This window comes from Erythrolamprus reginae, unplaced genomic scaffold (assembly GCF_031021105.1).
Source record: "Erythrolamprus reginae isolate rEryReg1 unplaced genomic scaffold, rEryReg1.hap1 H_27, whole genome shotgun sequence".
Lineage (NCBI taxonomy): Eukaryota > Metazoa > Chordata > Lepidosauria > Squamata > Dipsadidae > Erythrolamprus > Erythrolamprus reginae.
In genome coordinates this window covers 132,537-267,248 of record NW_027248481.1, presented here as the reverse complement: position 1 = coordinate 267,248, position 134,712 = coordinate 132,537, and the positions used below count along the sequence as shown (strand labels likewise).

The 134,712-nt window shown below is 43.2% G+C and overlaps 4 protein-coding genes across 10 annotated transcripts in view; 2 read left to right on the top strand and 2 right to left on the bottom strand.

Annotated features, from left to right (window-relative positions):
- LOC139155528 (mitochondrial mRNA pseudouridine synthase RPUSD3-like) overlaps positions 1-14,241 on the top strand; it is a 17,706-nt gene extending 3,465 nt beyond the window's left edge. Inside the window, exons 4-9 of the mRNA XM_070730695.1 lie at positions 1-11; positions 1,419-1,526; positions 2,651-2,735; positions 5,281-5,407; positions 10,372-10,511; positions 12,195-14,241. The exon at positions 1-11 is cut by the window's left edge and continues 86 nt beyond it. Of these exons, the coding sequence (XP_070586796.1) occupies positions 1-11; positions 1,419-1,526; positions 2,651-2,735; positions 5,281-5,407; positions 10,372-10,511; positions 12,195-12,401 (678 nt within the window). The 3' untranslated portion in view covers positions 12,402-14,241. The remainder of the gene's footprint in view (positions 12-1,418; positions 1,527-2,650; positions 2,736-5,280; positions 5,408-10,371; positions 10,512-12,194) is intronic.
- A 6,621-nt stretch (positions 14,242-20,862) lies between these two features.
- Positions 20,863-78,196, bottom strand: LOC139155532 (tubulin tyrosine ligase 3-like). Of its 5 annotated transcripts, none has more exons than XR_011557082.1 (17): positions 78,125-78,196; positions 72,284-72,368; positions 62,533-62,599; positions 61,330-61,425; positions 59,757-59,800; positions 55,487-55,661; positions 51,124-51,176; positions 48,811-48,939; positions 48,417-48,531; positions 46,193-46,321; positions 44,906-45,098; positions 41,733-41,881; positions 39,790-40,033; positions 36,313-36,748; positions 33,917-34,423; positions 24,476-24,633; positions 20,863-24,224 (listed from the first exon to the last, which is right to left on the bottom strand). XR_011557082.1 is itself a non-coding variant. In XM_070730704.1 (17 exons), exons 2-17 carry the CDS (start codon positions 72,287-72,289, stop codon positions 24,090-24,092), a joined length of 2,691 nt encoding a protein of 896 aa, XP_070586805.1. In that variant the 5' UTR covers positions 72,290-72,368; positions 78,125-78,196; the 3' UTR covers positions 20,863-24,089. The 5 variants fall into 5 exon arrangements, 4 of the variants coding, with proteins under 4 accessions (XP_070586805.1, XP_070586806.1, XP_070586808.1 ...); XM_070730704.1 differs by having other exon boundaries at positions 33,862-34,423; XM_070730705.1 differs by lacking the exon at positions 61,330-61,425 and having other exon boundaries at positions 33,862-34,423; positions 59,757-59,866.
- Positions 78,197-87,062: 8,866 nt separating this feature from the next.
- Positions 87,063-102,870, bottom strand: ARPC4 (actin related protein 2/3 complex subunit 4). The gene is made up of 6 exons (XM_070730711.1): positions 102,762-102,870; positions 102,108-102,226; positions 92,571-92,682; positions 92,389-92,484; positions 91,631-91,801; positions 87,063-87,238 (listed from the first exon to the last, which is right to left on the bottom strand). The coding sequence occupies exons 1-6, from the start codon at positions 102,762-102,764 to the stop codon at positions 87,233-87,235; spliced, it is 507 nt and encodes a 168-aa protein (XP_070586812.1). The 5' UTR covers positions 102,765-102,870; the 3' UTR covers positions 87,063-87,232.
- Positions 102,871-103,153: 283 nt separating this feature from the next.
- TADA3 (transcriptional adaptor 3) lies at positions 103,154-128,633 on the top strand. 3 transcript variants are annotated; one of them, XM_070730709.1, is made up of 10 exons: positions 103,154-103,255; positions 103,957-104,022; positions 105,174-105,393; positions 106,922-107,163; positions 108,795-108,900; positions 110,954-111,095; positions 113,229-113,332; positions 115,800-115,909; positions 123,314-123,499; positions 126,338-128,633. In XM_070730709.1, exons 3-10 carry the CDS (start codon positions 105,187-105,189, stop codon positions 126,528-126,530), a joined length of 1,290 nt encoding a protein of 429 aa, XP_070586810.1. In that variant the 5' UTR covers positions 103,154-103,255; positions 103,957-104,022; positions 105,174-105,186; the 3' UTR covers positions 126,531-128,633. The 3 variants fall into 3 exon arrangements, with proteins under 3 accessions (XP_070586810.1, XP_070586811.1, XP_070586809.1); XM_070730710.1 differs by lacking the exon at positions 103,154-103,255 and adding an exon at positions 103,272-103,335; XM_070730708.1 differs by lacking the exon at positions 103,154-103,255 and having other exon boundaries at positions 103,344-104,022.
- Positions 128,634-134,712: the final 6,079 nt, after the last annotated feature.

The following is a 134,712-nucleotide window of genomic DNA, read 5'->3' as shown; positions in this document are numbered from 1 at the left end:
GCTCCAGAAAAGTAAGTAGCTGAATCCTAGTTCCAGGGAGAAATGTAAAAGTGACAGACAAAAGTTATCTTCCATCATCAGGCCTCCAGGTCTGCTTAATTTAAAAAACCACGTTGCTTCTTCGAAGGCCATCCTCGGGTGCCCTTAAATTGGGTCTCCAACCTTGGCAACTTTAAAACTTGGAGATTTCAACTTCCAGAATTTCTCAGCCAGCCAAATATACATTGACAAATAGAAACATAGAAGTCTGACGGCAGAAAAAGACCTCATGGTCCATCTAGTCTGCCCTTATACTATTTTCTGTATTTTATCTTAGGATGGATATATGTTTATCCCAGGCATGTTTAAATTCAGTTACTGCGGATTTACCAACCACGTCTGCTGGAAGTTTGTTCCAAGGATCTACTACTCTTTCAGTAAAATAATATTTTCTCATGTTGCTTTTGATCTTTCCCCCAACTAACTTCAGATTGTGTCCCCTTGTTCTTGTGTTCACTTTCCTATTAAAAACACTTCCCTCCTGAACTTTATTTAACCCCTTAACATATTTAAATGTTTCGATCATGTCCCCCCTTTTCCTTCTGTCCTCCAGACTCTACAGATTGAGTTCATTAAGCTTTTGATCTTTCCCCCAACTAACTTCAGATTGTGTCCCCTTGTTCTTGTGTTCACTTTCCTATTAAAAACACTTCCCTCCTGAACCTTATTTAACCCCTTAACATATTTAAATGTTTCGATCATGTCCCCCCTTTTCCTTCTGTCCTCCAGACTATGCAGATTGAGTTCATGAAGTCTTTCCTGATACGTTTTATGCGTAAGACCTTCCACCATTCTTGTAGCCCGTCTTTGGACCCGTTCAATTTTGTTATGTACATTGAGAGCATATGCCCCAAAGACAAATTCCTTTTGTGTCCAATCACACTTGGCCAATAAATAATTCTATTCTATTCTATTCTAATCTATTCTTCTGTTTTCTAGCCAAAAGAAATGCCCAATGGAAACAACGTGTTTGCTTAATAATCTTAACATTTGCTTAATGCCCACTGCATTCACTTAGTGGGTTCCACAATAAGGGTCATAAAATCGGGTGATGTCATCTTGGGTGACCACCTTAATGATCATCCAAACATAATTATGGGCTTAATTGGTCATAAGTCAAGAAGTACCTATAGTTTGTCTGATTTGGTTACTATATTGAAGCCAATTGTATGATTATCCAGGATTATGAGTTAAGCCAGCAATGGCTCATGATATGATGTAAACTCAATCTCCATGGAAATTGTTCAGATCCAATCATTTCTGTAAATTAGTTGAGTGGTCTCAAACAGAACCTTGGTTTTCTCCATTCAGTGAGATTTATTAATAGCTCCTGTCAAAGAATGGGTGGATATCTCTTAAAGACTTTGTGCATTTTATAGGGAAGGTTCTGGACTTGTTCTGCTGTCAAGCTGCCCAAAAACCACCCTATATCTCCAAGATTTTTACAGTCAGCGTAAGAAGAAAAAACAGCCAGTTGCTACTTACTGGTGAGAAAACATTTTCTATTGTTTTCCTTTTGGGGGATGAATGGGAGAGTGTGGACTCATTAGATTCTTCAGTTGGGAATTTCGCAATCCAAGTACCTGGAGAGCATCCGTTAAGGAAAGCTTTTCCTAAAGGAATATATTTATTTATTTATTTATCTATCTATCTATCTATTTATTTATCTATTTATTTATTTATTTATTTATTTATTATCTATTTATTTATCTATTTATTTATCTATTTATCTATTTATTTATCTATTTATTTATCTATTTATTTATCTATTTATTTATTATTTGATTTGATTTGATTTGTATGCCGCCCCTCTCCGTAGACTCGGGGCAGCTAACAACAATAATAAAAACAACAACAACTAAAAAACCCTTATTTTAAAACTAATCATACCTACAAGCAAACATACCATGCATAAATTGTAAAGGCCTAGGAGGGAAAGAGTATCTCAGTTCCCCCATGCCCGATGGCAGAGGTGGGTTTTAAGGAGCTTACGAAAGGCTAGGAGGGTGGGAGCAATTCTAATCTCCGGGGGGAGTTGGTTCCAGAGGGCCAGGGCCGCCACAGAGAAGGCTCTTCCCCTGGGCCCTGCCAAACGACATTGTTTAGTTGACGGGACCTGGAGAAGGCCCACTCTGTGGGACCTAACTGATCGCTGGGATTCATGCAGCAGAAGGCGGTCCCTGAGATAATCTGGTCCGGTGCCATGGAGGGCTTTATAGGTCATAACCAACACTTTGAATTGTGACCGGAAACTGATCGGCAACCAATGCAGACTGCGGAGTGTTGGTGTAACATGGGCATATTTGGGAAAGCCCATGATTGCTCTCGCAGCTGCATTCTGCACGATCTGAAGTTTCCGAACACTCTTCAAAGGTAGCCCCATGTAGAGAGCGTTACAGTAGTCGAGCCTCGAGGTGATGAGGGCATGAGTGACTGTGAGCAGTGACTCCCGGTCCAGATAGGGCCACAACTGGTGCACCAGGCGAACCTGGGCAAACGCCCCCCTCGCCACAGCCGAAAGATGTTTCTCTAATGTGAGCTGTGGATATATTTTTACCATGCACTTTCCCTATCGTTTTCAAAGCATTGCCTGATATCCTTCTCTTTGCAGTGCTGTGACTACCAGGACTCCAGTAGCTACTGAAGGAGAAGTTCACACAGGGCTCAAGTTGGTGGAGATCGATGGCCTTAATGTGGTAAGTGGGGTATGGACAGAGGAGTTTTAGATTGTGGTTCTAGAAGGCTTCTGGTTGCTGTTCTGGACAAGAAGGGTAACAGATTTAAAAAAATATCCCAATATTGCCAATCTGGAATTGCACTTCCTTCCATGGGCATAGATTTAATTAGATGACGTGGGAGAAGACCAAACAGAGCTGGGGAAGGCGGAGTTAAAGGCATCATTAGTTTGGAATCCTTGCATCACCACAAAGGATCCAAGTCTAGCCCTGCTCCCCCTGAATTCTGCCTATTTATATATTTATTATTTTGCTTTTATAGGCTGCCCTTCTCCTGACGAGTCAGAGCGGTATACAAGGTTAAAAGGGAAATACAAAGTTTAAAAACCTAAAATTAAAAAGACTCTCATCCATCATTCATTCATAGCTAGTGGCCAGAGCAAGATGTTGTCACTCAGTGGGCCCAAGCTTGCCGGCAAAGGCGTGTTTTAAAGGCCTTTTGAAAGGCAGGAGGGCGGGGGCAGTGCGAATCTCTGGGGGGAGTTGGTTCCAGAGGGCCGGAGCTGCAACAGAGAAGGCCCTTCCCCGGGGCCCCACCAGCCAACACTGCTTGGCTGACAGGACCTGGAGAAGGCCAAATCTGTGGGATCTGTCCTTTCCAAATAATAATAATATTATTATTATTATTATTATTATTATTATTATTATTATTATTATTATTATCCCTCTCCGAGGACTCGGGGCAGTATAAAAAAGGTAGTATACATCGAGATACAGTTAACATTAGATTAAAAAGTTACATTTAAAAGTTTAAAAACCTATTAAAACACATACATATCCATTCAAACATTCAAAGAAACTCATTATACATTCATTGGCCAGGGGGCAGAATCTAATAACCCCAAGCTTGGCGGCATAGGTGAGGCTTAAGACTCTTATGGAAGGCGAGGAGGGTGGGGGCAATACAAATCTCTGGGGGGAGTTGATTCCAGAGGGCCGGAGCCCCCACAGAGAAGGCTCTTCCCCAAGGATGCACCAACCAACATTGTCTAGTTGACGGGACCTAGAGAAAGCCAACTCTGTGAGACCTAACCGGTCGCTGGGATTCACACGGCAGAAGGCAGTCCCACAAGTAGTCTGGTCCCATGTAGTGCTGGGCGAACCGAACTTGCATAGTTTGGGTCCGTGCCAAACTTTGTGGTGTTCGGCATCCCGAACCCGGACCTTTTCAGAAGTCCGTGTTCAGGTTTGGCGTTTGTTCGAACACCGTGGTGGGCGGGAGGGCTCTGACTCAGCGAAGCTGGCTGAGGAATTCTGGGAGTTGAAGTCCACAAGTCTTAAAAGTTGCCAAGGTTGGACTAAATAAATAAGGAAGTTAAGGCCACGGCACCGCCCTGCTTGTCCTGCAACCCAGAGCGATACTGATTGGCTGCCGAGCAGGAAACAAAACCAAAGCCTGCACCAATCGCCTGTTGCGCCAATTGCCCAGGGCAGCCTTAGCTCACCCTGGCGCTCTTTGGAAAGGGGGGGGGTGTTCTGTGTTGACGTAGGCCCCGCCCTCCCGTCTTCCGCCAAAACAGCCCGCGGCTGCCTGTCAGACAAAACCTTTGGGCGGCGCACGCCCGGAAGCCGCGATCGTGCCAATCCCCTTTTATTTCTTACAAAAAAAGCTTGGACCCCGCAGCCGCTCCTCCTCCTTTAATTTCTTTTGCCATGTCAGTTTCCCCCGTGAAAAAGCAGACGTTGGAGCAGCTCAAGCAACGCACCACCATGGTGGCCGATGGCCGTGGTGGCTGACTCAGAGCCCTCCCCCCTTGCCCTCCCACCCACCGCCCGCTTGAACCTCCGAGTACTCACCGCCCCTCCCGGCCATCACCCGCTTGAAGCTGCCAGACAGGATCCTGAAAAGCCGGCTGGCAGAACCTGCCTCCTGAGCCCTCTTGCCCAGCGGGAGGCAAAGCGCTGAAGGGGTGTGTGTCATGCTCGGGAGGCAGGTTCTTCCAGCCGGCTATTCAGAATCCTGGCCGGCAGCTTCAAGCGGGCGGTGGCTGGGAGGGGCAGGGAGTACTCGGAGGCTCAAGCGGGCGGTGGCCAGGAGGGGCGGGGAGTACTCGGAGGCTCAAGCCAGAGCCCTCCCGCCCACCGCCCGCTTGAAGCCCGCCGGGCCAGAGGGGTTGCGGTCCAGGTTCGGCGAACCTACACGAACTCCGACATCAAATTCGTCCGAACCCACCGAACCCGAGCTTCAGCGGGTTCGCCCAACACTAGTCCCTTGCCATGTAGGGCTTTATAGATCATGACCAACGCTTTGAATTGAGTCCAGAAACCAATTGGCAGCCAATGCAGGTGAGGCAGAAAGGCAGTTCCATCAATAATCTGTAGGGCCTTACAGGTAATAACCCTTAGCACCTTGATTATTATCTAGCAGCAGTTTAGTGATGACCACTAGTTGACTAGATTCTTGTGTCTAGGCTTGAATCATAAATGTTCTGTGCTGGAGCTTAACATGTGATCGTGACTCTTTGTGCTTGACTGGTGCTAACGCTGATGCTTGCCTGGATTACAGGCAGTTCCTGTGGATTCCCCGTCTCGTAAGAGCCTCCAAAACAAGGAGGCGAGAAAGACACTGTCATACTACAAAGTGCTGGACTCGAAGGAGGGCTGTGCCCTGTTGCAGCTGCAGCCAGTGACAAGTGAGTGACAGCAGGGCAGAGGAGGCCTAAAGGGGCCCAAAGTGGGCATAGAAACATAGAAGACTGATGGCAGAAAAAAGACCTCATGGTCCATCTAGTCTGCCCTTATGCTATTTCCTGTATTTTATCTTAGGATGGATATGTGTTTATCCCAGGCATGTTTAAATTCAGTTACTGTGGATTTACCAACCACGTCTGCTGGAAGTTTGTTCCAAGCATCTACTACTCTTTCAGTAAAATAATATTTTCTCATGTTGCTTTTGATCTTTCCCCCAACTAACTTCAGATTGTGTCCCCTTGTTCTTGGGTTCACTTTCCTATTAAAAACACTTCCCTCCTGGACCTTATTTAACTTTTTGACATATTTAAATGTTTTGATCATGTCCCCCCTTTTCCTTCTGTCCTCCAGACTATACAGATTGAGTTCATTAAGTCTTTCCTGATATGTTTTATGCTTAAGACCTTCCACCATTCTTGTAGCCCGTCTTTGGACCCGTTCAATTTTGTCAATATCTTTTTGTAGGTGAGGTCTCCAGAACTGAACACAGTATTCCAAATGTGGTCTCACCAGCACTCTATATAGCGGGATCATAATCTCCCTCTTCCTGAAAAGTGCATTGCAGGCAGTCCTTGTTTAATGTGCACTCATTCAGTGACCATTAGAAGTTACAATGGTGCTAAATGAGAGGCAGCTAATAACAGTCATATGATTGCTATTTGGGGCCTCGGCAACCAGTTCAAAATTATGATGGCTGTCATGTAAGTGCTATTTGCCACCTTCCCTGCTGACTTCTGACAACCCAGGTCAGTGGAGAAGCTTGCAGGAGGTGGCAAATGACAGCCACATGTCTCTGGGATGCTACGATCAATAGCAATAGCATTTAGACTTGTATACCGCTTCACAGTGCTTTACAGCCTTCTCTAAGCGGTTTACAGAGAGTCAGCAGTCTTGGTCCTCATTTGACCCACCTCGGAAGGATGGAAGCCTGAGTCAACCTCGAGCCTACTGAGATTCGATCTGCCAAACTGCTGGCAGCTGGTGATCAGCAGAAGCAGCTTGCACTACTGCACTCTAACCACTCCGCCACCAAAGCCCTTGTTTGTTTGTTTGTTTGTTTGTTTGTTTGTTTGTTTGTTTGTTTGTTTGTTTGTTTGATTTGATTTGATTTGATTTGTACGCTGCCCCACTTCATGAACTCGGGGCGGCTCACAACATGTCAACAATAAAACAATACAGTGGTACCTCAAGATACGAACCCCTCGTCTTACGAACAACTCGAGATACGAACCCAGAGTTCAGAAAAAAATTGCCTCTTCTTACGAACTTTTTTCAAGTTACGAACGCCAAACCCGAACTTCCGGATTCGGCATTCGGGAGGCTGCTGGGAAGCCGCCCGGCTGTTTTAAAAGGTCGCAGCCAGGCTGGGGGGCTTCCCAGCAGCCTCCCGAACCCCGAACTTTTGCCGAACTTCTGGGTTCGGGGTTCGGGAGGCTGCTGGGAAGCCCCCCAGTCCGGCTGCGACCTTTTAAAACAGCCAGGCAGCTTCCCAGCAGCCTCCCGAAGCCGAACGCCAAACCCAAACTTCCGCGTTCGGCGTTCGGAGGCTGCTGGGAAGCCCCGCCGCCCGGCTCTCACCTTTTAAAACAGCCTGGGGGCTTCTCGGCGGCCTCCCGAACGCCGAGCGCCGAAGTTCGGGTTTGGCGTTTGGCGTTCGGGAGGTCGCTGAGAACCCCCCAGGCTGTTTTAAAAGGTGACAGTCGGGCGGCAGCGTTTTTTTTCCGGGTTTTTTTTTTTGGTTGCACGGATTAATTGACTTTACATTGTTTCCTATGGGAAACAATGTTTCGTCTTACGAACCTTTCGTCTTACGAACCTCCCCCTGGAACCAATCAGGTTCGTAAGACGAGGTATGACTGTATACAAAATACAAATTGGATCCAATTAATATAAATAATTAGTTTAAAACATAAGAAAAGCTAAATATCAAAAATCATTCATTCGATACAACCAAACACAGTAAACATTCAGTGGCCAGAGGCTGGGATCTAATGACCCCAAGCCTGGTGGCATAAATAAGTTTCCAAATTCTTACGAAAGGGAAGGAGGGTTGGAGTGGTACGAATCTCAGGGGGAGCTGATTCTAGAGGACCGGGGCCCCCACAGAGAAGGCTCTTCCTCTAGGCCCCGCCAAGCGACATTGTCTGGTTTACAGGACCTGGAGAAGGCCGACTCTATGGGACCTACCCAGACGCTGGGATTCATGCGGCAGAAGGCGGTCCCGTAAGTAATGTGGTCCGATGCCATGGAGGGCTTTATAGGTCATCACCAACAGTTTGAATTGTGTCCGGAAACCAATCGACAGCCAATGCAGACCGCAGAGTGTTGGAGAGACATGGGCATACTTTGGAAAGCCCATGGTTGCTCACGCGGCTGCATTCTGAAGGTCAGCAGTTCAAATCTCATCACCGGCTCAAGGTTGACTCAGCCTTCCATCCTTCCGAGCTGGGTAAAATGAGGACCCGGATTGTGGGGGCAATAGGCTGGCTCTGTTAAGAAGTGCTATTGCTAACGTGTTGTAAGCCGCCCTGAGTCTAAGGAGAAGGGCGGCATAAAAATTGAATAAATAAATAAATTTTGCACAATTTGTAGTTTCCAAACATTTACAGGATTCCCTTAATGGCAACTTCAGGAATTGCTGGGTTTGGCACTGCCACACGACCATGTCCCTTATGACTACATTGCTTAGTGATGGAGTCCCTGGTCACAAATTCCCAATCTCGGTCATTGAGTAAAGCAGTTGTTAAAGCAAGACACCCACGTGACTGCTTTGCTCAGTAGCCGCAACCCCAGCATTCTGGTTGCAGTCATTTATTATTATTATTATTATTATTATTATTATTATTATTATTATTATTATTATTATTTATTAGATCTGTATGCCGCCCCTCTCCGAAGACTCGGAGCGGCTCACAACAACAAAACAGTACAAATCTAATAGTTAAAAACAATTTTAAACCCCTTAATATAAAAAACAGTCATTCATCTCAAACAAACCAAAAATGTGGTGCGCGGAGGATTTTTGAGGCCTACAGAGTGTTTCTGGGGGCTGGAGAAAGGCAAAAACACCCTTGGTTTTGCAAAAAAAAACCGGGGGTGATTTTGCCTTCCCCCAAGCCTTAGGAGCATTCTGCAGGCCTCCCTAAAGCAGCTGTGCACCCCATGTTTATGAAAAACGGGCCTTTTTTTACAAAAAAAGCACTCTACAGGCTTCCCAAACCCTCTGCGTGTTGTGTTTTTTGCAAAAGTGGCTAGAAAATCTGTATAGTCTGGAGGACAGAAGGAAAAGGGGGGACATGATCGAAACATTTAAATATGTTAAAGGGTTAAATAAGGTCCAGGAGGGAAGTGTTTTTAATAGGAAAGTGAACACAAGAGCAAGGAGACACAATCTGAAGTTAGTTGGGGGAAAGATCAAAAGCAACATGAGAAAATATTTATTTTTTATTTTTTTATTTATTCATTCATTCATTCATTCAATTTTTATGCCGCCCTTCTCCTTAGACTCAGAGCGGCTTACAACAAGTTAGCAATAGCACTTTTTTAACAGAGCCAGGCTATTGCCCCCCCAATCCGGGTCCTCATTTTACCCCTCTCGGAATGATAGAAGGCTGAGTCAACCTTGAGCCGGTGAGGAGATTTGAACCGCTAACCTTCAGATCTACAGTCAGCTTCAGTGGCCTGCAGTACAGCACTCTACCTGCTGCGTCACCCCGGCTCTTTATATTATTTTACTGAAAGAGTAGTAGATCCTTGGAACAAACTTCCAACAGAAGTGGTTGATAAATCCACAGTCACTGAATTTAAACATGCCTGGGATAAACATATATCCATCCTAAGATAAAAATACAGGAAATAGTATAAGGGCAGACTAGATGGATAGAAACATAGAAACATAGAAGTCTGACGGCAGAAAAAGACCTCTTGGTCCATCTAGTCTGCCCTTATACCAACCAACTTCAGATTGTGTCCCCTTGTTCTTGTGTTCACTTTCCTATTAAAAACACTTCCCTCCTGGACCTTATTTAACCCTTTAACGTATTTAAATGTTTCGATCATGTCCCCCCTTTTCCTTCTGTCCTCCAGACTATACAGATTGAGTTCATTAAGTCTTTCCTGATACGTTTTATGCTTAAGACCTTTCACCATTCTTGTAGCCCGTCTTTGGACCCGTTCAATTTTGTCAATATCTTTTTGTAGGTGAGGTCTCCAGAACTGAACACAGTATTCCAAATGGGGTCTCACCAGCATTCTATATAGTGGGATCATAATCTCCCTCTTCCTGCTTGTTATACCTCTAGCTATGCAGCCAAGCATCCTACTTGCTTTCCCTACCGCCTGACTGCACTGTTCACCCATTTTGAGACTGTCAGAAATCACTACCCCTAAATCCTTTTCTTCTGAAGTATTTGCTAACACAGAACTGCCAATACAATACTCAGATTGAGGATTCCTTTTCCCCAAGTGCATTATTTTACATTTGGAAACATTAAACTGCAGTTTCCATTGCTTTGACCATTTATCTAGTAAAGCTAAATCATTTTCCTATTGCACACTTTAGAGTCATCGGCAAATAGATCATGAGGTCTTTTTCTGTCATCAGTCTTCTATGTTTCTATGCTTCCTAAGTGGACAGTTTGATTTCACAGAAGTTTGATTTACTTGGAGTTATATTCTGTTGTTTAAGTGTTCCCTTTATTTTTTTTGAGCAGTGTATTTTGTGGCAGAGGATTGGGAGAAAGTGAGGAAGCATTGTTGTTTTTATTTTATCTTATTTTTGGATGTGGCGTGCAGACTCTCTTACTAAAGAAGCTTAGCAGCTCATGCCAAACCATTGGGGCTGATGCTTTTTAGTGGGGATGGCCAGCACTAGGTGTCGTCATTCTTCTTGTGTTCTCTGTGGCAGCTTTCCGGAACCAGATGCTGGTACACCTGACGCTGATCCAGAGCCCTGTGCTAGGAGATCACGTGTATTCTTCTCGGGTGGGAGCAGTTTTCGGAGAACCTTTTCTCTTGCCGGCTGTGGACACTCCGCCTCGGACACAGGTACCGAATTGCAAAATAGAAGCTGATCCTGAATGTTCCACTTGCAAACGTATCAAAACACACTGTTTGAACGAACTTAATTTAATCAATGAACCACCACTGCTAATAACTGGCTTAGCAGTGGAGACACACACACAAGTCAAAAAGCAATCCTTTCTTGCAAAAAGTCAGCTGCTAATTAATCTTCATTGGCAGCTCACGGTACGTTCAGCAAAGTCTTGACCCAAAGCAATGCAATTAATTCTTACTATCTCACATACTTTCCAAAGAGTTGGCTAAAAGGCCCAGGAGTCTTCCAAGATAAGAAATCCGAAGCAGAGAAACAGGAGTTCACCAAACACTCAGGACAGATACATGAGTCTAAACCAGTGGTTCTCAATCTGTGGTTAAGCGAATCAACATGATTGCTAATTGAATCCAAACTCTTTCAGGGAACCAATGGTTTGCTATGGATAGTTTTGCCGAAAGCCAGACGTCAGTCCTGATTTTGGGCAAAACCATCATGAAACACTATCGCGTGACCATGGGACATTGCGAATGCCATCGTGGGATTGCATTTTGGTTGCCTGGCAACCCTGCTTCCCCAACGGCCCTTTGCGGCATCCCACAGTCACATAACCACAATTTTTGACATCTGGGAAGATTCTCGGTCATCCAGGTTATGGGGTTGTCCCAAAGGTGCTCTTTGAAAAGGCAGTCGGGCTTTGTTTTTCAGTCAGAACTGAAGAAGCTTCTTAGATGAGGAAGCAAAATGTCCTCAAGGAAAAACCAAGTCCAGCTGCCTTTGGAAAAAGCACAATTTTTGTGCTTTTTCAAAAGTTGGTTTCCAGCATTTTGCTTCTGTTTTCTGGTTTAAAAAAAGCACCTGTTGGGTAAAATACATTCACAGAATAGAATAGAATAGAATAGGAGTAGAGTAGGATAGAATAGCATAGAATAGAATAGAATAGGAGAGAATAAGAATAGAGTAGAATAGAATAGCATAGAATAGAATAGAATAGGAGTAGAGTAGGATAGAATAAGAGTAGAATAGCATAGAATAGAATAGCATAGAATAGAATAGGAGTAGAGTAGGATAGAATAGGAGTAGAGTAGGATAGAATACCATAGAATAGAATAGGAGTAGAGTAGGATAGAATAAGAGTAGAATAGAATAGCATAGAATAGAATAGCATAGAACAGAATAGAATAGAATAGGAGTAGAGTAGGATAGAATAGGAGTAGAGTAGGATAGAATAGAATAGCATAGAATAGAATAGGAGTAGAGTAGGATAGGAATAGAATAGAATAGGAGTAGAGTAGGATAGGAATAGAATAGAATGGAATAGAATTCTTTATTGGCCAAGTGTGACACACAAGAAATTTGTCTTTGGTGCCTATGCTCTTAGTGTACATAAAGAAAACATACTGTACATTTGTCAAGAATCATGAGATAAAACACTTAATGATTGTCATAGGGGTCAAATAAGCAATCAGGGAACAATCAATATTAACAACCACTGGGGGGAAAACCCCAGGTCCAGTCACATGGTAGCCTACTTAATAACTGCAGTGACTAAACAACCGTTAATTCTGAGCTCAATTATGGTCACAGGTCGAGAACCCCCTGTAAAATAACTATTGTTAAGTAGGTTGACATAGGAGTTGTTTATAAATAGCATTCCTCCTCTTCCTTCTCGGTAGATCCTTGAGGAGCATGTGATGCAGAAGCTCCGGTTGCGGCCGCAAGTGATGTCTCGCTTGCAGCTCCACCTCCACCTCCACCAGCTTCTCCTCCCTGACGGTTGCTGTTCCTCCCGCACTCTACTGGTGGCCCCTCTTCCTCCCTTTTTCCTCCAGACACTTCGTAGCCTCGGGCTTAACCTGCCCCCTGCGAGCAGTAAACAGTGACAAAATCTGCCAAGCATTTGTCTGCCAAGCTGTACCTCCATTGCTGGCAGCCCAGTCAAGTGGATGCAGCTGCCGTTAAAATCCGGGGGCCCACAAGGAAAAGGTCCTGTCGTTGTAGAAGAAAACTGCTGCTCCTTCCGGAAAGTGGCTCAAATATACACTGCTCAAAAAAAATTAAGGGAACACTTAAACAACAGAATATATCCCCAAGTAAATCAAACTTCTCTGAAATCAAACTGTCCACTTAGGAAGCAGCACTGATTGACCATCAATTTCACATGCTGCTGTGCACATTCAACTTTGCACAGAACAAAGTATTCAAAGAGAATATTTCTTTCATTCCGATCTAGGATGTGTTAATTTGAGTGTTCCCTTTATTTTTTTTTGAGCAGCATATATCATATTACTCCAGAGTTGCTTGAATAGGTGCCATACAAATGACTGACAGTGGAAAAAATTGCTTATCAGAAAGTGTGAGAGGAAGGAAATTTCTAAGTAAAAACCTCTGTAGCTAGCTGATACAATCTGGCTACAGAAGGAATTTTAAGGGGGGCATTTCTGATTGGTTGGGTTGTTGGTGGGTTGTTTTTTTTAAGGTGCTCCTATATCCACAAAACTAGATTTCTTTTCTTTTTTTAGTCATCCATCGTTATGCCTGTATGTGGTAGTATCACAGCAACATAGACCCTATTATTATTAGGATTTATACATTCCTAATATCTAGATTATATACTGCTCAAAAAAATTAAGGAGAACGCTCAAATGAACACATCCTAGATCAGAATGAATGAAATATTCTCATTGAATACTTTGTTGAATGGGCACAACAGCATGTGAAATTGATTGTCAATCAGTGTTGCTTCCTAAGTTTGATTTCACAGAAGTTTGATTTACTTGGAGTTATATTGCGTTGTTTAAGTGTTCTCTTTATTAATTTTTTTGGAGCAGTGTATATTGTTGGGTGAAAGTAAATGTACATAATATTTTCTCAATATTTAGAAGCAATGAGCAGCAAATTATATGCTAAATCAACAGGTAATTTGTTGCTTTTGATGCCCACCGGGTATTAAATTCTGATGCCTGCTGGGTTGATAGGATGGAGCTAATCACCCAGGCAGAGAAAAATTAGGGGAATGTTCTTTTCCAACTGTTTTTAGATATCAGATGAGTTAACGGTATTGAAAAATGCAAAGAAGAGCTCTGAATTTGCAGTACAATTTTGCCAATAAATTAGATTAGATTTATTGGATTTATATGCCGCCCCTCTCCGCAGACTCGGGGCGGCTCACAAAAATGGCAAAAACAGTACATAATGACAAATCTAATATTTACCAATCTAATTACAGTTTCAGATTTAAAAAATCATAAAAGCAACCCCAATATATATAAACAAGCACACAATCAATCATACACCAAAACAACATGGGCAAGGGGGAGATGTTTCAATTCCCCCTTGCCTGACAGCAGAGGTGGGTTTTAAGGAGTTTACGAAAGGCAAGGAGGGTGGGGGCAATCCTAATCTCAGGGGGGAGCTGGTTCCAGAGGGTCGGAGCCACCACAGAGAAGACTCTTCCCCTGGGTCCCGCCAGACACATTGTTTAGTCGACGGGACCCGGAGAAGGCGTACAGTATAGTAGGCGGTTCCTGCCGATTCCAGGGAAGAATATGTCTTGTTCTCAATTGTATGGAGCTCAGAGTTTTCATGTCAAAAAGTTAACCTAATCCAGTCTTATAATACTCTCCGAGTGACTTAGATCAGGCAACAGGAACATTTTCAGCTGCTATTGTGCTGTATTGGCAGATTATAAATAATTAAATTAAAAGTAATCTAATCATACAAGATCTCAGCATTTCATAAAACATCTTAATTAGTTTTCAGGATGCAAATTACTTCAAAGCTGTCCCAGTGACTGACATAGGCTCTGTTGATGTTCCTTGGATTAGATGTCATTATTAAACAGAAAAGGTAAATATTAATTGAGAGGGTGTGGCAATAAAACACAGTTTAGTTTTTCCAAGGCTTTTAATTATTAAATTTCAATTAAAAATCAACAGCAGACATTTATTTATTTATTTTGTCAAGTACGTATTGATAGTATAGATAGATATAACGCTGTTTATATACATGAGGAGTACTAATAAGAGAGAAATATTAGGACGGGACGGAAGGCACGCTGGTGCACTTATGCACATCCCTTACTGACCTCTTTGAATTGGGTGAAGTCAACAGTGGATAGTCTAAGGGTAAAGTTTTGGGGGTTTGGTGACAAAACTACAGAACCAAAGTCAGGTAGTAAGTAGTCACCTAATCTTCCTCATCTTTTAACATATCTGGACATTTAAATTTTGAAGTTCTCATGAGTTGAAAATATGTACACATATGCAAACATGTGTTTATCTCTTGTGGCTGGTTTTTTTTCATTATTCTGTGTGAATGGCTCTTCGTAATTTGAAATTTGCCTTCTGCTAACATGGAAGTTTTCTCTCCCTGTTTCGTAAGGGAGAAGCATGATTAATTTGGAAATCACTTGGCTACTATGTAGAAACATAGAAAAACATAGAAGTCTGACGGCAGAAAAAGACCTCATGGTCCATCTAATCTGCCCTTACACTATTTTCTGTATTTTAACTTAGGATGGATATATGTTTATCCCAGGTATGTTTAAATTCAGTTACTGTGGATTTACCAACCACGTCTGCTGGAAGTTTGTTCCAAGCATCTACTACTCTTTCAGTAAAATAATATTTTCTCATGTTGCTTTTGATCTTTCCCCCAATTAACTTCAGATTGTGTCCCCTTGTTCTTATGTTCACTTTCCTATTAAAAACACTTCCCTCCTGGACCTTATTTAACCCTTTAACATATTTAAATGTTTCAATCATGTCCCCCCTTTTCCTTCTGTCCTCCAGACTATACAGATTGAGTTCATTAAGTCTTTCCTGATACGTTTTATGCTTAAGACCTTCCACCATTCTTGTAGCCCGTCTTTGGACCCGTTCAATTTTGTCAATATCTTTTTGTAGGTGAGGTCTCCAGAACTGAACCCAGTATTCCAAATGTGGTCTCACCAGCACTCTATATAGCGGGATCATAATCTCCCTCTTCCTGCTTGTTATACCTCTAGCTATGCAGCCAATCATCCTACTTGCTTTCCCTACCACCTGACTGCACTGTTCACCCATTTTGAGACTGTCAGAAATCACTACCCCTAAATCCTCTTCTTCTGAAGTTTTTGCTAACACAGAACTGCCAATACAATACTCAGATTGAGGATTCCTTTTCCCCAAGTGCATTATTTTACCTTTGGAAACATTAAACTGCAGTTTCCATTAGATTTTGGACACCGTTTGTTGTCAGGGCCAGAAATTTATCTTCCTCTACAAAAGCTTTCCCCTGCAAAAAAAACCCCAATTGGAATCTTTGGCTACTAGTTGGTGAGAAGATTTCTAAAGTGAGATAGGCAAAATATCTGGATATTTTTCATAAGCTTTACCCCTGTGTGTATACGGCTTATTCCAGACACCAAGTTCTACTGTCTCTTCCCTTCCAAAGTTCTGCTACAACAAAGAATACAAGTTGTGTTCATAAATAGACAAGAAGCAGCAAATGACATGTGGTCTTAGGCCTGATGCAACTATATTATATAAATGAGAGAATAAAAAGAACTAAAATTTATCCTTTATTTAGCATTTGCAACATTGGGGTGTATATCAATTACAGTGATCCCTCGAGTTTCGCAATCTCGATCTTCGCGAAACGCTATATCGCGATTTTTCAGCAATTGTTACCATCTCGATCTTCGCGAAACACTATATCGCGATTTTTCCATCACCAAGAGTCACTTCTCTGTCTCTTTCTCGTCATTCTCTGCTTCAATCATTTTCTCATTTCTCTTCCTTCCTCATCTTTCTTTCTCTCTCTCTCTATCTTGCTTCTTCCTCTCTCACACTCTCTTCCTCCCTCTCTCATCTCTTTCTTTCCTTCTCTCTCTTTCTCTATCTCTCCCCCTCTTGCTCTCCAGCAGCCGCCTAGCAGCTGATCTGCTCGGCAGCGCAGCAGCAGCGAGGAGCCGAACATCCGGGTTTCCCCTTTCCGTGGGCAGCGGGTTTCTTCGGCTCCTCGCTGGTCCCCAATTCCGTCAACATCAGGCTCTCCACACGCCCTTTCGCCTTAACACGAGAGCCTTCCGAAAACTCTTTCCGAGCGCCTCAGAGCAGCACCCCCACCCCTCTTTGATTCCCTCAACCCGCCTGGCCTCTCTCTCCCCTTTTCCACACCCGCCACCCAAGAAACGGTTCATCCCGTCTGGGCTTCCCCCCCCCTCTCGCTCACTCGCGCTCTCCCCCCCATCCGCGTGCGTATGTGCGCGCGTGTGCACCCAGGCGCCTCCATCCCGGCGGGGACCACAGCTGCAGGGCTACCCGTCGTCGACCCTCCTCCGGCAGCTTCCTCCCGAGCCCCCACACACATACGACGGAGAAAGCGGCCACTTCAGTCTTTTTCCGGGGGGGGGGGGGCGTCGTCAAGCTCACCTCCAACCGAGAGAGGAGTCCGCGCTGCTCCAGCTGCCATGTCTCCTTCTCCCTCCTCCTCCTCTTCTTCCCCGCTCTTCCACCCTCCGCCGCCGAGGTCGCCAGGAAGGGAGAAGAAGAGTCCCCGGATGTTCGGCTGCAGCAAGCGCTGAGCGCGCCTCCGAAGCGCCGTGGACAGCAAGCGGGTTGCCTCCAGGTCTGGGCTCTCGCGCTTTACATTGGGCGAGGCGGCGGCTGGCGCCGTTCATTGACTCTTCTTCTCCCTTCCTGGCGACCTCGGCGGCGGAGGGTGGAAGAGTGGGGAAGAAGAGGAGGAGGGAGAAGGAGACACGGCAGCCGGAGCAGCGCGGACTCCTCCTCCTCTTCTTCCTCGCTCTTCCACCCTCCGCCGCCGAGGTCGCCAGGAAGGGAGAAGAAGAGTCAATGAACGGCGCCAGCCACCGCCTCGCCAACGCAAAGCGCGAGAGCCCAGACCCGGAGGCAGCCCGCTCGCTGTCCGTGGCGCTTCGAGTTTCTCCTCCCGGAGTCCCCGGATGTTCGGGTGCAGCGAGCACCGAGCGCGCCTCCGGGAGGAGAAACTCGAAGCGCCATGGACAGCGAGCGGGCTGCCTCCGGGTCTGGGCTCTCGCGCTTTGCGTTGGCGAGGCGGTGCCTGGCGCCGTTCATTGACTCTTCTTCTCCCTTCCTGGCGACCTCGGCCGGTCCTTTTCGGGGCTGCGTTGCTGCATCCTCCGATGCCGCCCACCGAGGAGGTTCCTTCGCCGGAATGGAGGTGGCTGTGGTGGGTTCAAGGGACCAAGAGCCGGTCCTTTTCGGGGCTGCGTTGCAGCCTCTGAGGCCACTTCCGCCTCCGGACGAAGGAATCTCCTCGGTGGGCGGCATCGGAGGATGCAGCAACGCAACCCCGAAAAGGACCGGCTCTTGGTCCCTTGAACCCACCACCGCCACCTCCGTTCGGGCGAAGGGATCTCCGCAGTGGGCGGCGGCGGCGGGTTCAAGGGACCAACAGCCGGTCCTTTTCGGGGCTGCGTTACTGCATCCTCCGATCCCGCCCACCGAGGAGATTCCTTCGCCGGAACGGAGGTGGCTGTGGTGGGTTCAAGGGACCAAGAGCCGGTCCTTTTCGGGGCTGCGTTGCAGCCTCTGAGGCCACTTCCGCCTCCGGACGAAGGAATCTCCTCGGTGGGCGGCATCGGAGGATGCAGCAACGCAACCCCGAAAAGGACCGGCTCTTGGTCCCTTGAACCCACCACCGCCACCTCTGTTCGGGCGAAGGGATCTCTGCAGTGGGCGGCGGCGGCGGGTTCAAGGGACCAACAGCCGGTCCTTTTCGAGGCTGCGTTGCTGCATCCTCCGATCCCGCCACCGAGGAGATTCCTTCATCCGGAGGCGGAAGTGGCCTCAGAGGCTGCAACGCAACCCCGAAAAGGACCGGCTCTTGGTCCCTTGAACCCACCACCGCCACCTCCGTTCGGGCGAAGGGATCTCCGCAGTGGGCGGCGGTGGAGGCAGCTTCAAGGGACCAACAGCCGGTCCTCGTTGAGCTGAGCTTCCTTTGGCTTCCTTCGAGGCGGCAGGTGAGCTTTGCAGTTTTGCCTCGAAGGAAGCCAAAGGAAGCTCAGCTCGGGGGCGGGGCTGAAGCCGGCGCAGCTGCCGGCCACGCCGAGGCCAAGTAAGCTAAGGCTAGGCCCGTCACTCCGGCTCCAAGCGCGGGGCCTGGGCGGCGGGCAAGCATTGGGAGGGCCTCGCCGTCCCCTGGCTGGAGAAGAGCTCCCCTCCCCGCGATCTGGGATTGCATGGCCGTCATCAAGTTAGTGCGCGGCGGTCCTGATGGCGGGCGGGTGAACGGGCGAGCAGCAAACAGCGGGTGGGCAGGTGAATGGGCGAGCAGCAAACGGCGGGCGGGTGAACGGCAAGCGGCAAGCGGAAGCCGGGCGGGTGAACGGCAAGCGGTAAGCGGCAAGCGATCTTGGGGTTTCCCCTTTGCCTGGGCATCGGGAAGACCAAGGCAAGGTTCCTTCGGCCGCCCAACAGCTGATCTGCTCCGTAGCGCGGCAGCAGCGAGGAGCCGAAGATGGGGTTTCCCCGTTGCCCAGGCAAAGGGGAAACCCCATCTTTGGCTCCTCGCTGCTGCCGCGCTACGGAGCAGATCAGCTGTTGGGCGGCCGAAGGAACCTTGCCTTGGTCTTCCCCCGCCCACACGCAAACTCCACCATCTACGCATGTGCGGCCATGAAAAAAAGGGCGCACATGCGCAGATGGTTTTTACTTCCGCACCGCTATATCGCGAAAAATCGATTATCGCAAGGGGTCTTGGAACGGAACCCTCGCAATAATCGAGGGATCACTGTATATACAACTTTTGTTAGGCAGAAGGTCTAAAATACTTGATCTTAAAAGTACTGTAGAGATTCATGGATAAACCAAGAATTTTGGGAGTGAAAATACCAGCTCCAAAATTTGATTGGGTTCTGCAAGTATATGTGGGAATATTATTTTTAAAGTACCAGTGTAGGAGCCCACTTGCAGATAAGCCCATTGCAAAAATTAAAACATACAAACATTTTAAGGGTCAACTTATATGCAGTATGCCTTATATGTGAGAGTGTGTACAGTAATGTTTCGGCAACTGCAGTCCAGAAAGTGGATTAAATTATGAATTAGAATGTACCGTATATAATGTCTATGCCTCAAACGTGTTGGCTTAGCATCCAACTGTATCCAGAAGAGCACATCGTCCCCATCCGTTATTTTGCATAAATGTAGGTGTTTTAGGAAGCTGTTCCATTAGTTTAAAAGAGTAGTTCTGCAAAGAATGGTAGACATTCTTTACAGAACTTGGTACCTGTTGTGGTTAGCTCTGGCCCAGCTCCTGCCCCAAGGACTGTGGATGTGGGGGAGACATCCACATGCTGCAGGTCTGTTTTGCCCCCCCCCCCCGGTGGAATCTACTGATGAAGGCTCCTCTGACCAAGAAGACATGAGTGACAGGGAGGAGGAGAGTGGGGCAGACAGCTCAGAAGGAGATCAATTATCTAGCTCCTCCTTGGATTCGGAACAAGAGTTAATGATACAGCCACACATGCGGAGAGCGATGCATAGGCAGCAACAACTGAGAGATTATTATCAAAGAAAATGAGGCCACCTGTGGTTGGGTGGCCTGTGGTAATTAGTGAGGCTGCTATAAAGAGCAGCCTGTGGGTTTGGCCATTGTGGAGGATTATCTGATCGCTGTGTTTCGTGACTGCTTTACTGACTTTGACCTTTGTGTGCTGATTTTTCCCTGTTTTGAAACTAAACCAGGGCAAAGTGTGTTTCACTTTGTGAAAGAAGAAGGACTGTGAATTGCCTCACAGCTTTAAGCTAAGTATCTCAGAACTGATAAGGGACTTGTACAAATTACCAGTTTGTTTGGAGAGGAGTGCTTTTTGCTATACCAAAAGAGGGCTTGGTTTAAGTGAATTTTCATTATAAAGAACATTGTTTTGAATTTTCAAACGTTTGTGTGTGAAATTTGTACCTGTGAATTTGTGGGAGGATTCTACCAGAGAGCTCGACAGAACAGTACCCAAGTTACTTTGGTTCTAAGGCAATTCTTTACAGAACTTGGAACCCAAGTTATTTTAATTCTAAAGCAATGTTTGTCAACCTTAGCAAGTTTAAAATGTCTGGACTTCAATTTGCAGAGTTCTGGGAGTCAAAGCTTAAAAATCTCTGCTCTAGGGAAATTTCTACATGTAGAACAGAGAGTTCTATTTCATATGTAGTAAGAATGCTAATGGGAAAAACATTATTACTAATGTTTGTTTTAGCCCCTGTTACTTTATATAAATGATTGTCCCATTTTCTTCTTTTTGATAGCACTGAAAAAAGGTTTTGACTTGTTTGCTTTAAATATTAAAACAGTTCTCCAAGAATCAGACTAGTAGACTACAAAAGTAAATTTTATTGTTTTACAAAGAATTTACAAACCACGCTGTTACAATACCTCAGTGTAAATATGTTAATAGTAAAATAAGGATATACTTGACTACCTAAAATACATACTTTAGGGATTGTAATAAAATTTATAAATATATAAATTTTTTGGTATCCTGTTGCATTCTTTCCCATTTTAAGAAAAAAATGTTTTATGCATATTTGTGGGAATCTGAAACACTGAAATTTACCACAGTTGGGGAGGGGGGGGGGAGGATTTACAAACTCTGTGACATAGGCTCCTTTTATACATGGTAGGAAAAAACATGGTGTATATTTGGAATATATTTATAAAGAAATAGCATGCTAGAATTTGTGGGAACTTCAAGCTCATTTATTTAAGAATCAGTCTTGTGCCAGAGTAAATTAGTCCATCTGATCTAGTGATTTCTAACCCTGGATCTTAAGTCAGTGAGAAATTCAGTCCTATAGTGCTTGGAAACCTAAGCTTGGGAATCACCGAAGCCGTGCTTAAACATTTTGGCTGTTAATATCTCGCCAAGCAGAAGACTATATACATAAAGTCCCATCTAAGGACATTTTGTGGAGTGAATGGGTTCTGGAACCTTTTGAAAAAATGTGTACTCCATTATGATCAGTTGGGTTTCCTTCACTCAAGAGATGAACTTAATCTCCGAGAAAGGCCCTGGAAGACCCAGTACAAATACAGTTACAGCAGAGTAGGTTATGGCCTTACCTCCACTCCAAGTCATGTTCTCCATGCAAAAGCTGGATATGGAGTTGAATATACTCTAGTTGTTATGAATCACTCCCAAAAAACCAAAGAGGGAAAAAACCTCAAAATTCCACCCTTATATGCATTGCATAAAAATATAACCATACTTTGCTTAATTATTTGCTGAAGACATCAGTCAAAAGGTCCTAGTAACCAAATTCTAAATAGGAAATAGTCAGCCAAATAATACATCCACCAGCAAAATTCAAAATTAGTGGCTTAAAAGAAAGCAAACCTGACAGTTATCTTTTTTTCCCCATGCTCAAATGTCCAGTGTATACAGAAATAACAAATTTTGACATTTACTACAATTTTGATCATGACTAAATACAATATTAGGAAGGCAAAGCAACTAGAGCAATAGGAAAAATTCCCCAAAGAAATGAGTTTAAATTGCTGTTAAGGGCATCGATCTCTGAAGAAGACCCCGAGAAAGCTCTGAAGTATTTAGAAAGGCAAGTGAGATTGGGGAAGAACCATTTTAGAACGTTGTAGTAAGGTTGGAGTAATTTTGAAGGAAAAATACAAATAGAGGAATCGCCCAGGAGAAAAAAATATGCTGTGGCACAAGAATATGCAGTTTCATGGGCAGCACGGAGTTCCATCATTGATTTAGAGCTTTCTGGACAATTAACCTAGATTGTGCTTCAAAATATGGAAAGTAACAGGAAGAACAGAAGTGAGGAAAGGGGGGCAGTCAGGTGCTGTTATACTGTGATCTCATCCATATTTATAGCTCAGTCATTTTTAATGGACCAGTGATTTTTTCTTTAGTGGGGCATTTCCATTTGTGGAAGCATATCCTGAACTGAAACTATCGGACACCTAGTAAAAAGCCTGCTTATTTATTATAAAGTGGTTATTGAAACATTTTCACATACTCAAAATCTATGAGTCATCTCAGACCTCAACGTTTTTCTGCAGCTAAACTTTAAATAATACTCCCAATTGCTTGCATTGTCAACTGAGTGGCAAGCTGAAGCCATCCAAGCCAATTCCAAACATTCCATCCTAGATTATAATACCCCAAAACAGAATTCAAGGTAATGTGCTGCTGTGGCCAAAATGGCATGTCCTACCAGGATCAAAATGCATCCACTGTGTTTGGCTACAACTCATTAAAGCAGCCATGTCTTTCCACACTATTCTGGAAACGGGCATGGTTACTGTATTGAATCACAGAAAAGTGCTCCCTATCATCTCTTCGGCATCACCCCAGAAGCATCTCAGAGCCTTGCCAATCAGAAGCAACCAAATTGAAGCAGGTTGTACTTTTGAACAGAGTTAAGGCAGGCACAGGGACTGTTGGAGATGGAAAGCCATCATCCTTCCACCTTTTAAGAGCTGTAGATGATTTCTCCAGGACATATATATACTGCCGATGTCATCCTTCTAAAGCGTATTCCTCAACCTTGCTGGCTTAAAGATCTGTTGGGCTTCACTTTCCAGAATTCCACAGCCAACAAGGGTTTCCCAATTGTTTCCCAATTGTTGCACTGGCCACCACTGCAGATGCCCAATTTTCATAGTGAATATCAAGATCAAGTTATAAAGGTGTCAAATAGCTGAGCTATGTATGTTTATATGTAGTGGATTTGAAAGAAATAAGACAGAAGGTGAATATTGAGTAGAGCAGGAAAACACAGGCTTATGCAGGAGGAGGGTGAGGCAGGGTGATGGAATCAACATGTAGAAATATGTATTTTGGCAAGGTGGAGGGTTGAGTTGGCTGCCCTGCACACAGATATATAGGCACATTTGGGCAGTGAATGATTATGTTGGCACATAAATTGGGTGGCACCAAAGAGTTACTGTGAAATATGCACACTGTTGGAGCAGGGTGTTCAAAATAATTTTCTGTCTCCTCCCAATGCTGCACTTAGAAGCACCAAACCCACCACCACTGCTATAAAACTGCAAAAACTATTCGTTAAAATAATGTTAGGAAACTGTTTTCTAGAAGAACGAAAGATTATTTTCTGAGTTCCGTTGCAAGCACCGCCTGTAGCTAAATCTCGAATGCTGTTTCCCCCTCTTCTCTCTTCTTCGCTTCAATGTCCCAGATGTTTCTTTGCTTTTGATGAATTCAGTCTTTATTATTCCCCCCATAATAATTTCCCACAGTTTCCAGTCATTTCCCTTCTTTTGTGTCCAAAGAGGAACGTGGGCCACCAAAAAACCAAAACAAAACCCCACTTATTTTCATGTGAGCGAAAACTTCAGAAACATCCTCCAATCACAGGAAAGAAAAACTCCCAGAAAAAAAGCCCCAGCAGGAATCAAATCCCCCTTTATGTATGACACTTATTTTTTTTTTCAAATTCCCAGCATCAACTTGAAAAAACTTGTAACCACTCAAAACAATTTTTTTAAAAAATTGGCTGGGCCAAGCAAGGTGAATTCCTAAGGGCAATACACACGGAGCAATTCTCCCTGTTTTATTAGAATGAAGACACAGAGTCAGCCGCTCGGGTAGAATTAGTCAATGTGGATTCAGAATCCTTCCCACCCACGGGAGGCAAGACAGACATCTGGTTGTCAAAAGCCGGTACAAGAGGTGGCAGCTGCTGCTGATCCTAGGCACATGGGTGGAGAAAGGAATGGTTACGGGATGGGGAGAAGGAAACCGGTCTATTGGGGGGTAGGGGGAGGAAGGGGTGACATCTTTGCAAGAGGCGGTAGTCGGAAATAGGTTTGGGCCATTCTCTTGATAGGCAGGAGGAGAAACAGAGAGGCCATCCTTATTTGACATGGCAGGATTAATCAGGAAATCTTCCTAGGCAAGAGGAATGCTCTTCCTATGAGGGCTTAAAAATTCACAATATACCTGAGCCGGGCAAGTGGTGACTGCTTTGTGGTAGAAGAATTTGGGAGCTGCAGGAAGTAAAGGCCCAGCTCTGGAACAGCAACGCAGCCCTTGCAAACTTGCCACAGCCTTTTCATCTCTGCAGAAGAGGCAGGGGAATCTGCAGGAAACAGTCAGGCCTGGAGAGGAACCAATAATACAGCACACATGGGCTTACTGGCAAGTACCTGGACAGCTTTCAACAGTGAAACATCCTTTCAATGTAGCTAAATGAACAACAACAACCCAAAGGTACAAAACAGACTTACAAATTACCTAGAAATTGCCTGAGTCAACTGAAGGCGAGCAGTTTTAAGCTACCGTGTTTCCCCGAAAGTAAGACAGTGTCTTACTTTCTTTTTATCCCCAAAGGCCCCACTATGTCTTACTTTCGGGGTATGTCTTATATTGGAAAAAAATTGAAAGGGTCGCGTTCCCGAAGGCGGCATCTCCCCAGAGTCCAGAAGGGCAGCCGCGGGACAGGAGCCTCGTGAGCTCTTTTCCAAGTTCAACCTCAGGGCTCCAGGGCAGCCTCCTCAAGGGCGACAGCCGCCCTCGTTCTCCTCCTCTTCCTCCTCCTCCATCACCGCCGCCACGCCGCGCTGCTCACCCAGAGCGAGGGGAGGAGGATCTGAAGAGAGCGCCAATGGGAAGGAAGCGCCCCGACCTCGTCTCGGGCGACAAGGGGTGGAAAGGGGGGGTCCTTTCAAGGGCTCCGAGAGCCTGTCCCCTGATTCTCCCCCAGGAGGGACTGTTATTTCCCTCAAAAGCCCCGTGGAAGCGAAGGCGACAAGCGGTTTCGAGGCTCCCTCACTTATCTCGCACCCCCGCAACACCATCACCACAGTCCCTTCTCTTCCCCTCTTCGAGACGCGGGCAAAGGATGGGTGGGGACTTTCCTACCTCTGGCCGGGCGGCTTCCCTTGCAGGGCCATTTCTGAGGAGCCCGCCGGGTTCATAACGGTGGCAACCCACGGCCACCAAGGCAGGGCCCTCGCCCACCTCGACTGCCGCGGAGAGGCTGCGCCGTGACCCCTCGACGACGCCTCTTTCCTCCCTGCGGCTAACTCGGCTCCACCGGCAAGTTTCACTGGCTCTCGAGGAGGCGAAAGGGAAGGCAGGAGCAGGTCGCTCGCTGCAGCAAGCCCCCCCCGTCTCCGGCCGACAGCTCCCTCTAACGAGCTGAAGCTTAGCAGTCTGGCTTCGTCCCTCCGTCAGCCAAACTCCCTGGCGGGCTGGGCCTCAGCAGGCCGCCTCCCTCACAGCTCCCCTCCCCGGTCCTGGAAGAAGGCAGCGAAGGCGCGCCCTTCTTCCCGCTTAAAAAAGGAAGGCAGCTAGATGAGAGGGAGGCGGCAATACCCCCGTGTTTCCCCGAAAGTAAGACATATGTCTTACTTTCGGGGTACGGCTTATATTAGCCGACCCCCCCTGAAACCCCCGATACGTCTTACAATTGGGGGTGTCTTACTATCGGGGAAACAGGGTATGTATGTCCTTTCCCAAACCAATTATGGTTTAGGTCACACCTACTTGCAAACCATAAAGACACATTTCTAGAAAGTGTCCCCAACCTGGTTTTGTCCAGAAGTGGCTATTCTCAAGAACACTGGGCATTGTACACTGCTCAAAAAAATAAAGGGAACACTTAAACAACACAATATAACTCCAAATAAGCCAAACTTCTGTGAGATCAAACTGTCCACTTAGGAAGCAACACTGATGGACGATCAATTTCACATGTTGTCAGCACATTCAGCTTTGTACAGAACAAAGTATTCAACGAGAATATTTCATTCATTCAGATCTAGGATGTGTTCTTTGAGGGTTCTCTTTATTTTTCTTGAGCAGTATATTTCCACATACTTGGAGGGCACCGATTGAGGGATTGTGGTGGAATGAAGTCTGGATTCCCAGGAGGGAGGGGCTCAGTAATGGGTTGCTAGCCGGTACGCGCCACACTGCATACTGGTAGCTAAAATGGAGCTGCGCAGGAAGCTCCAGGTGACCAGCCGGTGGGTGCATTCATCCGAGCGAAATTTCACTTTTGCGCAGGCGCAGGGAGTGAAATATTGCAAGAGGAGGCACAGCCACGTGAGATTTCGGTGATTTTCGGCAAATATTTTGCACAAAAGCAAAAAATGGTTGAAATCTCGCACAGCCGCATGGCCTCTCATCAGATTTTGCTTCCTGAACATGTGCAGAAGAAAAATCTTGCTCATATGCGTGCGCACACATATCAGACGTGCGTGCGCGGCTGCCGATCACCTGGAGCGGCATGCGCATCACACCGATAGCAGCGGTAAGTAGGAACCCCAGCCTGGAAGGGCTGCCTATTTATCTACTCACATTTGCATGTTTTAAAACTGTTGGGTAGGCAGGTGTCGAACTCAGGCTGCTAGCTATCCAGCTGACAAGCTCAGCTTCTTTAACCACTGAGCCACTGTGCCCATTTCACATGACCCAAAGGGGGCCACAAAAGACAAGGGCATGCCAGAACTACACACTAACCACAAGTCACAGATTTACCTTAAGGACAGCTCTTTGAAGAAGCAGATTAAAAATATCTTTAGTAAATGTTATGTGAACTGTGGAGAAAAAGGGAGCAGCGCTTCCCAAAATGGAGGACAAAAAAGGGAGCAGCGCTTCTCAAAATGGAGGACAAAAAAGGGAGTAGCGCTTCTCAAAATGGAGGACAAAAAAGGGAGCAGTGCTTCTCAAAATGGAGGACAAAAAAGGGAGCAGCGCTTCTCAAAATGGAGGACAAAAAAGGGAGCAGTGCTTCTCAAAATGGAGGACAAAAAGGGAGCAGCGCTTCTCAAAATGGAGGACAAAAAAGGGAGCAGCGCTTCTCAAAATGGAGGACAAGGAAATCTGGAGAAAACAAAGGGGAGGACGATTCTCTTGGGGGTTTATGGGCTGACTGAGGGATGCTTTTGCTGCTAGGAAATGAGATATGGCCGAACAAAATTTGTATTGCAATTTCTCCAGTGAGAACTCCAGTGACATAACTGTGAGATGAGGTGAGGAGAGAGCTTTTCTGTTTCAAGCAACTGAAACTCAACTGCAATATTTTTATCACTGTATCTCAGATATGGTGTTTCATAATGGCTTGGGAATGCAAACTAGGTAGGGTCTGATCTCAGTCACAAAATTCATAGCGATGGCAAGTATCAGATTTCTCTAGAGAATGAATAGTTCTTGCCAACAACCAAAGCTGTCATTTCAGCTTGGGGATTTCCCACATAGTGGCTGCTAGAGATTTACCGTATTTTTCGGATTATAAAATGCACCGGAGTATAAAACGCACCTTAGTTTTGGGGGAGGAAAATAGGGGGGGGGGACACTCTGCCTCTGCCTCCCAGCAATTTGCCTCCCAGCAAACAGCAAACAGTACAAATGATATACACTGTTTGCTGTGTATTTCTGTACATGTGTGCCTAATCCATCGAAATAGCAAAGAATTGGAGAAATGTACATTATGGCAGTATATTAATGCCAGAAAGTTTTCTTAAATGTAGTCACATTAACTCTTCTCAATTATTTAAGTAGATCTACTGCAAAAATGTCTAAGTCAGAGTTTAACCAAGCTGCCTTATCTTAATACTAAAACAGGACACTGTTACATTTCAGATTATACTTGAACAGATGCTGTTAAAATTGATGTGGCTTTCTGGAAGTATACTTATTCTTTGCTATTTAAAAGAAGATACAAAAGCACTGGGCCTCTTCAGATCAAGCATTTATTTTAAAAAGCTCCTTCATTTCATTAAGTTGTCTAGAAAATAATAAAGCAGTCTTTAAAAAATAAGTCTAATGATTTGAACATTGTACAGACATTTATTGTTACTGACCTATCTCCTTGCATCCAGTTTCAGCAGTCTAATTAGCACAAGAAAATAATATTCTGCCTCTGCCTCTCCCTCCCAGCAATTTGCCTCCTTGCAGCATTAGTTTCATTTTCAGTTCTACCACGTAGCTGCAGCTTCAATCTGCTGAGGGTTGGTAAGCTGATTACACTGGAGAACAATTTGTAACACAATTTCTGTTGAGTTTGATTTTTGAGCTTTTTTAATAGTTAATTAGGCATGCTGGTTTCAAAACTGCAATTAGTTTTCTTCTACCACATCAAGTTTTTTTCTCTACACCTTATACAGTGGTACCTCATATTACGAACGCCTCTTCTAACAAACTTTTCGAGATACGAACCCGGTGTTTAAGATTTTTTTGTCTCTTCTTCCGAACTATTTTCACCTTACGAACCCAAGCCGCTGCTGCTGGGATGAAGGGGTTTCTTTTTTTCCCTTTTTTGAAGAAAGAAAAGGGAAGGGCGGCTTGGAGGGGGAAAGAGTTTGCATTTTAAAAAGTAGGAGAACAGCGTGCTTGCACAGGCACTGAAAGGGTGTCTTTTGAAGAAAGAAAAGGGAGGGGCGCCCCCCTTGCCTTTCTTCCTTCCCACTCACCCTTTAGCCTAGCCTTTCTTCTTCCACCCACCCCCTTTAGCTGCTCCTCCCTGCCCTCTGTTCGCCTCCCTTCTAAAGTTTGGGATTTTCCTGCAGGATTTGCACGCATTATTTGCTTTTACATTGATTCCTATGGGAAACATTGTTTCGTCTTACGAACTTTTCACCTTACGAACCTCCTCCTGGAACCAATTAAGTTTGTATCATGAGGTACCACTGTATATATAATATAGTTAATTCAGCAACATGAGCATCAAATTGCATTTTTTACATAGCCATCTTGCTAACTTCCCGGAAAGGTTTGGTGCAAGTCAGTGATGAGCAAGGGGAGCGATTCCACCAAGATTTCAAGGTCATGGAGTCACAGTATTAAGGAAGATGGGATGTACATATGATGGCTGACTATTGTTGGAGCATCAAGCGAGAATGTCCACAGATAAAACACACCAGAAAAAGCTATAAGTGAAAAATTTTACCTTAATATGTATAATTACTATTCAATAAGAAACAACTGTATTTGTATGAACACAATTTAACTTTCAGTAACTATTATAGTCTTTGTGTGAATAAAATTATTCTTTGGAAACAGTATATTTGGTAAGTTTTTACTTTACTTTCCTTTATATGCATAATTTATATGACTTTTGAGGGTATACTGTAGCTTAAAAAGTTGACGTGATAGACAAAAACTGTGGTTATTTTTGGATCCAGAGGCCAAAACAAAACAAGTCAAAACGAAATTGCTGTTCCCCAATGTAATCCATTTCTTGGCTTAACAGGGGCCTGTTCTGTTTGCTGCAAGGAGGTAAATTGCTGGGAGGCAGAGGCCAAAGGGTGGGGGTGGAGTGGGTAGGTGGGGCTACATTCGGTATATAAGACGCACCCAAATGTTCACCTTCTTTGGGGGGGTGGTAAAAAGTGTGTCTTATACTCCGAAAAATACGGTAGTTTACAGCAGTGTTTCCCAACCTTTTTTGAGCCACGGCACATTATTCACATTTACAAAATCCTGGGGAACATTGAGCGGGGGGGGGGGGGGGGCTAAAAAAAGTTTGGACAAAAAAATATCTCTCTTCCTCCCTTTCGCTCTATTTCTCTCTCTCTTCCTCTTTCTCTCTCTTCCTTCCTTTCTTTCTTTCCCCCTCTCTCTCTATCTCTCTTTGTTTCTCCCTTTTTTGCTCTCTTTCTCTCTCCCTCCTTCCCTCCCTCTATGTCTTTCCCTCACCCTCCTTCCCCCCTCTTTCTCTCTCTCTCTTGCTTTCTCTCTCCCCTCTTGCTGTCTTTCTCTCTCTTTCTCTCTCCCCCCTCTCTCTCCCTCTCTCTCTCTTTCTTGCTATCTCTCTCTTTTTTTGCTTTCTCTCTCTTTCTCTCTCCTCCCTCTCTCTCCCTCTCTCTCTCTCTCACTCTCTTGCTATCTCTCTCTCTTGCTATCCCTCTCTTTCTTTCTCTCTCTCTTTCTCGTACACCACGCTGCAGCAGCGGCATTGGGCAGTAGCCGTGGGGCAGCGGCAGGGTGGTCAGCTGTGAGGCAGAGCTCTGGAAAGTTGCGAGACCAGAAGCTGAGCTTCCTTCTTCGCGACACACCTGACCACACTGGTTGGGAAACACTGGTTTACAGGATCCATTTTATACATTATTGGGACAATAAATGAAACCTTACAACAAAATACAAGTACTCCTGACTACCGACTACCCATTCAGCGGCCTTTCAAAGTTAAGGCAGTGCTGAAAAAAGAGACTTACGACCATTCCTCAAATTTGTGACCGTTGCAGTGCTCCCACCCTCATGTGATTGTGATTCAAGTGCTTGGCAAGCATCATACCTATACGATGTTCACAAACTTCCACAGTCACACCAATGTGGCACAATCATACTAGCTGTATTTAATAAGCCTGTACAGTACTGTAAATTTAATTCTGAAAGGTGTCTATGAGGGCAATGAAACATTATTGTTATAAAGCAAGGCAGACAGGTGTTATATTTAGGTACCTGCTGTGTTTCCCCGAAAATAAGATCCTGTCTTATATTTTTTGAACCTCTTTTTTTTCTTTTGGCTATATAGTCAAATGTATCACAGCCATTCTCTGATTTGAATTAGGTACTAGAACCATCCCTGCTTACATTTATATTGTATTTATGTCAATATTTATATTCTGCAGGCACTCCCCTCAATTCCTCACCTATGAAAACCTCTGGGACCCTGTTTTTTTCCCCAAGCTACCATATAGTCTCCAACTTTGGCAACTTTACAACTTGTGGACTTCAACTCTGAGAATTCCTCAGCAAGCGCATGCTGGTTATAAAATAGACACAATTTACATAGACTTTTGTGAAGCCTTTGATTTAGTGGTACACTGGAAACCAAAATCTTATGGCATCTCTGGTTTCCCTACAGGATTGGATAACTGTGTTTCTGTCAAACAGACAACAAGTGGTTAAAATAGTGAGTGCCCTATCAAATCCTACACCTGTCAACAATGGTGTCCCTCAGGGCAGCATTTTAGAAGCAACACTCTTCATCCTTTACATAAATAACTTTTGTGGTCATATTATAAACAACTGTGTTCTCTTTGCCAACAATGTTAAACTATTTAACACCACAGAGAATGCTGCTACCCTTCAAAAAGACCTTGTATCAGAATGGTCAAAGAACTGGCAACTTCAAATCTCCACCAACAAATGCTCTGTCTTACACATTTGCAAAAAGAATCAGAACACAAAATACAAGCTTGGAGGACACAACATTGTAAACGACCTCACTCTGTCAAAGACCTTGGAGTACTCATATCTAATGACCTAAGTGCCAGAGCCCATTGTAACAACATTGCCAAAAAGGCACTAAGAATTTTTAATCTAATCTTCTTCTCTGGCAATATTACACCATTAACCAGAGCCTACAAAACATTTGCTAGACCAATTCTCAAATACAGCTTATCTGTCTGGAACCCCCGCTGCATATCAAACATTAATACAATCGAGAGAGTCCAGAAATACAGTATTTCACAAGGAGAGTCCTCCACTCCTGCGCTAGCAACAGTATACCTTATTCGACCAGACTTGAAATTTTGGGTTTAGACAATATGATCTATTGTAAAATCATCTGCCACAAAGTCCTACCTGTCAATGACTACTTCAGCTTCAACTGCAATAATACACGAGCAGATAATAGATTCAAACTCAATGTAAACTGCTTGAAACATGACTGCAGAAAATATGACTTCAGCAACAGAGTGAGCAATGTCTAGAATGCACTACCAGACTCTGTGGTTTCTTCCCCAACCCCCCTAAAACTTTAACCTTAGACTGTCTATAGTTGACCTCACCCCATTCCTAAGAGGTCTGTAAGGGGCCTGCATAAGCGTACCGTTGTGCCTACCGTCCCCTGTCCTACTGTATCTACTTTGCTAATGTTTATGTATACACCAATACCAACTATTTTGTACATGTTTGACAAAATTTATAAAATATAAAATAATATAAAATATAAAATAATATAAAATGTAAAATGTAAAATATAAAATAATGTAAAATAATGTAAAATAATGTAAAATAATGTAAAATAATATAAAATATAAAACATAAAACAATATAAAACAATATAAAACAATATAAAACATAAAATATAAAATAATATAAAATATAAAATAATATAAAATATAAAATAGTCTGCGGAGGGGCGGCATACAAATCCAATTAATAATAATAATAATAATAATAATAATAATAATAATAATAATAATAATTATAAAATATAAAATATAAAATATAAAATATAAAATATAAAATATAAAATATAAAATATAAAATATAAAATATAAAACAATATAAAACAATATAAAACAATATAAAACAATATAAAACAATATAAAACAATATAAAACATAAAATAATATAAAATATAAAATATAAAAATATAAAATATCCACAATTCATAAAGAGGCCATTGGTTCCCCATCCTTGATGTAGTCCCTGATTTTCTCATGTCTGTCTGACTCCCAGCCTAAGAGTTATTTCCTCTCGTCATACAGCTGACATCTTAACACAGTGATGGCGAACCCTTTTTCCCTCAGGTGCTGAAAGAGCAAGTGTGTGCGCTATCACGCATGCACGAGTGCCCACACCCATAATTCAATGCCTCGGGAGGGCAAAAACAGCTACCCCCACTCCCCCAGAGGCCCTCTGGAGGCCGGAAACAGCCTGATTTCCAACTTCTGGTAGGCCCAGTAGGCTCGTGTTTTGCCTTCCCAGGGTTCCAAGGCTCCCCTGGAACTAGGAGAGGGTAAAATGCCCTCCCCAGGCCCCTGGAAGCTCTCTGAAAGCCAAAAACGCCCTCCCAGAGCCTCTGTGTGAGCCAAAAATCAGCTGGCTGGCACACACATGCATACTGGAGCTGAACAGCTCAGGCGCCAACAGATATGGCTCTGCGTGCCACCTGTGTCACCCATGCCATAGGTTCGCCATCACTCTCTTAACAGCTTGTTCATTCACCCTGGCCTATAGAACTCACCCTGCTATTACACATCCCGGCCAGTTGTTGTTGTTTTTCTGTAAAAATACTTTATTGGGTAGGAGGAGAGTTCAACTCCCAACAACATGATTTCCTGTTTGCGTCGGCACAAAGAATTGTTCCTTAGGCCCTATAACTTGATTTTTGCCTACAGCAATCAACCTGAGGGGAGGGTTGCTCTTGGGTCCCGCATAGTTTTTGCCTCTCCTTGCCAGCCGCCTTTTGATCATAGACGCTCTAATGGCACTGAACTCCACCGTGGAAATTAAATCCACCCCCCTGGGGGACGAAGGGGCAGAGGGCAAGGGTATGTTATGCAGAAAGGAGTGTCCTAAGCATTGCAATTGCACTTTGGGCCTCACCGAATAGGAGGAAGGGAAGGGAGAAACAGGGAGCTCACCGGAGACTGTATGGATTTCCTGAAGATGTAGCCTCAGGCCCGGCTTCCTACCTACCATACTGGTGAGCTTGGCATGATTGACAGTGGGCTCCTGGGGTTTGATTGCCAACTCTTGGGAGTTCGATTTGGCACAGAGCTGGTCCGGCTGCGACACTTTGCCCCCTGCCATGACAGTGGTCGTAGCCATGCTGTGTGCCATCAAGACTTTTCGGTTATAGGGGTCTGTTCTGAGCTTGTTGGGCAGCTTAAACCTCGCCGAGCCTGAAGGGGCGACTTTGCTAGAGATGAGTTTCTCTTTGACTTTGTTCTCCTTCCCAGGGGCTCCTGGCTCTGCCGTCTTGTTGTTTGCTGCTGTCCAACACGGGGTAGGCGCCCGAGGAAGACTCTGGTTGCTGCGCCGGTGAATCACTTTAGGAACTCTTTGCTGCTGTGGGGCAGGGCAGCCATTCTTTGGGTCGATGGCTGGAGGAGGGCTTTTCTGGGTTGGAGGTTGAGGCTTCTTCACCGTGCATCCTTCCACCAGAAGGCTAATGCCAATGTACTGAGGGATCTCCACGGCAGCCTGTCGTAAGAAGAGAAGAAGGATTATTGATTGATTGATTGATTGATTGATTGATTGGACTTTTATGCCACCCCTCCCCGAGGGTGGGAAGTACTCAGCTTAAAACCATTGGTTTAGTAACTGTTTGGAGTTACAATGGCACTGAAAAAAAATGAACGGGGAAAACAAATGACTTATGACCTTTGCAGCATCCCTATGGTCACGTGCTCCAAATTGAGATACTTAGCAACTGGGGTGTATTTATGATGGTTACAGTGTCCAAGGGTCATGTGGTCAGCTTTTGCAACCAACAGTCAAATGCATTTAACCACCCTATTACTAAGTTAACAATTACCATGATTCACTTAACAACTGTTCTGTCCAGGCCAGATCGGATTGGAACAAAGAAGCACATAGACACTCAGAGAATCCAATTAAAACTACATTGCTATTAGAACGTGCATTACAACATAGGCTAAGGTTTTTAGTCCTTGCTGGCAGCGTTCCCAGTCAAATTGTCTCTGAGGTAAGAAGTGAACCATGGCCGGAAGCTAAATCCAATTAAGGCATTCCTTCATAGGTGGGCTGCTTCCACAATGCCTAATGCACACAGCTCCACGACTCTGGAACGTGAGCGCAATTACGCTTCCTGCACCTGTGCAGGTAGCAAAATCATGCACAGGGACACATGTGCGGGTGCGTTTCAGTGAGGTTTTTTGCTTCCCCGCAATATCTTATATACTGCTAGGGATAGCCAAATGTTCCATAGAGATATTCAATGCCTAGACCCCCATCTATAAAGATATTCCTCTCTGGCTCTCATTCTTCTAACATGCGCATCTAATATAGGGTCCTCAATGTTCCCATCGTCCTCTAACTCCAACACTACCATAGCTGGGGGTTCTACAGTCTCTGGTGGTACACCATTTTCCCCGGGTTCTAACTCCCCTTCACTCTCACTCTCAGACTCAGCTGGCAAGAACACTGGCCTAGAATACCCAGTTGGACCCGGCTCATCCTCTTCAAAATCCGTGACCAGCTGAGCCAGATGTGGACTGCTCACAACAACAACCATGGTAAGAAAGGTTGTAAAACAGGGCAAAAATTCACTAACATCTGTTCTGGTTTCTGGTAGAAATTTAGCAATTACAAATAACTCTTATTAAATGCATTATTTCATGAATAAAGAAACTCCATTTATTTCTCTGCTCTTCTGGAATTCAAACACATTTCATACAGACACTTATCTGTTGGTCCGTTATCTCCCTTAACTGCATTTCTCACATTCCTTCTCCTTCTCCACTTAACAAGATTTATTTTCCTAACAGCATGATTTCTAAAACAGCAGCCCTGACTGTTAATCAACACAGAATACTTTTGCTTACTTGCGAGCGGCAGAGAAAAACCTCCATTTTTCTCTTCGGCAAGGTTGAAACTCCACCCTTCTTCCCCACTGACCCCCTGACGTGCCAAATACATCACTACAATATTTAACCCATTCCTCTCCTTAATATCTTCTTCCAGACACCTGTTCTCTACGTTTTTGGGCCCTTCTGAATTTAGGATTAACCCAGCGAGCGTCTGATTCTCCCTCGCTAGATCCTGAACTCATAGCCCCATCCTGTAGCTGGCCTCCCACCTGTTCTACTGCCTGTAATCTCGGCCCCCCCACTAATTCATAAAGACTATCTGAATCCGAGTCCTCAATATCTTCATCATCCTCCAACTGACCAGGAGTATGTACAACAACATCTGTCTTGCTTAGTTACAGAAAGTTGTGGTTCAATTTGTGTTTGTAAGTCAAGGACTACTCTGTATTCGGGGTTGCAAATGCCAAACCCCAAATTAGATAGTGATCCAATATCAAAAAGAGAGGCAGGCCTTCCAAGGAATTGGATAGGAAGGCTCACCTGTTTATAGATGAGCTCAAAGCTTCCTGCGTTGCAATTGCGATCGTACTTGCGGTCAATGACCACCCGTAAGGTATCCTCCTGCACACTGGCACACAGACGGGTGGTGATAGATGTCGAGGCTGCCATGGTGGGGCTGGCATTGATCTCAATCAGCCACGGTTGGTAGTTTTCTCCAAAGAGGAAGTCTGCCCCATAAAGCTCAAAGCTGTTTTTGCGGAACTCCACAAGGTCCTGGGAGGTCTGTATGGCATGAATGATGGCCGCCTTCATGCCAGGCACAATCAGCTTGGACCAGGCCTCGGGCGCCCCCATTTTCCTCAGGTGCATCTGGAATTGTTCGGAGGACCACATATTGTCTGAGGGAAGCTCGGAATGGCGGTTCTGGGAATTCTCAAAATGTTTCTGGATGGAGTTATTGCACAGGTGGATGGAACTGGGGTGAAGAAGAAGAAGAAGAAGGGATCAATAATGGGGAACAGATTCTACACAAAGGATTTTATCACAGGATATGTCAACTAAGCTCAGCCTATATGTCAACTAAGCTCAACCTATATGTCAACAAAGCTCAACCTATATGTCAACTAAGCTCAGCCTATATGTCAACTAAGCTCAACCTATATGTCAACAAAGCTCAACCTATATGTCAACTAAGCTCAACCTATATGTCAACAAAGCTCAACCTATATTTCAACAAAGCTCAGCCTATATGTCAACTAAGCTCAGCCTATATGTCAACTAAGCTCAACCTATATGTCAACTAAGCTCAACCTATAGAAACTCCTTATTGGGCACATTTTCCTGTTCGGATCTGAAATTATGTTGGTAGAACATACTTTCTTTGGCATTGGGATAAGTCCTCCCATCCTGTTTCTTTTAGAAAAGTCATAAGAATGCCTCATTTTACTAATATTTCCTGTTGGTATTTATCATATGATACTTGTGATTTGGTGTTCATAATTATTATATTTTATTTAGGGGTCCTGGATGCTCTCTGAGCTTGGTTGTTTTCTTGCAGATGCTTCATTATCCAAATGAGATAACATCATTTGGTGCATATTTAATTTATTATACCTCACCTTTTATTACTTTTATAAACACCTCAAGGCAACAAATATATCAAATACACTGCTCTATTGAAGCTCTAATGATCTTCCTGGCTCTTATTAGATTGCAGGCTTTTTTTTTTTTCATTGCTAATCACTCAAAGGAATGTTTTTTTCCAGCCCTTATGAGATGCTAACGATCTTCCCGTCTTGCAAGGTTTTTCATTGCTACTCCCTCTGAAGAATGTTTTTTCCAGCCCAAAGTCTTTGCAGGCTTTTTCTCATTGCTATTCCCTCTGAAGAAGGTTTTTAAGCCTTAACTGGGGATAAAATAATGTGCTGAAGCTGACCAGACTAAGGATGCTAGACAGACGAATACCTGATTTCCCCCACTATTTTTTCCCCAAAAACTATAGTGCTTCTTATACTCCGAAAAATAAGGTACATACTATTTCATAGTGGCTGTTCACTCATTTTTTTCTATACAAAGGACCTAGTATAATGACAATAGGATTTCCAGTTAAATCTCTGGAAGCATATGACTATATGCTGCCCATGCTAGTATAAGTGCTCCACAGTTTTCACACAGACTACCTCAAACATGGCAGTGGCACCTCTATTTAAGAACTTAATTCGTTCCGTGACCAGGTTCTTAAGTAGAAACGTTCTTAAGTAGAAGCAATTTTCCCATAGGAATCAATGTACAGTGAAAGCGAATCATATGTGCAAACCCGTTAGGAAAGGAATAAAAGCTTGGAATTTGGGTGGGAGGAGGAGGAGGAAGAAGAGGAGGAGGAGGACAGTTGCTGCTGAAGGAAGAAGGTGAGGTGAGGGGAATCAAAAAAATCCAAAACTTTAAGGCTTAAAATAAAAGAGGGACTCTGAGACAGCGAGGAAGAGCATGCGCCTCCCATACACTGGCTGCTGCTGCTGCTACTTACTGCCTCTTCCTTCCCATGCTGAAGGGCTCCCCTCTCCTCTCGCTCGTTTGCTTTGTAGCCGGCGCCTTTACTTCGCTGTGGTGACACCTTGACTGCCCAGAGTGAAGGGAGAGTTTCTTTTCTCTGGGCGCTGGCAGAGGTTTATTTCCTGTCCAAGCGCCCAGAGAAAGGAAATGCTTTGTTCGCTCTGGACTGGCAAAGCCTCCTTAAGCGCCACTGAAAGGCTCCTCTGGCAGCCCAGAAAAGTCTGAGATGGCTGGGATTAAAGGGAGAATGGCAGGAAACTAGCCGGGCCTTCGTGCTGCTCTCAAATTTCCTGGGAAATTTTTCTGGGCTTGGATTCCTAAGTAGAAAATGGTCCTTGAGAAAAGGCAAAAAAATCTTGAAACATAGAAACATAGAAGTCGGACGGCAGAAAAAGACCTCATGGTCCATCTAGTCTGCCCTTATACTATTTCCTGTATTTTATCTTAGGATGGATATATGTTTTCCCAGGCATTTTTAAATTCAGTTACTGTGGATTTATCTACCTGTCTGCTGGAAGTTTGTTCCAAGGATCTACTACTCTTTGAGTAAAATAATATTTTCTCATGTTGCTTTTGATCTTTCCCCCAACTAACTTCAGATTGTGTCCCCTTGTTCTTGTGTTCACTTTCCTATTAAAAACACTTCCCTCCTGGACCTTATTTAACCCTTTAATATATTTAAATGTTTCGATCATGTCCCCCCTTTTCCTTCTGTCCTCCAGACTATACAGATTGAGTTCATTAAGTCTTTCCTGATACGTTTTATGCTTAAGACCTTCCACCATTCTTGTAGCCCGTCTTTGGACCCCTTCAATTTTGTCAATATCTTTTTGTAGGTGAGGTCTCCAGAACTGAACACAGTATTCCAAATGTGGTCTCACCAGCATTCTATATAGCGGGATCATAATCTCCCTCTTCCTGCTTGTTATACCTCTAGCTATGCAGCCAAGCATCCTACTTGCTTTCCCTACCATCTGACTGCACTGTTCACCCATTTTGAGACTGTCAGAAATCACTACCCCTAAATCCTTTTCTTTTGAAGTATTTGCTAACACAGAACTGCCAATACAATACTCAGGTTGAGGATTCCTTTTCCCCAAGTGCATTATTTTACATTTGGAAACATTAAACTGCAGTTTCCATTGCTTTGACCATTTATCTAGTAAAGCTAAATCATTTACCATATTACAGACGCCTCCAGGAATATCAACCCACTTCTTATCTAGAAAAGTTCTTAAGTAGAGGCGTTCTTAAGTAGAGGTACCACTGTATTTATTCTGGATTAACATGAATAATCCTGAAGATTTTAAGGGGACCTTAACACCCCCTGTCCCCGTTAAGACACTGGAGAGATTAAACTGAAGTTCTTAATGAGACAGAAAATCTCTCTGCTTCTTCTTGCTCTTGTGTGCATCCACCCATAGAATAATACGGACAATAAAGTCAACAAGACGACAAACTCACGTGTCCAGATTGTTTAAGGAAAAGGGCTGTGTAGAGAAACGGATGTAGCTATGCCGATAGAACCAGATGGTGAGGGGGTTCCAGTCAGTCACCAGAAACCATTGCCGCAAGTCAAACTTGGTGCCAAAGATGAGCAGGGGTGTTTCGATGTACTTCTGCACCACCCATTTCCCATCCTTGACAATCATGGGGTCGCAGTCCACTAGTTTCACAATTTCCTCCAAGCGGTCCATGCACATGATGCCTGTTTTGGAAAATGCTCTTTATTTAATTGATTTATACCCTGCCTTTCTATATTTATTTACATATTTACACAGATGATACCTGATGTGTCCAGAGGACAGTTAGGCCTTGTACCCGCCCCATATTCTTTGAGCGGGAAAATACTGCAAGGTGATTGGTTGGCTCAGCCTGGCAGCCCGGGATATATATAGCTGCCAGGCATGGCCATGTTGTTGTTGTCTTGTTCCTTGCTGTAAAACTGTTACTTGCCATTCTAATAAAAAGATCAGTTCTTACTCAGAGAGTCTGCAATTGATTCTTGTAAGGATCCAACAATACCCAGTTGTACATCTCCACCCCATGTCCAGTCAGTGAAGCAGTGGAAGTGATGTGCCGGTGCCTGGAGGCTTTCGGGGTCTGGATGGGTGTCAACCGACTCAAACTCAACCCTGATAAGATGTAGTGGCTGTGGGTTTTGACTCCCAAGGACAATTCCATCTGTCCATCCATTACCCTGGGGGGGGGGGATTACTTACCCTCTCAGAGAGGGCCCGAAACATGAGCATCCTCCTCGATCCACAGCTCACATTAGAGAAACATCTTTCAGTTGTGGCAAGGGGGGCGTTTGCCCAGGTTCGCCTGGTGCACCAATTGCGGCCCTATTTGGACCGGGAGTCACTGCTCAGTCACTCATGCCCTTATCACCTTGAGGCTCAACTACTGTAACGCTCTCTACATGGGGCTACCTTTGAAGAGTGTTCGGAAACTTCAGATCGTGCAGAATGCAACTGCAAGAGCAATCATGGGCTTTCCCAAATATGCCCATGTTACACCAACACTCTGCATTGGTTGCCGATCAGTTTCTGGTCACAATTCAAAGTGTTGGTTATGACCTATAAAGCCATTCATGGCATCGGCCCAGAATATCTCTGGGACCGCCTTCTGCCGTATGAATCCCAGTGACCAGTTAGGTCCCACAGAGTTGGCCTTCTCTGGGTCCCGTCGACTAAACAATGTCGTCTGGCGGGGCCCAGGGGAAGAGCCTTCTCTATGGCGGCCCTGACCCTCTGGAACCAACTCCCCCCAGAGATCAGAATTGCCCCCACCCTCCTTGCCTTTTGCAAGCTCCTTAAAACCCACCTCTGTCGTCAGGCATGGGGGAACTGAGATATTCTCTTCCCCTTATGCCTATGCAATTTATGCATGGTATGTTTGTGTGTATGTTTGGTTTTTAAATTAGGGTCTTTTAAATTATTTAAAATATAAGATTTGTTATATGTTGTTTCACTATTGTTGTTAGCCACCCCGAGTCTACGGAGAGGGGCGGCATACAAATCAAATGAATGAATGAATGAATGAATGAATGAACGAACAAACAAACAAACAAACAAACAAACAAACAAAATTATGGTGGAATAACATCTGTTGATGTTATATTACCCAGCAGCTTTCAATGTTCTTTACCAGTTACATGAAAATAAAGAATCTGAGTTCACATATCACACGTATCACACTGAGCCATCATATGGTTTTCTTGGTCTTAGAGTCTCGTGCAAACTCATCTTGTACAATAGTTTCATACCTAACAAACCATGGTTCAAAGAAGGTATGCGTGAATCCAGCCAAAAAATTCTGCACAGCCTGAAGCATCTCACAACTGCTTTGTCAACTCCATCTCTCAAGCTAATTTGGGATATTTAATCTGTGTCCAGTAGACTCACCTCTTCCCCGAGACTTTGCTCCTGGTTTGACAATCCAGATGTTCCTGTCCCCTTCCATGTCCAACTGTGGGACGACTTTTTGCAGCCGTTGCAAGACCTCCTCACAGCGCTCAATGAGGGAATCTGTCTGCGTCATCTGGGCCCCTTCGCTGCAATGACAAAATACTTGACCAAATAGCATGACACAATGCCCTTCCATGTGTTCTGGTTCCTGGTAGAAATTTACAAATAAATTACAAATAACTCTTATTAAATGCATCCTTTCATGAATAAAGAAATTGCATTTATTTCTCTGCTCTCCTGTAATTCAGACACATTCCATACAAGCACTCGGTCCCTTATCTCTCTTAGCTGCATTCCTCACATTCCTTCTCCTGCTCCACTTAACACGATTTATTTTCCTAACAGCATAACTTTAAAAAACAGCAGAACTGACTGTTAACAACACAGAATCCTTTTGCTTACTTTAGCGTGGCAAAAACACATCCATTTTTCTTTTGGCAATGTTGAAACTCCACCCTTCTTCTCCACTGACCCCCTGACGTGGCAAATACATCACTACAGTATTTAACCCATTCCTCTCCTTAATATCTTCTTCCAGACACCTGTTCTCTACGTTTTTGGGCCCTTCTGAATTTAGGGTTAACCCGGCAAGAGTCTGATTCTCCCTCGCTAGATCCTGAACTCATAGCCCCATCCTGTGGCTGGCCTCCCACCTGTTCTACTACCTGTAACCCCGGGGCCCCCACTAATTCATAAACACTATCTGAATCCGAGTCCTCAATATCTTCATCATCCTCCAACTGATCAGGAGTATGTACAACACCATGGTTGTAACCTATGCCAGGGAGAGAGAACCTATGGCCCCTGGGTGGCTTCTGAGCCCCTAGAAACTGTGTTATTGCAAAACATTTGAGGGCAAGCTGTTAAGAAGCAACAGCATAATGTGTAAGCCACCCAGAGTTGTTTGTTCGTGAACTGGGCACCTATAAATTTAAGAATGAATGAATGAATGAATGACCATATTTTTCAGTGTATAAGACATAGCGGAGTATAAGATGCACCTTAATTTGGGGGGAGGAAACCAAGGTGGGGGAAATTTCTGCCTCCGCCTACCAGCATCCTTTCAGCTTCAGCACATTAGTTCACTGGTTGTGACCAAGTGCATGTTCGTTGGGACTTCTTAGCAGCTTCAAAAGCTTCAAAAGCACAGCTGATTGTTGGAGGGAGCTCGCTTTGCCTGCATGGACCTCGTTAGGACTGCTAAGCAGCTTCAAAAGCACAGCTGATCATCGAAGGGAAGGAGATATAATTTAAGGACTAATGGATGACAATAAAAAGGGTGCAAGGTTTTGTCCAGGACAAGATTGCCTTGATGTTTGCCTCCTGTCCCTTTGATTGACATCATGTTTATTGATGATTTGTATTTTAATTGTTTGTATTTTAATTCTTCAAATAAAGTATTTTTTAAAAAAAAATTAAAAAGAGAGAGCCATTCAAGGCTGCGGGGATTGCCAAAGCACATCATCGCCGATTGCCGCCCAAAACCACAATACCACAAAGGCCAAAAATGAGGCATGCAGAGGTCAAAAACACGATGTGCGGAGGCAGCGATCAATGGCAACGGGCTTTGTCAATCCCTGCAGCCTTGAACAGCTCTCAAACGGAGCATTTGGAGGCTGAAAACATGAGGCATGGAACCCAAAAACACAAGCTAGGAAGAGGACACACAAAGGTGGAGGCCAGCGGGTGGACGGGGCTGCATTCAGAATATAAGACACCCCCAAATTTTCAGCCTCTTTTAGGTAGGCGGAATGCATCTTATACTCAGAAAAATATGGTCATTCATTCATTCATTCATTCATTCATTCATTCATTCATACCTAACATGTGGAAACAGAACAAAATAAACAAAATTTATTGTAAATTGTTCATGTTAATATACTGAAAGTTCTCATACATCTCCCTCAACAGGGACAACATTGGAAATAGTCCCATGGCATCATCATGCCATTGTTTCTTTATGTAGCCCTTGATTGATAGAAGACTGCCTATCTCTACCCTATTCATTATGGATGTACAGTGGTACCTCTACTTACGAACTTAACTCGTTCCGTGACCAGGTTCTTAAGTAAAAAAGTTTGTAAGAAAAAGCTATTTTTCCCATAGGAATTAACATAAAAGCAAATAATGCATGCTATTGGGGAAACCACAAGGAGGGTGGAGGCCCTGTTTCGTCCCAGGAGATTCCTAGAGAGGCCCCATGGAGGCTTCTCCTCGCCTTCTCCGGCCCTGTTTCCTCCCAGGAGATTCCCAGAGGAGCCCCACGGAGGCTTCTCCCTGCCTTTTCCGGTTACAGTTTCGGAGGCTCAGGTTTATAAGTAGAAAATGGTTCTTGAGAAGAGGCAAAAAACTCTTGAACACCAGGTTCTTACCTAGAAAAGTTCGTAAGTAGAGATGTTCTTTTGTATTAACAAGTATTTGTTTATTTTTACTGAGAGGAAGTCTTCGGCTCACAACCACAACTGAGTCAAAAATTTCTGTTGCTAAGGAAGATAGTTGTTAAGAGTGTTGCACCTCATTTTACGACCACAATGTCCTGCCTCATTTTATGACCATTTTGGCCACTGTTGTTAAACAAACCACAGCAGTCGTTAAGAGACTCATGCAATTGTCAAATGAATCTGGCTCTCCCCCATTGACTTTGCTTGTCGGTTGGGTGAGCAATTGGATTGCATTTAACCTGTGCCTTGTGTGCACCAGAAAATCCCTTTGACATTTAAAAAGGGAGCTGTTTCTGTTTTTCTGTTTATAAAAACTTTTGGGTTTTCCTTTTATCGTGTGGTGTGTGTCTTCCTGGACTGATTACCCTGTAACTACAGGCGGTTGAAACACGCCGGCAGAACAGACTGTTGGGAGAGGTTTCTAACTATATTGCCTGAGGGAATCTCAGAACCTGCTTTTGTTTCACCCTGCTATCACTGCTGCCCAATAAAAGGTTCCTTTTGAAACGCTAAGTTTCAAGAGTCTTTCCTTTCTCGAATGAGGAGGAGAGGCCGTACCGTACCCAAATGGTTGTTAAGCCAAGGACTACCTGTACAGTTGCAAAAAAATGAGATTTGCAGAAACTGGTGGTTTCCCCCCTATGCAAAGTTTCAAACGTTTGTGCTTACTGGGCTATCTGATAGTAGCTGTGCAAGAAATCCTGCCAGTGTCCTTTCGACAGTTGCAAGGTAGACCCAGAGTCCCTGTCGATGTCCTGATGTTTCAGGCTGCTCAAGTGCTCTTCACAAGCATGTATTGCCGTCTCAATCAGCTGGGCTGAAAAATTGGCCCCTTTCCTGTGGCGGATACGATGCTTGGTTTCTAGAAGGGAGAGATTATTGACTCAGCTATCCTGGATATGTGACAAGGGACAGCCTGAGCAATGGTGTCTGAAGGAGAGTGAGTGGGAAAAGGCAAACAGGTAGAAGATACAAACTGTTAAATATGCAGAGAGAGAATTGCTAAGGGCAGGATTTGAATGTTGTCTCCTGATTGGCTGTTTGTTCCAGCGGGAGAATTTGTTACTATGTCAAATAAGGTTTGTTACTTTGTGAAGCCTATAAATAGGGGAAAAGGACGCGCCACTTTCTCTGAGAGAGAATTAGTGACTATACCCTAACTGATCTGTTTAACCGGCTTGTTCTGACTGAGAGAAAAATAAAGAAACTGCTAATTCACCAATTGCCTTCCTCTGAGTATTTTTCACTGGCGACGAGGATGGGATAAGAGTTGTGCTGCAATGCCTTATTGATGGTAGATTTGTAATCAGCACACACCCTCAGGGAGCCATCTGGTTTCATGGGGCTTACAATTGGGGTTTCCCAGGGGGCGTGTTCTACAGGTATCAAGATCCCCTGGGCAATCAGCTTGTCCAGCTGATAATCCAATTTTGGTAATAGGGGTAGGGGAACCCTTCGAGGCTTTAATCTAATGGGGGGAACAGATGGATCTAGGGAGAAGGAAATTGGGGGCCCTTGGTGAGTGCCCAAAGAATGGGAAATTCGCAGACAAAGTTTAAGGTTGCCGACCCCTGGTGTAATTAGACCTGGGTAAGCCAAGATTGCACCAAGGTAGCTGAGATGCATTTTCACTGTAAGGAAAATGAATAGAATAAAATCCCTAAAATGATTCTGGGAAGATAACCAAACGTCATTCAGATACAGGAAACAAAAGCCTTTCTGCACTCCACTTGTGCTGCTCCAATTCACAAACTAGAATTCAAACACGTAAAAGAGTCAGAACATAAAGACTGTTCCCGTACAGGATAAAATCGAAGCATTAAGAAAAGCAATAAGGCAAGAAGCACTTAAAATCCCTCGGCTTCTCGCCATTTTCAGGCTTTCAATCTTTCTATAGACTCTGGCAAGAGATTAGAGTTCTCTAATTCCTCCACATTTCCTACTAGCTGCACCCACCTGAAGACCCCGGACCACTTAGGAAGTCATTCTGATTTTCATCCAATGCTGTCAGGAAAGTCGGTTTCTTCCAGTATCGTTTCACTACTAGTTTGAGAAGGCTCCTGGCTGCAGTCAGTTGGAAGTCCTCTACCATAAAAAGCAGAAAGGCATGGAATTCCTAGCAAGGCAATTATTTCCGTTTCTCAACTTGCTTCATTGCAAGAATTTAAGAGCACTGGTGCACAAGCCATAGCCGACACACTACATGTATCTGTCACATGTAAGACTGGACATTTCTTGCCCTCTTGCCCTGGGATTCAAAGGAAATTTCTGTCCATTTTTCTAATTACAGTGATACCTTGTCTTACAAACTTAATTGGTTCCAGGACGAGGTTGTTAAGGTGAAAAGTTTGTAAGATGAAACAATGTTTCCCATAGGAATCAATGGAAAAGTGATTAATGCGTGCAAGCCCAAAATTCACCCCTTTTGCCAGCCGAAGCGCCTGTTTTTGCCCTGCTGGGATTCCCCTGAGGCTCCCCTCCATGGGAAACCCCACCTCGCACTTCGCTGGCAATGGAAGTTTGGAGGTGGGGTTTCCCAGCGAAGGGAGCATCAGTGAAATCGCAGCATCACAAAAATACCAAAGTCCTCGAAACCCCACCTCTGGACCTCTGTGTTTTTGCGCTGCTGGGATTCTCCTGATGCTCCCCTCCATGGGAAACCCCACCTCGCACTTCGCTGGCAATGGAAGTTTGGAGGTGGGGTTTCCCAGCGAAGGGAGTATCAGTGAAATCGCAGCATCGCAAAAACACCAAAGTTCTCGAAACCCCACCTCTGGACCTCTGTGTTTTTGCGATGCTGCGATTTCACTGAGGCTCCCCTCGCTGGGAAACCCCACCCCCAGACTTCCGTTGCCAGCAAAGCGCCCATTTTTGTGCTGCTGGGATTCTCCTGCTGGGATTCCCCTGCAGCATCACAAAAACACAGAAGTCTGGAGGTGGGGTTTCCCATGGAGGGGAGCCTCAGGGGAATCCCAGCAGTGCAAAAATGGATGCTTCGCTGGCAACGGAAGTCCAAAAGCGGGGCATCCCAGTGGCGGCGGTGGGTTTGTAAGGTGAAAATAGTTTGTAAGAAGAGGCAAAAAAATCTTAAACCCTGGGTTTGTATCTCGAAAAGTTTGTATGACGAGGCGTTTGTAAGACGAGGTATCACTGTACTGTATTTTTCAGAGTATAAAACACACCTTAGTTTGGGGAGAGAGAAATAGGGAAAAGAAACTGCTTATATTCATCTGGCTAGCGTCCTTAGTCTGGTTAGCTTTAACATGTTATTTTATCCCCTGGTTGGAGCTTTTGAAAATACCTTATTCAGAGAGAGTAACAATGAAAGAGCTTGCAAGCTGGTAAGAGCTGGGAAGATTGTTAGCACCTGGTTAAGGCTGGAAAGAAACTTATTTGGAGGAAGTTAGAGCAATGAAAAAAAACTCTGCAAAGAGTTAGGGCTTGGAAAATAGTCTTTGCTGAGAGTAACAATAAAAGAACCTGCAAGGTAAGAGCTGGGAAAATTATTAGCAGCTAGCTAGGACTGGGAAAAATAAGCTTAAAAAAAAGCTACATTCAAAGTAGAGTGGTACCTCTACCTACAAACGCCTCTACTTACAATCTTTTCCAGATAAGAACCGGGCATTCAAGATTTTTTTGCCTCTTCTCAAGAACCATTTTCCACTTACAAACCCGAGTCTCTGAAATTATAAACGGAAAAGGCAGGGAGAAGCCTCTGTGGAGCCTCTCTAGGAATCTCTTGGGAGGAAACAGGATTGGAAGAGGCGGGAAGAAGCCTCTGTGGGGCCTTTCTAGGAATCTCCTAGGAGTTAACAGGGCTGGAAAAGGCAGGGAGAAGCCTCCGTGGAGCCTCTCTAGGAATCTCCTGGGAGGAAACAGGGCCTCCACCCTCCATGTGGTTTCCCCAATCGCACACATTATTTGCTTTTAGATTGATTCCTATGGGAAAAATTGCTTCTTCTTACAAACTTTTCTACTTAAGAACCTGGTCATGGAACGAATTAAGTTCGTAAGTAGAGGTACCACTGTATAAGACACACACAAATTATCAGCCTTTTTGAGGGAGGAAAAAAGTGCGTCTTATACTCCAAAAAATACGGTAACCTACTGACCAGTGTCAGTATTATCTGGCTAGTGGGAAACAGTTTGCTGCTGACCGGTTGTTGTGAATACTTCTTACCAATGAAAGCATGTTTTTCATCTTTAGCTCCAAGACGATAACACCGTGGGAAAAATGTATCTGCATCAGCTTGGTCAAACCACGGCAGGTTACGCAGGTTAAGACACAACCCTACCTGAGAGAGAGGATATAGCAATAGCAATAGCACTTAAAATTATATATGGCTTGACAGTGCTTTAGAGCACTCTCCAAGTCAGCCCGCAACAATCTGGGTTTAAGTGTTTGACCTCAGACGGATGGAAGGCTGAGTCAACCTTGAGGCGGTCAGGATCGAACTTCTGACGGCAGGCAGAGTTAGTCTGCAATGCTGCATTCTAACCCACTGCGCCACCAGAACTCTTGATAAATACATACTTGTGTGGTCCAGATGCTTATGTAACGGTCCTCTGCTCACCTTGGTAGTGAAGGTCCCTGCCTTGGCATAGTGATTCATCATCTGGTCCTTGCGCAGGCTGCGACAATCGATCACATCTCGCCGATTGGTCCAGATGAAGTAGGGGGTCTGGTTACGAACCAACCTTGACTGCCAACGAAAGAGGGTCAAAAAGGAGCAGCGGGCAAAGACAAAGGGTGGAAGTGTAATAATGAGAAACCAGGACAATATCGTTTGAAAATCAATACGGGATAATAAAGAATCCAATGGCAGGTAATTGTAAGAATTCATTGATAAATGAATTTAGAATGGAATGGAGTGGATTGGAGTGGAGTGGTGTAGAGTAGAATAACAGAATTGGAAGAGTTCTTGGAGGTCTTCTAGTCCGGTGTTTCCCAACCTTGGTAACTTGAAGATATCTGGACTTCAACTCCCAGAATTCCCCAGCCAGCATTCGCTGGCTGGGGAATTCTGGGAGTTGAAGTCCAAATATCTTCAAGTTGCCAAGGTTGGGAAACACTGTTCTAGTCCAACCCTCTGGTTAGGCAGGAAATCCTATACCAGTGATGTCAAACCCTTGGCATGGATGCCACAGGGGGCACGCAGAGCCATATCTGCTGGCACGCAAGCTGTTGCCCTAGCTCAGCTCCAATGTGCATGTGTGTGCCGGCCAGCTGATTTTTGGCTCACACAGAGGCTCTGGGAGGGTGTTTTTGGCTTCCAAAGAGCCTCCGGGGGATGGGGGAGGGCGTTTTTATCTTCCCCTGGCTCCAGGGAAGCCTTTGGAGAGCAAAACACGAGCCTACCAGGCCCACCAGAACTTGGGAAATGGGCCGTTTCTAGCCTCCAGAGGGTCTCCGGGGGACGGGGGAAGCTGTTTTCACCCTCCCCAGGCATTGAATTATGTGTGTGGGCACTCACACATGTGTGATAGCATATATGTACACTCTTTCGGCACCCGAGGGAAAGAAAGATTAACCATCACTGCCCTAGGCTCAAACAGATTCAAACTTAATATTAACCGCTCCAAACTTGACTGTAAAAAATATGACTTCAGCAACCGAGTTGTCGAAGCGTCGAACTCATTACCTGATTCAGTAGCGTCAACCCCTAACCCCCAATATTTTTCCCTTGGACTATCCACGTCTGACCTCTCCAGGTTCCTTAGAGGTCAGTAAGGGGCGTGCATAAGTGCACCAGTGTGCCTTCTGTCCCCTGTCCAATTGTCTCTCCTTATCTCATTTATCTTTTCTTCCTTTCAAATATGTTCACCTATACTTTTATATCTTTTTTTCTATTCTTTTCTTTACTTATACTATTACATATCTTTCTCTTCAATGTGTATTATGTATTGGACAAAATAAGTAAATAAAATAAATAAAAATAAATAAAATAGGCTGCATTCCACTATCGGACTGTGTCCAGGCAAGCAACAGGTGAGCACAGAGTGGGCCTTCTCTGGGTCCTGTCAACTAAACAATGTCGTTTGGCGGGCCCCAGGGGAAGAGCCTTCTCTGTGGCGGCCCCGACTCTCTGGAACCAGCTCCCCCTAGAGATTAGAACTGCCCCTACCCTCCTTGCCTTTCGTAAACTCCTTAAAACCCACCTTTGTTGTCAGGCATGGGGAAACTGAAATATCTCCCCTGGGCCTATACAATTTATGTATGGTATGCTTGTATGTATGTCTGCTTAATAATGGGGTTTTTTAAATATTTTAAATTGTAAATTATTAGATTTGTCATGAACTGTTTTTATTGTGTTTGTGAGCCACCCCGAGTCTACGGAAAGGGGCGGCATACAAATTTAATACATAATAATAATAATAACACATGCGCACACAGAGTTCCATTTGCACAAGAAGCAGGCACTCGCATCTGTGTGCACTTGCCACTCACAAAGAACCATCCTCTGTCTATGTGTCGTGTCGTCGTCCCCCCCACCTCCCCTGCTGGTCTGCAAGTTGGAAAAGTTGGGGACTGCACCCTTAGCATGTTTTGGGAACCTAGTTGGTTGGGTTAGTTTATTATTTAACGTATTGTGTAAAATCTAGAATCAAGCCATCAAGTTCAGTAACCAAATTAAGCGTGTTACACGAACGCAATCAAAGGATGTTGTGATTTGGATCGAGACAATCCCATTGGACTAAGATACCATTGGGGTCAGTTTGCCCTCTAAAGCAACTTACCTCCCAGGGTTTCTGTGCAAAATAAATTTGATGGGAAAGGGAGAAACCGAGTAGAGCGCTCCTATTTTACGGGGAGGAGAATGGAACAAACACACAGTAATAAAGTGAAGGTGTTTAAAGGGTAGATCACTCTGGTACCCCAAACTAACCATGAGGTTATAGATACCATCAGTATCATCCTGCTCATCTTCATCTTCCTCATCTGTAGTATGAAAAAAGAATGAATAAAAATTAGAAAGAAAGAGCTGTTGTAGAATGGACCTACAGGAAACCCTCGAATTGCCACCTAATTCATTTAGCGACTCTTCAAAAATTACAGCAGCGCTTTAAAAAAGTGACTTACAACAGCTTTTCCCACTGTTGCAGCATCGCTCTCTACATGGGGCTACCTTTGAAGAGTGTTCGGAAACTTCAGATCGTGTGGAATGCAGCCGCGAAAGCAATCATGGGCTTTCCCAAATATGCCCATGTTACACCAACACTCCGCAGTCTGCATTGGTTGCTGATCAGTTTCCGGTCACAATTCAAAGTGTTGGTTATGACCTATAAAGCCCTTCATGGCACTGGACCAGGATATCTGTGAGACCGCCTTCTGCCGCACGAATCCCAGCGGGGGTTAGGTCCCACAGAGTTGGTCTTCTCCGGGGTCCCGTCGACTAAACATTGTCAGCTGGCAGGAACCAGGGGAAGAGCCTTCTCTGTGGCGGCTCCGACCGTCTGGAATCAACTCCCTCCAGAGATTAGGACTGCCCCCACCCTCCTTGCCTTTCGTAAACTCCTTAAAACCCACCTCTGTCGTCAGGCTTGGGGGAACTGAGACATCCCCCCCCTTGCCTATGTAATTTTATGCATGATATGACTGTGTGTATGTATTTTATTTATTGGGGTTTTTTTTAAAGACTTTTTAATGTAAAACTGTTATTTTAGATTTTAATTATTAGATTTGTTACCATGTATTGTTTTTATCACTGTTGTGAGCCGCCCCGAGTCTATGGAGAGGGGCGGCATACAAATCTAATAAATAATAATAATAATAATAATAATAATAATAATAATAATAATAATAATAATAATAATCGCAGTGTGTGGATCAAATTTTTTTGCTCGTGAACTATTTAATATTTATGACAATTGCAGCGTCCCTGAATCATCAGATGTACTTAATGATTCACACACGGCTTCTCCATTTTGGCTTTCTTTTCGTAAAATAAAATTTGCAAAAGAAATGATGACATGGTTGTCATGTGTCAGGTGTTATTGTCCGTTGGAGGTTGTATTCAGGTGTGGGTTGCCGCTACCGCCACTACCATTGTGAGGCGTATGCATCTTTCCTTCTCCTGCGCGTGTACCGTTTCCCCAAAAATAAGACATAGAAACATAGAAGTCTGAAAAAGACCTCCTGGTCCATCTAGTCTGCCCTTATACTATTTCCTGTATTTTATCCTAGGATGGATATAGTTTATCCCAGGCATGTTTAAATTCAGTTACTGTGGCTTTATCTACCTGTCTGCTGGAAGTTTGTTCCAAGGATCTACTACTCTTTCAGTAAAATAATATTTTCTCATGTTGCTTTTGATCTTTCCCATAACTAACCTCAGGTTGTGTCCCCTTGTTCTTGTGTTCACTTTCCTATTAAAAACACTTCCCTCCTGAACCTTATTTAACCCTTTAACATATTTAAATGTTTTGATCATGTCCCCCCTTTTCCCTCTGTCCTCCAGACTATACATATTGAGTTCATTAAGTCTTTCCTGATACGTTTTTATGCTTAAGACCTTCCACCATTCTTGTAGCCCGTCTTTGGACCCCTTCAATTTTGTCAATATCTTTTTGTAGGTGAGGTCTCCAGAACTGAACACAGTATTCCAAATGTGGTCTCACCAGCACTCTATACAGCGGGATCACAATCTCCCTCTTCCTGCTTCTTATACCTCTAGCTATGCAGCCAAGCATCCTAGACCTTATTAACCCTTTAATATATTTAAATGTTTCGATCATGTCCCCCAGCGTCTTATATTAATTTTTTGCTCCCAAAGATGTGCTATGTCTTATTTTCAGGGGATGACTTTTTTTTTTCAATGAAGAAAAAATGCAGCTTAGAGGGAACAGTGTCGCCCATGCGTGTTGTATACTGTACACATCTTTCTGATCTGTTCCAAGAATTGACATATCAATTTGTAAGTCATTTTCTTCAGTGCCATTCTAAACTTTCAATGGCCACTAAATAAAGGTTTGTAAATCAAGCACTTAAGAGAGCTATTTTGGTGCAGTGGTTAGTGACATGTCAATTCTTGATCCGAAAGGACGCAGCAGACCCCCTACCATATTTAAAACTACGGTATATGGTAGGGTGCGATCTATTGCAGCAAGAACGCATCCAAACACGCAGCTGCATGTTGGATGCATGTTGGATGTGTTTTAAATCTGATTGATGCAACGTTTTGGGATGCAAGTTATGGACAGCAGTGTTATACAGTGTTCTCTCGATTTTCGCGGGGGATGCGTTCTGAGACCGCCCGCGAAAGTCGAATTTCCGCGAAGTACAGATGCGGAAGTAAATACACTATTTTTGGCTATGAACAGTATCACAAGCCTTCCCTTAACACTTTAAACCCCTAAATTGCAATTTCCCATTCCCTTAGCAACCATTCAGATTATTATTCACCATGTTTATTTATTAAAGTATATTTTAAAAAATATTTATTAAAGGCAGACGAAAGTTTGGCGATGACATATGACGTCATCAGGTGGAAAAACCTGTGAAGTATTTTTTAATTAATATTTTTGAAAAACCGTGGTATAGACTTTTCGCGAAGTTCGAACCCGCGAAAATTGAGGGAACACTGTATATGTTCTGTTTGGGAATGCTGCAAAACGAAACGTCTCCTACATCTTACTTTCGGGGGATGCCTTACATTAGGCAATTCTACGAAACCACTCCCATGTCTTACTTTCGGGGGTGACTTATTTTCGGGAAAACAGGGTATGCATGCATCTCAGCAACAGTCACTTTGTAAATCATTTCCTTCAGTGCCATTCTAAACTTTCAATAGCTACTAAATGAAGGTCTGTAAATCAAGCCCTTAAGAGAGCTATTTTGGCACAGTGGTTAGAATGTAATGTTGCAGGCTTATTCTGCCCACAGCCTAGAGTTTGATCCTTACAGGGCTGAAAGTTGATTCAGCCTACCAGCCTTCCAAGGTCGGTAAAATAGCGTATAGCAATAGCAACCTTTCTAATGCCACGACCCCTTAATACAGTTCCTCATATTGTGGTGACCCCAACCATAAGTCTAGCACCAATTCTCCCAACAGAGCTTTAAGCTGATTGGCAGGAAGGTCAGAGGGATACCCCCACTGTAAATGCCTGATTGGTCGGATTGTAAAAATATGTTCCAAAACGCTAGAATAGAAGCTTTAGTTCCTAACACCATGGGAGATTTGTCTTTTCCCTTGGTCTTAGGTGACCCCTGTGAAATGGTCTTTCGACCCCCAAAGGGGTCCCGATCCCCAGGTTGAGAACCACTGATTTAGACTTATATACCACTTCATAGTGCTTTTACAGCCCTCTCTAAGAAGCCTATTTTCCCCAACAATCTGGGTCCGCATTTTACCCACCTCGGAAAGATGGAAGGCTGAGTCAATCTTGAGCCAGTGGTGAGATTTGAACTGTTGAACTACAGCTAGCAATTAACTGAAGTAGCCTGCAGTGCTGCACTCTAACCACTGCGCCACCCCGGCTCTTGTGAGGAGAACCCAGATTGCTGGGGGCTATATGCTGATTCTATAAACCAATTAGAGAGGACTGTAAAGCATTGTGAAGCGGTACAGTGGTACCTCGATTCTCGACCGCAATTCGTTCTGGAATTGTGGTCGAGAACCGATTTGGTTGAGAACTGAAACACGTGTTCCTGCAGATCTCATGGCTGCTGGACCTCTTAGCTGTTTGGTGGCCCAGGCGACCCCTACAACTGCCGCAAATTTCACCTCCGCCGGGCCTCTCACCTGTTTGGCGGCCCAGGTGACCCCTGCAACCACCGCCACCGCAGATCTCACCGCCGCTGGGTCTCTCAGCTGTTTAGTGACCCCGGCGACCCCTGCAACCACCACCGCCACAGATTTCGCCGCCGCCGGGCCTCTCATGGCAGCGGCGGTTGCAAGGGTTGCCTGGGCTGCCAAACAGCTGAGAGGCCCGGTGGCCGTGAGATCTGTCTGGCGGCCCACGTATCTGGTGTTTGAATTCCAAATCTTTGTTCAGATTTCAGGGCAAAAAGTTTTCGAATTTCCTGGCCGAGTAAAGATTTGTTTGAACTATGAAGTGTTCGAAAACCGAGGTACCACTGTATATAAGTCTAAGCGCTATTGCTAAATTCTATCTTCCCTTCTTTTAAAAAAAAAGCAGTTGTACCCATAAATCTGCAGAAATAATAAAGTTAAACAGGGGTTAAAACAAAAAGAAAAAAAGCAAAGGAATCCAGCAGAGTGTATATTCATGCGTGTGTTTGATTCTTACAATCATCAGATACATCGCTGTCATCGCCATCTTCATCAGCTTCGCCATCAGGGAAACGTTCCCGCTTAGCCACCGCTTTAGGCATCTTTGGGAACTTCCTCTCCACCCAGCCTCTGACCAGGAGTTGTCTTCGGATGATGGGGTACGGACCGTGGACCATGAAGATCTTCCTTTGCTAGGAGTTGGCAGGACAATTAGAGGATTAGCTACTTTGCACTGCAGAGGGAAGACCGAAACATTGCTTAGGGGGCAATGTTCCAAAACAAAGGGAAAAGTTTCAATGGTAGAAAAACAGAGTTGGAAGGGACCTTGGAGGTCTTCTAGTCCAACCCACCTGCTCAAGCAGGAAGCCCTATATCAAGGGTCCCAAACCCCTGGGCCATAGTCCACTACTGAGCCTTGGCCTATTCACCACTGAGCTGTGCAAATAGCAGGCCAGCCTGCATTTGTAACTCAACTTACCATATTTTTCGAAGTATAAGACTCACCTTTTCTTCCCTAAAAGTGGGTGTAAGTGACGGTGCGTCTTATACACTGAATGCAGCCATTTTTGCTGTCCCGAAGCCCTGCTTCCATGTCCCATTTTTGAAAAGAGGGTTTGGGAAGCTCCTGAGGACTGGGGAATGGCAAAAATGCACCTATTTTTGTGGAAAATGGGGCATTTTTGCCCACTTTTTCACAAAAACAGGACAATTTTTGCCATCGCACCCAGGAGCTCCCTGCAGGCTTCCCAGATCCTTTGCCCACCCAAGTTTTGTGAAAAAATGCCCAGAAAATGGCCCATTTTTTGGAAAAAGGGAGCTGCTTCTAATTACCCCATCTAGCTTGACTGGAGGAGGAATTCTGGGTGTTGAAGTCCACAAGTCTTAAAGCTGCCAAGTTTGGAGTTTGTAAAAAGTGTACGTGGTTGTAAAAACTGTTCTGCTACACTGGTATTTTATTAAGTAATATTGTATATTACTACACCATTTGGTTCAGAATACTTTTTTCCTTGCTTTCCTCCTCTAAAATGTATGTGCCTCTTATACTCTAGTGTGTCTTATGAGCGGAGGGCCTGACTCTCCTCTTTCCCTCTCCTACCAGGCTGCCAAGCTGAAAGGACTGAGGATTCTTGCCAGGGCTGGGCGGCTGCCTGGATGGAGGGTGGGCGGACGCAGTGGGGTAGCGAAAATGGAACTCCACCCCAGGGCACCAAATTTGCATTGAAAGATGTTGAAAGAAAATGCAGGGCGTCCTGCATAAGCCACGCCCACAGTGTGGTCGTAAAAATTTAGGTAGCCCTTCACTGATTGCTGCCCTATATCAGACAAATGGTTGTCCATTCTCTTCTTAAAATTCTCCAGTGAGGCAGCACCCACAACTTCAGGAGCAAAGCCATTCCACCAATTCATTGTTCTCACTGTCAGGAAATTTCTCCTTAGTTCTATTTTACTTCTCTCCTGAATTAGTTTCTCTTTACCCCGAAGTCTTTCATTTTTTTATTTTTTTACAAACATATCAATGCATGTGGCACCTGAATGTCATACATTTCGATATAAATAGAACAGTATTAATCATATTTGTTTCATTTAAGAAGCTTATATAATTCTAGTAATATACATTATTTCATTATTTAATGTTTTAGCAAGCTTATATAATTCTAATAATAATACTAACATTTATGTTAAATTAAAATCTTCCATTAGTTGCTTGTTCAACTTATAATTTTTCATTATTTAGCTATTCAATATTTCAAATATGTTGTTTTTACGTCAATCACCATATTCTGCATGCCATACATTTTTATACAAATAAAATATTTTAACCATATTTAAACATACATATATTCTTCTTGAATTATAATCTTTCACTATTTATTCAATCAGTAGTTCAATATATTATTTTTATGCCAGTCACCATATTATTTAAGTATACGGAGTCTATGGAGAGGGACGGCATACAAATCCAATAAATAATAATAATAATAATAAATAATAGTTAGTAATACCATCATTCAAATTCTAATTTCATCTCTTATTATTACTTCTTATTATACGAGAACGTGTATTCTATTAATTCCCCTCTCTCTTGTTTCCCTCCCTATTTTAACTTTGATTGTGCCACTACTGTATTTAAACATATTCCATTTCTAACCATAATCTCTTATCCGCTTTAAAACTGTCATTGTTCATTTCTTAGCTGGATTCCCGTATTCCTCTGTTGGATCTTTATTTCTGTCTGCTTCCACATTTTGGCTACTCATTTTAAATACTTCTCCCATCTCTGCCCTTCTCCATTATCTAGTTCCCAAAATATCTACTCTTGTCCCTATCTCTCTCCCATAAGAATCTTCCTGATTCTCTAGTTCCTTTTTAAATTCCCTTGGAATACTCTCCCCTTGGCTTATGTCATCAATCCGTATTATTTTTGTTACTATCTCCTTCTTATCATCTTGTTTCTTTTTTCTTTTTTGTTCCATTTTTTCATCTACTCTTTCAGTTGACTCCTCCTCTTCCTGGATGCCTTGGTCATCATTGTCCTTTCTTCTTAATAAAGCATCTCGTTAGGTTTTATACTATCCCACTTTTGTCCAATAATCCAAAGACCATATATTCAAACCTATAGCAACTTCTCAAAAAATTCAATATTCTTAGTTCTTTCTATCCCAAAGTTGATCAACCTCTTCCTCTCGATAGTCCCATAGTTTTTCCAGAACTTCCTTAATCCATCTATAAATTCAGTCCTGTATCTTCGGGGATCATTTCTTGCTATCACATTTTTTAAATCCCCAGTAATCAAATATTTCTAAAGTTTTGGGATTACTTTATTCTTCCCTTCATCAGCAGGTGGCACTCTTGGATTAGATTTCTATATTAACCAGTTTTTCCATTTGCCACAATTTAAAAATAACATTGTTTAGGTAGATAAATTCAGCATTTCAAAATGCCAATCCAAGGTAGTGCCTACCCAATTTGAAAGTCCAATTTTCTGTATTTTAACAATTTTTCTGCCTTTCCCCCTTAAATTATTTTTCTTCAATTTTAATCTTAAAGTTTTCTCAAAGTGCTTGGTCGCTGCTACTTTTAAAAATAGTTGTGAGCCACTGTCTTCCTGGATATTCTTCTGGGGTTAATATTTGAATAAAAGGAATTCTTCTCACCCAGTTCACACACTGTTCACCAAAGTCCACACCTGCACTGTGCTTAGATGGTCATCACTGTCCCAGTTTCACGGCAGCCATCTTAGAAGGGCTCTTTTTCTTGTTGAAATCTCTCCTGTGATCTCTCAGAGCGCCCCTCCTTAGCTTTGCCACTCCTACAAGGCAGCTTTGGCTTTTAGAGCCCACAAGCATGGAGAAGCCAGCACAGGAACGGAGAGCTCCTGTCGTGGCCTGCTCGTGTCCTGCACAATTAGTCATGGGCCCAGAGGACGCAGAGACAGTGGAGGCGATGTACAGCATCCTGTATTCCAGGCACCCGAGACTGACAACGAAGAGGACATGTGTCAGAGACTGAAGAACAACTAGGCCCTTCTCCACCTTCTGAAATGAGTAACTCAGGAAAAGAGAAGTCTCTTCTTGATGCTAGGATTCGCAGGGCTTCTAGGAAGCATGAGTGGTTATTCAAAAGGAGGTCTACTCATGAATAGCACTGCTAACTACTGGGCCACACCTCAGGGTATTTAAGATTGAATCACGCCATGCAGCGAACAACGTAGCTCATTCTAGCATTTAGTTTATAGCTTTCTGAGGAGCTCTGGGCTTCCAGCCAATTTCTGAACATCTCCGCTTCTGAATCTTGTTTCAACTTGGTAATTATTGTCATGCTTATCTCTTTCTGGGATGCTAGCCAGCTGATAAGACTTTACTTTCCTTTTCAAAAAGACTTTAACTGCAAATATTTCTTGTACGTAGTAAAATCCTTTACTACTTAATCCGGTGGTGTGCATCTGATTTCTGGGGGCTTGGCGCTGGGACAGAACAGCTCCGTTCTCTGTGATGGGTAGCTCTGTGAAGCTCCACCACCCCTCCACTCCTTGGGTAGTTTTTATCCATTGTTTCTTGTGGTGCTTTGGAAGGTAGGCTGACTCTCTTTTCTTTCTGGCAGCCCTTCAGATATTGGAACCCTGCTATCATGTCACCCCGATGCTTTTTTTCATTAAATTGGACATACCTAATTCCTGCATATGTTTTAGCCGCTGGTCCCCTAATCATCTTTGTTGCTCTTCTCTGCACACTAAGGTTGATCTAGAGAAGGTGATCCAGGGAGGGGAATTCAGTCAATATCATTACCTTGATGGCTCTCTCCGCATACTGTCTGGCTTGCTTGAGGCGATCTGGATTGAAAGAAAAGGCGACATTGATGCTGTGTTGTGTGCACCCATCTATCAGTGAAGTTGTATCTTTTAGGATGGAAGGGGGAGAAACAAAATTTGGTTTCTTAGCTTTATAACTCCCAAACTCATTTCATGCCATGGGATTAGTATCAGTTTTGACATTGTTAATGCCTTATAATTCCATGTTGTCCTATACCAGGGGTAGGAAAAGTTGGCTCTTGTATGACATGTGGACTTCAACTCCTAGATAGATAGATAGATAGATAGATAGATAGATAGATAGATAGATAGATAGAGATAGATTAGATAGATAGATAGAGATAGATTAGATAGATAGATAGATAGATAGATAGATAGATAGATAGATAGATAGATAGATAGAGATAGATTAGATAGATAGATAGATAGATAGATAGAGATAGATAGATAGATAGATAGATAGAGATAGATTAGATAGATAGATAGATAGATAGATAGATAGATAGATAGATAGATAGATAGATAGATAGATAGATAGATAGGTGATAGACAGACAGACTAGATAGATAGATAGACAGACAGACTAGATAGATAGATAGATAGACAGACAGACAGACAGACAGACAGACAGACAGACAGACAGACAGACAAGATAGATAGATAGATAGATAGATAGATGATAGACAGACAGACTAGATAGATAGATAGATAGAGAGAGAGAGAGAGAGAGAGAGATAGACAGATGATAGACAGACAGACTAGATAGATAGATAGATAGATAGATAGATAGATAGATAGATATAGATAGATAGATAGATAGATAGATGATAGACAGACAGACTAGATAGAGAGAGAGAGAGAGAGATAGACAGATGATAGACAGACAGACTAGATAGATAGATAGATAGATAGATAGAGATAGATTAGATAGATAGATGGATGGATGGATGGATGGATGGATGGATGGATGGATGGATAGATAGATAGATAGATAGATAGATAGATAGATAGATGATAGACAGACAGACTAGATAGATAGAGATAGATAGATAGATAGATAGATATAGATAGATAGATAGATAGATAGATAGATAGATAGATAGAGATAGATAGATAGATAGATAGATAGACAGACAGACAAAATGCAGTTCACCAAAGCTTATTCTTTATAACAAACTTTGAGACTCTTAAAAAAAAACCCCTCAGCTGATTTTATATTTATATAAAAGCAGCCTGCTTTTGGTAGCCATTTTCTGTGAAAAAGAGGCAGAAGCCAGTGTTTTTATTCACCATCTGATAGAAAAAGAAATTGCAGAGCCAGGTGAGTCACGGATTTAATTCAGCAGAATTCTCCCGATGTTCTTAATTAGAATGTGGCAGCTGACGTACATGAAGAAACAGCCTAAAACCTTAAAGCTTTTCCTAAGGGCATCAACGGCTAGCATCTGTGGCCTTTTCCTAACCCAAGGCATTACTACTGAATGGAGCATCACCCCTGCGGTTTGCATAGCTCATACTAAATAGGATCTGGCAGGATCCCGGACACTTACCTTCTGGCTTGAATCTGTTAATATGTGATGCAGTCGATGACTGGTGCATACGTTCGACACTGCAGGATACATCTCCATCCGGCTTTAATCTACCAACTGAACTCATTTAGATAAAGACTTGGTTTTTTAATGGTAACCGTTCACACGGAACAAAGAAAGTTTTTACTGCACATATAAAAAAAGAAGGCCTTGAAACACTTCCACCTCCTGTGGTAATTTAAAAAAACTGAACCAAAATAGAGTAGGACCTCTACTTAAGAACTTAATTCATTCCGTGACCAGGTTCTTAAGTAGAAAAGTTTAAGTAGAAGCAATTATTCCCATAGGAATCAATGTAAAAGCAAATCATGCGTGGAAACCCATTAGGAAAGAAATAAAAGCTCGGAATTTGGGTGTGAGGAGGAGGAGGAAGAAGAAGAAGAGGAGGAGGTCGCTGCCGAAGGAGGAAGGTGAGGTGAGGGGAATCAAAAAAATCCAAAACTTTAAGTCTTAAAAAAAAGAGGGACTCTGTGACGGCGAGGAAGAGCACGCGCCTCCCATATACCCAGTGCGAGGCTGCCTCCCATATACTGCGCCAGAGAAAGAAACCCAGAGGGAATGGCAGGAAACTGGCCGGGCCTTCGTGCTGGTCTCAAATTTCCTGGGAAATTATTCTGGGCTCGGGTTCTTAAGTAGAAAATGGTTCTTGCAAAGAGGCAAAAAAATCTTGTACACCTGGTTCTTATCTAGAAAAGTTCTTAAGTAGAGGCATTCTTAGGTAGAGGTACCACTGTATCAATATCCCAAAGAATGTTTGTTACTGCTGTGAAACAGATTAGGGCTTTTAGGATTAAAAAAAAAACCCTCCAAAGGCACTCACCCCCCCCTCCATCATGATATTATCCCATGTTCAGCATTTTTAATAATATATGATTGTGGGATTTAGGGGTTTATTGTTTGCCTCTTTTCTTTGCTGAATGCCACAATTGTTCGAAGACTGTATCACTTCCCCCAACATCGCCAACTTATTGCTAGATAAAGGTTCGTGGAATTTGAGCCCAAACAATTCTTGTTGTTGTTGTGAAGAGAAAAAAAGAAAGAAAGAAAGGATTTTCTCAAATAGGCTGCTTCAAGGTCCTTGAGGAAAAAGCAAGGTGAAAATCTAGCAAACCAATATATGCATCAATAAATCTTAATTTAAGTTGGGAGGAGATGTTTACTCACCTCCTCTTCTAAGTCTTTTTCTCCCTTCTGTGTCATTATCTCCTTCTCCTTTACACTTCAGGCCTGCCTGTAAGAAACCAAATTTATGTATTATTATTATTATTATTATTATTATTATTATTATTATTATTATTATTATGTCAGTACAACCCAGCAAATAAAATCACTATGCTGGATTTCGTATTTCATCACCAGTCGGGCGCTTCCCAAGCACCTAGGACTGCGTGATATAGCGGCGAATTATGTGTGCCGATCCCAGTAAAGCGGCCTTTTGCAATTGACAGATGGATATTTTGTCAATTCCGATGGTTTTCAAATGACCACTGAGATCCTTTGGCACTGCGCCCAGCGTGCCAAGTACCACTGGGACCACTTTCACTGGCTTATGCCAGAGTCCTTGCAGCTCGGTTTTTAGATCTTCGTATTTCACTAATTTCTCTAGCTGCTTCTCCTCAATTCTGCTGTCCCCTGGGATTGCGATGTCGATGATCCATGCTTTCTTTTTTCCCACAATCAGGATGTCTGGTGTGTTATGTTCCAAAATTCGGTCAGTCTGAAGTTGGAAGTTTAGTAGTAGTAGTAGTAGTAGTAGTAGTAGTAGTAGTAGTAGTTGTGGTAGTAGTAACTATTATTATTGTTGTTGTTGTTATTATTATTATTATTATTATTATTATTATTATTATTATTAATTTATCCAAAGTTCTCTGGATTGATCAGAAAACTATTTAAAACATTTAAAATGTCCAAAAACTTTTTTTCCCCAAAAACAATCCCAACATCTATAGAACATTGAATTCATTCAAATATGGTATAATTAAAAGAAAAGATATAAAATAACATTCAGTTTCCAGCGTAGAATGAACAATTAACATTTTTTTTTAAAAGGTAAAGGAGTCCTTCTGGATTTTACTCTGCTAGTCATGACCATATGAGGCAATCAGGGGCAGATTGCTCTTACCGCCGCTACAGCTTCAGTAGTGTGTCAAGGGGTGGGCTGCTGCCCAGACAGGGGGGACACGCAGTGGGGTAGCAAAAATGGAGCTCCACCCCAGAGCACCCATTTTGCACCGAAAGATGTTGAAAGACAATGCAGGGCGTCCTGTATAAGCCACACTCACAGCGTGGTAGTAAAAAATTTAGTAGCCCTTCACTGGTCGTAACATGGGACAAAACTCACTTGACAAATTTCCAACTTAACATAAATCCTGTTAATACTAGTCTCAGGGTTCCAAGTAATAATCCCAATGCAAAGAAAACTCCGAGACTGTTAGATTCCTCAAAGAATAGTTTTATTGGAAATATCATATTGGCACAGTTCTGGTGAAAACCGACTTTGAAGGTTCCTGTGGCTTTCACCAAATTAAAAGTTTTTCCCCTCCCCCAAACAATCAATCACACAGTCCAGTCAAGGTGCCATCCGGTTGCCTGGTAATGTTACTCCTCCTCTCTCTCTGACCAGGTGGGGGAATGTCCTTGGTTCCCAATAGAAAGTATTTTGTTTTGGCTACAAACCACAGCTATCTCTATTCCCCCCGCCCATCCCTCGGCTGCAGTGTGGCAATACTGAAGCTCCAAAATTGCTCCTGTCAGGATATATTCAGAGTTGACAACTGGGAGGGATTCAGCTTTCAATCAGTGGAGAAATACAGTCTGGAAATGGAATCTGGTGGGCAAATTTAAAATGGAGTCCTTAACCATTTTCTTTTTTTGGGTATTCACAAAGTTACCAAATCTACCAATTTGGAAGACAGACAAGTAGAATTAAATGGGCCTTATGCTGGTGATAACTGAAGAAACATAAGTTTAAGGTAACAGGTGAGGCTACAATTGTGATGTAGAACATTTGGGGTATATTTATGTTCCTTGCTGACTGGAAACCTGGCAGCAACAGCAAATTTGTAGTGGTGTTTGAATAATCCTACGTAGCTTCTGCTCTGGCAATCTCACACTACTTACCAGAGCTTACAAAACTTTTGCCAGACCCATCCTCAAATACAGCTCATCTGTTTGGAACCCATATCGCATCTCAGACATTAACACTCTTGAAAATGTCCAAAGATACTTCACCAGAAGAGCCCTTCACTCCTCCACTTGAAATAGAATACCCTACGAGACTAGACTCTCAATCCTGGGCCTAGAAAGCTTAGAACTAAGACGCCTTAAACAAGATCTAAATATTGCCCACAAGATCATATGCTGCAACGTCTTGCCTGTCGGCGACTACTTCAGCTTCAACCACAACAACATAAGAGCACACAACAGATTTAAACTTAATATTAACCGCTCCAAACTTGACTGTAAAAAATATGACTTCAGTAACCGAGTTGTCGAAGAGTGGAACTCATTACCGGACTCCATAGTGTCATCCCCAAACCTCCAACACTTTACCCTTGGATTATCTACAGTTGACCTATCCAGATTCCTAAGAGGTCAGTAAGGGGCGAGTACAAGTGCACTAGAGTGCGTTCCGTCCCGTCCTATTGCTCTCCTACATCTCCTATACCTCTCTTCTATTCCTATATCTCTTCTTCTATTCTTTCATTGATATGTTCTATTCCTATATCTTCTGTTCTTTTCTTTCTTAGATATATTTTACTATGAGTATCTCCTCTATAACCTTCATCATGCATTTTACTATGTGTATATAGATATATACCCACTAAAACCCTCATTGTGTATTGGACAAAATAAATAAATGAATGAATGAATGAATAAATAAATAAATAAATAAATTAATGAATAAATGAATAAATAAAATAAAATAAAATAAAATAAAAATAAGGATTGGTGCAATGAAAAACAACATCTGGTCATAAGAGGGGATGAAAATATATGAGACCACGGGAAGCCCTATAATATGAATTGTAGGAGGAAACAGACTTTACAAGAAAGAGATCTAGAAAGAGAGACAAAGAAGGGAAAATAAGGACTATCGCAAGTTGCAAGAGATTTGGACTTCTGAATTTAGAACAGCTTTTATGCCTTTGCAGAAGGAAAAGGCTTCAAACATTTAAATGGAACATTTAAAAAAAAGAAATTGCTAAGCAAGTAAAAAAAATGAGTAGTCCTTGAAGATTAGAGGGGAGGCAGCTGTGTCAAATAAATAGAAGCGTCACTGTTCCCATTAAATCACTATTATGAAACATAAATACATGTATGTGCTGACTCAAAAAATAAATTCATGATATTTGCTGTCTGCAAGAAGCATGGATTCAAGTAAGACATCAAAATCCATTTAACTCGTTTAACTTCAGGGGTTCAAACCAGTGATGGGCTCTTACAGGTACAGTCAGGTATGCAGAACTAGTAGAAAAATTTTGGTCAGATACGCAGAACTGGTAAACAATTTTGAATCTTTTTCTTATTTGCCCTTCTGGGCACTTGGTATGTTTTTCCTATCACAGTAAATGAGGTTGAATGTGTATACTTTTAGAAGAGCTGAGCGTGCATGTATGTGTACATACAGTTAATATAGTAGATAATGTACATTTTTGCATAAAACGTATCAGGAAAGACTTAATGAACTCAATCTGTATAGTCTGGAAGACAGAAGGAAAAGGGGGGGCATGATCGAAACATTTAAATATGTGAAAGGGTTAAATAAGGTTCAGGAGGGAAGTGTTTTTAATAGGAAAGTGAACACAAGAACAAGGGGACACAATCTGAAGTTAGTTGCGGGAAAGATCAAAAGCAACGTGAGAAAATATTATTTTACTGAAAGAGTAGTAGATCCTTGGAACAAACTTCCAGCAGACGTGGTAGGTAAATCCACAGTAACTGAATTTAAACATGCCTGGGATAAACATAGATCCATCCTAAGATAAAATACAGAAAATAGAATAAGGGCAGACTAGATGGATCATGAGGTCTTTTTCTGCCGTCAGTCTTCTATGTTTCTATGTTATGTGACCCTGTGTGTAATATGTATGTACACATATGGCATATATCCCTAGAATTAAATAGTATATTTTGGATGTTTAGTAGTAGTAAATAGGTAGGGAAATTGTACCCCTTTAAGACGAGGAGAGGCCAGGCACCTTAACCCAAACCCTTGACGTGAGTGACGTCAAGTTGGCCACTTTTAAGCCAGTCACATGACCTTTAAACCACCACCCCAGGTCACATGATCATCAAGCCACTCCAACCTGGTCACATGGTAGGCAAGCCACACCCACAAATTAAGCCACGCCCACAGTGTGGTAGTAAAAAAAAATTCAGCCCTTCACTGTTTAAAACTATGTATGAAAACACATGTGATCACAGGCAAATAGCATGATTATAAGGCTTGTTTCGCCCTATCTAGGCTTCAGATGCTTGTTTCAACTCCTACTCTCAAAACGTCACAATAGAGCACCACACACCAAGACAACTAGACCCAAGAACAGTTTTTTCTCAAATGCCATCACTCTGCTAAACAAATAATTCCCTCGACACTGTCAAACTATTTACTAAGTCTGCACTACCATTACTACTAGTTTTCCTCATCATTCCTATCACCCATTTCCTCCCACTTATGCCTGTATGACTGTAACTTGTTGCTTGTATGCTTAAGATTTTTACTAATATGATAATCAGTGTTCCCTCTAATTTTTTGGGGGGGTGGGTGGAAAAGTATAGTGTCTGAGCGGCAGTCCCTTTGGGATTGGGCGGCACAGAAATAATAAATAAATAAACAAATAAATAAATAAACAAAAAAAACAAAAACCCACCCTGTTTTGCCTCAGAGAATTTCAAAATAAAATACTGTACTGTACTGTGTGTCTATAACAGTGAGCTCATAATAGGGCAACTCTATCAATATCAAAATGCCACTTAAATAGTTGAGCTAGTTTCAAACTAGATTTTGATTTTCTTTCTCTCTTCCTTACTCCCATTCTTTTTCTTTCTCTTTTCCTTCCTCTCTTTTTTCTATCTGTTTCTCTCTCTTCCTCTCTTCCTCTCTCTCTCCTTCCCTCTCACTCTTTCTCTCTCAGCTTCTGGGCAGGTTTGGAAAACTCTGAGTTGATGATGATTTTTAAGTGAGCGATTGCTCACTGCTCAGCTTAGAGGGAACTATGATGATAATAATAAAACTTAATATTAACTGCTCCAAACTTGACTGTAAAAAATATGACTTCAGTAACCGAGTTGTCGAAGCGTGGAACTCATTACCGGACTCCATAGTGTCATCCCCAAACCTCCAACACTTTACCCTTAGATGATCTACGGTTGACCTATCCAGATTCCTAAGAGGTCAGTAAGGGGCGAGTACAAGTGCACTAGAGTGCCTTCCGTCCCCTGTCCTATTGCTCCCCTATATCTCCTATACCTTTCTTCTATTCCTATATCTCTTCTTCTATTCTTTCATTGATATGTTCTATTACTATACCTTCTTTTCTATTATTTTTAAGATATATTTTACTATGAGTATCTCCTCTATCACCTTCATCATGTATTTTACTATGTGTATGTAGATATATACCCACTAAAACCCTCATTGTGTATTGGACAAAATAAATAAATACAATAAATAAATAAATTGCTTATTTGACCTCTATGACAATCGTTAAGTGTTGTACCTCATCGTTCTTGACAAATGTATATTTTATTTTATGTACACTGAGAGCATGTGCACCAAAGACAAATTTCTTTTGTTTCCAATCACACTTGGCCAATAAAAAATTCTATTCTTTTATTAGTGCCAAGCTATGGGTTTTCCCTATTTTTCCCCACTCGGTGGATGCTTACATAGCCTCTCTAGATGTCTACAAGAAGCATCTAATAACAGATCTCTCTGGTTTGGGAAATTCTCATTATTTTCCCCCAAAACTTCATTCCTTACAACTAGGAAGATTTATTTTCTGAGTCCATGATTTAACTTTTCTGAATGATGGCTGGATATGTGATGCAAGATAGGTTGAACCATACACATGGTCTGGTGAAAATATTCCTGGACAAATATGCAGAGAATTTTTCAAGAGGGCTTGAAACTGAACCCTTTTGTTGAAAGAAACATCAAAATTCAAGTCTAATGCACTATAGAAGAAAGTAGGAATGTTGCTGTTATGAAACACTGGAATCATAAAGAACATTGGAACATAAAGTTCACGGCCATTTTTCAAAAAATACATTAATGCCGCAATTATGGCAAATAAATAAGATGAGATTGAATTCCTAGTACAAAAAGATACATGACTCACAAATGTAACTGTGACCTGTTAGGCTGACTCCCGCATTTGGAACATCGCAATTGACAATTGTACAATTTGTTCAAAAGGAACAGAAGCAATGGAAAAAGTGGAGGAGTTCCACCAATAGACTAAAAATACAGGTAAGTCCCACAATTGAAATCAGAATATTGATCACTAAGTGAGATGGCCATGCGATCGCTTTGTTCAATGATCACAATCTCAGCTCTACCAGCTGCAGTTGCTAAGCCGCGAAAGCCATCGTGAGGCTTCCAAGATTCGCCCACGTTTCTTCAACACTCCGTGGCTTGCATTGGCTGCCGATCAGTTTCCGGTCACAATTCAAAGTATTGGTCATGACCTTTAAAGCCCTACATGGCATTGGACCAGATTACCTCCGGAACCGCCTGCTACCGCACGAATCCCAGCGACCGGTTAGGTCCCACAGAGTTGGCCTTCTCCGGGTCCCGTCGGCTAAACAATGTCGTTTGGCGGGCCCCAGGGGAGGAGCCTTCTCTGTGGCGGCCCCGGCCCTCTGGAACCAACTCCCCCCGGAGATTAGAATTGCCCCCACCCTCCCTGTCTTTCGTAAACTACTCAAGACTCATTTATGCCACCAGGCATGGGGGAGTTAAGATATTCCTCCCCCCTAGGCCAGTGTTTCCCAACCTTGGCAACTTGAAGGTATCTGGACTTCAACTCCCAGAATTCCCCAGCCAGCAAATGCTGGAAGTTGAAGTCCAGATACCTTCAAGTTGCCAAGGTTGGGAAACACTGCCCTAGGCCATTACAAGTTATGCATGGTATGTTTGTGTGTATGTTCAGTTTTATTATAAGGGTTTTTAGTTGTTTTTTTAATTGGATTTTTTACATGCTGTTTTTATCATTATTGTTAGCCGCCCCGAGTCTGTGGAGAGGGGCGGCATACAAATCCAATAAATAAATAAATAAATAAATAAATAAATAAATAAATAAATAAATAAATAAATAAATAAATAAATAAATAAATAAATAAATAAATAAATAAATAAATAAATAAATAAATAAATAAATAAATAAATAAATAAATAAATAAATAAATAAATAAATAAATAAATAAACAAACAAACAAACAAACAAACAAACAAACAAACAAACAAACAAATAAATAAATAAATAAATAAATAAATAAATAAATAAATAAATAAATACAGGTTGTTAAACAGAGCATGAGGGTCCCTGAAAAGGTGGAGGGGAGAAAAGGAGTTTGGGAGGAAAGAAGTTGTTGGTACAAACGCAAAAGAAAGAAAAAGAAGAAGCTAAGAAAATGGGGGTGGAAGGGACACATTTTCAAGAATGGTAGAGTTGAAAAGATCAAAAGAAAATGAATGATTGATTATGGAGAGCCATAGATTTTTTTTATTTTAGAATTATTATATTTGATTGTGATGATAATAATGCCAATTGTGTATAAGTTTTGATTAAATAATATTATTTAGTTAAGGGTTATTCTTATAGGTTAACAATTTTCTATTAGATTGGTATAAGATTAGTTAGGTTCAATTAAATTTAGAATTAATTGAATTAAATATTCGTACTGACAGAGATAATACAAAGAATAAGACAAAACGAAATTGGGTCAATTGTTAATTAAACAAGTCATTAAACAACAAGGAATAAGGCTAAGTTACATGAACACATTCAGAAATTGAAAAGATACAGTGTTCTCACGATTTTCGCAGGTTCAAACTTCGCGAAAAGTCTATTCCACAGTTTTTCAAAAATATGAATTAAAATATACTTCGCGGTTTTTTCCCTTATATCACGGTTTCCCCCTCCTGATGACATCATATTTCATTGCCAAACTTTATTCTGCCTTTAATAAATATTTTTAATAAACTTTAATGAATAAACATGGTGAGTAATAATCTAAAATGGTTGCTAAGGGAATGGGAAATTGTAATTTAGGGGTTTAAAGTGTTAAGGGAAGGCTTGTGATAATGTTCATAGCCAAATATAGTGTATTTACTTCCTCATCTCTACTTCGCAGAAATTTGCCTTTTGCGGGCGGTCTCGGAACGCATCCCCTGCGAAAAGTGAGGGAACAATGTATTGCCAATAATGTTGGCGGTATTTGAATAAAATACTGTAATCAGAAGAACGAATGAAAGCAATAATAATGCTTTCATTCATTCTTCTGATTATTTTAATTGTTAAATTATTAAATTGTTTAATTTTAATATTATTGTTGTTATCTACTAATGCCTGTTTAACAAACATTATCCCCTGTTTAACAAACATTATCCCCCCCAGGATAAAATGGCCCCCACTCTTCCTGGTTCTGCCAGTGGGCCTGGGGAACCCAGAGTTGGATGGAGCCTATTAAATGGCTTATGTGATGTGTTGTCTCCGGAGTGAGGGGTGGAGGGCTATTATATTAGAAACATAGAACACTGACGGCAGAAAAAGACCTCATGATCCATCTAGTCTGCCCTTATACTATTTTCTGTATTTTATCTTAGGATGGATATATGTTTATCCCAGGCATGTTTGAATTCAGTTACTGTGGATTTAACAACCACGTCTGCTGGAAGTTTGTTCCAAGGATCTACTACTCTTTCAGTAAAATAATATTTTCTCACGTTGCTTTTGATCTTTCCCCCAACTAACTTCAGATTGTGTCCCCTTGTTCTTGTGTTCACTTTCCTATTAAAAACAATTCCCTCCTGGACCTTATTTAACCCTTTAACATATTTAAATGTTTCGATCATGTCCCCCCTTTTCCTTCTGTTCTCCAGATTGAGTTCATGAAGTCTTTCCTGATACGTTTTATGCTTAAGACCTTCCACCATTCTTGTAGCCCGTCTTTGGACCCGTACAATTTTGTCAATATCTTTTTGTAGGTGAGGTCTCCAGAACTGAACACAGTACTCGAAATGTGGCACTCTATATAGCGGGATCATAATCTCCCTCTTCCTGCTTGTTATACCTCTAGCTATGCAGCCAAGCATCCTACTTGCTTTCCCTACCCCCTGACTGCACTGTTCGCCCAATTATTTTATTAATTTATTATTTGATTATTTTCTTTTATTGGCATTACTTTTTATATGCGATGATTTTATATCCCTGTAAGTGGCCATGAGTTGCCATGTGTGAATAAGTGGCAATATTCTAATAAATAAATAAAAATAAAAGTAAGGTGCAGAATCAAACTGCAGTTCTTTAAAAGAACATTAAGTAATAGCAATGGAGCTCAAATCACCGAAAGTATGTTCTGTTTGAGTGTTAGGAAAACATTTGTAAACATAACAGCAGCTTGATAGGAGAAATAATTTTATTTTTCAAATTTTTATCGTCACCTTTCTCACCAGAAATGACTCAGTCATTATTTATATATCAAATTATACATTGTGTAATTATTTAGAGAGACAGCCAACTATTCTTTGCTAGATGTTTTCATGCAAAAGTGCCACCATCTGTTATTGATGCTTTAATTTAGAAAATGGCATAGAATACTTGATGACCTACATAAATGATGCCTTCAGTCCCCGACACCAAAATGCTACAATCATAATATTTTGCACACACTAATTTTCTCAATTCACCTGCATGTTCTAGGTGCCAGATCCACCGTCTGTACAGCAACTCACAATTACCAGGTACGTCAGTCATGGCGCACTGCACAGCCACCTGGAATAGACAAGTGAGAGCTCACCATTACAATGTGCTAGCTAAATTCTCCACATCACTTACTGTTCTGTCGAGCTCTCTGGTAGAATCCTCCCGAAAATTCACAGGTACAAATTTCAGACACACACACGTTTGAAAATTCAAAATTCTAGGTCCCCGGCAGTCGGGTTTCAGGCCCGGTTACAGCACGGAAACCGCTTTGGTCGCGTTGATGGATGATCTCTGGCGGGCCCGGGACAGGGGTTTATCCTCTGTCCTGGTGCTCCTTGACCTCTCAGCGGCTTTCGATACCATCGACCATGGTATCCTTCTGCACCGGTTGGAGGGGCTGGGGGTGGGAGGCACTGTTCTGCAGTGGTTCTCCTCCTACCTCTCTGGCCGGTCGCAGTCGGTGTTAGTGGGGGGCCAGAGGTCGACTCCTAGGTCTCTCCCTTGTGGGGTGCCTCAGGGGTCGGTCCTCTCCCCCCTGCTATTTAACATCTACATGAAACCGCTGGGCGAGATCATCCAAGGACATGGGGTGAGGTATCATCAATATGCGGATGATACCCAGCTTTACATCTCCACCCCATGCCCAGTCAACGAAGCGGTGGAAGTGATGTGCCGGTGCCTGGAGGCTGTCGGGGCCTGGATGGGTGTCAACAGACTCAAGCTCAACCCGGATAAGACGGAGTGGCTGTGGGTTTTGCCTCCCAAGGACAACTCCATCTGTCCATCCATTACCCTGGGGGGGGGAATTATTGACCCCCTCAGAGAGGGTCCGCAACTTGGGCGTCCTCCTCGATCCACAGCTCACATTAGAACAACATCTCTCAGCTGTGGCGAGGGGGGCGTTTGCCCAGGTTCGCCTGGTGCACCAGTTGCGGCCCTATCTGGACCGGGACTCATTGCTCACAGTCACTCATGCCCTCATCACCTCGAGGTTCGACTACTGTAATGCTCTCTACATGGGGCTACCTTTGAAAAGTGTTCGGAAACTTCAGATCGTGCAGAATGCAGCTGCGAGAGCAATCATGGGCTTACCTAGGTATGCCCATATTTCATCATCACTCCGCAGTCTGCATTGGTTGCCGATCAGTTTCCGGTCACAATTCAAAGTGTTGGTCATGACCTTTAAAGCCCTTCATGGCATTGGACCAGAATATCTCCGAGACCGCCTCCTGCCGCACGAATCCCAGCGACCGATTAGGTCCCACAGAGTGGGCCTTCTCCGGGTCCCGTCAACTAAACAGTGTCGGTTGGCGGGCCCCAGGGGAAGAGCCTTCTCTGTGGCGGCACCGGCCCTCTGGAACCAACTCCCCCCGGAGATTAGGACTGCCCCTACTCTTCCTGCCTTCCGTAAACTCCTTAAAACCCACCTTTGCCGTCAGGCATGGGGGAACTGAAACATCTCCCCCTGGGCATGTTTAATTTATGCATGGCATGTCTCTGTGTGTGTCTGTTAGCATATGGGGTCTTTTAATTATTTAAATATTTTTAAAATTTCTGTTTACTTATGATTTGTTTCTACATGTTGTGAGCCGCCCCGAGTCTTCGGAGAGGGGCGGCATACAAATCTAAGTAATAAATAAATAAATAATAAATAAATAAAACAATGTTCTTTATAATGAAAATTCACTTAAACCAAGCCCTCTTTTGGTGTAGCAAAGAGCACTCGTCTCCAAACAAACTGGTAATTTGTTCAAGTCCCTTATCAGTTCTGTGATACTTATCTTGCAGTTGTGAGGCAATTCACAGTCCTTCTTCTTTCACAAAGTGAAACACACTTTGCTCTGGTTTAGTTTCAAAGCGGGGAAAAATCAGCACACAAAGGTCAAAGTCAGTAAAGCAGTCATGAAACACAATGATCAGATAATCCTCCACAATGGCCAAACCCACAGGCTGCTATTTATAGCAGCCTCACTAATTACCACAGCCCCACCCAACCACAGGTGGCCTCATTTTCTTTGATAATAATCTCTCAGTTGTTGCTGCCTATGCATCGCTCTCCGCATTCGTGGCTGTATCATTAACTCTTGTTCCGAATCCAAGGAGGAGCTAGATAATTGATCTCCTTCTGAGCTGTCTGCCATACTCTCCTCCTCCCTGTCACCCATGTCTTCTTGGTCAGAGGAGCCTTCATCAGCAGATTCCACCGGAAGCAAAACAGGCCTGCACCATGTGGATGTCTCCCCCACATCCACAGTCCTTGGGGCAGGATCTGGGCCAGAGCTAACCACAACACCTACCCTGTGTATCTCTTAGGGTCAGCACAATCGGCTCTATAACTGAGGCAGCTACTCACTGTTTGCGTCTTTGTCTTTGTATCTGTCCATCGGTGTACAAATAATCCTCAACTTATGTTGTGGTTGGCTCTGGCCCAGCTCCTGCCCCAGGGAATGGGGAGGTAGATGCAGGGGAAACTTCAACATGTCATAGGCCTGTGTTATTGCCGACAGAATCAGTGCAGAGTTTAGTTTCCTCGGACGAAGAAGAAGGTGGGAGTGACTCAGCAGAGGAGGGCTTGGCACACAGCCAAGACAGTCAATCTCCCTTATCTTCTATTGATTCAGATGATGACATTTTGGACCCACGCAAGCACAGAATTATGCGTAGAGGAGACCAAGAAAGAACATATTACAGGAAATAAGGGAGGCCACCTGTGTTTGGGTGGGGCTCCAGTAACTTAGGGCTGCTGCTATAAATAGCAGCATGTGGGTTTGGCCGTTGTGGAAGAATATCTGATCATAGTTCGTTAGGAATCTTGTGTGCTGGACTTGTGTGTTGCTTTTTCATGCCTTTGAAACCAAAGCAGAGCAATGCGTGTGTGTGTGTGTCTCACTTTGTTGGAAGAAGAAGGGGTGTGAAGTTTCTTCACATCTGCTAGCTAAGTACTTAATGACTGCTTAAAGGAACTTGTACAGACTACCCAGTTGCTTTGGGAAGAGTGCTCTTTGCAATACAAAAAGAGTGCTTAGTTTATTTTGAATTTTGGGATAAAGAACATTGTTTTGAATTTTCAAACATGTGTGTGTCTGAAATTTGTACCCTTGAATTTTTGGGAGGCTCCTATCAGAGAGCCCGGCAGAACAACGTATAACCACCGTATAGGCCAAAATGTATGTCGCTAAGTGAGACAGTTGTTAAATGAGTTTTGTCCCGTGACTTTCCTTGCCACAGTTGTTTAGTGAATCAGTGCAGCTGTTAAGTCGGGACCACACAGTTGTTAAGTGAACCGGGCTTCCTCACTGACCCAAAAGGTGATCAGATGACCCAGTTACCGCCACTACCGGTGCAATGCATGCGCAGCTGGAGGTGGCCGGCGGAGGGGCGTGCGCATGTGAGCAAGATTTGGATTCTGCTCATGCAGAAGAAACAGAATCTCATGAGAGGACGCTCAGCTGCGTGAGATTCGGGTGGGGTTTTTTGCTTCTCTCTCAAACATGGGTCCTCTCGCGCATGCACAGAAGCCAAATCTCACTCGGACAGGCGTGCCCCTCCATTTTTGCTACCGGTATGCAGTGTGGCATGGAAGCAAAAAATAGCTAAAAATCACCGAAATCTCACACGGACATCGTGAGATTTTGCTTCTTGAGCATGCGCAGAAGGCAAACCTATGGCACATGTGTCACAGCTGGTACGTGGAGCCACATTTGCCAGCATGCAAGCCATTTATTGATTTGATTTGATTTGGTTTAGTTTGGTTTGGTTTGGTTTGGTTTGGTTTGACTTGACTTGACTTGACTTGACTTGACTTGACTTGACTTGACTTGATTTGATTTGATTTGTATGACCGCCTTCTGCCGCACGAATCCCAGCAGCCGGTTAGGTCCCACAGAGTTGGTCTTCTCCGGGTCCCATCGACTAATCAATGTCGTCTGGCGGGACCCAGGGGAAGAGCCTTCTCTGTGGTGGCTCCGACCCTCTGGAATCAGCTCTCTCCAGAGATTAGAACTGCCCTCACTCTCCTTGCCTTTCGTAAACTCCTTAAAACCCACCTCTGTCGTCAAGCGTGGGGGAACTGAGACATCTCCCCCTGCCTATGTAGTTTTTGTGCATGATATGACTGTATGTATGTTTTTTATATTGGGGTTCCTTGCTTTTAGATTTTTTTAAAAATTATAAAATGTTTTTATTGAATATATACATTAAAAACAGGGTACAGAAAGGCAAAGGGAATATATATAATGTACAGTCTAACATTTATAATTTTCTTATATAGTATTCGTAGGTGGGGAAGGAGAAAGAAGAAAAGGGAGGGGGTTGGGGAAGAAGGGAAAGAGATGTAAAGGGGAGGGGGGTAGGAAATTGGAACAGAAGAGGAGTAGTAAGAAGAGTGTATAGTGCCAGCGTTAGAGCTGGGGCTTTCATGCTATGCGGCCTTTGTTTTAAGCACATAGGTGGTGTAGATTTCCCTAAAGTTTTTATCTATATGTTTTCGATGTAATTGTTAGTGTCAACACGTATCAGTAGTTTAAGGATTTGATCTTTTAGATTTTTAAATGTACAATTGTTATTTTAGATTCTAATTATTAGATTTGTCATTATATATTGTTTTTATCACTGTTGTGAGCCGCCCTGAGTCTGCGGAGAGGGGCGGCATAGAAATCTAATAAATAAATAAATGAAATAAATAAAATAAATAAATAAATGACGCCCCTCTTCGAAGACTCGAGGCGGCTCACAACATAACAGCAATACAATATAAATACAAACCTAATGTTAAAAACTTTTTAAAAACTAATTTAAAACACATTGCTATAAAAACTTATCTGTTACACAATCATACACACTCAGTCCAACTGGACATCAATATAATAAAAGAAGAGGGGGGGAGATTAATTTGGAGGTACTGTTTTCTCATTATTCCCAGCAAGAAGCATTTTGGGGTAAATTCCATTAATATTTCCATGATGCCTTGCAAACATTTCTGAACTTTTTTCTAGCATCCCTTTGCTTCAGGACATGTCATTGTATTTGCGATGGATTTATGAACCCATTTTTTGCAGGATTTTTCCTTTGCTTCTGAGTAATCCCAGTTGCCACAGTAAATCACAAAGAGAGGGCGGTTTGCCAATCAATTTGATTTGCACAATGTAAACCTTACATAAATTACCTTCTAGAAATTGTTCCAGTGTGCACAATACTTGTGTACCCTGTACTTCCTCATACCAATTCATTCGCACCCCACCCCATCCTGCAGCCTTGTTCCCTCCTCCAAAATTGAAACCATTGCCATAAACTGGGGATACAAATCTAATAAAGCATTATTATTATTATTATTATTATTATTATTATTATTATTACAGTACTATTATTATTACCATCATCATCACCATCATCATTATTATTATTACTATTATTATTACCACCACCATCATCATCATCATCATCATCATCATCATCATCATCATTATTATTATTATTATTATTATTATTATTATTATTATACCCAATTTTAAACTATTCGTGTAACACTAAGGCACCACGTCCCCACTAAAGCTCGTGCATGAAACCATGGCTTCTAACCGGGATTCCAACCCCCAAACCATCTGCATTGATGACCCACGGGGAAGAGCGCCTCTGAGCGTGTGCAAAGGGTACTTTCCCTCGCCGCCAAGAGGGGAGATTTTGGAAGGGAATAGAGGAGACAGATCTCTCTCTCTCTCTAGCTCAGATTGGGACCTTCTGGCTTTGCAAAAGGCGTGCCGGGTCCTTCGCGCGCCTCGTTCGCCTCCCGCGCCCACCTCCCAAGGCTGGAGATCTGCAATACGAACCGGGACGGGATTCCGAGGCTGATCCGGGACCGGACAGCTCCTTCCCCATAGATCACTCCCAAGAGGCTGTTTGGAGTTTCTATGGAAACCAAAGCGCCCTGCCGCTGGGCGGGGAGCAAGCCTCTCCCCATTTTTGCCATTTTCCCCATTTTAATTTGTTTTGCTTTTAAAAAATTATGATCAGAAAGGAGCGGTGCATTCCAGTACACCGGAAAGTCGTGGCGATGAATGAAGTGGTTTGAGGAGGAAAAAGCAGATTTCATGACTTGTTTTATTTATTGTTTTATTTATTATTTATATATTTTTTCGTTTTTTATGCCGCCCTTCTCCTTAGACTGCGGGCGGCTTACAACATGTTAGCAATAGCACTTTTTAGCAGAGCCAGCCTATTGCCCCCACAATCCGGGTCCTCATTTTACCCACCTCGGAAGGATGAAAGGCTGATTTATTATTTTATTTTATTTTATTTATTTATTTATTTATTTATTTTTTCTTTGTCAAAAACTTTTGCAAGATGGCAGATATTGATATAAACATAAAACATAAATTGAGCAAGTACAGGTAAATTAGGACAATAGGACAGCAAGACATAGAAACATAGAAGATTGACGGCAGAAAAAGACCTCGTGGTCCATCTAGTCTGCCCTTGTACTATTTCCTGTATTTTATCTTAGGATGGATATATGTTTATCCCAGGCGGGTTTAAATTCAGTCACTGTGGATTTACCAACCACGTCTGCTGGAAGTTTGTTCCAAGCATCTACTTCTCTTTCAGTAAAATAATATTTTCTCACGTTGCTCCTGATCTTTCCCCCCAACTAACTTCAGATTGTGGCCCCTTGTTCTTGTGTTCACTTTCCTATTAAAAACACTTCCCTCCTGAGCCTTATTTAACCATGTAACATATTTAAAGGTTTTGATCACGTCCCCCCTTTCCCTTCTGTCCTCCAGACTATACAGATTGAGTTCATTAAATCTTTCCTGATACGTTTTATGCTTAAGACCTTCCACCATTCTTGTACCCGTTCAACTTTGTCAATATCTTTTTGTAGGTGAGGTCTCCAGAAGACAGGGACTGTAGGCACAATGGTGCCCTTATGCACGCCCCTTAGCAACACACACACACACACACACACACACACACACACACACACACACACATTCTAACAAAAAAAAAGGCAACGCCCCACTTTTGACACCACTTACCCTTTTCCAGATCAATCAATGCCACTATTTTTAAAAATGCGGGGAAGCCCCCTTTTAAAGGTCCTGCATTTTGCAGAGGGCTTCCTGTCTCCTGCCTGCCCCTTTTGGTGGCTTGGTCTTTTTTATATTATATATCTAAAATGGGTTAAATGGGGCCAAAAAAAGGAGAACAGGGCCATTCCGGGTGACATGTCTAGGGATGGCCAGGATTCTGAAAACAAAACAGTGGACATGCTTTGGAGCAGAAGGGTGTGTAGGAAGTAAAACCAGAGGGAGATGTCCCAAGGCTATGTGTGTTGTTGTGTATATGTGTGTATTTGCAGGGGAGCAGGTGAAATGATGGTTAGGTGGGCTTGATTTTACGTGATCTGTGAGACTTCCCTTAAACAGAATAGATAGAATTCTTTCCAGCCCTAACCAGGTGCTAATGATATTCCCAGCTCTTACCCACTTGCAAGCTCTTTCATTCCTTTGTGAGAAATGTTTTCCAAACCCTGTCTTGGTAGGTGGTTTCCCCCCCCACTGTTTTACTTGCTCCAGCCCTAACCACATACTAACACTGTTCCCAGGTCTTACCGGCTTGCAAGCTCTTTCATGGTTACTCTCTGTAAAGAAGAATGTTTTCCATGCCCTAAGTCTTTGCAGGGCTTTTTCCATTGTCTACTTGCTCCGACTGCTTCTTTCCAGGTGCTAAAGATGTTCCCAGTTCTTACTGTCTTGCAAGCTCTTTCATTGTTACTGTCTCAGGATAAAGTTTGTTATTCTCTGTAAAGAATGTTTTCCAAACCCTGTCTTAGATTTTTTTTTTTTCATTCTCTATTAGCTCCTAATGTTTCTTTCCAGCCCCTAATCAGGTGCTAACAATATTCCCAGCTCTTACCTGCTTGCAAGCTCTTTCATTGTTACTCTCTGTGAAGAATATTTTCCAAGCCCTACGTCTTTGCAGGGTTTTTTTTCCATGTCTAACTTGCTCTAAGTGTTTCTTTCCAGCCCTAATCAGATGCTAATGATGTTCCCAGCTCTTACTCACTTGCAAGATCTTTCATTGTTACTCTCTGCAAGGAATGTTTTCCAAACCCTGTCTTTGTAGGGTTTTTTTTTCATTGCTTTACTTGCCCAAATGTTTCTTTCCAGCCCTAACCAGATGCTAACAATATTTCCAACTCTTACCGGCTTGCAAGCTGTTTCATTGTTAACTCTCTGCAAAGAAGAATGTTTTCCAAGCCCTAAGTCTTTGCAGGGTTTTTTCTATTGCTCTACTTGCTCTGATTGTTTCATTCCAGGTGCTTAGGATGTTCCCAGCTCTCACTGGCTTGCAAGCTCTTTCATTGTTACTCTCTCAGAATGTTTTTTTTAAGCCCTTAACCAGGGGATAAAATAATGTGCTGAAACTGACCAGACTAAGGATGCTAGCCAGATGAATACATGATAAGCAGATTCTTTTCCCTATTTTCCTCCCAAAAAACTAAGGTGTGTCTTATACTGTGAAAAATACAGTAGTCCAATGTCTACCACCTCCCTTTGGGTGTATACAGGTTTTTGTTTTTTTTTAAAAAAACCCTCTGATATTTGTTGTGGTTCCGTCTGAGGCCCCTCAGGGAACGGCTGATCTTCTGTCGGTTTCCGGCTCAGAGGGGGAGGATGAGGAACAGGAGGTGCAGGCAGACGAGGAGGAGGAATCTCAGGCTGAGGAAGAGGGAGGACAGCCAGAGTCCCCCCAGAGGGAGCTCTCCCCAGCAAGCAGCCTGGATTCCTTAGAGGAAAATGCACAAGCAATAATCGATCTGCGACAGAGAAGAGCAACACAGCGCAGGGACCAATTAGCTAGGTACTTTCAGCACTAAAGAGGCAACAGCTGGGTTTGGGTGTGGTGCTCTCTGGAAAGGCTAAAAGGCAGACCCACCCTTCCTGGCTTGTGGAGTATTATCTTTGGGAGTCCTGGGACCTGGCTGTGATCTTTGGCGTCTTGGAATTCTGGTTTGTGACTTTGAATACTGAAACCTTGGGGGGGAAAGGTGGGGGTCTTATTCTCTACAGTGGTGGGTGTGCCAGCAAGAAGCTTGCTGTATTGTCTGGACATCAGGACTCTGCTGTAAAGTCTTATAGCCTGTCTGTTGGGAAGAACAGGTTTTCCTCTGTGTTTATTTTTCAAGCTATAAAGTACTTTTACTTTTACCAGCGTGTCTGGCTGTTTTTTCCAGTTGGTGTTGAGGTCTGGGGGAACCCAGACAGAACAATATTCCTGCAAGTTTTTATGCTAAATTATGAAGAAGAAAAATCACACTAACCGAGTTCCTTCGTTGATTGGATGCCGCTGTACGTATTTCTCGTGCTTCATGAGGGTCGTATTTTAAAACATTAACCCCCCCTCCCAAAGTGAGCTTGCTAGCATTTCCCTAACATGCTGCTCATCCGGTTACCCTGCTAGCTTGGATGAATCATGTCACATTTCCCTCTTGGAATTGTGAACAACGCTAAGCAAGCAGAAAGAGATGTTCAGGCCCAGAGCACATGCAGCTCAAACGGGATCTAGTGAGACTATTTTATGGCTCATTAAACAAACGAGCCCCTCAAGCTTGAGGCCTACCTCTAAAGAAATGAGGAAAGGTATTGTTGAGTCAACTGCGTGGAACTCATAGAGTGTTCAAGGTGTCTTACCTATGACATCAGAAGACAGCAGAACCATTTCACGGGCCAAACTTCCATTTCTTTTCCTTCCGCTTCTGCTGCCCGATTCATTAATCCAAGACTGAGGAGGCGTCGGCTATTTTTATTCCAAAAGGCGGGAATAATTCCCGTATTTCGGTATTATCGTCCATGGATTTATAGAAGGTATACTGCTAGAGTGGGCACAGTTTATGCTCAATTGTGTGCAGAAAGCAATTGACTACACCTATTGGAACCAGACCCAGCCGAGTAAAGTACACTGGGAATACCTTAGACCTAACTTCTTATATTCAGCCAGGCAACCAATAAAATTACAAGAAAGGTGAGGTAAGAAGCTTTATGTGTAATACAAGTTGTAAATATGACGTTTACTGATCTAGACAGAAACATAGAAGATTGATGGCAGAAAAAGACCTCATGGTCCATCTAGTGTGCCCTTATACTATTTCCTGTATTTTATCTTAGAATGGATATGTGTTTATCCCAGGCATGCTTAAATTCAGTTACTGTGGATTTACCAACCACATCTGCTGGAAGTTTGTTCCAAAGATCTACTACTCTTTCAGTAAAATAATATTTTCTCATGTTGCTTCTGATCTTTCCCCCAACTAACCTCAGATTGTGCCCCCTTTTTCTTGTGTTCACTTTCCTATTAAAACACTTCACTCCTGAAACTTATTTAACCCTTTAAAATATTTAAATGTTTCGATCATGTCCCCCCTTTTGCTTCTGTGCTCCAACTATACGGATTGAGTTCATGAAGTCTTTCCTGATAGGTTTTATGCCTTCCCCCATTCTTGTAGCCCGTCTTTGGACCCGTTCAATTTTATCAATATGCTTCTGTAGGTGAAGCATCCAGAACTGAACACAGTATTCCAAATGTGGTCTCACCAGCTCTCTATACAGCAGGATCACAATCTCCCTCTTCCTGCTTATTATACCTCTATCTATGCAGTCCAAGCATTCTACTTGCTTTTCCTACCGCCTGACCGCAATGTTCACCCATTTTGATACTGTCAGAAATCATTACCCCTTGTCAGAAATTAGACAGGAGAGTCTATTTCCTATACAGTATTAATATGTTAGCAAGACTTGCAAAATTTGACCATTATTTACTAAACCTGGCTGGCAGATGATGTAGCTAGCATTTCTGCTGCTCCTATAGGTTTGAAGACAGCTCTATAGTCAATTGCCTTCTGCTGCATTGACCATGATTTAATTATTAATTATGAAAACAAAGTGTGTGGTCTTTTTTAAAAAAGTCTTCTGGAAAATAATAGGTCCAGAAGGGGGTCAAACTCAGTGTCACATTGCCGCCATGATGTGACATCACGTTTTTTCCCTTCACGGAGAGGGGTGGGTGTGGCTTGCACATGACACACCTGGCCAGGGGACATTAGTTTGACACACCTGATCTAGGTTGAGATCCTGCGATTGCATAAATGCTACTGGTGGTTCCTAGAATCCCTCACGATTGGCCAAGCCTGCTAGGACAAAGAGACATTTGAAATAAATTTCATCCTCCCAATTTAGATTTCTGTCTTATAAGGTAGAAAACACGAACATATAATGTGCATGAATTTTAACAGAAATGCATCAGATTGAAACAAAATAACCCTCGCCTTCTTTTTGCTGATTAGTGTATCTGCACTATTACTATTAGTTTTTTTCTTAGCATTCCTATCACCCATTTCCTCCCACTTATGACTGTATGACTGCAATTTGTTGTTAGTATCCTTAAATTTTTATTAATGTTGTTTCTTCATTGCTTATTTGACCCGTGACGATTGTTAAGTGTTGTAGCTCATGGCTGACAAATGTATACTTTCTTTTATGTACACTGAGAGCATATGCACCAAAGACAAATTCCTTGTGCATCCAATCACTTGGCCAATAGAGATCTATCTGTCTGTCTGTTTCTAAACTCCAATAGCAGCTGAACTGAGGAATGACAAAGGCAGCTTTTTATCTAAAGAAAGGGAATGTCATAAACCCATTCATTTTATAATTTGTCAAGATAACAAAGGGCTTTGGGTGAGGGAATGGTGTTGTGAGAGAAAAGTTTGAAGTAAGTTTGTTGGTTTTTATTTGTATCATTTCAAGAATGAGGTTGGGAAGGGATCATCTACTTGCTACTGACTGTTGTGTTATGTCATTGTTTAAAACTTTTTAAATACCAACACCACCTTGATCTTATTCAGATGCAACATATCATACTATTGGAACCCTACCACTAACGGTAGGAAGGGGGAATTGAACTGTAAACTCCCTGTTTCAAAATATTAGGAAAAGGTATAGCAAAGCCAACTTTGTAAAATTAATTCTTGTTTCAAACATAGGCACTATACAGATAATCTCATGCCTTGTTTTTAAAATAGGAATTTGGGCTGGATATGAGAGGGACACACATTTATAACCTATTAACAGTGAAAAGGTCTACAGAACTGATTTGCTTTCTTTGAGCAATGCTAAAAGAATAAGCTACGAAGATGTCAACATAATTCTGCATTCCCCCCCTTTCTGGGTCATTGCGATACAACCATAAATTCAAAATTCGTCTTCCCAGAAAGCTTGGCAAGATGGAAATGTCTACAGCAGGGGTGTCAAATTTGCAACGACACATTGTCATTCCGTGACTTATTATATCTTTTCCCCCCTCCACTAAAACGGGGGTTGGGAGTGGCTAGTGCCTGATGCACCTGGCCCGTGATCTATCAATGGCTCTCAACCTTTCTAATGCTGCGATCTCTTAATACAGTTCCTCATGTTGTGGTGACCCCAACCATAAGTCTAGCACCAGTTCTTCCAACAGAGCTTTAAGCTGATTGGCAGGAAGGTCAGGGGGATACCCCCACTGCAAATGCCTGATTGGTCGGACTGTAAAAATACGTTCCAAGGCACCAGAATAGAAGCTTCCTAACACCATGGGAAATTTGTCTTAGGCTGTGAAATGGTCATTCAACCCCCAAAGGAGTTCCGACCCCCAGGTTATAAACCACTGCATTACAGTCTCAATCATCCAAAGATGCCCTCCCAAAAGGCAATTGGACTTTCTTGGGTTTTTCCCCCCATTGAAACCATTTTGCTTCTCATCCAAGAAACTTCTTCAGTTCCAACTCTTAGAGCTGAGGAAGCTTCTTAGATGAGAAGTTAAAATGTTTTGAAGGGGGGGAAAACCCCCACAATTATTAAAACATGGAAAAAGCACCATACCTGCCGCACACATACCAGCGACTGATCAGAACCCAGAGTTGGCCTTCTCCAGGTCCTCTTAGCCAAGCAATGCTGGCTGGCGGGGCCGCAGGGAAGGGCCTTCTCTGTTGCGGCCCCGGGCCTCTGGAACCAACTCCCCCCAGAGATTCGTACAGCCCCCACCCTTACGGCCTTCCAAAAGGCCTTAAAAACATGGCTTTGCCAGCAGGCCTGTGGCCGTTGAGCGTTATACTCTGATCCAGCCAGTAGTTATGTACGAATGATGTATGAATGTTTATAATTGGTGTTTTAAAACTATATTTTTACCATTGTATTTTTATTGTTGTACGCCACTTGGAGAAGGGTGGCCTATAAATTTAACTAGCTAACTAACTAAATGTTGTGAGCCGTCCTGAATCCTCAGAGAGGGGCGGCATAGAAATCCAATAAATAAATAAAAAATAATAACAATAGATCCTTGGAACAAACTTCCAGTAGACGTGGTTGGTAAATCCATAGTCACTGAATTTAAACAAGCCTGGGATAAACATATATCCATCCTAAGATAAAATACAGGAAATAGTATAAGGGCAGACTAGATCGGTGTTTCCCAACCTTGGCAACTTGAAGCTATTTGGACTTCAACTCCCAGAATTCCCCAGCCAGCATTTGCTGGCTGGGGAATTCTGGGAGTTGAAGTCCAAATAGCTTCAAGTTGCCAAGGTTGGGAAACACTGGACTAGATGGACCATGAGGTCTTTTTCTGCCGTCAATCTTCTACGTGTCTATGTTTCTATCTAACAATAAATACCACTGGAGTCGGGCAGCATACAAATCCAAATAAATAAAGATGGAAATTTTGTTTTAAGAAACCCCAGTAAAGCTAGACAAGAACCCTTTACTTCAGGAGGCGAAAGACACAAAAAGGCTTTAATAGGTTAAAGTAAGAAAGATACAGCAAGTGCCATAGCAAAAAAAGGAAACGAGAGTTACAGATTCCAGCTCCGTCCCATTCAGCTGATGCTTGGCCTGCCCCCCCCTCCCCTGCCCTCCCCCCCCCCCCCAGCCCCGGTTCCTTCTGGCACAGGTATGGAAAGGGAAACCCCAAGGGTAGAAATCAGGAGGCAGTGCAATGTTTCAGAATGTTCTGATCCCTAATGGGAATGGGGGTGGGGGGAGAAACGGGAGGGGGAAAGAGCACTTTCTCCAGGTTATGGAGCGACTTGGCACAAAAGCGTTGCTACCTGTTTACAACACCTGACTTGCCTGCAATCACGACCCTTTAACAAGGGTCAAGGTAGTCATCCAGCATCACCTCTGAACAAAGGGCTCCCAGGCTGGCCCATCGGACTCCTTAAAGCAGTGTTTCCCAACCTTGGCCACTTGAAGATATTTGGACTTCAACTCCCAGAATTCCCCAGCCAGCATTCGCTGGCTGGGGAATTCTGGCAGTTGAAGTCCAAATATCTTCAAGTGGCCAAGGTTGGGAAACACTGCCTTAAAGGACAGAAAATGGTCCAGCTCTCTCTCCCTCTCTCATTTTTATCCCCCTGGTCCCTGCAGTACAGAAAAAAATGGGTTTTTGTTTTGCTTTTTTTTTGTGCCAGCGATTGCAGCCAATTCCTTTGTATGCACATCGCTGAGCTGGATCTCCCCTAGCAACTTCTGCAGAGGGTTGCTAGAGCAACCACGATCCCACCTTCCCTCCACTGGTACATTCATGGAGGCAAATTACAGCAAGTGATCATGTATTTTAAAAATAAAAAGAGCGAGAGAGCGAGAGAGAGAATATCAAGTCAAACACAATCTCGTACAAGCACAGTTTTGTTTCAAAAATATTAAAAAGCCCCCTCCCTCTCCCCACCCACCCCCTTCCTCCCCCAACCCCGGGCACACTGGCGAGAACGGTGAACGGCTGGGGGGCAGCCGCCGCAGGTCTAGCCGCTTCTCATTTCACTCCTGAGCTGTGGCCTCTCTGTAGCCGCCCGAAGGTAGCCGGGCAGAGAGAATGAGAAAGCAAAGCTGTGGATTCCAGCCCTTGGTCTAGAACTGAGAAGGGAACAAAAAAAGAATTGTGTTAATTCAAAGTTGTTATTAATATTACTTAACCAAACCCCATCAATGTCTTCTCACGTAGAGAGATACGCACAGTACAGTGGCACCTCTACTTAGGAACTTAATTCGTTCCATGACCAGGTAGAAGTTTGTAAGAAGCAATTTTTTCCCATAGGAATCAATGTAAAAGCAAATAATGCGTGCAATTGGGGAAACCACAGGGAGGGTGGAGGCCCTGTTTCCTCCCAGGAGATTCCTAGAGAGGCCCCACAGAGGCTTCTCCCTGCCTTTTCCGGCCCTCTTTCCTCTCAGGAGATTCCTAGAAAGGCCCCATGGAGGCTTCTCTCTGCCTTTTCCAGCCCTTTCCTCCCTGGAGATTCCTAGAGGCCCCACAGAGGTTTCTCCCCACCTTTTCTGGCCCTCTTTCCTCCCAGGAGATTCCTAGAAAGGCCCCATGGAGGCTTTTCCCTGTCTTTTTCGGCCCTCTTTCCTCCCTGGAGATTCCTAGAGGCCCCACAGAGGCTTCTCCCCACCTTTTCCGGCCCTCTTTTCTCCCAGGAGATTCCTAGAGAGGCCCCATGGAGGCTTCTCCCCGCCTTTTCCGGCCCTGTTTCCTCCCAGGAGATTCCTAGAGAGGCCCCATGGAGGCTTTTCCCTGCCTTTTCCAGTTACAGTTTTGGAGGCTCAAGTTTGTAAGTGGAAAATAGTTATTGAGAAGAGAAATCCTGAACACCCGGTTCTTATCTAGAAAAGTTCATAAGTAGAGGCGTTCTTGGGTAGAGGTACCACTGTATAATCACTACAGTTTTTAGGACAGTATCCCTAGAGCAGGGCATCTTTCTCCTTCTGCCACTTTTCAGAGGTACCAGTTGAGAGCGTATTAACAAACTGCATCACTGTTTGGTTCGGTGGCAGCAGTGCCTCCAATAGAAAGTCCATACAGAGAGTGGTAAGGACAACCGAGATGATTATAAGGAAGCTCCCTCCCTGTTAATTCAGGTTGCTTATTAGCGCTATGTGCTTAGAGCTCAAAGCATTGATAGAGACTCCACGCACTCACTTTAATGGTCTGTTTCTATTGCAGGGGAGGTTTCAAAGAATTCCTAGCAGGGCTACCAGATTGTGTAACAGCTTTGTTCCCTATGCCATCCAGCTGGTAAACGCTCCAGAATTGTTTGGACATATATACATCCGAACTGCGCTGTTTCTCTATGTCATATAATATGTATTACTATAAGCCACCCAGAGTCCAACTGGAGTTGGGCGGCAGATAAATACCATAAATACCATAAATGAATGAATGAATGGATAAATGGATGTAGGTGTATGCATAATTTTGTATTTTAGTAATTTCTTTTGTCAGGCTTATGTAGCCTATATTGGAGGTGGTGATCCTTTGTTGCATGAAACGAAATTTCATTTTAAGGTATGCCGTTTAGTGTACAGTACAGTCAAAGTGACAATAAAGTTATTCTAAGTCAGTGATGGCGAACCTATGGCCATAGGTGGCACGCGAAGCCATATCTGCTCACACACGAGCTGTTGCCCTAGCTCAGCTCAAATATGCATGTGTGTGCCAGCCAGATGACTCGCACAGAGGCTCTGGGAGGGCATTTTTGGCTTCTGGAGAGCCTCCAGGGGATAGGAGAAGGCGTTTTTACCCTCCCCTGGCTCCAGGGAAGCCTTTGAAGCCTGGGGAGGGTGAAGCATGAGCCTAGTGGGCCCACCAGAAGTTGGGAAACAGGCCATTTTCGGCCTCCGGGGTGTGTGTGTTTTTGCCCCCTCCAGGCATTGAATTATGGGGGTGGGCACTTGCGCATAAGCGATAGTGTGCACACATGCTCTTTCGGCACCCAAGGGAAAAAAAGGTTCGTCATCACTGTTCTAAGTCTAAGGGCTTTTCAAACTTTTCCATTCTGCAAAACCTGTTTATTCCAAAAACAAATAAATCCTTGAACCGTAATCCATAAAGCAGTAGCCATGGCGTTTTTTTCATGGGAGGACAAGGCCTATTCTTTCCATAGGTACTGATAAGTCTTCGACATATGACTCTAGTGGTGCTTTGTCTGTCATGGTTATATGTCTTAAGGGTCATTTAATAGGTCAGCCTATTAACTGGTCTATTTTATGACCTTTTTGTGGCAGTCTTTGAATGAATCACTGTTGTGATTCATTTCAATAGATCAATCGTCTGCTATTGTGGAAGATTTGCTGCAAACCAAAAGTGTTGTATTCCACAAAACGGTCATAAAATATAGTCACGTGACTATGAGAAACTGAAAATGGCTGTAAGTGCAGCTGTGTTGCCCAGCACCAGAAGCCTGACCATCTGACTGTGGAAGGGTCCAAACATCAGAACTTGGTGACAAGTCCCCTTGTTTTGGATCAGTTGTTAAGCAACAGATCAACAGGAGAGAATCACCTGCATGTGTCACCTGTCTGGGATACACCCATCTAGGAAACCAAAGTTATGCAGGCTGATAAGATTATGGTAAAATAAACATTGAACAATATGACTAAATCAAAATGATTTTATATTTTCTCTTTTTTATTAACTTAAACTTTTATATTATCATAATGTTTGAACAATATTCTTCTTTTCATTTAGATTAATATGTTGACTTAATGAATTAAGAACATATTCTTTTTCTGTATTAAAAATTAATCTTCTAAGATGAGAGGGGTAACTGCAACCCCTACTATGTGTTAAATGTTTGTACGTCTGTGTGTGAATTTTGAGAAAATTAATAAAGTTTTATATATTAAAAAAAGATTATGGTAACAGAACCCTGCAAATCTGTAGCTTCTCTCCTCATTTATTTATTTGATTGGACTTTTATGTAACCTGTATATTTATTTGATTGGACTTATATAGCCTTCCCTCTGTCTTTGTGAGAACTAGGGAGGGTTTTGTTTGAGGCATTTTCTGAAATTACAGTTCTGTCCCAGACGCAGGATTCTATGGTCCGACTGTTGTCATCAGCTCTTCCTTAAGGTTATTCAAGGCCTGTTACAGTTAGCTAGAAAAATGACTATGAATGCCTTACTGCATCCAAATTTCTTCGTTGTTTTTAGTCTCTCCTTAGGACCCTAGGGTTTGCAGAACACAGTTTGAAAATATCTATCTTATGAGCAAGATGGTGGCTTGCATTGGCTGCCGATCAGTGTTGGTCATGACCTTTAAAGCCCTACATGGCATTGGACCAGAGTACCTCCGGAACCGCCTGCTACCGCACGAATCCCAGCGACCGATAAGGTCCCACAGAGTTGGCCTTCTCCGGGTCCCGTCGACTAAACAATGTCAGTTGGCAGGCCCCAGGGGAAGAGCCTTCTCTGTGGCGGCCTCAGCCCTCTGGAACCAACTCCCCCGGAGATTAGAACTGCCCCCACCCTCCGTCTTTCGTAAACTACTCAAGACTCACTTATACCGCCAGGCATGGGGGAGTTGAGACACCTTTCCCCCAGGCTTTTTTTTTTTTAACTTTGTTTTATGTTTGGTATGAATGTGCTGTTTGGTTTTTTTAAATAATGATAGGGTTTTATATGTTTTTTAATATTAGATTTGTTCCACTGCTATATTGTTTTTATTACTGTGGTGAGCCGCCCCGAGACTTCGGAGAGGTGCGGCATACAAATCTAATTAATTAATTAATTAATTAATTAATTAATTAATTAATATGGGTACAAATTGCTCTGAATTTTATAAATGGAATAAAATACACTTCCCATTATATTGCTCGCTCTCTTAAAGCGCTTGTATTTTAATGTTCTTAGCACCTTGTCACTCATATTCATACCATATGGTGCATGACATTCTACAAGGAACAATGTGATTCCCACTAGAACTGGAACCACAAATTCCAGCTTATTTATACACTATTTTGTCACCCTGTAATAAATATACTGCTCAAAAAAATAAAGGGAACACTGAAATAACACATCCTAGATCTGAATGAATGAAATATTCCCACTGAATACTTTATTCTGTACAAAGTTGAATGTGCACAACAGGATGTGAAATTGATTGTTAGTCAGTGTTGCTTCCTAAGTGGACAGTTTGATTTCACAGAAATTTGATTTACGTGGTGTTATATTGTGTTGTTTAAGTGTTCCCTTTATTTTTGAGCAGTGTAATTCTCAATGGTAAACCAGTTCACAACATATTCACTTCAGACTATGCGATAAGCCTTTAGATGAGGGATTTGAATTTAGAATTCCCACACTCACAAATAATATGTGGGGGGGGGAGAGCCCTTCTTAATTCTAAAGGTTTTAAAAGACCACAATTCCATCTTAATAATTTAAGTCCTGCCTAATAAGCAGGGACAAGGGACTGGTGACATTTGACATACTATTTGGACATCATTTTGTCTAATAAGCCCTTACATTCTTAAGGAACTCTTCTGCCACAATGCGAGCCCTAGCATTGACTGACAGCTTCATTTCACTGATTTCCTTGTCAATTTCCTCCATGAAATGAATGACAAAGTCCACCAGCTTGTGCTTGTACATCTGCTCTGTATGGAAATTTGTGATCAAGAAGCTGATGTCATAGCCCTAAAAAAAGTAAAATAAAAAGCAAATTATTAGCATCAGTGAAGCCAAGACTTAGCCATCAATGTTGACTATTGATTCAGCATAGACAAAAATAATCTACCCTTTTCTTTTAGTTGCTGGTGAACTAAAGATCTAATATTGTGCATAAGAAGTAAGTTCTGCCATATTAATATTTAAAATCAGTCGGTCTTACCTACATAATTGGTCCAACAGTTAAAAAAGAATCAAGAGAACACACAAAATATTCAATGTAATAATAAGGAAACATTACCAATTATGGAGTACTTATTTAGTTTAGTTAGTTACTTGTATATCAGCCTCAATCTATTTTTTTCTAAGTATACATATAAAAAAAATAGACAATAATTGTTTAAGATCAAATCAGAGATAAAAACAGTCTAATAAAGCCACATTATTTGATTTGTGTGAAGATAGATTGTTGTTACAGATTTCAGTATGCCTTGTACATAAGAGGCACATTGACATTTTAGGTCTGCTAGAAAGCTTAAGATGTGAAATCTCCCATACTACCACTACTGTCAACAGAATCACACACTTAGGACATCAATGGCTCCACATTTCCCCACCTCAACTGGTTTCCGACGTAAAATGAAGAAGTTTTCTGCTCTCATCATCATGAACCGCATAAATTTGTGACATAGAATTTTCTCAATCTCATCGGCCTGGCGAAGGAAAAATAGGATTCCATTAATCTTTTTCTCCAGGATGAGCCGCAGTAGGCACCTCACCTGTAACGTGGGGGACTTACCTGTTTCACAGCAATGCTAACGCGCACAGAGTTGATAGAGCCTTCAATTAAGACTTTCTCTTTCTCATTCCTGCTAATGATCACAGGCTGCAAGAGGAGTTCTTTGCTGCTTCTGCAAACCCAGACAGACATTTCTACATCAGAGACTGGGCAATACAGAGAGGCCCAAACCCTCCATCCTCTGGATATATTTTAACATACACCACCCCCTCCCAGTAACCAATCCTCACGCCACTCATTATTCAGTGATACCTTGTCTTACAAACTGAGTTGGTTCTGGGACCAGGTTCTTAAGGTGAAAAGTTTATAAGACGAAACAATGTTTCCCATAGGAATCAATGGAAAAGCGATTAATGTGTGCAAGCCCAAAATTCACCCCTTTTGCCAGCCGAAGTGCCCATTTTTGCACTGCTAGAATTCCCCTAAGGCTCCCCTCCATGGGAAACCCCACCTCCGGACTTCAGTGTTTTTGCAATGCTACAGGGGAATCCCAGCAGGGGAATCCCAGCATCGCAAAAACGAGCGCTTCGCTGGCAATGGAAGTCCGGAGGTGGGGTTTCCCAGTGAAGGGAGCATCAGTGAAATCGCAGCATCGCAAAAACACTGAAGTCCTTGAAACCCCACCTCTGGACCTCTGTGTTTTTGCGATGCTGCGATTTCACTGAGGCTCCCCTCGCTGGGAAACCCCACCTCTGGACTTCCGTTGCCAGCGAAGCGCCTGTTTTTGCGCTGCTGGGATTCCCCTGCAGCCTCACAAAAACACGGAAGTCCAGAGATGAGGTTTCCCATGGAGGGGAGCCTCAAGGAAATCCTAGCAGCGCAAAAACGGGTGCTTCACTGGCAACGGAAGTCCGGAGGCAGGGCATCCCAGCGGCGGCGGTGGGTTTGTAAGGTGAAAATAGTTTGTAAGAAATCTTAAACCCTGGGTTTGTATCTCGAAAAGTTTGTATGACTAGGCGTTTGTAAGACGAGGTATCACTGCATTTCCAATCCACAATTGTGAAATGTGCCACTCGTGATGGAAATTATTGGAAAATCATACCAAGAATCATCAGTGATCCAGAACAATGGCTGATCGGTTCCTCTATGTAAAATGGGCTGTGGGTTATTTTAACACATTATTTCAGCAACAGAAAAGGTCGCTTTATACCTTTTTTTTTTTACAGTTATGTTTTTGGTAGGTTAGACCAGGGGTAGGCAAAGTTGGCTCTTCTATGACATGTGGACTTCAACTCCCAGAGTTCCTGAGTCAATCATGCTAGCTCAGGAAATCTGGGAGTTGAAGTCCACATGTCATAGAAGAGCCAACTTTGCCTACCCCGGATTAGACTAAAGTTTCTTTTTGCGTGAAAACTGATGCAAATTGAATTGAGTTACGCAGCTCTGCTTTCTCTGGACAACTCCAAATGAATAACACCACAATAGAACACATGACATTTTACATAGCAACAGGAAGAAAAGCTCTATTTCAAAACACTTCGGATGCAGACTGTGGATCAGACCATGACCCACTAATTGGAGTATACATCAGATTGGGAAAAAAACTAGAAAATATCACATTCTAATGAGATGCAACCCAGAACCCAAAACAATACAAAAGTCAAGCTCGAAACAGATTTAAAGACCTGGGTTTACGTGTAGAGAACATGGAAGACTTGTGGTAAGACAAAGGGCTTTTAAGTGATGGAGGTAGGCAGCATATAACAAAGGGCCAGAAGGAAAGAAACCCAGACTGACTATCAAACAAGACCACAGACATAGCTATGGAAAGAAAACTGGCAAAAGCAAAAAGGAGAACCTGGGGAAACCAGAGAATTTAATGGAAACTTCCGCCAAGCAGTAATAAAAGATAATAAGGTAGTATATCTGAGTGCAGATTGCAGAAAAGTGACAGACTGGGAAGAACGAGACATCTGTTGAAGAAATTCGGAGAAATCGCGGGAACATGAGAGTTAATAATGGATCATATTTTTTAAAAAATGGAAGGGACTATGCAGAATATTTGTGTAAGACCAACTCTCCCATTTGAGAGAGAAGAATCACAGGGCTTTGAGGTATCTTGGAGGTCTCTTGCCCAAGGGAGGAGTCCTTATACCATCCCAAATAGATGGTGGTCCAATCTTTTTCTTGGAAACCTCAAGCGCCCACAACTCCAAGAGGCAAGCTGTTCCACTGGCTAATTCTACAAGTCCAAGAGGCAAGCTGTTCCACTGGCTATTTATTTATTTATTTATTTATTTATTTATCAGATTTGTATGCCGCCCCTCTCCGTAGACTCCGGGCGGCTAACAACAATGATAAAAACAGCATGTAACAATCCAATCCAATACTAAAATAACTAAAAAAAAACCTTATTATAAAAACCAAACATACATACAGACATACCATGCGTAAATTGTAAAGGCCTAGGGGGAAAAAATATCTCAGTTCCCCCATGCCTGACGGCAGAGGTGGGTTTTAAGAAGTTTACGAAAGGCGAGGAGGGTGGGGGCAATTCTAATTTCTGGGGGGAGTTGGTTCCAAAGGGCTGGGCCGCCACATAGAAGGCTCTTCCCCTGGGTCCCGCCAAACGACATTGTTTAGTTGACGGGACCCGGAGAAGGCCCACTCTGTTTGACCTAACTGGTCGCTGGGATTCGTGCAGTAGAAGGCGGTCCCTGAGATAATCTGGTCCGGTGCCATGAAGGGCTTTATAGGTCATAACCAACACTTTGAATTGTGACCGGAAACTGATCGGCAACTAATTGCTAAGTTTCCCCTTAATTCTGGGTGGGATGTCTCATTAACAAGCTTCTACCTGTTGCTTCTTGTTTTTCCCTCAAATGTTTTGGAGAACAAGTCAACCCCCTCATCTTTGTGACTGCCCCTCAAGTACTAAAATTGGAAGTTTCACTAATGCATTATCCCGCTGTTAATGCAATCTGTTAAGGCCTGCCTTGGCTTTTTCAGTACCTGCAGCACACTGTGGTGGTCCACTAGGACATCTAGATCCCTCTCCTAGTTACTATTGTTGAGCCAGGCATTGCCCAGTTCTATACCTATGTATGCCTAAGTGCAAGATCTTGCTTTTCTCACTACTCAACTATCTTACTGGATACAGCCCATCGCTCTCCACTCTGTCAAGATTCTTCTGAATCCTGAATCTTATCTTCCAAAATGTTAACAGCCTCCCCTCCAACCTTGGGGTCTTCTGCAAATTTGACAAGCTCCTCTCCTATTGAGGATGAATTATTGGTGCTTGAAGAGAAAGACAGATAAGCTATAAAACCACTTGCAAAAAAAGGAAAATCCCAAGGTATGATCTTCCAGGAGGCTGACATGGAACCAATAAAAGCTATAACAGCCCTCTGCCAATCAAATATGGGAGGGAACAGCATGAACTAAAGATTATCTAGTCTAAAGGGACAACTGAATACCTATCTACCTATAAGGAAAAATTAAACAAATGTTCTAATGTGCCAGGATATTGTTGAAAACTCTGCTCAAAACAGAAGTCCTCTAAGAAAAGAGCAGAAAGAACAAGGAATATAAATCTATATAGCTGATATTAAGAAGCCAATGGAAAGAGTTCTATTATTACTGCTTGCAAGATAGAAACACTGCTGCCTTTGGTATTACCACCTAAGGCAACCACTTACAACTGCAATGCATTAATCCTATTTGCATTTCGATATTATTAATCTGGTTCACATCTGACACGGTTTAAATATTTCCTTACACTTTTACTCTCGTGATTCAGTTTTTTGAAATTGAATTGCAAGCATTCTTGGCAATCCGGAATTGCATAGCTTCCTCTCTACACAATTTCAAATGGGTTGTTACAGGAGTCTTCAAACTTGGCAACTTTAAGACTTTTGGACTTCAACTCCCAGAATTCTCCAGCCAGCTATGTAACTTTAGGCCTTTTATTTCTTAATAGAGCTTATAACTAACATACTCTACATACCTGAAAAGAGATGTTACAAGAACATTTTAAGGAACAATCTGCAAGTGGAATCTCTGAAGTCTCAGGATAGGACTGGGTAAGAACCCACATAGAGCAATTGTTTTATGCTAATTGGGAAGGGGTCAGGGTTAGAGTGGACTGGGCTAAAGGGCCTCCACTAATCTTTTGAAAAGAAACAGAGAAAATACATAAATAAATACATAAATAAAAAAAATGTAAGCAGGGCTGCATCATATACAGCAGTGTTTTTCAACCAGTGTGCCGTGGCACACTAGTGTGCCGCGAGACATGGTCAGGTGTGCCGCGAAGCTCAGAGAGAACGAAAGCAAGAGAGAAAGAAAGCAAGAGAGAAAGAAAGCAAGAGAGCTAAAAAGAGAGAGAGAGAGAGAGAAAGAGAACAAGAGAAAGAAAGCAAGAGAGAGAGAGAAAACAAAAGAAAGAGAGAGAAAGAGATAGAGAGAGAGAGAAAGACATAGAGGGAGGGAGGGAGAGAGCAAAAAAGAGAGGAAGGAAGAGAAAGAAAGAGGGATGGAGAGAGAGAGAAAGAAAGAGGAAGGAAGGGAGAGAAAGAGGCAGGGAGAAAAAAATAGAGTGAAGGGGAGGAAGAGAGAGAGAGAGAGAATTTTTTTGTCCAAACTTTTTTTAGCCCCCTCCCCCCCCCCTGCTCAATGTGCCCCAGGGTTTCGTAAATGTAAAAAATGTGCCGCGGCTCAAAAAAGGTTGAAAATCACTGATATACAGTAAGCAAGGATATCACTTCAGATCCAACAGCAATGCAGTAGGAATACTTTACAGATTTATACAAAAGGATTTTTAAAAAATATTGATTCCTTCTAATATTTACCCATTCGTGTCAACTTAAGAACATAAAAGTTGTGATAAATCAGAGTCATATGCAGCATATTATTTCTACTGAGGTCAGATTATATGGGAAACCCCAAAGCAAAAAAAAAAGGGGGATCCTTAATACTGTCTGGCTTGTGTTGTGTAGCAACAGATGTTTGGAAGCTTGGTCTATATCAGGGGGTCCCAAACTATTTTTGGCCATGCCCCAACTAACCATCTCTAAAATCCTGATCCTCCCCAGTGTCATATAATGCTTACTATTCAAAAAGTGAACTCCTACTCAAGTAGATGAAGCCTAAAAGACCATTAAATCAAATTGCCCCTCTGAAAACCACTAGTCTACCTGCAACTATCCTTAAAGTGAACTTTAAGGTTTGGTAATTTTTGATGGTGTTATACTGAGCTGTTGTGGGAAGTTGGTGAGAGGAGGAAGAAATATTTTTTTCTTCCTCTTTCCTCTTCTTCTCTTTGGTTTGATTTATCTCTTTCTTCTTTTCCTAATTTTTAGTAGTATTTTCTCATTCTCCTTTTTTTCTTTTTACATATACTTTCCTCTTTATCTTAACACATTTTTCTTTCCTCTTTAAACTCTACTTTTTTTAAATTTTTACACATTTTTTATGATTCCTACAAAGGAATTATTATTAATTAGGTTTTACAATATAACTAATTTGAATTATTGAGATTTTAACACCCCCCCCCCCCCCCCCGATTTGTATATTGGAAGGTGTTGGTGTTTTTATCTTTATTTTTTAAAAAAATCTTTTATTTTTTTTAAAATTCCTTTTTAATGGGCATTTGCTAATAAAAAAGGTTAATAAATATATATGAAAATCAAAATGGAAGAGATGTAGAGAAATTTGAAATATTACAGCCTAATTAATTTGAGGCATTTAAACTTTGGATCAGCTTAAAAGATGTTTTAGCGAATAATACAATATAATAAATCTGAGCAGCTATTTATTATCTGGATGTCAAAAGTAAAGGAGGTAGCATTGGATTTGTATACGGTGTTCCCTCGATTTTTGCGGGTTCGAACTTCGCGAAAAGTCTATACCACGGGTTTTCAAAAATATTCATTAAAAAAAATACTTTGCAGGTTTTTTCCCTATACCACGTTTTTTCCTGACAGATGACATCATATGTCATCGCCAAACTTTCATCTGCCTTTAATAAATATTTTTTTAAATAAACTTTAATAAATAAACATGATGAGTAGTAATCTAAATGGTTGCTAAGGGAATGGGAAATGGTAATTTAGGGCTTTAAAGTGTTAAGGGAAGGCTTGTGATACTGTTCATAGCCAAAAATAGTGTATTTACTTCCGCATCTCTATTTCGTGGAAATTCGACTTTCGCGGGTGGTCTCGGAACGCATCCCCTGCGAACATCGAGGGAACACTGTACCATAATTTTTAAAATTGAATTATTGATGTATTTAAACAATTTGATGTTGTTGGTACTTTACATTGTACTGTGATTGGTGAGAAAATTTTTAAAAATGTGAAAAAAGTATATATTAATAACAATCACTGTATCTTATGGTACCGTGGTGTTTGAAATTTGAAAAACACCTCAGATACATTTTAGTTATCTAGATATATAATGAATTAATGTGTGTCAAACCCAAATGGAAACAGCCCATAAATGATACACTCCATAATTCGTTCGCTGAACATTTTGCAGGAGAAATTAGTGAATCCAATATTGACTAGACTTCTCATGTGATGTATGCAGACTTAAAGACTTCATCAGTGGGTTCACAGATAACATTTTTGTGTCACATCTATTTAGATCTATTAAAACATGACACACATGAATCCATAAGTTCAATGTAGGAAAAGACAAGACAGACAGACCGGAGCTGAGAAAATTGTAGCATGAGTTCACAGTGTATTTTTTTAAAGCACAAAGAAACATCTATACAGTATTTACAAAAAGAAATAAAGGCAATGGTGAGGAAGGTGGGAAGGAAATGCATAAGCTTATAAGCCATTTGATATCAGCAGCAGCCATTCATGACCTGTGGCTCCACTGGGAACTAAAGGGCTATTTAAGAATCACCAATTTGGAATTAAACTGTGGTATGAGGCAATACCCCAACAGGACTGTATAAAATATAACAATATAGAAACCATGAACATTAGGCTGAAAGCTACTGCAACCATAAAACAAAGCAGACCATAAAGAGAAGCAAAATAAGAATAAAATAAAATATTACAATCTTAGTGGTGAACTAACAGACACTTAAGCTCAAAAGGCTGAATAAAAAGCTTTCAAAATTTCTAGAAGCAATATTGTATTAAATGCATACAATTATATTATATGTATTTTTAATTAATACATACAATTATATGTTTTCGTGATACAGTATTATGAGAAACCTCAGAAAGTCTAGGACAAGATAACAGAAGTGAAAGACATGCACCGATTCTTTTCACTAAAAACTTAGTCCAACAAATTAATGGAACATTTCCTCTCTTTTTAGGACATGTCATTCATTTTGATACCTCCATGCTGCTTTCACAATTTTGCATGCCATCAAGTTTATCTTCGTCTATTCTCTATTCATTTACATCCTATCTTTTTAAATAACACATAGCAGCCAACATGGCCAATAGTCTTTCTCTTTTTCCTCACAACAACCCTGTGAAATGGGTTAGGCTGAGTATGACTGACTGGTCCAAAGTCATCCAGCCAACTTTCATACCTAAAATGGGACTAGAATTCAGTTTCTAACCTGGTACCTTAACCACTAGACCAGTGGTTCTCAATCTTTCTATTGCCACGACCCCTTAATAGTTACTGATGTTGCGGTGACCCCCAGCCATATGTCTAGTGCCAATTCTCCCAACAGAGCTTTAAACTGATTGACAGGAAGGTCAGAGGGACATCCCCACTGTAAACGTCTGATTGGTCTGATTGTAAAAATATGTTCCAAGGCACCAGAATCAAAGCTTTAGTTCCTAATACCATGGGAAATTTGTCTTTTCCCATGATCTTAGGCGACCCCTTTGAAATGATCATTCGACCCTCAAAGGGGTCCCGACCTGCAGGTTGAGAACCACTGCACTAGACCAAACTAGCTCCCTTTATCTTTTAACAGTTTTAAATAACTATTAAATAGCTTTAAATTACATTAAACACCTTTAAACAGCTTTGCCATCAGCTGTCCTTTAGGTTTGCATTTGCAGCTTTAATAAATCACATCCTCAGCTTACAACGGTTCACTTAGTGACTGTTCAATATTACAACTGCAATGAAAAAACGTGGCCTCCAACCATTTTTCACACTTATAACCGTTGCAGCATCCCCACAGTCACAGGATTTACATTTGTATGCTTGACAACTGACTCATGTGTATGACTGTCGCAGTGTCTTCAGAGTCATGTGAACCCTTTTTGCGACCTTCTGACAACCCAAAATCAATAAAAGAGATTCACTTGACAACCGTGTTACTAATTTAATTACTGTACTGATTCATTTAAGAAATGTGGTGAGAAAAGTCATCACTCGGAGTTGAAGCTCCCTTAGCAAATTTCTCACTTAGCAACATAAATGTTGGGCTCAATTGCGGTCATAATGTGAAAACCACCTGTATTCTTATTTTAAAAGCTCTATTTTTAAATTTCTGAAGGAAGGGAAAGCCAAACCCAACGAGGCCACGATTAAACCTTTTTGGACACATTATGTCATGGGTGTTAAACTCAATCGCATCACGTGACGTATCACGATGGGGGTTTATTTGCCTGCGGAGCTGGGATGGACGTGGCCTACACGTGACGCATCCAGTAGTTTGTCAACCTCCGCATTATAATGAAGACTCAACTCTCTGGAAAAGGCCACAACTGTGGGAAAAGGTGAAAGGAAAGAGGAGGAAGAGAACGACCCGCAGCAAGGCAGACGGGTTCACTTGCGGCAGCAATGAGCACACCCTGGTGAGGTGTGAAAATAACAGGATTAAAGAATAGAGAAGAAAGATCTATACAAGCTGACAGGACCTCCTGAGATACGTACTGCCCCTACCCCACTGGCCTTCCGGAAAGGTGTAAAGACCTGGCTTTGCCAGCAGGCTTGGTGGCCATTGATCAAATGATGCAACATCTAGATCCGGTCACAAAAGATATGCAAGCTTTTTATTATGGGTTTTATATTGTCTTTTAAATTGTTCTTTTTAGATGTTGAGCTGGGGTGACACAGTGATTAGAGTGCAGCATTGCAGGCAACTTCAGTTAACTGCTATCTGTAGTTCAGCAGTTCAAATCTCACCATTGGCTCAGGGTTGACTCAGCCTTCCATCCTTCCAAGGTGGGTAAAATAAAGACCCAGATTGTTGGGGTGCAATAGGCTGCTTCTATAAACCGCTTAGAGAGGGCTGTAAAAGAACTAGGAAGTTGTTTTATAAGTCTAAATACTATTGCTATTCTCTTTGCTGTGAGCTGCCCAGAGTCCTTAAGAAGGTGGGCGGCATCATAAATGAATGAATGAATGAATGAATGAATGGGAATAGGAAGGAAGGAAGGAAGGATGGATGGATAGATAGATAGATAAACAGACAGACAGACAGATAGATAGATAGATTCGGGTGGGGAGGCAGCCACAGTAGCCCGGAATACTTTGGGAGTTGAACATCATATAAATTTAATTAAATAAATACAATAAAATAAAATCTGCATCTCCCTGCAAATCCAACCCACAAAAAGCCTTGATTCTGCCTCCGCCAAAGCAGCTTCAGACGCAACAGACCTGACTTCCACCTCGGGTTTGTTGTGCCTCTCCACCACCTGGGAGGAGAAGTTCTCCAGGCACAAGGCCGCCTGCAGGGTGGCACGCACTGCATTGAGGTAAGGGCGCAAAGTGGCTGTCTGTAAGGAGAGAATGGGGATGCAGGGGGAAAAAAGAGGAAAAAAATCAGGGATCACGAAATACAGCCTTGCAAATCCCCCTCCCTCCCCCACCCTTCGGGTCCAACAGAGATCATCTTGCCCTCCAAGAAAGAGCCTGGATGGTGCAGTGGTTAGAGTGCAGTAGGGCAAGCTACTTTTGCTGACCACTGGCTGCCAGCAGTTTGGCAGATCGAACCTCACCAGGCTCAAGGTTGACTCAGCCTTCCATCCTTCCGAGCCAGATTGTGGGGGGCGATATGCTTATTTATATGGTTTACTTATATGGTTTACTTATGTAAACCGTTTAGAGAAGGTTTAAAGCACTGTGAAGCGGTATATAAGTCTAATTGCTATTGCTAAGTCTCAATGGTAACCTCAACCCTTTTTTGCAAAACTGAAGAGGCCGCCTCGCCAATGGACTGTTCTCAACCCGATCCAACCCGTGTTGGTTTTTTTTAACCCTCCCTCTCGCCCGCCTCGCCTCGGGTCCCTCCAAGGCCCGCCGCCCACTCACCATGGCAGCAAAGAGAGACTACTCAGCAGCCGTTGTGCACCCCCACCCGTGAACCTGGTCCAGAAAACGGAAGCGGAAGCGGAAATGGCCTCCACCAAACAAGACCCCCATAGACACACTTCCGCACTGGCCTGGCCCGTTCCAACAAACACGTTCCGCCGGGGGAGCGCGCGGGAGCTTAATCCTATTTTTTTAAAAAAGGTGTTCACGACACACACCAGGCGGCGAATTAAAACGTTTATAATCGACCACAGAGAAGGGAGACCAAAACGTAAGAAACGGAGGCAAATTCATTTTCCTCCTTTCACACCTCTCCCCCCCGTTTTTCCGGTGAGTATGGTATGACCCATCCTCCCTGCGCCTCCATATTTGGCCATGAGAAAAAAGACGGCATGGGTGGGGTCAAAAGGACGTACCAGTTTAAAAAAAAAAAAAAAGAACGAGGCGTTCTACGGCTCCGCGCCTTGGGTTTTTTTGCAGCCAATGAGTGCGAAGTAAGGAAAGGAGCACGCGGCCAATGAAAAGGCTCGACCGCTGAAGCGGAAGGGGCGGGAGTCTCCAGGCGGAGTGTTAGGTGTTTTTTGTTTTTTTTGTGGGAGAATTCGGCCGAGATACTTTTCCCTCATCACCCCACCCCCCTTTCTCGCCGCTATGGCGGTTGGGAGTCTCCCCCGCGGCCGGCTGCTGCATCTCCGGCCGATACGAGTCGCCCCTCTTGCCTTCCTGGCGCGCCCCGTATGGGTGTAAACCGGAAGGAGCCTTTGGAACCGGAAACGCCCCCCCAATAATTTCCCCCCGCCTTTCTCCAGCGCCCCCTCCTGGCTTCTTTCCCCCCCTCGTTCATCATTTGCTCCTCCACCGTCCATAGTTCCTATTAAGTGCTTCCTGATATCCTTTGCAAAAAGCAGCATCAGGCTCCAGATCCCTCCGTCCTCGTTACTTATAGGACCTCGTCCTCGCTGATCGTATAAGTAACCAGAGAATCCCCTCCACAATTCCTTGCCTGGTCTTGGCCTTCCTTCTTGCAGGAATTGTTCACTTCCATATAATCTCGCCTGCTGAAGCTACCCTGTCAAAAGCCTTCATTGGCCATAGCAGTCCCTTCTTTTTCTGGTGATCGTTTGTTTCTGTTTTAAAAAAATAACTTTTTGTTTTTCCACTCAATGGATTCTTCCCAATTCAACTGTGCCTGCAGTGATGCCTCCGTCTCAGCAAGATTCCTGCTTGTGAAGAGCTAACTCGTCTCCAGTATTTTTGTAGGGTAAGGAAATGGAGCTCCTCCCTTATGATACCAGGTTACAGCGCCTTGGTCTCTTCAGCCTTGAAAGACGGCGTTTAAGGGGTGACCTGATCGAAGTGTATAAAATCATGCATGGGGTAGAAAAGGTGGATAGAGAAGAATTCTTTTCTCTATCACACAACACTAGGACGAGGGGGCCCTCCCTGAAGCTCATAGGTAAGAAAGTGAAGACAAATACAGGGAAATATTTCTTCACCCAGATGGTCCTTGGTTTATGGAAATCACTTCCAGAAGAGGTCGTGACAGCTGTCAGCCTTGATAGCTTTAAGGCAGGATTAGACAGATTCATAAATGCCAAGTGTATCTGTGGTTATTGAAATGGATGTCCATCTGCCGCCTCTATGTTGGTTGAGGCAGGCAGGATTTCCTTGGGTGCCATTTTTGGGGGGTCAAGGGAAAGGGAGGGTTTTGCCTTCTCTTTCTGCTCAAGATCCCCATGGCCACCCTGTGACACAATGCTGGACTCGATGGGCTTTGGCCTGATTCAGCAGGTCTCTTCTTATGTTCTTATGTTTTGGGGGGTTAGGAATATCAAATGAAATAATTTCATTCCCTGGGTGAGGTTCCGCTGTTATGTAGCAAATGTATTTATTTATTTTGTTCCATTTGTATGCTGCCCAACTCCCTAAAGACTCCGGTGGCTCACAACAAGAAAGAACAAGACATACAGTATTTTAAAAAATCCAGACATCTAAAAAGTGAGACTGTTTAAAAACGATTTAAAACCTACAATAAGACCATACGTATCATTTATGCCCGGAGCTTGTTGATGTATCATCTGATCAACGGCCGCAGGCCTGCCTGAAAAGCCAGGTCTTTACAGCCAATAGGATTGGGGTAGCAAGGATCTCGGGAGGTAGCTGGTTCCAGAGAGCCGGGGCCACCACAGAGAAGGCCCTCCCCCGTGGCTCCACCAGCCGACACTGTTTAGCTGATGGGACCCAGAGAAGACCAACTCTGTAGGCCCTTATTGGTCACTGGGAGCTATGTGGTAGAAGGCAGTCCCGAAGATAGCCTGGCCCTAAGCCATGTTAATGTCATTAAATTGTTGATGTCACTCTTTTCATGCTTGCATTTGTTATATTTTCTCCCCCCCCCCCCCCTTTTCTCAGGCTCGGCGACACCATGTCTGAATTGAAAGATTGTCCCCTTCAGTTCCATGATTTCAAGTCTGTGGACCATCTGAAAATGTGTCCACGCTATACGGCGGTACTGGCCCGTTCTGAAGATGATGGTATTGGCATTGAAGAGCTTGACACGTTACAGTTAGAGCTTGAAACATTGTTGTCATCTGCAAGCCGCCGACTTCGGGAGCTGGAGAATGAAACCAAGGTGAGATGGCAATTGAGCCCTCGTAGAAAGAAGGCCCTTTGGATGGAGTCTTCCGGTTGATCAGATATAATTGATCAAACCAGAATTGGATTCCTGCCCGTTCATACCGGTTCTATAGAACCAGTAGTGGGAATTTCTCCCCTCTTGCCCAATCGGCACCAATAACTGGCTGGACATGCCGAACCAGCTCTCTCAGTGGCACCATCTTGTTTTTATTCTTAATTTTATTCTTATTTATTTATTGGATTTGTATGCCGCCCCTCTCCGAAGCTGTGTGTTTGGCACTGCTTGCACACGTGGGGCATGCAATACAATCACACCCATGCAGCACATGTGGAACCTAACTGGCAGCTAGGTAAGTCATAACTCACCTGTGGATCAAACAGTCCTTACGTTTGTGAACGGCAAGTCATTTTCAGAAAGCAAGAATATAGAGAAGGCTGCTTTTTAGATGGCAGAGCCCATTTGGGTCCGTGCTTTAAGGTCACTCGAAGAAACTGTATAGAAAAGCTAGACTTCTGTAAAATCATAACTGTAAAATCACATCTGGCTCCGATGATCATGCCTGATAGTCTCAAAATGGGTGAACAGTGCGGTCAGGCGGTAGGGAAAGCGAGTGGAATGCTTGGCTGCATAGCTAGAAGTATAACAAGCAGGAAGAGGGAGATTGTGATCCCGCTGTATAGAGCGCTGGTGAGACCACATTTGGAATACTGTGTTCAGTTCTGGAGACCTCACCTACAAAAAGATAATGACAAAATTGAACGGGTCCAAAGACGGGCTACAAATATGGTGGAAGGTCTTAAGCATAAAACGTATCAGGAAAGACTTCATGAACTCAATCTGTATAGTCTGGAAGACAGAAGGGAAAGGGGGGACATGATCGAAACCTTTAAATATGTTAAAGAGTTAAATAAGGTTCAGGAGGGAAGTGTTTTTAATAGGAAAGTGACCACAAGAACAAGGGGGCACAATCTGAGGTTAGTTGGGGGAAATATCAGAAGCAACATGAGAAAATGTTATTTAGCTGAAAGAGTAGTAGAGGCTTGGAACAAACTTCCAGCAGACGTGGTTGGTAAATCCACAGTAGCTGAATTTAAACATGCCTGGGATGAACATATATCCACCCTAAGATAAAATACAGGAAATAGTATAAGGGCAGACTAGATGAACCATGAGGTCTTTTTCTGCTGTCAATCTTCTATGTTTCTAAATTTGGTAACATCACCAATCTAGCACTGATGATGTTGCCTACTTTGGTAGTGAAACATCTGCAAAAATAAACCAAGCTCAAAGAGCACTAAGGACCCTGCTTCCTACATGCATTAGCTTAACCACACATAACACAGAATTGTGGGTAATTTGAACTATTCTCTTCCATCAGAGTTCTTCTGATGTTAGCAAGCATTCCATAATGCAACTGTCCTGCTAAAGAACCCCTTTCCTGATTCTCCTTTCCAAGATAGTTATAGACTCCTTTCTATGTGACCCTTTAATCTACCTTTTTTTCTTTCTTCATTCTCATCAGATCTTGACAGACTGGCAAGACAAGAAAGGAGACAGGCGATTTCTGAAAATTGGCAAGGACCATGAGGTGGGTCCGTCTATCAAACATAGCAAGCTCAAGAAGCAGAAGCTAGATGTGAAAGGAAGCCACAGCACTCCAGGACGGCCTAAATCCAAGAACCTGCAGCCTAAAATTCAAGAGTATGAATTCTCAGATGATCCAATTGATGTGCCCCGTATCCCTAAAAATGATGCACCTAACAGGTAACTACCATCTTATCCATCATCACCATACGTATCTGCATTATGGAGCACAAAGAAGAAATAGCATCCGGTGAGGTCCCACAGAGTTGATCTCCTTAGGGTCCCGTCGACCAAACAATGCCGACCGGCGGGACCTGGGGAAGAGCCTTCTCTGTAGCAGCCCCGGCCCTCTGGAATAAGCTCCCCCCAGAGATTCGCACTGCTCCCACCCTACTTGCCTTCTGAAAGAGCCTAAAAACTCTTCTTTATCTCCAGGCCTGGGGTTACTAGATCTTCCCCTCTGACCAATGAATGTTTCTAGTATGATTGTTGAATGAATGGTAATGATAGCTTTTTAAATTAGAATTTTTTAAAGAATTGTTTTTAAATGTATTATTAATTGGATTGTTTACTATTGTTTTCTGATTTTTTTTTGTATTTGCTGTGAGCCGCCCTGAGTCCCCGGATAGGGGCGGCATACAAATCCAATTAAATCTTGATCTTAAATAACTATTGCAAATAGTTACAGCAGGAAAGAGCAACCTCTATTCTTTCAAAAGAGGTGGCAGAAAAAAAGGGGTCACTAAACATATTCCGCAGTTTGCCATTCCTTGTCTTAATAATATCTGGCAATTATTATTGGTTCTTGTTACATGGATTGTACTCTCAGAATAAGTGCTCTGGGGTTCCCCACATGTTGAACTTCAATTCCCATAGTCCGCATTCTCAACATGATTTGCACCCAAGGCTCTTGGCTAAGAAAGGCGGTGTACAGTGTTCCCTCGATTTTCGCATGGGATGCGTTCCGAGACTGCCCACAAAGTCAAATTTCTGCGAAGTAGAGATGCGGAAGTAAATGCACTATTTTTGGCTATGAACAGTATCACAAGCCTTCCCTTAACACTTTAAACCCCTAAATTGCAATTTCCCATTCCCTTAGCAACCATTTAGATTATTACTCACCATGTTTCTTTATTAAAGTTTATTTAAAAAAATATTTATTAAAGGCGGATGAAAGTTTGGTGATGACATATGATGTCATAGGGCGAGAAAAACTGGTATAGGGAAAAAAGAAAAGGGGGGACATGATCGAAACATTTAAATATGTCAAAGGGTTGAATAAGGTCCAGGAGGGAAGTGTTTTTAATAGGAAAGTGAACACAAGAACAAGGGGACACAATCTGAAGTTAGTTGGGAAAAAGATCAAAAGCAACATGAGAAAATATTATTTTACTGAAAGAGTAGTAGATCCTTGGAACAAACTTCCAGCAGACGTGGTAGATAAATCCACAGTAACTGAATTTAAACATGCCTGGGATAAACATATATCCATCCTAAGATAAAATACAGAAAATAGTATAAGGGCAGACTAGATGGACCATGAGATCTTTTTCTGCCGTCAGTCTTCTATGTTTCTATGTTTTTAAAACCCACAAAGTATTTTTTTAATTAATATTTTTTAAAAACCGTGGTATAGACTTTTCGCAAGGTTCAAAACCGCGAAAATCGAGGGAACGCTGTACTGCTTGTGCCAACTAGGAAAGGTTCTAGCTTCTTAGTAGTCCAGCTTTTAACGTGTTAGGTTAGACTGTCATGTTGCCCATTATAAGCAATCTTCCTGAATTATGGTTCTTACTGTTTTATGTTCATAGATTCTGGGCTTCAGTGGAGCCCTACTGTGCTGACCTCACCAACGAGGAGGTCCGTACCTTAGATGATCTTCTCAAGCCACCTGAAGATGAAGCTGAACACTACAAGGTAAAAAAAAAAAGCGGAAACAATTCATTCAGCCTGTCCTAAATTTGGATTGAGATAATTCTCCGTACATTCCTCATGTTAAAACTGTTTTGTGGTGGTCATTTTGATCTAAGGCAGGTGTCGGATTCTACATTGACTTTACTGGAGCACAGACCAAGTATACCGCCCCGAGTCTTTGGAGAATGGTGGGATAAAAATCTAATAAAAAAATAAAGACAGTGGTACCTCTACCTAAGAACTCCTCCTCTAGTTACGAACCTTTCTAGATAAGAACTGGGTGTTCAAGATTTTTTTTGCCTCTTCTCAAGAACCATTTTCTATTTACAAACCCAAGCCTACGAAACTAACCAGAAAAGGCAGGGAGAATCCTCCATGGGGCCTCTCTAGGAATCTCCTAGGAGGAAACAGGGCTGGAAAAGGCAGGGAGAAACATCCACGAGGGCTGTTTAGGAATCTCCTGGGAGGAAACAGGGCCTCTACTCTCCCTGTGGTTTCTGCAATTGCACACATTATTTGCTTTTATATTGATTCCTATTGGAAAAATTGTTTCTTACAAACTTTTCTACTTAAGAATCTGGTCATGGAACGAATTAAGTTCGTAAGTAGAGGTACCACTGTATAGTCACATGCTGCTAGACTATAACATTACAGCTCTAATCAGCATGACCAAGTAAGAGAAAATAAGTGCCGCAATTCAGCATTTGATAGTCTGGAGGACAGAAGGAAAAGGGGGGACATGATCGAAACATTTAAATATGTTAAAGGGTTAAATAAGGTTCAGTAGGGAAGTGTTTTTAATAGGAAAGTGAACACAAGAACAAGGGGACACAATCTGAAGTTAGTTGGGGGAAAGATCAAAAGCAACATGAGAAAATATTATTTCACTGAAAGAGTAGTAGATCCTTGGAACAAACTTCCAGCAGACGTGGTTGGTAAATCCACAGTAACTGAATTTAAACATGCCTGGGATAAACATATATCCATCCTAAGATAAAATACAAAAAATAGTATAAGGGCAGACTAGATGGACCATGAGGTCTTTTTCTGCCGTCAATCTTCTATGTTTCTATGTAAAAACAGGCATGTTGCACGCTGGCCAGCTCATCTTCAAGTTTTTGGTGCGTGTATATGCACATGTGTTTTGGTTTGGGCACTCGGTCCCAAAAAGCTTTGCCATCACTGCATTAGGGAATAAAGGATATTGTGCTATAATCATTCAAAATAGAAAAATTGGAAAGAGAATAAGAAACGATTGAGTTGAACGGACGCAGCCCACTTAGAATTAGAATCTGAAATATGGGGCAGCATTTGGCTACATGTATGCCTTGAGGCATAGTTCAATTGTTTGGAGATACAGTGTTCCCTCGATTTTCACGAGGGATGCGTTCCGAGACTACCCGCGAAAGTCGAATTTCTGCGAAGTAGAGATGCGGAAGTAAATACACTATTTTTGGCTATGAACAGTATCACAAGCCCTCCCTTAACACTTTAAACCCCTAAATTGCAATTTCCCATTTCCTTAGCAACCATTTAGATTATTACTCACCATGTTTCTTTATTAAAGTTTATTTTAAAAAATATTTATTAAAGGCGGACGAAAGTTTGGTGATGACATATGACGTCATCGGGCGGGAAAAACGTGGTATAGGGAAAAAACCGTGAAGTATTTTTTAATTAATATTTTTGAAAAACCGTGGTATAGACTTTTTGTGAAGTTCGAACCCGCGAAAATCGAGGGAAAAATATATTTAGCGATAGCAATAGCACTTAGATTTATATACCGCTTCACAGTGCTTTTACAGCCCTCTCTAAGCAGGTTATAGAGTTAGGATATCGCCCCCAACAATCCGGGTCCTCGTTTTACCCACCTCGGAAGGATGGAAGGCTGAGTCAACCTTGAGCCTGGTGAGATTTGAACTGGTGAACTACAGCCAGCAGTCAGCAGAAGCAGCTTGCAGTACTGCACTCTAACCACTGTGCCACCAAGGCTCATATTTGACCTTCTGGTGTGTGAGCTGGCTCCCATTGACGCCCTGTTGCCCTGTTCTTGTAGATCCCACCCTTAGGAAAGCATTACTCCCAGCGCTGGGCTCAGGAGGACCTGCTAGAAGAGCAGAAGGATGGGGCTCGAGCTGCAGCTACTGCTGATAAGAAGAAAGGCGTCTTGGGACCTCTGACCGAACTGGACACTAAAGGTATCCTGAACTATTCCGTCACATCTTTTCCAGAATAGAAGAGATTGAAGATGCTATTTTACTAGAAAGCTTTGGGGGTTTGGGTTTTTTTTTAAAAAGAAAATATAATCTTTATGGAAGATAGATAGGGGAGGGGATACATAAAGCAAAAGGACTATGCGAGTATTGGTACAAATGTACATGAATTTAGAGTATACAGTTATAAATCAAAATACACGGTTACATATATAAAAGGAAATAAAGCTAAAAAGATAGAAAGAGAAGGAAGGAAAAAGGGAAAGGAAAGAGAAGAGGAAAAATTAAAAATAGAGAAGAAGAAAGAAAGAAGAGATAAATTCATATCTATAAATTTATCAGATGTCGTAAATAATGTCAACTTATCTGTTGACCCAATTATCTACAGCTTTTAAGATCTTTACTATCAGTATAGATGAAAGTTTTGGGTTTCTAAACTTGAGTTAGAGTTTAAATTTTGTCATTTTGAATTTATTCATCCTTTTATCAATGATTCATAATGTTATTTTATAAGTTCGTAGGATAATAGTTTTGGTGATGGGTAGGAGGATCATGATGGAGTTGTATGTTGTCTTTCCTCCAGCCAAATGTACCATTTATTCCACACTTTGTAGAACTCTGGTTCCTCTTTATCCTATAGTTCAGTGGTCATTTTGAACTTTGAGCTTTGTTCGTTTACTTGCAGAATCCATGCTTTGCAAATAGTCCTCACTTAATAACAGTCATTAGGAGTGGAATTTCCATTGTTATGTGATGAAATCATAAATTATGTCAGATGTCTATGCCACTTAGCAGTGGCAGTTCCTGGTTATTCTCATTAAGCCAATCAGTGTGGTCATTAATGATTTGACATAGCCGTGACCTCCCGATTTCCTACTGCCTTCCCCACTGACTTTGATTGTGGAAAGCTGGCAGGGAAGTTCATGTATACGATTATGTAAACTTGCAGAATGCTGCAACATTTGGAAATCTAGGTCAGGTGCTAAGTGCATAGATTATGATCTATGCATCTAGCACCTAGTACTACAACTTCTGGAACTTTGGGGACTGATCATAAGAACCACCCATTTGGAGCCATTGTAAGTTCAAACATTTGCTGAACAATTAGTACTGTAGTTTTTGGACTATAAGATGCATTTGAAAGATGTTAAAAGAAAAAAAAAAGGTTTTGTTCTCTTCAGCCCCCAGAGGGACTTTGCAAGCTTCCTCAACCCTCAGTGCACCCAGTTTTTGCAAAAATGGGCCCGTTTTTCACAAAACTGGGTATTTTTTCCTTCCTCTAGCCTCCAGAAGCATTCTCTAGGCCTCCCAAACCTCTCCGCGCACTCTATTTTTTGCAAAAACAGACCTGTTTTGCAAAAAATGGGGCATGAAGAGGGCTTGGAGGTCTGCAGAGTGCTCCTAGGGGCTGAGGGAAGGCAAAATTGCCCCCATTGCCCCCATTTTTGCAAAAATGGGAGTGCTTTTGCCTTCATGCAGCCTCCAGGAGCATTCTGCAGGCCTCCCAAACCCTCTGCACAGCCCATTTTTGCAAAAATGAGATGTGGGGGCAAGGCTTTGGGAGGCCAAAAATGGCTGTATTTGGTTTATAAGATGCACCAACATTTCCACCCTCGGGGGTGCGGGGGTCTTATGCTCCAAAAAATAGGGTAATTAACCAAATATTACTTCTGTAGGAAAAGTGGGAAAATTGATAGCCCTATTGCCTACTTCAGCTCCTTGCTTCTGAGAGCTACCATTTAACAAAAAAAGGGAGAAACCAGAGATTTTATTTATCTCTGCTTTATGTGTTTAGTAGCTGCAGACCACTGTTTCTCACCCTTGCTGACTTTTCAATTTCCAACTCCCGCAATTCCTCGGTCAGCAATGTTGAAATAAAAACTGATTCAGATTAGCAGTTTATAGGCTGGAAGTGGGTGTTTTCAGTTCCTTAAAGGTTAGCATAATATGCCACGTAAAGTCAGTCCCTTCCGATGTGTTGAAGGTTTAATTCCCTTTGGTTTTAATAGTATGGCGAGAATCCTGGAGTTGCTCACTGTAAAAGTGCCACATTATTGCAAGTGATGTTGACCCCGACCTTCCTAGTTCTGAGTTGTTCCTTCGTTTTCTCCTCTCCAGATGTGGATGCTTTGTTGAAGAAATCGGAGTCCCAGCATGAACAGCCAGAGGATGGGTGTCCCTTTGGACCTCTGACCCAGCGCCTCCTGCAGGCACTTGTAGAAGTAAGGAATATTTTTTTTAAAAAAAATTAAAAAAATATTTTTTATTTAAAAAGACAAAAAGGACATATATAACAAGAAAAAGAGAAGAAAATGGACAAAAAACCTGAAAAACAAACAGACAAAACAGACAAACAAACAATAACGAAGGAAGAATGCGATTTTCATAGTGTAGTATAAGTGGTAAAACATCATAAAACAAATACCGGTAGTAATACAATTTGAAATTATATTTTCAATACAGTTTGTTCGTAGTAACTTATCGATAAATACAATATATAGATAGATAGATATATAAATTAGTATAATTAAATTTTCGCTCATATTCTCTGTGTGTAGGTCATCTATAGTCAAGCTAATCTTCATAAATTTATGATGCTACCATAGAAATAAAGGAATAATTAAAAACAACAGCAACAGAATATCAGGCTCCAGTAAGCTCAGATTTTCTAGGGGAGGATCTATTGAAAAGATTTACCTTGGTCTCTGCTTCTTTTATTATTATTATTATTATTATTATTATTATTATTATTATTAATTAGATTTGTATGCCGCCCCTCTCCGTAGACTCGGGGCGGCTCAGAACAGTGATAAAAACAATACATGGTAACAAATCTAAATCTTTCCTCTCCAGTCAATCAGAATAGAGCTGGAAGGGACCTAGGACAGCTCCTTGTTCAGGCAGGAGACTCTATACTCATGATGATGAACCTATGGCGCAGGTGGCATGCAGAGCCATATCGGCTGGCACACGAGTCATTGCCCTAGTTGTGCTCCAATGTGCATGTGTGTGTTGGCCAGCTGGTTTTTGGCTCGCACAGAGGGCGTTTTTGGCTTCCAGAGAGCCTCCAGAGGGATGGGGGAGGGCATTTTCACCTTCCCCTGGCTCTACAGAAGCCTTTGGAGCCTGGAGAGGGTGAAACACGAACCTACTAGGTCCACCAGAAGTTGGGAAACAGGCCATTTCCAGCCTCCAGGGGCCTCCACGGAGCAGGGGAAGCTGTTTTTGCCCTCCCCAGGCATTGAATTATGGGTGTGGACACTCACACATGCACAATAGCATGCACGCACGCTCTTTCGGCACCCGAGGAAAAAAAGGTTCGCCATCACTGCCCTACACCCATGATGGTGAACATGCGCATGCTAGCCAGCAGATTCTCGGCCTTGAGGAAGTCTGTTTCGCCCTCCGGAGGCTTTAGGGAAGCCCCAGAGTGCAAAAAAAACGCCCAACGGGCAAACTGGAAGTTCAGAAAAACAGACTTCCGATTTGCCAGTTGTGCGTTTTTTTTGCACTCCGGAGGCTTCGGGGAAGCTTCTCTGAAGGCTCCGGAGTGTGAAACAGAACATAATGGGCAAACCGGAAGTCTGTTTTTCCAAATTTCCAGTTTGCCCCGCTGGGCGGTTTTTTTGCACTCTGGGGCTTCCCTGAAGGATCCAGAGTGCAAAAAACAGCATAACAGGCAAACCAGAAGTCCGTTTTTCCAGACTTCCGGTTTGCCTGTTGTATGGTTTTTCTCACTCTGGGGCTTCGGGGCAGCTTCTCTGAAGCCTCCAGAAGGCAAAACGGCCTCCCCAAGGCCAAAAAGCAGCTGGTACGTGAACATGCCCACTGGAACTGACATAGGACTCTGTGATATGGCTCTGCATGCAACCTGTAGGTTCCCCATCACAATTCTATATTATTCCAGATAAGTGGCTGTCCAGTCTCTTCTTAAAGGCCACCAACGATGAAGCACCCACAATTTCTATTCCACTGGTTAATTGTTCTCGCTGTTACAGAAGTTTCTCTTTAATTCCAGGTTGCTCCTCTCCTGGATTAGTTTCCATCCATTTTTCCTTGTCCGGTGCTTTTGAAAAGAATTTGACCCCCCTCCTCCTTGTGGAAGCCTGTCAAATTCTGGACTACTGCTACCCTGTTTCCCCCAAAATAAGACATCCCCTGATAATAAGCCCAATTGGGCCTTTGAGTGCATGACAATAATGCCAAGTGCTAATTTCAGGGCTCAAAAAAATATAAGACAGGGTCTTATGTTTGGGGAAACATGATGTCATGTCCCCTTCTAGTCCTTCTTTTCTCTAGACTGGCCCATACTGAAATCCTGCAGTCTTCATATGTTTTAGACCAGGAATCTCCAACTTTGGCCACTTTATGACTTGTGGACTTCAGTTCCCAGAATATTCCTCAGCCAGCATGGAATTCTGGGAGTTGAAGTCCACATGTCATAAAGTGGCCAAGGTTGGAGATCCCTTTTTTTAGACTGCAGGCTTTTAATCATTGTAATTGATCGTCTTTGCGGTTTTTCCAAAGTTTCAACATCTTTTTTAAAAAAATCCAAAACTGGATGCTGTATATCAGGTGTGGCCTTAACTAAGGCTTTATAAAGTGGTACTAATCATGCAGTTTTGATCCTATGCCTCTGTTTATACAGCCAAGGATTGTATAATCTTCTCAGTCCACCTTTCTCTCTAGGAAAACATCATCTCCCCTATTGAAGATTCGCCTATTCCTGAGATAGCAGGCAAAGACTCTGCAATTGATGGGGCGAGCACTTCCCCTCGCAGCCAGAACAAGCCCTTCAGGTGAGCATAGCAATTATTTCCTCTTTTTTTAAAAAAAAAAGATAATTTCATTCCTTAAAATATTTGTCCTATTCCTCTTCATATTTAGATGTTTATGAAGCATTGTGGAACATCAGTGTAATCCTAAACAGATCTATTTAAAGTAATTCCTACTAAATTTCATGGAGCCTTTTTGCTTGGAATACTGAGAACACCAACCTTGTCTGCCTCTTTTTTAATGTGTGTTTTTGTCTGTTGTAGAAACATAGAAGACTGACGGCAGAAAAAGACCTCATGGTCCATCTAGTCTGCCCTTATACTATTTCCTGTACTTTATCTTACACTGGATATATATGGGGGACATGATCGAAACATTTAAATATGTTAAAGGGTTAAATAAGGTTCAGGAGGGAAGTGTTTTTAATAGGAAAGTGAACACAAGGACAAGGGGACACAATCTGAAGTTAGTTGGGGGAAAGATCAAAAGCAACGTGAGAAAATATTATTTCACTGAAAGAGTAGTAGATCCTTGGAACAAACTTCCAGCAGACGTGGTAGATAAATCCACAGTAACTGAATTTAAACATGCCTGGGATAAACATATATCCATCCTAAGATAAAATACAGGAAATAGTATAAGGGCAGACTAGATGGACCATGAGGTCTTTTTCTGCCGTCAGTCTTCTATGTTTCTATGTTTCTATATGTTTATCCCAGGCATGTTTAAATTCAGTTACTGAATTTGTAATTGTTTTGGTTGTTGCCTTGGTGGAATTTGTAATGTTTTGTTATATTTTTAAGATGATTTACTTCATGTTTCTCGTTCAGTTGTTCTGAGTCATGTTTTAAAGGGTGGTTGTCTAAATCAACTGAATAAATAATCTCTATAGCTTTGGAGAAATCTAGGCTAAGCAACTGAAGAAAAGTACCAGGCAAAGAGAATAAACAGTGAAAATAGACACCAGGTTTAATGAACTAAATTTGCTTAGGGTGCCTTTAGAACTTGTTAAAGTTAAAGCAAATAAAATACCCCCCAAAGCTAAACAAGATAGTTGCCATGCTGAAAATCTGTGAAGAAAAAACACATAGGGAGGAATATTTGTCCAGCCAAATGCTAAATTCCACAGAAGAGCAAACAAAACAAGGAGTTATACTGAAACAAGCAGTGCAAAGAAATTGAGGATGACCGCAAAACCAGAAGGACAAGAGATTATTTAAGGAAAATATAAAGATGAAGTCAAGCCCAGTAAATAGACAGATACCGGTAAGTCAAATAAAAGACAAAGCAAAGATCAACTGGAGAAAGAAGCTATGGAAAAGGCATGAAATTGTTCTTCTCCCCATTTGATGATGCGTGGAAAGTTACAAACACTGAATTAAAGCCAGAATTCTGAAAAGTGAAGTTTAAAAAAATTCCAGAAAAGATTGCAGCTTCATTACTTGATGATACACTAATCTAACATAGAAACATAGAAGACTGACGGCAGAAAAAGACCTCATGGTCCCTCTAGTCTGCCCTTATACTATTTCCTGTGTTTTATCTTAGGATGGATATATGTTTATCCCAGGCATGTTTAAATTCAGTGACTGTGGATTTACCAACCACGTCTGCTGGAAGTTTGTTCCAAGCATCTACTACTCTTTCAGTAAAATAATATTTTCTCACGTTGCTTTTGATCTTTCCCCCAACTAACTTCAGATTGTGTCCCCTTGTTCTTGTGTTCACTTTCCTATTAAAAACACTTCCCTCGTGGACCTTATTTAACCCTTTAACATATTTAAATGTTTCGGATCATGTCCCCGCTTTTCCTTCTGTCCTCCAGACTATACAGATTGAGTTCGTGAAGTCTTTCCTGATACGTTTTATGCTTAAGACCTTTCACCATTCTTGTAGTCTTTGGATCTGTTCAATTTTGTCAATATCTTTTTGTAGGTGAGGTCTCCAGAACTGAACACAGTATTCCAAATGTGGTCTCACCAGCGCTCTATATAAGGGGATCACAATCTCCCTCTTCCTGCTTGTTATACCTCTAGCTATGCAGCCAAGCATCCTACTTGCTTTTCCTACTGCCCGACCACACTGCTCACCCATTTTGAGGCTGTCAGAAATCACTACCCCTAAAATCACTAACCATTTAAAATCTTGCCAGTTGGTGCAATTAAAAGAAATACTTACTCTGTGTATGCAGCTGTGGCAAACACAGCAGTAGCCAAGGGACTGGAAAACATCAGTTTATATTCCATTACCAAAAAAGGACAGTCTTCAAGAATGCTTAAAACTATTAAACAATTGCACTTCTCTCAAACTCCACTAAAATAATAATCAAGATTTTACGATCTAGACAATCCCTGGAATGAGAACTGTCAGATGTACAGGCTGGATTCAGGAAAAATCACAATTTTCAAAATCAAAATGTCTGCATTTGTTTTATTGATTATATAAAGGATTTTGACTGTAAGCCACAAAAAATTGTGATAGTGATAAAACCAGGCCACCTCCTCTGTCCAGGACAGAATTTGTCTGAGGAGCAGATGTCAATGGAAACAGACTGTGCAAATGGCTCAGAATTTGTTAAGCGAAGCATTTGTTCAGTGAATTTGCCTCATTTGAAGGTTGTTAAGTGAATCTCCCATTGACTATGCTCATCAGAAAGGGGTCACATGGCCCCGGGACAATGCGATCGTCAAAAAATATGGATTGGTAGCCAAACGTCCCAAATCTTAATCACTTGGCTACGGGGGTCCTGCCACAGTTGTGTGAAAACTTTAACTTTCGTAAACTCCTTAAAACCCACTTCTGTCATCAAGCGTGGGGGAACTGAATCATCTCCCCCTGCCAGTATTCCAAATGTGAGACCACATTTGGAATACTGTGTTCAGTTCTGGAGATCTCACCTACAAAAAGATATTGACAAAATTGAACGGGTCCAAAGACGGGCTACAAGAATGGTGGAAGGTCTTAAGCATAAATCTTCGGCTCCTCGCTGCTGCCGCGCTACCGAGCAGATCAGCTGTTGGGCGGCCGAAGGAACCTTCCCTTGGTCTTCCCGCTGCCCAGGCAAAGGGGAAACCCCAAGATCGCTTGCCGCTTACCGCTTGCCGTTCACCCGCCCCGCCCGGCTTCCGCTTGCCGCTTGCCATTCACCCGGCCGCTCCGCTTGCCCGTTCACCCGCCCGCCCGCCGTTTGCTGCTCGCCCATTCACCTGCCCGCTCGCCGTTTGCTGCTCGCCCATTCACCCGCCCGCCCGCCGTTTGCTGCTCGCCCATTCACCCGCCCGCTCGCCGTTTGCTGCTCGCCCATTCACCCGCCCGCCCGCCGTTTGCTGCTCGCCCATTCACCCACCCGCCCGCCGTTTGCTGCTCGCCCATTCACCCGCCCGCTCGCCGTTTGCTGCTCGCCCATTCACCCGCCCGCCGTTTGCTGCTCGCCCATTCGCCCGCCCGCCGTTTGCTGCTCGCCCATTCACCCGCCCGCCCGCCGTTTGCTGCTCGCCCATTCACCCGCCCGCCCGCCGTTTGCTGCTCGCCCATTCACCCGCCCGCTCGCCGTTTGCTGCTCGCCCATTCACCCGCCCGCCCGCCGTTTCCTGCTCGCCCATTCACCCGCCCGCCCGCCGTTTCCTGCTCGCCCATTCACCCGCCCGTCCGCCGTTTGCTGCTCTCCCATTCACCCGCCCGCCGTTTGCTGCTCGCCCATTCACCCGCCCGCTCGCTGTTTGCTGCTCGCCCATTCACCCGCCCGCCCGCCGTTTGCTGCTCGCCCATTCACCCGCCCGCCCGCCGTTTGCTGCTCGCCCATTCACCCGCCCGCCCGCCGTTTGCTGCTCGCCCATTCACCCGCCCGCCGTTTGCTGCTCGCCCATTCACCCGCCCGTCCGCCGTTTGCTGCTCGCCCATTCACCCGCCCGTCCGCCGTTTGCTGCTCGCCCATTCACCCGCCCACCCGCCGTTTGCTGCTCGCCCATTCACCCGCCCGCCGTTTGCTGCTCGCCCATTCACCCGCCCGCCCGTTTGCTGCTCGCCCATTCACCCGCCCACCCGCCGTTTGCTGCTCGCCCATTCACCCGCCCGCCGTTTGCTGCTTTGAGTTTTGGCTGCGGGGGGAGGGAGTTAGGAAAGTCCTACTTCTCCCCCTGCAGCCAAAACTCAAAGCCTGTATCCTGCCGCCCGGTTTACCCAGGACACGAGCGGCGAAGTGACTTGGAGGAATGGAAAGTCCAAACCGCCCGGTTTCAGTGGGGTTTCCCCGTTGCCCAGGGATCTGGGCTCTCGCGCTTTGCGTTGGACGAGGCGGCGGCTGGCGCCGTTCATTGACTCTTCTTCTCCCTTCCTGGCGACCTCGGCCGGTCCTTTTCGGGGCTGCGTTGCTGCATCCTCCGATGCCGCCCACCGAGGAGATTCCTTCGCCCGAACGGAGGTGGCTGTGGTGGGTTCAAGGGACCAAGAGCCGGTCCTTTTCGGGGCTGCGTTGCAGCCTCTGAGGCCACTTCCGCCCACCGAGGAGATTCCTTCATCCGGAGGCGGAAGTGGCCTCACTCCGGCTCCAAGCGCGGGGCCTGGGCGGCGGGCAAGCATTGGGAGGGCCTCGCCGTCCCCTGGCTGGAGAAGAGCTCCCCTCCCCACGATCTGGGACGGCATGGCCGTCATCAAGTTAGTGCGCGGCGGTCCTGATGGCGGGCAGGTGAACGGGCGAGCAGCAAACAGCGGGTGGGCGGGTGAATGGGCGAGCAGCAAACGGCGGGCGGACGGGTGAATGGGCGAGCAGCAAACGGCGGGTGGGCGGGTGAATGGGCGAGCAGCAAACGGCGAGCGGGGGGAGGGAGTTAGGAAAGTCCTACTTCTCCCCCCGCAGCCAAAAACTCAAAGCCTTTCTCCTGCCGCCCGGTTTAACCAGGACACGAGCGGCGAAATGACACCCCCCACCCCAGCACTTTGAATCCCGTCGCAAGGTAAGCTTTGGGGCGGGGCGGGCGGGGCCCTTTTGTGCCAGTCGGGGAGGCGGCGGCGGCTGCAGCACAGGCGGGCGGGGGAGGCCGGCCCGCCGGAGGGGCGATGCGGGCGGCGGAGACAGGCGAAGGGAGCCGGGCGGGGGAGGGCGGGGGCTACTCGGTTCTTCCTCAGCCGGGGGTAGCCGGAGCGCCGGCCAGGCGGGGGCGGGCGAGGCGAGGGCTGCGGGGCGTGCCGGGCTCCAAGTTGCCGCGCTGCCTTTGTAAACCTGCCCGAGGGAGGCGAGGGAGCCCCTTTGTTGGCCGGCGGCCTGGCCGGCCCTTGGCGCGCGGTGCCCGCGGGGACTGCTGCGGCGGGGCCTGCCCACTGCCTTCGCCCAGACCAGAGGCGTCGCTCGGCTCGGCTTGCAGATCCGCGGAGGCATCGCCGAGGGCGGGCTGAGCGGCGCTGTGTTGGGAGCCCGTGCCGTGGGAGCGGGCGGCTTGGCCTTGCGGCGGTGGCTTTACGGGTCCTCGCTGGCGGCCTTTTCCCTCCTCCCGCCGGGCGGAGGAGGCTGCGGGGCTTTCTAAAGGGAGGAAGAACTTGCTATCGAGCCTGCTAATGAAATCCAACCGGCGGAGGGTCTGAAATTCCACCCGAGGGGAAATGGGGGAAAAAAGCCCAGCCGGGAGCGCGGCGCCAGGCATTGTTCTCCGGACCCCTCCCGCAGCCTGGAGAGGGAAAGGGCCGCTGCGGGTTGGATTTCATTAGCAGGCTCGATAGCAAGTTCGATAGCGGCGGGCGAACGAGGCGAGCGGCGGGCGAACGAGGGGAGTGGGGGGCGAACGAGGGGAGCGGCGGGCGAATGAGGCGAGCGGCGGGCAAACGGGGCGAGCGGCTGGCGAACGGGGCGAGCGGCGGGCGAACGGGACGAGCGGCAAACGGCGGGCGGGCATCAGCGAGGATCCGAGGCGGCGGGGAAGACCCAGGGAAGGTTCCTTCGGCCGCCTAGCAGCTGATCTGCTCGGCAGCGCAGCACCAGCGAGGAGCCGAAGATCTTCGGCTCCTCGCTGCTGCTGCGCTGCCGAGCAGATCAGCTGCTAGGCGGCCGCTCGAGAGCAAGAGGGGGAGAGAAAGAGAGAGAAGGAAAGAAAGAGATAAGAGAGGGAGGAAGAGAGTGTGAGAGAGGAAGAAGCAACATAGAGAAAGAGAGAGAGAAAGAAAGATGAGAAAGGAAGGAAGAGAGTGACCTGATCGGGTGGGGAAAATCGCGATATAGTGTTCGCGAAGATCGAGATGGTAACAATTGCTAAAAAATCGCAATATAGCGTTTCGCGAAGATCGAGATCGCGAAACTCGAGGGATCACTGTATATCCATCCTAAGATAAAATACAGGAAATAGTATAAGGACAGACTAGATGGACCATGAGGTCTTTTTCTGCCGTCAGTCTTCTATGTTTCTGTGTAGTTTTTTGTGTATGATATGACTGTATGTATGTTTTCATATATTGTGGGTTCTTGTTTTTTTGACTTTTTAAATGTATTATTGTTATTTTAGATTCTAACTATTAGATTTGTCATTATATATTGTTTTTATCATTGCTGTAAACCGCCCCAAGTCTACGGAGAGGGGCGGCATACAAATCTAAATAATAATAATAATAATAATAATAATAATAATAATAATAATAATAATAATAATAATGGTCATAGGTCACTTTTTTCCAGTGTTTATTTATTTTGTTTTATTTATTTCTTTGGATTTGTGTGCCGCCCTTCTCCAGCGGACTCAGGGCGGCTTACAAGATAGAATCAATACAAAATGCAAAATTCATAAAACCCAAACATAAAACCTAAGTCTAAAAACCCCATGGAATTAAAACAATTCAACCAGATTCATCCAACCACAGTCATCCTATCAGCTGGAGCAGAATCTCAACACTCAATGGCCCCAAGCCTGCTGGCAAAGGTGTGTTTTTAAAACCTTTTGAAAGGCCAGCAGAGTGAGGGCAGTGCGAATCTCTGGGGGGAGTTGATTCCAAAGGACCGGAACTGCCACAGAGAAGGCCCTTCCCCATATGTCCCGTCAGTCAACATTGCTTAGCTGACGGGACCTGGAGAAGGCCGACTCTGTGTGATCTGACTGTCTTCTGCGATAAGTGAGGCAGGAGATGGTCCCCTAGGTGAATCTGGTCTTAAGCCATGTAGGGCTAATGTAGGGCTTAGGACCATGTAGGTTATAAGCCATGTTATTAAGTGAATCACCGCAGTGGTTGAGTTACAGCACAGTTGTTAAATGAATCTGGCTTCCCCCATTGATGGTCAAAAGGAGATCACTTGGACTTTTTCAACTGTCACACGTCTGAATTTTGGGCGTGTGACCGCGGAAGAGATGGCAGCAGTCGTAAGTCACCTGTTTCAGCGCCGTTGTATGTTTGAACCACTGTAAGTCAAGGGCTACCTGTAATGCTGCTTCTGTTCCCCCGCCCCCTTTCAGTGTACCCCACACAAAATCTCTTGAAGGCCGCATCAAGGAAGAACTGATTGCTCAAGGCCTGCTGGAGTCAGAGGACCGGCCGGCAGAGGACTCGGAGGACGAAGTGTTAGCCGAGCTGCGGAAGAGACAGGCTGAGCTCAAGGCGCTAAGCACCCACAACCGGACCAAGAAAGCTGAACTGCTCAAGTGAGTGAGAGAGAGAGACCGACTAGCACAGCGTTTCTCAACCTTGGCTGTTTGAAGATGTGTGGAATTCTGGGAGTTGAAGTCCACACATCATCAAACGGCCAAGATTGAGAAACACTGGACTAGTGGCAGGCCTGATCATCTACCTTTTTTTATATAAAAGGTTTTTTTAGGTTTTCTCCACAATTTCCCTATATGCATCTATGCAGATTGATTGATTGATTGATTGATTGGATTTGTATGTCACCCCTCTCCGTAGACTCGGGGCAGCTAACAACAGTAATAAAAAACAGCATATAAATCCAATACTAAAACAACTAAAAACCGTTAATTGTAAAACCAAACATCCATACATACATACAAACAAACATACCATGCATAAATTGTAAATGCCTAGGGGAAAAGAATATCTCAGTTCCCCCATGCTTGATGGCAGAGGTGGGTTTTAAGGAGCTTACGAAAGGCGAGGAGTGTGGGGGCAATTCTAATCTCCGGGGGGAGTTGGTTCCAGAGGGCCGGGGCCGCCACAGAGAAGGCTCTTCCCCTGGGCCCCGAAAACAACATTGTTTAGTTGACGGGATCCGGAGAAGACCCACTCTGTGGGACCTAACCGGTCACTAGGATTCGTGCAGCAGTGGTTCTCAACCTGGGGGTCAGGACCCCTTTGGGGGGTCAAACGACCGTTTCACAGGGGTCGCCTAAGACCCTAGGAAAAGACAAATTCCCCATTGTGTCAGGAACTAAGGCTTCTATTCTGGCGCCTTGGAACATATGTTTACAATCCAACCAATCATGCGTTTGCAATGGGGGTGTCCCTCTGACCTTCCTGACAATCAGCTTAAAACTGATTGGCACTAGACTTATGGTTGGGGGTCACCACAACATGAGGAACTGTATTAAGGGGTCACGGCATTAGAAAGGTTGAGAACCACTGGGCTTAAAACGTATCAAAAACATACATAATTATACATTTTTATCCAATCTATCGTGAGTCAGTATCCTATTTTTGCACCTGCTTTATGCTGCTGTTCTATCAGTCTGTTTTTCCTCATTTCTTTACACTCCCCTCCCTCTATCTCCATTTCCTCCTTCTACCTTCTTTCTCTTTCTCTCCCCTTTCCTACTTCCCTCCTCTCCTTCTCTTCTCCCTTCCCTTTCTACTTCCCTGAGAGCTGCCTGGATGATGCTGTTGCTCATTGTTTTTCACTGGCATTTTGTTTTGTTTTGTTTTCTTGATTTTTGCCAATCCGTTGAGCCCAAAACTGCTGTTGCTAAGTGACAGCTATGAATTTTGCCTCATTTTACAACCTGCCTTCTTGAATCACCGCAGTTGTTTTAACTTAGTGACACAGTTGTTAAGCTAACCTAGCTTCCCCCTTGCCCATTTGTTTATTTATTTATTCCTTCTGAGTCTCAGGAGAAGGGCGGCATAGAAATCAAATACCTACATACATACAGTACATACATGCATCCATAAATAAATAAATTTATCCATATTTATATGCTGTCGAACTCCCAAAGGACTCTGGGCGGCTCACAATCTGAAATCCGATGACTTTTTAAATTTATTTTTAATTTTTTAATTTTTGTTATTTTATTTATTTTACTGTATTGTATTTTTTTATTTATTGGATTTATATGCTGCCCTTCTCCAGGGGACTCAGGGCGGCTTGCAGCATGAAAATACAAAATCGACAATATAAAATCCTACTCCAAAAGCTACATTTGAACATCCAAATAATTAAAACCTACCCAAAACATTTAAAACCATTCCACCAACATTCATTTCATCCAAATCATAGTTTTCAGCCAGAGGCCTGCTGGCAAAGGTGTGTTTTTAGAACCTTTCGAAAGGCCAGGAGGATGAGGGCGGTGTGAATCTCTGGGAGGGAGTTGGTTCCCAATGGCTGGGGCTACCACAAAGAAGGCCCTTCCCCTCGGTCCTACCAGCCGACATTGCTGGGCTGAAGGGACCTAGAGAAGGCTGACCCTTTGGGACTTGACCGGCCGCTCGGATACACGAGGCAGGAAACGGTCCTATAAGTAATCTGGTCCTAAGCCATGTAGGGCTTTATAGGTAATAGCCCACAGTTTAAATTGTGTTTGGAGACCAGTCGGTAGCCAATGCAGCTCACAGAGTGATGGTGATATGTGGGTCTGCCTTGGTAGGCCCATGACTGCTCGCGCGGCTGCGTTTTGCACTAGCTGCAGTTTCCAAATGTAGAAAGACTTTGCTTGCCCAAAAAAAAGGGGGATCACAGTGACGCCGGCACAATGGGGCGTAGAAATCCAATTAATTAAATAAATGCAGTTGTCTAATGAAATACAAGTCATTTGCCAAGCGCCCAAATTTTGATTGCAGGCGGGTGCTGCGATGGTGGCATGCATGGGAAAAACGTTCCTTAAGTCACTTTTCCCCCCAGCGTCCTTGTAACTCTGAACGATCGCTTAACTTAGAGAGCCGGGGTGGCGGAACAGGTAGAGTGCTGTACTGCAGGCCACTGAAGCTGACTGTAGATCTGAAGGTCAGCGGTTCAAATCTCATCACCCGCTCAAGGTTGACTCAGCCTTCCATCCTTCCGAGGTGGGTAAAATGAGGACCCAGATTATAGGGGCAATAGGCTGGCTCTGTTAAAAAGTGCTATTGCTATTGCTAACATGTTGTAAGCCGCCCTGAGTCTAAAGAGAAGGGCGGCATAAAAATTGAATAAATAAATTAAATGATAGATAGATAGATAGATAGATAGATAGATAGATAGATAGATAGATAGATAGATAGATAGATAGATAGATCCCAGGATGACTCACGAGAGCTGTGTTTGTTTGTTTCCCTGACAGGCTGGCCAAAGAGGAAATTCACAGGCAGGACCTGCGCCAGCGCGTGCGCGTAGCTGACAACGAAGTCATGGATGCCTTCCGCAAGATCATGGCCGCCCGGCAGAAGAAGCGCACCCCGACCAAGAAGGAGAAAGACCAAGCTTGGAAGAGCCTCAAGGAGCGCGAGAGCATCCTTAAGCTGCTCGATGGTTAATGCCCCAAGACTGCCCGGCCGAGCTTCTCCGTTGGGACCCTAGTAGAGGCCCCGGCTGAAGTGGAGTGGTCAGCCACGGGGGGTAGAGACTATGGCAGCCTCCCTCACTGGTTTCTCACCGCTCCTCTTGCAGAGCGGTCTTTCAGCCGAGACTCTGGACCGGTTGGCTTCCCAGCAGTGTGCCTTCTTCTCCTTTTTGGGCGTGGCTTTGAGCCCCCTGTGGCGGGCTGTGAAATTGCAGCATCCGGATTGCTTAAAGCGGCAGTCCCTCTTTTCGACATCCGTTAGGGGCAAAGTTAACGCTGCGGTATGAAGGCGAGGCGGAACAAAATCTTTTTCATGAGGTCTTGCGTACCAAATACCAGGTTTTGGGATCTGTCAGCAGCACAAACTGGAACCCGATGGTTCTTGAAGTTAGATTATTTTCTCTCCCCCCTCCTCCCCTTCCTATGTGCCACTCTTCCTTTATCCCTGTTAAGGAAAACAGCATCTTGAAAGCTATAGACGAAGGTCAGGTGCAGGAACATCCTTTCTTTAAAGGCCTGTCTTTTCTTGCTTTGTTTGGGAACAATTAATTGACGTATGTCTCATCAGCAACCAGGGCTGATCTAAGATGAAGCAGCCAGGGAAGTTCTGGTGCGTGGGTAGAATTTGCCATTCTCTGCCTGTCATGTTTGTAGAGGGGAGGCTTTGCCACCTCCTGCCTTTCACTGTTCAAACATAATTACAATCCAAACCCTGTCAAAAGATGAGATCTGCACTACTTGGCTGGAGATATATATATATATATTTGGCAAGGCAGCTATGAAGTCTTTTACTTCCCGTTTTGCTCATTGTCTTCCTGTGGGGGTGTCGAGGCTAGAGTATGTTCTCCCCTCTAGCCCCCTATAGAAAGCAGTTGTCCTCCATAGGAAACAGAGAAAAAAAAATACTAGTGGCTTCTGGAGCAAAGGGCTGAGCAATTCGAACCTTCAAACGGTCCGAGAAGGAGGAGAAAGGATTTTAATATTTCAGTGGAATGGACTGGGTGACCCAGTCTCACCCCAGACCAATTCCCCAAAACACACAATTCAATAACAAAGTTGCAGAGGGCTAGAAAGTATGATCGGGAAACAGGAGGTGGTGGGATGAGTAGGAGGAAGGAGAGATTTCCTTCCTCCCCACCACAGAATGTATATTTTAACCCAGCCTCACTCGGAAACTCCGGAGAAAGTGAGAAAATAAGCCGGGAAGAAACTTTTAACGAAAAAGTTTTTCATTTTTTTAAAAAAAAGAGATAATGGAGGAATAGCTCTTCCGTGGGTCATGAACCACAAGGCAAGGCAATGAACCACTTTGCAACACGTGGCTGTTTTCCCCCTGCAAAGCGGTACATGGCCTGAATCTATTTTTGGGGGTGCTTCCTTCCACCAGCCGCTTAGCAGGCAACCTGTGTGAAACTCTGGCGAATTGGTAGTGAAAGAACAGGAGGTTGGATGGAACAAGGCCATCTGCATCTCTTTCTCACTTAGATGCAGATAAATCACACACGCACACACCCAAAACTTGGCTTCATCAAAAAGCAATGTGCATTTTAATCTGCCTGCTTGCCTGTCCATCCATCTCTTTGATTCATTCCACCTTCTGGCCTCAGGCTCCACTATTCCGTGTAAATTCTCACTAAAATGGATCATACTAGGGAGTGGAAATGGGTGTATGGGGGAAATTAATGAATTTTGTGTTGATAACCAGCTTGGAGAAGAGGCCTGAGCACATGTTCGCCTTGGATTATACCTGTATGGACAGACTTCTTCCACCACTAACCGTCTTCAAAGATTGACTCCCAGTTTTCTTAGTCTGTCTTTTTAACCCTCTTCCCCAGTTTGGACTTCCTTTTGCTTCCCCTGTTTACCAGCAGGTTTCAATATTCAGTCCGTTGTGCGAAGACTTTTCAACCTCTGTTGCTTTGGGGGGTGGGGGGGAGAATAACCAATGTAAATGGCTTTTAGGGTAAGAGACAGAAAATAATACGTCCGTGATGAAAGGATGCTAAGGTACAAGAAGCTGGCATTTGGAGAAAAGGTCAGAACCATCCCCAAAGGATTAATAAATCCAAGAGCCAAACTGGTTGCTGTGTTGCGTCTGATTTCCTTACACAGACACAATTCTTTGGAGAGGGGCCGAGAGTCTGTGGGGCAGGAGTGGGGGCGTTGCACAGCGGTTGAATGTCCAGTTTCACGCAACATGTTGACTCGTTAAATATTCTGTGCAGAAATGTCCACTATACAGTGGTACCTCTACTTACGAACTTAATTCGTTCCGTGACCAGGTTCTTAAATAGAAAAGTTTGTAAGAAGAAGCAATTTTTCCCATAGGAATCAATGTAAAAGCAAATGATGCATATGACAGGGGAAACCACAGGGTGGGTGGAGACCCTGTTTCCTCCCAGGAGATTCCTAGAGAGGCCCCACGGAGGCTTCTCCCCGCCTTTTCCAGCCCTGTTTCCTCCCAGGAGATTTATTTATTTATTAGATTTGTATGCCACCCCTCTCCGTAGACTCGGGGCAGCTCACAACAGCAATAGAACAATTCATAACAAATCTAATAATTTAAAAACATTCCTAGAGAGGCCCCACGGAGGCTTCTCCCAACCTTTTCCGGCCCTGTTTCCTCCTAGGAGATTCCTTGAGATGCCCCACAGAGGCTTCTCCCCACCTTTTCCGGCCCTGTTTCCTCCCAGGAGATACCTAGAGATTTCCCACGGAGGCTTCTCCCCACCTTTTCCGGCCCTGTTTCCTCCCAGGAGATGCCCCACAGAGGCTTCTCCCCACTTTTTCCAGCCCTGTTTCCTCCCAGGAGATTCCTAGACAGGCCCCACAGAGGCTTTTCTCTGCCTTCTCCGGCCCTGTTTCCTCCCAGGAGATTCCTAGAGAGGCCCCACGGAGGCTTCTCTCTGCCTTTTCTGGTTACAGTTTCGGAGGCTTGGGTTTGTAAGTGGAAAATGGTTCTTGAGAAGAGGCAAAAAAAATCTTGAACACCCGGTTCTTATCTAGAAAAGTTTGTAAGTAGAGGTGTTCGTAGGTAGAGGTACCACAGTATTGAACTAAATGCTAATCAAACTGGTTGGGTTTACACAGTACTCGAACTTAAAGAGTTAAACGTGGAGTTAATATGTGGGGTGGATGTGTCTTTCTCAGCTGCCTGGTGATGGTATTCAATTTAATGAAACTAACGTGATTTTCACATAACGGGATGATTGACTGTTGAATGATGATGCACCATCAAGTCATTTTCGGCTCCTAGCAACCACATAGATTTTCTCCATGACAATCCATTCCTCACCTGTTCTTGCAACATCTCCCAACTATTCATTCATTGCCACTACAGCTGAATCCCATTCACCTTGCTGCTGCCCATCCCTTGTTCTCTTTTTCTTTCACCTTTCTCAGGATTAGAGCTTTTTCCAGAGCCTGAGTCTTTGCAGAATGTGTCTGAAGTAGGATAATTCGAACCTGGTCATTTGTGCCATGATGGAGAATTCTACACTTATTTGCTCAATGATCTATTTATTTATTTTCTTGGCTTTCACAACAGGCAACGTCTGTTACGTGCACAGCCCTCCCCCGACTCAAAAATATTTTATGAATAAATCAAACTTTTTATTGATAAAAGCTCACATAATAAAAAGCATGTTTTAAAAGATTCGGAGAAGGGAGGATTTTCTTTTTGGGAGTTAAATGTCAACAAGGTCTGGGAAAACGCCAAGCTCGGCCTAATTAGCATTCCAAAAACCTTCCCCTATGTGAGTGACATAGGGGAAGGTTTGGTAGGGAAGGTTTGCCTATTTGCCGATGACTCTAAAGTGTGCAATAGGGTTGATATTCCTGGAGGCGTCTGTAATATGGTAAATGATTTAGCTTTACTAGATAAATGGTCAAAGCAATGGAAACTGCAGTTTAATGTTTCCAAATGTAAAATAATGCACTTGGGGGAAAAGGAATCCTCAATCTGAGTATTGTATTGGCAGTTCTGTGTTAGCAAATACTTCAGAAAAGGATTTAGGGGTAGTGATTTCTGACAGTCTCAAAATGGGTGAACAGTGTGGTCAGGCGGTAGGGAAAGCAAGTAGGATGCTTGGCTGCATAGCTAGAGGTATAACAAGCAGGAAGAGGGAGATTATGATTCCGCTATATAGAAAATGCTGGTGAGACCACATTTGGAATACTGTGTTCAGTTCTGGAGACCTCACCTACAAAAAGATATTGACAAAATTGAACGGGTCCAAAGACGGGCTACAAGAATGGTGGAAGGTCTTAAGCATAAAACGTATCAGGAAAGACTTCATGAACTCAATCTGTACAGTCTGGAGGACAGAAGGAAAAGGGAGGACATGATCGAAACATTTAAATATATTAAAGGGTTAAATAAGGTCCAGGAGGGAAGTGTTTTTAATAGGAAAGTGAACACAAGAACAAGGGGACACAATCTGAAGTTAGTTGGGGGAAAGATCAAAAGCAACATGAGAAAATATTATTTTACTGAAAGAGTAGTACCGGTAGATCCTTGGAACAAACTTCCAGCAGACGTGGTAGATAAATCCACAGTAACTGAATTTAAACATGCCTGGGATAAACATATATCTATCCTAAGATAAAATACAGGAAATAGTATAAGGGCAGACTAGATGGACCATGAGGTCTTTTTGTGCCGTCAGACTTCTATGTTTCTATGTAATAGATAACAAAGTCCATTTATCACTTAAGCATATGATTTACGCTCAACAGATTCCTGGCAACAAGCATCCATCTGAGAATGAGTGTTATTGAGGCAGAAATCATGGTTTTAAAGCTTCATTCAAGCACACCCCCAGCTTCACATCTCTTCTGTTGAACAACGTTGAATCTCCGCACCCCATTTCCCACAATCCTTTGCTTTTATAGTGCCTGGAAGTGACATCACACCTCAAAGAGGCTAAGGCTGTGAGCCAATCCAAATGCCACCCAATCCCAACTTGGTTTCCTGTATTCTCTAAGATTGAAATGATTGTCACAGGAGATGAAGACATGATAAAGCAGAAATGTCACGCAAATTTCGCTGTTGTGCACAGAAGGGGTAATACTCCAGACACCACAATTGGACTCTTTCTTTTAATTTTAACAGGAATCATCATTCACTTATTTTATTTATTTACAATTTTTTGCCACATGCCTCAAATTATAGATAGCGGGTGTGATGCAAAAAGGATAAAAATAAAACAAGACTTTCCCAAAATAATTCAAAGAGGAAAAATTCTCAAGATATCCCGCATAATTAAAACTAGAGGATTAACATGGTTTTTTGGCAGCTTTACAAATTAAAAGGCAACAGGCAAAGAACTTGGAAATTGTATGGCGCAAACAAGATTCTATCCCAGACATGTAATATTTTTAAATCTCAATATCCTGTCTTACCATTTTTCAAACTATATCTAGGATTATCATTTAAAAAAATAACAATTCATTAGACTTCACTGGACAATTTTGTTCCACTTTTCAGAATATTTCTAGCTTGTACCTCCAGCTTGCATCGCTATTCTTCATTTTGTTCAGTGTCCTTTTTCAGTAGTCTAGTTCAGGGGTAGGCAAAGTTGGCTCTTCTATGGCTTGTGGACTTCAACTCCCAGAATTCCTGAGCCAATCATGCTGGCTCAGGAATTCTGGGAGTTGAAATCCATAGAAACATAGAAGACTGACGGCAGAAAAAGACCTCATGATCCATCTAGTCTGCCCTTACAGTATACTATTTCCTGTATTTTATCTTAGGATGTATATATGTTTATCCCAGGCATGTTTAAATTCAGTTATTGTGGATTTATCTACCACGTCTGCTGGAAGTTTGTTCCAAGGATCTACTACTCTTTCAGTAAAATAATATTTTCTCATGTGGCTTTTGATCTTTCCCCCAACTAACTTCAGATTGTGTCCCCTTGTTCTTGTGTTCACTTTCCTATTAAAAACACTTCCCTCCTGGACCTTGTTTAACCCTTTAACATATTTAAATGTTTCGATCATGCCCCCCTTTCCCTTCTGTCCCACAGACTATACAGATTGAGTTCATTAAGTCTTTCCTGATACGTTTTATGCTTAAGACCTTCCACCGTTCTTGTAGCCCGTCTTTGGACCCGTTCAATTTTGTCAATATCTTTTTGTAAGTGAGGTCTCCAGAACTGAACACAGTATTCCAAATGTGGTCTCACCAGCACTCTATATAGCGGGATCACAATCTCCCTCTTCCTGCTTGTTATACCTCTAGCTATGCAGCCAAGCATCCTACTTGCTTTCTCTACCGCCTGACTGCACTGCTCACCCATTTTGAGACTGTCAGAAATCACTACCCCTAGATCCTTTTCTTCTGAAGTTTTTGCTAACACAGAACTGCCAATACAATACATATATGTCACAGAAGAGCCAACTTTGCCTACCCCTGGGCTAGCCTAATAGCCTGCCAAACAATAGTTTACTAGAAACTTACTGTGAGTGTAGAATTGATAGGAAGAATTTCCAGACGTGTTGCCTTAAACTGGAGGAAACAAGATAAATAATTAAAAAAATAATAACCAGTCTAAATGGATTTTAATATTTGTGCTTTGCAGTCAGGCATTGAGTAGCTTTCAATGTTGGTTGTCATATCTCCAAAATATGATGACCTAAGAAATGCAAGGGAGATTATTGAATTTGGGCTGTTCTTAACAGAGACATCTTAACTCTCTTGGTCCGCAGTTATTGTTTTGGGACTACAATTCCTAGTAAGTGTTTTTCAACCAATGCTGGTAAAAGACAAGGATAGACCTGACACAACTAGAGCAGTGTTTCCCAACCTTGGCCACTTGAAGATATCTGGACTTCAACTCCCAGAATTCCCCAGCCAGGAAGCGGTTAGTGTAAATTCAAAATACAAGCACAGCTGTGGGCCGAATAGTTATGGGCAAAGGGGTGGAAATGGGGAAATGAAACAGATCTCCAAGCTAATTTTCCAGGTAGAAATGCATCCGTGAAGGAAAACTATGGAAACGGTACAGAATGCTTTCGTTCCCAAATGTGTCTATGGAGATTCTTAATCACCCTGGTCATGGTTGGCCCAAAGGTGCTTTCCTCACCCACCACAAGAGCCCCCCCCCCCAAAAGCCCTCGCTCTGCTGAACAATTCCCTTACCACTGTCAAATTATTTCTTAAGTCTGCACTAATATTAATCTAATTGTTGCCATCACCCATCTTCTCCCACAAATGACTGCATGACTGTAACTTTGTTGCTTCTATCATTATGATTTATATGAACTGGTATCTAATATAATTTGATTGCTTACTTGTACCTGGACTATCATTAAGTCTTCTACCTTATGATTCTTGACGAATTTACCTTTTCTTTTATATACGCTGAGAGCATGTGCACCAAGAAAAATACCTTGTGTGTCCAATCAAAATTGGACTATTCTATTCTATTCTATCCTATTCTAATTCCATTCTATTCCATATTTTCTTTTCTATTCCTATTCTATTTCTTTTCTATATTATATTCAATAATTCCTATTCCATTCCATATATTTCTATTCTATATTCTATTCCTATTCATATTCTATTCCTATTCTAATTCTATTCTATTCCACATTTTCTATTCTATTTCTATTCTAATTCTATTTCTTTTCTATATTCTATTCAATATTTCCTATTCCACTCCATATATTTTCTATTCTATATTCTGTTCTACTCCATATTTTCTATTCTATATTTTCTTTTCTTATTCCTATTCTATTCTATTCCTATTCTAATTCTATTTCTCTTCTGTATTCTCAATATTTCCTATTCCATTCCATTCTATTCCATATAATTTCTACTCTATATTCTATTCTATTCCATATTCTATATTCTATTCTATATTTTCTTATTTCTATTCCTATTCTATTCTAATTATATTTCTTTTCTATATTCTATTCCATATTTCCTATCTCACTCCATGTACACTGGTCAAAAAAAATAAAGGGAACACTTAAACAACACACTATAACTCCAAGTAAATCAAACTTCTATGGAATCAAATTGTCCACTTAGGAAACAACACTGATTGACAATCAATTTCACATGCTGTTGTGCACATTCAACTTTGTACAGAACAAAGTATTCAATGAGAATATTTAATTCATTCAGACCTAGGGTGTGTTATTTGAGG

Coding starts and splice junctions, on each gene's coding strand:
- TADA3 (XM_070730709.1), top strand. CDS start 105,187: ATGTCTGAATTGAAAGATTGTCCCCTTCAGTTCCATGATTTCAAGTCT. Junction 105,394..106,921: donor AGCTGGAGAATGAAACCAAG/GTGAGATGGCAA, acceptor CATTCTCATCAG/ATCTTGACAGACTGGCAAGA. Junction 107,164..108,794: donor AAAAATGATGCACCTAACAG/GTAACTACCATC, acceptor TTATGTTCATAG/ATTCTGGGCTTCAGTGGAGC.
- LOC139155532 (XM_070730704.1), bottom strand. Junction 61,426..62,532: donor AAAAAGACTTAGAAGAGGAG/GTGAGTAAACAT, acceptor AAATGAGTTCAG/TTGGTAGATTAAAGCCGGAT. Junction 51,177..55,486: donor CAGCGATGTATCTGATGATT/GTAAGAATCAAA, acceptor TTCATACTACAG/ATGAGGAAGATGAAGATGAG.
- ARPC4 (XM_070730711.1), bottom strand. Junction 92,683..102,107: donor AAACCCGAGGTGGAAGTCAG/GTCTGTTGCGTC, acceptor CTGGGTTTGCAG/AAGCAGCAAAGAACTCCTCT. Junction 91,802..92,388: donor TACGTCGGAAACCAGTTGAG/GTGGGGAAATGT, acceptor TACTTTTTTTAG/GGCTATGACATCAGCTTCTT.